Genomic DNA, 144,179 nt, shown 5'->3' with positions numbered 1-144,179 from the left:
CGGTCACACGCCAACAATCTGTTTTGCCTAGTAACATCAAAAAAGGTGTTTGCTTGAGCAGCTCTTCAGTAATACCCGTCATCAATAAATCATGCTGTTTCCTCGGTTATTCTGCTGGAACAGCACGGCGAGGAGATTGCAACACTGCAACACATGTTGAAAAGCAATAAACCATCACTTTAATCCATGTATCTACCGAGGTTATATTCCAGATTTCTTAACATGTCACTGCAATGGTGCGGAACTGCAAATTGCATTCATACTAAATGTAAGTCCAGCATCCAGCAGAAATGTAGGGGAACACTTCCAGTTCCCAAATTGTTGTCTTTTAACTGTGTCTGTCTCAGCAACACACTCGTGTTTGCAAACGCCTTAGCTAACACATTTTTGTTAAGCTAAATATGGCTTTTAACTGCATAAATATTGAAGACATTATCTAAATACAACCCATTCTGCTTTCAGCCATCCACACGAAGATCACAACACTTCCAAATGAGGAAGGAAGGATGACGAGGGTTGTGGCAACACGGCATGACTGTGCCCACTTTGGAGACAGGAAGTGTACCAGTGTTATAGTATACTTGAGATTGGTCCTGGTCTCCAGACCACTTTTTGAAGGTCTCTGTCTCCGACCACATTTTATACCCAGTCTGGTCAAGGTCTCAGACAAAGAGGACTCTGGATTTGATTGTGGGGATATCACTAAATTGCCTCTGCCTTGTCTCATGGTTTACTTATACATACGAATATTTATAAAGTTCATATGACACTAAAAGAGGTGAATGAAGAGGAACGTTCGTTTGTTTTCTCTGGGTGTTTTTATGGTTGATGTGGATCTTTCAGATCAATCTCAGGAGTACCTATGGCTCGCATGTTCCACATCTTATCTTTAAGTGTGGACTCTCACCGGTCTGGCCCTGCTCTTAAATCGGTCTTGCCTTGCCTGCGACTTGGTCTTGACTCTGAAAACTGGTGCATCCCATTCCATACCATTGGCAGAGCTTGTAATGGGTTATCTTTGTTTGAGAGCTTTCTTTGGCGGGACTCGGAGGAAAAAAAAGTCTTATTTACAGCACCACGGACAGCGGCGTGGATTTATCAGCACACAGCACAGTGAAAGCCGCTCCTGAAACACTGGTGGAATCACTAGCATTGTATAGCATGTCTGTGATTTAGCTTTGGAGTCTGCTGGTATTTCAGAGCCATAGTCGGGCCCATAGATTCTAACTTGGACAAACATCAGTCAGATAAAGGATCAATGAGTCATATACTGCCCCTCGCTCTCTGGCTGCTACTAGAGGATGGAGAAGGAGGATGGCAGGTTATTAACAAAGGCCATGCATTTTGGTCATTTTGTTAACAAGGGGGGATTGGCATCCTGACAACATCAGTTTCAATATGAATTCTTCCCCCAACACACATAAATAGAGTCACTCAGTTGCACGGTTACAGTCATTGCAGCTCATTGTGAGATGGCTCCATTTACAACAGCGGTTGTCGGTCGTGAGCCATTGAGGCCGAGGATTTTGCAGATTTTTGACTCCACTCAAACGCTGTAGCAGCTCATTTCCCTATGTAGCTTCACCGCTTTTGTTGAGGTTATACTGATCAGTGGAACCAGCTGCTGTAGTGCTTGGCTGGAATGAAAACCCTCAATGGGACCCATTCGAAATAAGCATTGATGTGCAGTATTCAGGAGGTTGACATCAGGATGCTAAAATGCTTTTGAGTAAAAAGAGAGGGAGCGTTAGTTGGTGTGGAAGACGCAACAACAGCAGAGTAATTGCAATCCACTTACCATTCTCCTACCTATGATGGCTCTGGCTAATGTAGTCCCTAAGGAGTGTTGAGCAATTGCAAAACAAATGTCAGCCACCTGTGTTAGTGCCATTCAGTCACATCTGCCTCTACGGGGATGATGGTTTAGTCTGGATGTCAGTGGCTTTGGTTTTTAAAAATTCTACCTGGACAACATGAACAATGATTAACAAATAACATCCACCCTAAAGACACCGATATGCCTACTTGGTTGGAAACGTGTTTCCAAGACAGGACTTTCCTCAGGAGGTCTCGGTTCAAACGTAAACCTGTGTTGTACAGTTCAGTTAATTCACCCACACACACAATAATATTGTTTTGCTCCTTTTTGCCCTCTGCGCCCGGGTGGTTGCGTATTCATCACAGCGTGCAGCGAGTTTGTAGAAAAAATGATGAGTTTCCGATCCCAGTGGTGCTGTTGTCGTGTTGTGTCTGAAGTCTGAAAGGGCTTAAAGGGTTAAGGTGCGAACCAACAACCATAAGTACAACATCTATGTTATTCTCCCTCATCTCATTTCCTGTCATCTTTCTACTTTTAACAATAAAGGCATCAAAAAAGACCAAAAAAGACTTAGACAGAAGTTTGTTCGAAAAAAAAGGGAGGAAATGGAAATCAATTATTCAAAATGAAGTTCTCAGCTCTACATAAATATCTTAGAAGTGATGAGACAGGCACCTTGTTAGGGAAACAGAGGAAATTACTCTTTTTTTCTGCAGGTATCAGCTGAATGAGGAGTCAAATCAAGTTACAAACTGTTACATCACAAAGAAAAGTTAAGCAGGACAACATTATTCGCCTGTGCCTTTCAAAACTGTTTCATCATTGTTACAAAATGTGAATGATTTGACAACAATATGGTTAAGGTTTGGTTAGGTTGAGACACAAAAAACGACTTGGTTTGTTTGAAGGAGACATCATGGGTTGGGTTGAAATGATGAAATGACGAAGGTTAGGGGGGCCTTTGTCGTCACAATTATAACCAACTGAATACCCCTCTGCTCATACCCTCCCTTTGCAAGACGGCGGTAACACAAGCGATTGAGTGCCAAACCGTGGTATCGTCGCAGTATCTTTCAGGACCTTCACTCCTGCAGGCAAATAGACCCTTTCACAGCCAGGCATCATCAAAAACATGCGAGCGCAACGGACCTGGCGCTTTGCCCTAGCCAATTACAGATGAGTCTGTATTTAATATGATACAAGAACAACTAAATGTTCTGTTCGTGTTTTACACATCTGCCTTCACTACGAGCAACGATGGATGCATTTGGCAGCGAGTCACCAGGTAATGCGGTCAATCATTAAAACCGGAACGTCGTCTCCGTCTATGGCTGCAAGCTATTAAACGTGTTGCCTACCGCTGGATGGACAAACATACCTGTGCTTGTAGCGCCCATTCAATAAAGTCAATCCTCTGAGTCTTATGCCATGGTATTTGACGTTCTGTACAAGACAGCAAAAAACGTGGTTGGATCGTTCTAGTGATTTCATTGCTTGTCATTTCTCGCTGGCGTAACGTTAAACTTGAGGTTTCTCCACCAAATATGAGTGTATCGCTACAAGCACTAAATATTGGACCACATGTTAATGTATTCTACCCACTCACTAAGAGCATACTGATCTGGAAAGTCAATTTGTTTTGGTTGCATTAAGCGATCTTTGCTGGTTAATTACTTTGCATAGCTTGACAAGCTATTGCACTCCGCCGTACTTCCCTTGCGAAACTGCGTATGCACACTTACGTCATCATTGCTTTCAGACTGTAAACGGGTCCATGAGATTGACTTTAGCTGTTTCCAGCCCCAGCTTCGTCATGTTTTATTGTAATGTGTTAAGAAAACCTTCTGTCAAGAAGTGTCTTGCCATAACGGCTGTTAAGGTTATCAGGTATAGTCCACAGGGCCACTTGTTTTTTTGCATTTATCTGTACTAACTGGGAATTAAGCGATCAACCAGCCACATCGTCCTCGGTGCAAAGCTGTCAGGATGTTAAAAGGGTCGTGCAGACTCAAAATGCAAATGCATGCTAATACATTGCAGCAACTTCTTGAGGCTGCTCTGACTGGGTTATCCGCACAGGTCATACTCGGCTAATGGACTGCTCCTGAACTCCTTGAGGTTGTTTCGGAGCTGTCGCTGGAAGGTTTAAGAGACCCGGGACTGCTTGTATATCAGCTTCCATTGACATGGACTTCAAAATGAGTATGATTCTAGTAGAAAAGCCCACTACCTAAAAATATGCCCATCACAATAACATCATCTGCCACTACAACACACACACACACACTGACACATGCTGAGGACAAGCTCTGCACCTCTCCGGCTGCATGTTGTGCACAAACAAGTCATGTCAGTTTTCCGGTCACAGGCTTTCTCCATTGCCAAACATGGAATTGAATGGATGGATTGAATGGATAGTGATCCATAAATATTTAATTGGCCCTTCATCCCTGCCCCCCTGAGAGGAGACTCCAAACCCTCAATGTCTGACTAACAAGACTCAGGGAAGAGGAGGAGTAAGTTCAGTACAGAGAAAGAGATGGCAGGAATGAACATTTGATTTTTGTGTGCGTAAGACACCACCAAAAAAGTGTGTGTTCTTCCGAATGGCTGGATTCATCACGGCACAGCATGACAGTGATGTTCCATTGACATTTGCGGCGGGAAGGAAGAGAGAGAGAGACAGAGAGAGAGAGAGAGAGAGAGAGAGAGAGACAGAGAGAGTGAGAGACAGAGAGAGTGAGAGACAGAGAGAGAGAGTGAGAGTGACGTAAGGAAGGCTGAAGGGGTACAGAGAGGAAGGGGAAGAGGGAGAGATGCTAAAGAGTGACACAAGTAGAACAATGCAATGCCATCTACTTTAAAAGCACATGAATAGGCCTAAATGATGGAAGGGCAGGGGGGGAGGCGTGATGCTAAGCGTAATGGATGGATGGATGAGAAAGGTGACAGAAGAGACTGGAAGAGGGAGACGGATGAGGAGGAAGATTGGATTGGATCTTTATTTGCAGCTCATTTTGTTTGTGATATTATTTGGACACAATTCTCCGGCCTATAGAGAAGAAAAAAAAAGAGAGCAAGAAATGATAGTATAGTTGAAAGTGATTTGACAGAGATCTGTCCCAGACCTGATCACCAGTGGTACAGTGGTAGCCCTTAAACGTGTGCAGCCTCTCCACCACGGTTTGGTTGCAGCTCCCCAGCAGTTGTGAATGAGATTGTGAATTGAGCTGCTTTCAAACGCAGTATAGGTGACCACAGAAACGGCAGGAGGAGACTTCATGGAGGTTTAACGGGCTGATACCGGCTGTGTACCGCTGCGGTGCCTCAACTCGGATGACATTAGAGCTGTGATTAGATTACATGGCTATTACATTACATTACAGTCATTTAGCAGACGCTTTTATCCAAAGCGACTTACAATAAGTGTATTCAACATAGGTGTTCAAGTGAACTACTAGTCACCAGAAGTCATAAGTCTATCTTCTTTCCCAAACAAGCAGCTAAGAGCTTAACCCAGAGCCAAAGTACAGTGCATGTTTCCCTCATTTATAATATTAATAACGATAAACTTTATTTATATCGCGCTTTTCTTAGCAATGTTACAAAGTGCAGATTCAATTATAATAAGGCTAAAGGACAGAGGAAGTAAAGACAAAAATGGATTGAATCAGATGAATAGGAATGAAAACAGTATGAATGAACAGATATCTCAAACATTTCCAAAAGCTCTCACAAATAGAACAGTTTAAAGACGAGATGTAAAAGCAGCTACATACTCTGTGGTTCCATAGTGTGGAGGCCCTAATAGCAAAATCATCCTTTGTCACAAACTGTGACCTGGGAGTAACAGTCAGTGGATCTTTGAGGCCTTAAAAGAAAGATAAACAATTTTAAAACCAATATGAATACTGATCGGGAGGCAGTGTAGGGAGTCAAACGACTTTTAGTGGGTCAATAATTGATAGAAATGACCTATTTTTATGAATTATGTTGAGCTTGAAGAAAGACAAGTTTCATCAAATGTTACACCTATATTCCGAGCAGCCTGCACAGCATTATTTGCCAGACTGCCGATATTAGCACCAAGTGAGCTTATATAACTTGTCAGATTGAACAGAATAATTTAACATAACAGACTTTTTGAGGACATCTGGGATTTTATATTTGAGAGGCAAGTTTTGAGATGTGCTAGGCTACTAGGATCCATCCGAGGACTTTAACAGCGTATATAGAGCTTATATAAAAATGTTGTAGGCATTAAAATGGTAAAGGATATTATGATTTTGGAGAACCTAGCCAAGAGTTAGCATGTATATAGAAAATAGAAGGGGGCCAAAAACTGAGCTTGAGGGACACCACAACTCAACTGAGCCGTTGATGAAGTATAGTTACCCGAACAGAGAGAACAAGCTGAAGGCCGAGCCCTTGATGCCTACCCAAGACTCCATGCAAAGTAAAACAGGATACCATCACCACATGTGTCGGCACTTACAGTTTACATCCATGTCATCAATTTATCCTTTTAGATGTTGGTGTGAAATTGGAGTTTTAGGAATGCCCAAAAACGAGCTTTGTGAGGTCACAGTGATCTTTGACCTCCTCGGTCTAATCAATTCATCCTTGAGTCCACACCAAGTGTGGATTCATACTTTATTTCAGATTTAATTGGGGAAAAATATAATTTATTCTGTGTCACTTTTGGGTCTTTACAAGTCTTAAAGTCTACAAGTTTTTTTAAATAAAATATGTGGTCGTTTATAGTTCGGAATGTTAAAATGATGGTTTAATAGTCAAAGGATCTTTGAGCTCACGAGTGATCTGAACTCAAACACTGGTCTTCCAAAGTTATTAAACTATGACCAAGATATTTACAGCTTTGTTAAGATTAACGCTGGACCCCCTCTGTGAAAATACGGAAGGTTCAATAATGAACTGGATAAAGTGAGGTCATTCCTACAGTCATCCAATACACCATTTGATCTCATAGAGAAACATAAAACGATCACAACCTCTTTACAGCGAAATACGTGCTGGTGACACATAATGCGTGAATTACAAGTGAATGTTAGGCACCCAAACTACTGGGTATGTATTTTTCTTTGGAAAGACCATCTATTTATTTCCCTAGTCTTCAGTCTTTATGCAAAGCAAGGTTAGCTCCATACTTAAAGTAATGCACACAAGTGGCATCTTCTCATTTATTTTTCGTAAAATGTTATTTCTTTATTTCACAAATGGGTTGAACTACTTACTTATGATGGCAAGTACTTAGTCATGAAAAGATGGTGGTCATGGTTAAAATAAAACCAGTCTAAACTGTGAAAAAGCACACAGCAGATTTTGATGTCAAAGCCAGACACTTTGCATGGTAAGATGTAAATTTCAAGCATTTGAACTAACGACTAATGATTTTAATGGTGAGGATGATCCTAGATTTACAGTTTCAAGAAAAAGCCACGGTTTGGTAGGAAATAAGTTTAAGCAGGGGTGTTAAGAATTGAAAATGTATGGAGGGGAAAAAAAACAGCTAAGGAATAAAGGATGAATTGGGGATTTATGGAGAGAGAAAAAGGGATAAGGAATGAAGGATAGAGGGAATAATAGCTCAACTAGGAAGGCAGGAGTGAAATAAAGCCACGAGGGAGAGGAATAGTGGGGAGGGGAGGGGAGAGAGAGAAGGAAACCTAGTAAGACAGAGATAAACTGTGTTCTGACCTCAAGCAACAGCATCACTGAGCTGCTGTCTGTCTGATTAGGGCTGCTGCACACTGACTGTGGCACCAAGGACGCCACAGTGATAGGCAGGACTTAAAGGAGTATTAATTAATCTATGACCTTTATTGACCTCTATCGGTCTATGGTAAGAATTGCCACAACGTTAATGGAAAAATCTGTTCCAGTGTCTGCCACCCCACCGCTCTCCTCCACCCCTCCTGTCCACTAAAAGTATCAAATGAATGCAGCTGAGTTGAGTGTCGACATATCCAGCTACAGAATGGCTCCAGAGGACAAAAATGGGAGCCAGTGCAGGCCTGTATACGGCTGTCAGTTCTGCAGTTTATTGCATTGTAAATGGGGATTATTAAACGGAGTTGGGAGAAGCTCAGGGGAGCTTTGTGCCAGTGTCAGTACCCAGAATTGGACCGGTGTACATAAAAATCTCTTTATATTATATATTATAGGTGGTTGGTTGGTTAGTATATCTTTGATGGATTACTCAAAAGGTTTACGGGGTACAGGCCCAGGGGTCCCTGGACCAGAGTCTCTGAAGGAATTGTTAACATCTCCTGTTGGAAAGTTGATTCATCGTCCACACAATGTTACTTAAAATAGATGAAAAATGACCACAGAAAGACACAAAATGACTTCAAAGAAATGCAAATTGACCCCAAAGAAATGCAAAAGGACTGAGACGAGACACAAAATGACAACAAAGACACCATTTTGTCATTTTGTCAGTGGCTCTAGGCTATTTGTAGTTTCAAGTATTATTTCACAGAGTTGCAAAACGACTACAAATGAACACAAGACTACTGACTACTTTTTTTTTAAACGTCCACAAAGATGCAGTCAATGACTACCATGATAATTGACCACAAAGAGACAAAATGACTTAAAAGAGATGCAAAATAACCACAAAGAGACACAAAACTACTGCAAATATACACAAAAGACCATAAGGAGACACAAAAGGACTCCAAAGACATTTTGTCAATTTGTCACCGGCTATACAATATTGTTGGTTCCAAATATTATTTCATAGAGATGCAAAATGATTATAAAAAAACTACAGCAAATATACACAAAATTATCTCAAAGCATATATACAAAGAAAAGACACAAAATGACTACAGAGACACGCAACTCATTTTTTCAATGACGATAACATTCTAATATTAAGTTGTATTTCTATCTCTTATAAATAAGTTCTTAATCATTTACTAACACTTTATAAATTATGTTATAAATCAGTGTTACCGCTGTTTTTTGGCATTAATGTATGACATCGTATAAACAATGTAAATATTATTAATGTAGCTTATTATCGTGAAGAACCAGTGCTTCAAAGTTGAATCTTAACACACTTTTAATCATTTTACAAATGTGCCACCATCTAAGATTGATGATGTGTCAAAGTTTTCAAAAACGTCCGAAACAAAGTTATCCTTGTTGAAAGCTTTTCCCAGACCATGATTAAAGTGAATGCCGCCTCCACGGTGACTTGCCTCCTTGGTCTCTGTTGTGAATTCACGGTGAGAGCTGGAATATGAAGTGCCAGAGCTGCAGGGAGAAGAAAACGATAAATAAGAGATATGTACCGACGGTAGAGATAGATGGAGGGAAGAGAGTGGAAGGCATGCGAATGGGAGAATTAGTCTGAAATGTAAGTAAGCAAGTGCTTTTGACGGATCATTGTAGTCTCAATATCTTCATCGGAGACACTCATACCATCTCGTCCTACTGCTTTCTCCTCATGTCAGCTCCTTTTCTTCAATGTGTCTTAATTCCCAGACAGACTGTATGACAGCCTCTTCCTCTCACATCGGATAGAATCAACAGAGACACAACGGATCTACAACGTATTCCAAACGTCTGTTTGAAAACGACAAGCCCGAAAAAACTCGTGCCATTCTGTTATGTTGCCTTTTGCATTTGTTGAGCTATATGAAGCTCTAGCGTGAGATCAGTCAGGAAGACTATACTCTTTATGATTAGGCTTGTAGTTTATTTCTCATACATCTGCCAATCACTCCTCACGCATGCTCACTCAATATTTCCACTCAATACCTCCCCATCTCCGCCCAGTCTTTGCAGATTCATCACCTTCATCAACTCATCATTCTATCAGCCTCATCATCATCCACCACCACCAGTGTCTGGACTCCAAGGGGGGATTTATCTTGTTGCTGCTCAGGGCAGACGCCCCTGGATTACAAATCTCCCTGTAGAGTCCAAGCACCAAAGACTCTGTCAAGACTTTATCATCACATATCATCTGTTAATGATAAACAATGATCTGAACTGTATTTTTTCACTCATGCAGCCGCTCTAACTTCAATAAATTCTTCTTCTTCTTGCTCTCTAACAGTGAGTCTTCACTCACTAGATGTTCACGCTTGAATGTGAATCTTAATGCTACAGCAGTGTTATTCAGATAAGGGAGGAGCAGTCATTAAGAAACATGCTAACGCCAGTTAGTCCCATTCCAGCTAGCTTTCTTACTAACCTTCTGTAACCAAGCTCGGTAGCTCGTTCGCTAATCTCTATGGAAAAGATATCTGCATATGAATGCAGAATCTGTAGGCAAGATTCTGGTATCGGAAGCTTTCTGATTTCCGTTTGCAATTTCGGAACCCATCGGCTAATGTTTGATGATGCTTTTGAAATTAGCTTGTTAAACTGGCTATTTGTGAAACAATCCAGTCGTACAATTTGTCCTTCAACTCCAACTCCATTGTCACGTCTCAAGTTGAGGAAGCCTAGGCCCAGATATCCATATTCTGCTGACCTTTACCCCAGAGGCTAAATTGTCATATTGATAGCTGATGGGTTTCTATATTGCTTGATTGCGTACTGGAAAATATGTGTATTTGTATATATTGACTTGCAATTCATAAGTATCTGCAAAAGAATTCCTCTGTTGTGGAACAGATTGAAGTCCAGCAGAGCAAGTCAATATAATTTGTTTAAAAAGACTGGTGCAACACAACTACTGCTCAGCACTGTCGAGAGGGTTTGCAATTGGTCAGCGGCACAAATCACACCACAGTTAAACTTTATGTCTGATGTTGACAGATCTGCTGATGGTCACGATTCCATTTACGACGTTACTAGGAGGCTGTAGCGGGCTCAGTCTTAAAGCTGCAGTGAAGATCCTGGTGTCATATGAAACTAGAGGACAGAATGAATCCATCTTGTCGGGAAGTGTGCTAAATAACATTACAAAGTTAGCCTAAATTTTGGCGAGGGAAAACTGGCATGCCCATTTTCAGAGGGGTCCCTGGAACTCTCACCTCAGAATCTGAATGACAGTGGGTTCTATAGGTATCCACCACTCTCCCCCTTTGCAAACATGCCCACCTTGCATGCAGTATAACTGTTAATTTTCCCTGTGCTAAAAATGGTGTATTTGAATATTTCTAAACCTTAGAATTGCATACATTGGGTATGATTGGAGAGCTGAGACGCGTGTGGATCCAATGAGTCCAGTTGTATTATTGCGTGATGATGTTGGTCCCCATAACAGCCATTTCACACAATAATACAATTTTTTCAAACTTTGCATCGCTGTTAAAAAATGACCTTGTTGTGACCGTTAGGATAAACGCAGCCTCATGAATCTTTACAACCACGAACTAGAGACCTGATGCATTGAGTGGATGCATGGCTTTTTGGAGGTATATTGACAATAAGGTGGATACAAAGATAGACCCATGTGTCAATTTCCATTCAGACCGGCTATGTTTTGAATACACAATTATAATTTGAATCTCTTATTCATGCATGCATGTGACTTACGGCTACTTCTGTACTGGCTGCCTTAATCAAGAAGCTGAGTAACATCAATACCCTTAATCTGTGTCTGCCTTTGTGGCAGCGCTCTTTTTATTGATTTGCACTTATCATTAAGCTGACAGATTGTATATGTGGCCTGAAAGACAAATGTTGACATGCACGACATGGATGCAAGTTACTTTATTGACGTTGGCACATGTTTGGACGTTGGATATTATATTATTTGCATATCATGGAGAATAAAAAGTACTTTTACTCTACATCTTTTGTACATGTGTGTGGCTTTCGTGTGAGAACAGTGATTAGCTATTTATTTTTGAAAAGTCATTTGATGACTTGGGAGTGAGAACGCGTTGAACATGCAGCGCTTTTATTCGGAGCAAGAATAAAACTCTGCACTAACCTCAGGGAATATGTCGTAAACACATTGATTTATTGGTAAAACAAAAAAAAGACAGGGCTGTCTCCAAAATACCTTATAGCAATTTCCCTGCTCATGGCAAGCAAAGAGCTCCACATCTGTGAGCTGTGATCAAATGGAAAATAACATAATTTGTACAAAGAACCAGTTTTTTCACAGTGCAGTTGTGTGTGTGCACAAGGACGATGGCAGTGAGAAGCAGCAGCCCGAAGGCCACCTGCTCGAAGAAATACTCTTCTCACGAGTCGTGAGTTGTGAAACTGAGGAGGGAAAAGCAGAAAGTAACGGTTTGGGCCACTCTTGCGTAAATGATTGGTCACCAACAACACCCGCACTACCTTTCGTCATTAGCTGTCTAAACTCATGAGTTCCATAGACGTGTTGGTAGGCAGTAATGGGCCCACAGGTTGTGCAAGATAACAAGTGGATGCACAGCTAACAGGTCAGCCAACACTTTATTTTATTGGACGTGACAAGGAAAGAGAGAGAAACAACAACCAAATGAGGGGGAAAAAAAGGTAGAAATACCGATAAGCTGAAGTAATTTCAGTAACAAATTGAGATTCAACATTTAGATTTTCTTATTGTACTGTGGGGAAGTAAACCACCAAGGGGGCACCTGTGGGACCAAGGACAAAGAGGCGTTGGGGTAAAACCAAGATGATTCAGGCCAAGGTTTTTACATTACATTACAGTCATTTAGCACAGTGGTCCCCAATCCCTGGGGCCGTGGGTCATTTGGTACCGGGCCACACAGAAAGAATAAATAACTTTTTATCATTTGATTAATTATTAGAGTCAGAAATATATTTTATTTTTAAAAATAACCGGATTCTCTCCCAACTACATGCGCCTGTCCCTCTTGACACATGTCAAGACGCTTGTCACGTGATACGTTACCACACAAATTAAGCCCACAAGCTAACATAGCATGCTTGAGAAAAAAACAAATGTCTTTGGAGAGCTTCTTTGTAATGGGGAAAAGGCCTACTGAGGAGACAGAAGAAGAGCCTTCAACTTCAAAGAAAAAGAAAGCTTCATTCAACAGACAGTATCAGGAGTCCAACTTAAAATACGGGTTTATCCCGACAGGTAATTCTCACGCACCAAGCCCGCTCTGCGTAATATGTGGCAACAGGCTAGCAAATGAGGCAATGAAGCCTTCAAAACTGCTTCGGCACGTGGAGACCAAGCACCCTGCATTAAAAGACAAGCCTTTGGAGTTTTTGGAAAAACAAAAATGTGAACACAAAAGACAGAAGCAATTACTGAGGGCCACCACATCAACAAGTGCGAGTGCACTGAGAGCATTATACTTAGTGGCTAACCGTATTGCTAAGGCTAAGAAACCAATAATATTTGGTGAAGAATTGATCCTGCCCGCCGCTATGGACATTTACCGTGAACTCCTAGGAGAGGATGCAATTAAAAAGATAGCGCAGGTGCCTCTTTCGGCTAGCACCGTCACTAGGCATAGTGAGGAAATAGCAGAGGACATTGAGAAACAATTGTTGGAGAGGATTGAGAAGTCACCGTGGTACGCAATCCAGGTTGACGAGTCTACCGATATTGAAAACAAGGCAATACTACTTGTTTATGTGCGATATCTTTATCAGGAGGATGCGCATGAGGAAATGTTATGTGCACTATTGTTGCCAACCAACACCACAGCCGCAGAACTATTCAAGTCTCTGAATGATGACATATCAGGAACACTGAATTGGTCCTTTTGTGTCGACGTATGCACGGACGGAGCTGCTGCCGTGACTGGACGGCTTTCTGGTTTAACTGCTCGGATTAAGGAGGTTGCACCTGAATGTGAGTCTATGCACTGTGTCATTCACAGGGAAATGCTGGCTAGCCGAAAAATGTCACCTGAACTGAACAGCGTATTGAATGATGTGGTTAAGCACAAACGCCTTCTCTTATACACAGAAATAAAATGGCCATCCAGAGGGAGATTATGGGGTCAGATCAGTCTCAATAATTGCAAATGCACACAGATAGACTCACAAATGCAAACAGAAAGATTCACAAATGCGCACAGAACAATTCACAAATATATTCGATTTACAAATGCACACAGAAGGATTTACAAATATATTCGATTTACAAATGCACGCAGAACAATTCACAAATACATTCCAATGCACAAATAAATAAATTACGATTTATATAAATGTAAAAAAAAAAATCACAAATATATTTCTGCATTTGTATGTATTTGTGTGTGGATTTGTATGTATTTGTGTGTGGATTTGTATGTATTTATTTGTGGATCGCACTGCATTCATTTGCAAATCGCTTCACATTCATGTACGGATTTTTGAGACTGTTCTGCCGTCGCTGGATTCACAAATGCGTTTTTTTCAACATAGACCTGTCTGTAGCCAATCAGATGTCAGCCTCATTTTCAACCAATCACATGAGCGCAGCTTCATACATATTCATACATATTGTAGCCGTCTGTGTTCACCCAGAGCTCTACGATACCTCATATCAGTAGAGACCGGACCAAACTATGTGTATAAATGTTATTTCGGAGTTCCTTTTTGTTGGTTTATTGCCGTTAAATCACAGCCTGTGCATTTGCAATTATTGAGACTGATCTGACCCCATAGGAGATCGCTGGCCAGCAATTTTGGGGTTAAGCGTCTTGCTCAAGGACACATCGACGTGCGACTAGCAGAGCCGGAGCCGTGGATCGAACCAGGGCCGACCGATTGAAGGACGGCCCTGCTATCCACTTAGCCACAGTCGCCCGTTTTAATTATGTATCCACTTAAAAATCATTCTCTTTTGTTTTTATCCATTTGATATCGTTTCATTTTATTTTGTTTTGAGTTGTTTTTCCCTTTTTCTTTCTTTTTCATCCTCGATTTCATTTACTTTCTCCGCTGCTTTAGGCCGCCCCCAGACCTGTAGGAGTTTGCCAACCCGTTGCAGGTCAGAATCCCTTTAAGGACATCTTAGCGGCTATCAGGCCCTTCCTCACCGTGCCGTCCCACATCCCAAAATTTTCTATCATACTTATCACCTGTCAAAAACTTCTGCTAATGGGAAAACCGAAAAGAGCGAGTCGATTTCACTCAACGGTTCTTATATCTTTTGAAAAAATCCAAAGAAAGTTCAGCAACGTGTGTACATTTTTTCTCGTTACATGCATACAGCCTTTTCAAAATAAACTACCGTCTTCACAAGAAACTACTAAGTTAGGGTTCAGGCAACAAAACTACTTGGTCAGGTTTTGGAAAAGATCGTGAAATACTAGGTTTATCTTGATTTTTAAATTAACTACGGGAGTGGCTGAAAGACTCGAATTTATTCGACGCGTTTAACCCCCTCCCGTCCTTGGTCTTCTGCGGTCTTTATACTTCCTGGTCCATGAATAGGTGTATTACATATGACTTGGGTTCTTTAGCGCTGTCCTTCACTAGCGGGAGTAGAGACAGCAGCATTCAGCATGATATCCCATCGTATTCTAATATTAAGTCCCACGCTGCACCGCACCGTTTTGTTCTGTTGACAAGATGGACTCAAGTGCCTCTTGAAGATTACTGCAAAGCCATGCTGTTTCAAATTTCATTGCCATGTGCTCTGAGATTATAAACAAAGCTGTGGTGCTCTTTGCAGTCCACCGTGGAGTAGCAGCAACAGTTGGCTTGGCGCCAGCATATGAATATATTAATGACGATGATGCATGGAGCGCTTGTAACTCAGCTTCTTTTTTCTCATTTTCCCACTTGAATGGAAAGTTTACACAGCCTTCAATGTGCTGAGTAAGTTCTGTAATCCTCAGACTCATTATGAACCAATTTAACATTTTGAAGGGTAGGGGTGAAAAAAAGAAAAATCAATTGGCAAAACAGGAGATTAGTTTCCAGCCACTAAAACAGCGTACTTTTTTTTGGGGGGGGGGGGGTACATGGCACCATCTGAAAAGCAGCATTACCAAAAACAAAATGCACGCTTCCTGCTCGGATAAGTGAGCGAGTGGCTGATTACGTGACCTGTCACCGAGTTAAGTCCAAGAAATCCCGCTGCTCAGAGTGACACGTCGTTCAGCTCAGTAAATTAAATCCGGCATTTTTCTGCCAGCCAGGCAACAGCTTGGCCTTTTTCTCCATGGGATTTGCATGGAGAGTGTAGTATATCACAGCGGGGGAACCCGAAGGCAGCACGTACACTTCATCGACGGACAAGCCACTCACGAGGATGCGCACCGCACATGCACACAATACACACACGGCCCTGTCAGTAATATTTCTCCTTGCTCTAGAAAGCAGCTCTGCATGGCCTGGGTATGCTATTACCTTAGCAACAAGCTGCCTTATATCCAAGCTGTGTGTGTTGATGGGTGTGTGAGAGCCATTGACGGCATTATGTTTCCCCTGCTGCAGCAAATCCCAACTTGTGGGTTTTTTATGTTTGTTTTAATGTGTGCTTTCGCCAATACACCGCTGTGTGAGCATAAACCCGTATTAGGGTTCTTTGCAGCAGCACCCCTGGACTCCACTGCGACTTTAGTTTAATATTCACACGGCACATATTGGATTACGTTTACACAGGCCTGTTACCGGACAAGCAGCTCAATAGCCCCGCTGCTCGGGGCTTACTGTAATTGTTGCAGTTATGGTTAATTAGCTCACAAACACTGAGGATTCAATCTCGAATCAATATGAGGAGAGAGGAAGAAGAAAAAGCGTGCACAGCCTGCTGACCCACAGGTGCCTTAGAAATAAAAAAAAAGGAAGCACTTAAGAAAGCTGATATGAAAACTGCTATAGGTAGCATTTTAGCATCAATACTTCAACACCGCAATGACTTTAAGACTGGTATAAATAGCATAATTACTGTAACAAGCATGAGAAGACTGGCAGCCTCTGTAGTCTCAGTGAGTTTGACATTGTTTGCCAATGAAACAACTTTGGCAACGTATGATGCAGGGAAAAAAACGAATGTGATTTCTTCTTCCAGCTCAAAATGGAGTTAAAGCTTTTAGAGATTCTGGCAGCAGCCACAGATGATTTGACTGATGACAGAAGTAGCACTCCCAAAATGTGTATCCTATTTAAGCAAAACATGCTAGGCACGGGGGGGCAGACAGGAAACAAGGTGTGCAGAGGATGCTCTCTGAATCTTAATGAGCGCTAACAGTAACAGGGATCCAGGGTAGCAATTTTCTCGCCTGTGGTATATAATTTTTCTTGACTGTAATTCTAGGTGTCATTTTAAACTGCGAACACAAAGGCTGTCAAGTATCGAAATGAAACGCTGTATTTCAGCCTGCCCTCACTGCCTACATCCACCCAAATCAACCTGTGCTCGAGTAACTCCCATCAGTTATCTCACTAAAACGAAAATCCTTGTAAATAACCCTACCCTCCAAAAATTCGGCGACCAACACGTTCTCACTCCCAATAGTCAAATACCAACGCTTGGTCCGCGGCCATAAGCTTCGAACTATGGTGCCCTAGGTACCCCTCTAGCATCAGTTTTTTTTATGCGTGAGGGTCAGTTTCCTGTATTCAAAGTGCCTTTTCAAAGTACACTTCCGTCTTTACGGGAAGTTAAGTTCAGGGGAAAAAAACACTTTACGGTTAAGGGTAAAGAACATGATTGACTAACTTGACTGACTAACGACTCACGTGACCAGCGACTCACGTTTACATTTAGTTTTGCATGTAGGGCTCTCCTGGACGGAAATTCTGTGTTTATTTGACCCAGCCGCCTACCTTCCCGTTCGCCCTATGTGGAATAGTTTGCCCTTTGTACCAGTTCAGTTGCTCTGAGTGTCTAATAATGACGTGTGTTGGTTTAGACGCTGAGGAGCACAGACCAACTGTGACCAAAAAAAACCTAAGTATTTAGACTTTATCTGCCCATGAAAAAAAGGAAATAGATTCCAAAAGTCAGTAGGATCCATATTCTGGAGACCATGAATGTCCATTTAAAATTGAATAACTATCCATACTGGTCTGGACCAAAGTGTGGGACCTGCAGAGAATAAAGTCGCTCAAATATAAATGCAAAGCACCCCCCCCCCCCCCCCCCCCCTCCCCCTCAGGTTATCACTGAAGCTCAGCCGTGTTGAGAGCCATGTGGAGGCAATCCTTCAATCACAGATGTGCTCTGAACTAGGAATCCAGTAGCTTTAATGGTACCGTGTGGCAATATTATTGTTATTTTTCACCCGTACTTAAAGAAGCATTATGGAGCAAAATGGGTCCCTGTTTTGTTGCATGAGGAAGTGCAAGATGAGATACACGTTCCGGCCATTTGTTTAAGTCAGCTTTGCAGATGTTTCTGAAGGAAGGAAATTTATTCCACACTTATATTAAACCTTAAGGATTCAAACAATGAGTTTAGTTAAGAAACACTGAATGTAAACAGAAAGTTTGTTCACAAGAAAATTCCACAACGCACCTTTAAGCTCCTCATAGAGTTCCTCACACACAGTACATGTGAAATAAGGCCTGAAAATAGTTTTTGTATTTGTTATAAAATACAATTTGATAACTCAGCAATACTCAATCACTATTTATGAAGTACTTGTTTACCATAAATCCTTTAATGGGAACTCATTTCAGCTCTAGCTTTTTGCTGAACGGGTTTTAACTTCTTATTTGTGTCATTCTTCTCATCATTACAGCCATCATTTGAAAAACAAAAAAAAACAAAAAAACAATCAAACTATTGTGCAATTTTTAAATTATGTTATCAATCTGAGAAAATAGAGAGACTGGGCTGAAATAAACCACCTTGTACCCTGCCGTTTTGCACAGGGAACAGTATTTCTAAATTGCTCTCTGAGATGGGATAGCTTCGCAGCGGTCTCTACAGGAAAGCACAATACATTGTGTAAATATACTATATACAAGGATTGCTGACATGTCCGATTGAAAATCCATGGGAGTCATTCCCTTTGAAGCAGCAACGGACTACATAATGGAAAATGAAGCTGCATCTCCTGAGCGTAGCTCCGTTGCTAGGTTATCCCTATATATCACTTGCGAGGTGTCTCACTAAGCTCTGCCCCTCCCTCTCATTCTTGTATGTACTCTCGCCTCACGCTATCGTCCCTTGCCTTTATCCATTCCCTAACCCATCTTCCTCACATCCACGTTATGTGTTTCCTAATAAGTCGACTGACCTATTCCCCTACCATCACCCTATCTTTCCCTTCCCATAGCCATTCCTTCTGTCTCCCGCCATTTGCCCTGTTATTTATTTATTTTTTATCTCACCCCCTAATCCTTTTTTTTATTCCCTCTATCTGTTGCAAGCAGAGAAACATAATTGCAGTGTGGGAATGGAGGTTCCTGTTCTTTGATTTCCCCCCAGGCTGAAAAGGTGTAGATATATGTGCCAGAACGTTAACAGTTTTTTTTGTTTGTGGTTCAACAGAAAAGAGAATTATGAACAGCAAAGGCACATTTTCAGAGCAGGAGGATGGATTCCGCTAAGATGCAGCGCTGTCGTGGTCAGTGAAATATACTGCAGTTACTGCAGAAATTAAGCAGTAAAACAATAGCTGATTAGCTTTCCTAAAACCAAGCACTCCAGCCTCTGAAAATGAATGCTATACACTGTATGCTGCAACGGCAGTGCATGTACAAGCTGCGGCTGGTAACTCCCATCAATTTTACTTAATTTTTGTCTTTATTTTTAGTTTTTTTTCATATTAATCCCTATTAGCATATGACAGAATAAATTCATCAACATCTTGAAAGGAAGCGTGGGGTCTGAATAAAGTGCAAGGGACTTTGAGATGATCACCGCCCACAACGCGACCAACCAGCCAGACCTGCCGGAACAAACGATACCAAACTGCCCCAGGGAAGAGAGCCCAGATGGAAGCTAACTAAGCTAACCAAGCTAGAACCTAAGGATACTCCACTACCCAACATGCTCCTGGCTGTCTGATGCCCAGTAGCAGAAAAATAAGAGCAGGAGGTCGACAGTTAAGTCCACATTCTCACAGAGAACTGACTCCATCTTTCATCCCGGATCAAGCTGCACTTGACGGGCGGACAGCAGGACAGAGCGCAGGAGTCCGGTGGGACGAGAGGAGGAGGACTCTGTGTTCATGATGCTTGGTGCTCAAACAGTTATGGACAATGTTTCCTCATGTTGAATTTTTAATGGGAAGATGTCGGCCATATTATCTGACCAGAGAAATATTATAGAAAAACATTAATGCTGCGCTGAAAAATCTAAAGAGCCTGGTACGGGGTTGTTGGAGCTGACTTCTTCTGTTATTCCAAAAAACAAATGGCTCAAACTAAAATAGAAATGATTAAGGACTGTAGCAATATTCTGAATGACAGCATTTTCATAAAAAGGCATGACACAGTTTCTGACATACCAGTATGGATGAACGCGCATGGATGGCCAGGATTTGGCTTAACTTTAATCTACAGTGCAGATACACAGACTCACAATAATTTCAACGTATGCCGAACAATAAAGAGCATAGTTGTGTAAATATAATAAAAAATAATATATATTTTGTCATCTGTACACTTCCAAATGTTGGGAGAATTATCAGCAGGGTGAATGCAATGAAGGACAATTGTACTTTATATTCACCAAACACACCGTTGAAGCGAGCAGTACAACATGCATGCAGCGTTGAAAAAAGTTGTATATTGCGAGGGCGTATGTACCTCTCCAAAGTTTGTAATGTAACAGCAAACACAGTCCAATTTCCCATAGAGCAGCTCTCACCAGCTCTCAGGCCGAAGAGCCACCTGAGTATCATACATGAAATGAAGAATTATCCTTTATGAGCTACTCCAGTGTGAGCTGAACCATTTGGATCTAAAATGCCGGGCTTTCCTCTCAGATAGCTCACCCTTCTGCAATGCATCAAATGCAGTGATTTATGATTCCATTACTTTATACTTAAAAAAATGGTGGAAAGACCTCTCAGGTTATTATAGCTCAAGACGGCTTGAGTTGGCTTGATGGAAGAAACCAGATATATGTACTGATACTACTTGACCTTTTCTGAACGAAAGGTTGTGCTATCTTTTCTGCATAGCTACTTCATGAGCCATCATCTCCCTTGGCACTCAGGGTACAGATACAATGGTAGCACACCAATTATTCTGTCTAAAACACAGAAGGCCAACCTTTACTTGCCAAGCTGAGCTTTGCAAAGGACTGCTACAAGTATTATTTCTGACACGCTGATTTACCTTGTAAGGCCACACAACCTCCTCTGCTCTAGTTTCCAAAGAAACCTGTATTCATCAGTGCCCATTCTCCTCTCCAATCTTTTCTTAAACATGTACAGTAGTCGCGGTAGAAACAAGGCTGCTAAATCTCCTTTTAGGGGTGAAGCATGTGGTTTTTTAAGGGAGAATAATTCCATCGCCATCATTGTTGAGCTGCCACAGCCACAGTTTGTTTTTCAGGAAATAGTTTGAATCATATTTGATCATTGGTTGATCAACACTACCACAACTCTAGCATAATAGGATTCAGATATAGTGCTTATTCAAATCTAACCATAGTCGTGACTAGAATGTCTTCATCCCATGAGCATTCTAACAGCTGATAATGCAAATTAAGGGCAGCCTTCACCGCTAGGCGTGCGTTAAACGTAAATGACCTGTTTATGATCAGGTTTTTGGAGTATGCAGTTTTATGTGTGTTTGATCATGTAATTACCATATTTATGCCATTATCAGAAACCCAGATAAGGTACAATTTAAAAAAAAAGATAAACAGCATTCTTAAAAAATAATGTACTTGCTGTTCTTGACACACAACACATTCTGAATCCTCAATCCATTTTGTCACAACAACTAATATTGCTAATCGATAATGAAGTGCTAGTTCATGTTTTACAGCAGAGAATGTTAAACGCCAATGCTGTTCTTAAACAGACGCTCATGAATCCGTTTTCATCAAAAATCAAAAATTCCAATATTGAAATCCATGAACAAAATTTAGAAAATAATTTAAAATATGAATTAGCTGGAATTGGTACAAAATCCTACAAAAAGTAAAGGCCCCAAGCAACTAAAAAATGCACAGTATAAACAAAGAAAAATTCCCTCAAAACACAACTCCCAATTACCAAAACATGTAACAAAAGCCAATATCAGAAAAAAAGAGATAAAAAAAAAAAAAATCCAAAATTACACAAAGCTTGCCTCAAAATAAGAACTGTATATTCATCCCACTCAGAAGCCATCATTACTATAATAACAGTACTGTAGGAGCAACAGAATTCAGACGACTGCTGCTGATAGCACCCAAGAAATGTGACACAGTACACCTTTAATCAAAACAACCTAACTCCGGTTTAAATGATAGTCCCTGGACAACAGAAACATGAAATTAGATCAAAATGGAGACATCTGTTTTCATATTTAACTGTGTAGAGCTTCTTTTTTTATTTGCCATTGGAGGCCATAGTACTGAATATATCGAGACATGTGGTCTAATGGAGTGCATATGATATGGCCATGGCAATATGCTATGACTCATGAATGTACAATTTCTTGAAAGCCCTTGCCACAGTCCAAAGCATTGTACCTTTTATGGACAATTTTCTATACACGGGCTGAAAAATGTCAGCTGTCATTTACAGTGACAGAGGCGGCCTATTCACCCCTCCAATGAATTCACTAAACTCCAAGGAAATGTTACACTATAGCATTTTTGTTTTTGTACAAAAACCTGCTATCTGGCTGCACAATATGTCACATTTCACCGACAGAGTGATGGAAAGATGGCATTATCGGACAGGTTTAAAAAAATAAAAACTCATGTGAAAAGGTAGAGCACAATGAGCACAACAGCACATTGGATCCACTCGACAGTATGAGCTTGTGACTGTGAGTCATTCACACATGTACTGTATGTACTCCAGCATTAGCTCAGTCTCCAGGCAGTATCAATGTACATCTATTAGACCTCAACATCTCTGTGATTTGTCTCAGCACGGAATAATTCCCACTCCATGATTGCTAACGTATTTTCCTAACACTGTTGGTGGTAATGTGTAAGGAGTGTTTTCCCATAATAACTGTTTCAGCAAATTGTTATTTCATTAAGCATAATCCAAAGAGAATTCCATCGAATAATTTAAACTTGAATAATAAATAGAAAAGTATCCTTTTGTGAAGGTAATCTACGCTACTTTAGTCGAGACTTTAACATCTCAACAACTCCTAGATGGTTTGCCTTGAATTTAGATTCAGACATTCGTGGTCCCCTTAGGATTAGGGTTGGGTACCGAAACCCGGTGCCAATATGGAACCGGTACTTATACGACCGATACCTACCGGACCGAAACGCAACGCAGATTTCGGTGCTTCTTTTCGGTGCCTGAGCCGATTGAAATACTTTTTTTTAACACTACTCTGATGCAGCAGGTAACGATAGCTACCGTTTGTTTAGCTACAGCAGCTAGCTAGCCATCAACCTTTTAACAGAGAAAATGCCGAAAGGTAAACGGTCAAAAGTGTGGCTGTTTTTATTTTGAAAGTTCATTGCTCACTGGCAGCGGTGGAGGAATGGAGACTACTGGACATCGCTGCGGTAAAGTTAGCAGACACTCAGGTCTCCGTGGTCAACTCAGCAGACACTTAGATGTTAGTGACCTATACGCTGAAATTCACGGTAAACGCATTCAAACGGCACAGATCGGGAGCAAGCGAAGGACTTTGAAAGTTAGCGGAAAGATTTAACGTGAGACAACATCCGGTTTCTTCAGAGGAACATCCGATTTTCAGAATAAGATGCCAACAAAGTATGAATTAAATTCACATTAAGTATAAAACATGCTACCTGCATCTCGTGAGTTAAAGGGAAAATACACCTACATTGTGCGTAAGTGTGTCTTTATTCTTTGATCGCTGGGTAACCATCATCACCTCTGAGTTACAGCATTATATTGATGAACAGTAGAGCTGCATTCACATGCTCTGTCATGAAGACGACACACATTTAGATGAAACGTGCTGAAACATTGTATTCCTGTTGCACAGCAGTGGAACGTTTCACATGAAGTCACACACTGAGCACAGATAGTGAAGAGATATAACTGCTACTGTGTAAAGGGAATACTGCTGTTAAAAAGAACCTGATTTGTTTAAAGTGTTTGCAAACCAAATGTTATTGCACTTTTGTTCATATAGCAGTACTTTTAAAATAAAAGTGCACAATACACTACCTTTGAATTAATTATTGAACTTTGCCATAACAATGAGATTAATCGCAAAAATTCCATGCGATTAAAAATTGTAATCGTTGCCCAGCACTAATATGTATAGTATACTTTAAACAGTTAAATATATTGTTAAATTTGAAGAAAAAAAATTTGACTTGGCAATAAAAAAAGTATCGGTTCAGGCACCGTTTAGGCACCGGTATCGTTTTAAAAGTATCGTTTTAGCACCGGTATCGGAAAAAACCCAAACGATACCCATCCCTACTTAGGATGCATCCTGCTGACCAACCTGACTATTCCTCCAGCTCCTCTGGTCAACATTTTATTTGGTCCAATTCTTTAGTTTATGAGCAAATTTTGATGGATATGAGTTAAACAAAGATGAACATCAGCATGTTAGCATAGACACTGTGAACATGTGGGTTTTAAACGCTACATTCATGGAAACATCATTTGTTGTTGCATGTGGTGGTGAACTGAACTTTTAGATTTGTATAAAATATTAACCTTTAAGTCAAGAAAAGGGGATCATGCAACACTTACAGCTATTCATTTATGCAATTACTTCTCCATGTCCTATGTGGATGTTGGTAAATGCACTTGTATTCATCTTACACAGGTTGACTCGAAGACGAGCAGAGCCATTGATCACTTATTGATTCCTTTGTTAAAACATCTCATGTTCTGCTGATAAGGCCAATGCTGCAGCAAAGCAATTTCCAGCACCCGCTGTATATTAGAACCCACACACTCAATATTAGAACCCCGTTGTGAGAGGGAACGTTGATAGTGGATACTGTTAAACCCCAGATTGCTTTATGTTCAATTATGGTTTTGTTTATTCTTTGCTCACATTATGTTTTAATTAATTGTGTGTGTGTATATATATATATATATATATATATATATACACACATCATGAACACATGGTAACTACTGTACTATTATTTTAACAAGATGCAGAGAACTACTGGGTGATACATTAATTCAACTTAAATATTTATAAATAGAACTCAGCACATTATCCAGACAGCGTCATGCTTAATCAATCTATATAGGCCTACTTAATGCTTTTGTTTGTAATGCATCACAGCCAAAAACTTTGAGATACAAACTTAGATTGTGAAAAAACAAAACCGTAACCAGTGAATTTGCTGGAACTGATAAATGCAACTGTTCCTCACAGTTAATGAATGAAGATTCATTTTTTTAAATGATTTCCAGCCCTACCTCTACTGACGCAAGACAACAAGTGCACCATTTCTTATTAGCGTAGGTTCAACTTTATATTCTAAAACAAATATTCCGAGAGGCAATTCGCTTGGCAGCGCAGTTAACGAAGCATTTCATCCTTTGCGGTTGCTTGGAGAATCTTTCTCTACTTTTCTGTTTGTCTTATTTTAGCAGGTCGAGCGGACACAAAAGCAGCACAATCCTTTTGTGACTTTGCCACAGTGAGGTCAAATTGTAGAGGTAAATGCACCCTCTTCTTTTTCATTTTGTGCACAACAGGAGAAGTGAACACTGTAAATCGTTTTCATAAAAAACATAACTTTCATTGTGGTTCATATTATTAGGACAAGAAACAACCTTGACTTACACAGCAAGTTTCCATCGTGCCTGTTCCTCAAGTCACAGGAACACATTTTTGCAAGATGCAATTACATATATAGTGCTAATAATAATGATTATTTTTTTTAAAGGTTTTCAGGTGAGGTATATGTGTTAATTAAGGAGTTTGACATTCCCTGAAACTAAACTTCACATACAGTCATAATGTATTTTTTAGTTTAACTTAGTTAAATTGCTAAATAAAAGGACAAAATGACGTACCGCTTAAGGTGGATCTTTAGAGGAACTACCCACTCAAGTTCACAACCGGGTAATGCTACGAAATTCTGTGCTTCTGTTTTTATTTAACAGAAATAATGAGCCTAGAGGAGGAAGGGAGGAACTGCACTCTGAGGCAATATGATGCTGTTACGAAAATATTTAGGGAGAAAATACAGAAAGGTGGGGACTGAAACTTCCAAATTCAGTATGTTGAATCAGATGAGGTAGAGCGATTGAGAGGAAAAGATTGCTGTAGTGAAAACAGTCTACATATAGCACAGAGAGAGTGCGCTTGACACCTTCTCTAGGATGCAGTGGTGTTTATTAATGCAAAATAGGATTAATATGCAATATTAATATATGTAAATCTGCTCTTCAGGGCAAATACAGAGAAAGAAGTATATATATTTAGGAATGAATAGAAATAGATAATGTCAATGTATTCACTTCGGTTATAGGGAAAACAACAACAACAACTGGGCATTATGGAGCTCCGTTGGGGAGACACTCAGATTGGTGACGCATCACTAAACGCCAGCAGCTTTCTGCCTTTTCCCTCATTAAATCCGAACTGCGGAGTCATGTTATGTCAAATCCAGCCGTCCAAACGCCCACTCACAAGACTCACAAATGCACGCAGACAATCACAGCAGCGCACACAGGAAAATCTCGCACGCACGTACTCAGACCACCCGTGGGCGGTCAGTTAGCATGTTTGGTTGTGTGCTCACAATGGCTGAAGACTGGCCTGGCCTGAAGTAAGACGTTGCTGTGTGTTTGCGTGTGTCTCTCTGTTGCAAACGAGAGTACTGTTTATGTTAATTCACCATATATGTAAGTTGAAACAAACATCATGAACTCAAAGTATCCGTCCATAGTTTGTCTGCGCTTCCATAGCGGTCTAAAGACGAGACTGCTGAGGGCTGCTGGTGGTCCCAGGGGTGAAAACACTTTGCAGCGTGTTGTTGAATGCGCCCGCCGAACAAAGAAAAAGAAAACCTTGGTTTTTTTCTCACTGTAACGACATTTACTGCTGCATAGTATTTACTGAAGCTCGTACTGCACACTACCTGCCCAGCACCAAACAGCAGACATAGTTAGCACGCCTCCTCTGTAGACACCGTGTCATTATTCACCACATTATTATACAATTATTCAGTCTTTAAAGGGCCAGTGTGTAGCTTTTAGGATAAATCTTTTTTTCATATATATGTATATGTGTGTGTGTATGAGGGAGAGTATGTTTTCATTGCATCAGAAATGTTTTTGGCCCAGTGGGAGTGTTTTTGTGTCCATATTGTGCGTTCATCAGAAGGCGCTGTCTGAGCGTTCCGCTGGGATGAAAGACTTCCTCGACTGTTTGCTTTGTTGGCCTTAAAAACACACACGAGCACATGCAAATACAGCATTGCATCAAGTTCTGACTCCTCTGCTTGTATCGTTCTCTTAGCTTTGCCTACTTCATTAATATCCTGACATGCTTTTTGTTCTCCCATCAAATTCTGTGCAGTGTTAAATTAAATGTGTAAGGATGCATGGGGAAATACCATCTTATTGCCATCTTTTTTATTTTGACTATAGAGTATTTTGTTGGTCGTCACATAGTTTGATTTAAACTCTTCAGAGGATGCTAAAATTGTGTTTGTCAGGCGAAATATTCCCTCCAGCCTGTCATCTTTCTTCTTTCCATTAGTTGTTCAAAGTATGAGGGTTTTACCTTTGTTTTGTAACTTGAGAAATACAGTATGTCTTGACTTTCCATCGACTGTTCCGAGAGTTAAGGTTAACTGCTCTCATTGTGCTGTTGAATGCCTCTGTGCGACGGATGAGCATAAAAGCCATTTGTTATTGATCCGTTCTTTGATAGCGTGTGTGCATGAGAGAGAAAATAAAAACGTCTTTATTTCCTTTATCTCTATTTTCCTCCATGACGACCTTACTCATTTAATTTCACTGAAGTATTTCAATGAACTGCTTGATACATTGGCTTTATTACAAAAGCACTTGATTTATTTTTAAGTCTGTTGCTGGATCATAACCCTGAAGGTGCTAAATGTTTAATTTAGTGCATATCTATGAATGAGGGATTGCCTCCACACGGCTCTCAATATGACGACACAGCTAACAGCGCTAACCGTGCAAACAATGGTAACAGTGCTTTAAAACCAAAAATGTATATAACTCAGAATGAGTTTTATCTGTGGTTTCGAATATAAGTCACTTAAACTCAGTCACTATTATTAGTTGTGTAAAACAGTTTAAGCCAAATCAAAGACCAAGCACCAGTTCAGCATCAAATAAAGCCAATATATCCCGTTTACTCTGGAAGAGCAACTGAAGAGGGATCCCTTTTCCAGGATGGACAGGACCTGCAAGTGATGTCTATATTGTAAAATCACAATATAGACAATCCACACAACAAAATGATACATAGAATGTGAAGATGTGTGAACATTTTTGGGTCCGGGAGGATGTCAAGCAGCTCCCAGGTTCCGCCAAACTGCTAGAGCCTGAGCCACATGACCTGATCTCCACTGTTGAACTTTGGAAAGAGGCTACACAAACATACAGGCAAAACTGAAGCACATCGTTCATGCAGATGGGAGAAAAAGATAAAGAAGAAGAGAGGCTGAGTCTCCTGGGGGACGGAGATCCAGATCCAACATGAGGAATGAGACACCGATAGGAGGAGAGACAGAGATCCCAGAAGGCTGAGTTAAAACTTTTTTCACTCTTCTCGCAGTTGGCGGGGTTGCGAATGATGATGTTGCGCGACTTGGGTGACGGTACGCGGAGCCGTGTACCTCCAAGCTTTTGTAACAACGACTCCTAGACTTACACTATACTTTGACACAGACCGAAGCGCCAGCCGCATAATGAATGTGAGGGTGGTAAAATGTGAAGGGAATCATACAATTGATGCTTTATCTGATTGAATTATGATTTTTTTTTTTTCTGTGCTTTCATTGAAAAACAGCGGAGCGTACTCCCGACCATTCTTGTACAGGTGGATGATCAGGTCTGATTATTATGATCGTCACAACGACTTAAACATGATTCCCGTACAACAGGTTTCATGACTGGCAGCAGTGGGTCGTAGTTCTGGAGCTGAGCATGACCTCTGACCCCACTATGGAGGAGGAAAAGAGAACAGAAATAGACAACGGGAGAGACGAGAAACTTTCCATGCTTTCGATGATCAGACGAGTTAAAGTTTTCGTGGGTTGAGTCTGTGACACCGGGTCGCTGTCCATGGCAGTGTTTCCGTTATTCTTTGTCTCCACTCGTCTTTGCTGCTGCTCCGTCTGTCTGCGGAGTCAGGGTATGAGAAAAGGGGATTGGAGGGAAGTTTGTTGTTGTGTGCTGTTTTTTGTCTGGCAAAGGTACTTTGACTGAGCGTTCATGCCAGTATTCAGCATAGCACTGCTACCGCAAGATATGCAGTCGGAAATAGATAGGTGGGGAGATAAAGAGCGACAGACGGCCGGCAACACAGGAACTAACTGCATGGAAGCAAAAAAAGGACTCTGTGTATAATGCCAGTACCCTGCACAATCCTCTTTAATCTCCAGAAACGTTTCAGAAAGGGAGAAAAACGATCATTGTCTCTCACTGACAGCTACGCAAAGGTGGTATTTTACAAACCATTAACACAGGAATGGCTCGGATTATTTTCTATACATGTGAGGGGCAACATTCCCTTTCATTTTCAATCCAAAGGAAATCAAAACTGATGCTTCCAGACACGATGGATAAAGTACTGTAGCAGTGTGTGCTGGTGTATTGGAACTGTATTTCTGCGATGTTGTTTTATTTCTTGATGTTTCCACGGGGGTTGAGGTAAACAGAGGTACAGGGTAGTAGTGATTGATGGAGGGGATTTGAGGTAGATGGAGTATTTTGGTTGTTGCGTTCTGACTTAAAGGGTCGCTGTATACTCTTATAAAGGAAATGGCTATATTAAAATGTAGCAATAAGCCACAAGAGGTCAGAACAATTGGGTATACTGCATATAGCTGGCAATGTTTTATTAAATAAAAACACAGCAAAAAATGACAGTGGAGCAAGAGAAAAGTGAGCATAATAGGCTATAAAAAACCATGGTGGAAGTACCTAAACCTTGAATTATTTCTAATGGACATCAGGGGGGGACTCTGGTTGTAAAAAGAAGTCAGATTGTATAGATGTCCATGAGAAAATGACTCTACATCTCGCTTGATTTATTACCTCAAGTAACCATTGTATGTTTATGGTCTAAATCACTAGTTTCAATCCTTCTTCAGTACAGAGTGATAAATTCAGTGAATTATGGTCCCATTTAGAGTAAAATAGACCATCAAGCAGGGTATGCTGTAGGGCGGGGCTATCTTGTGATTGACAGATCACTACCACGGTGTTGTCTGGTCTTGGCTTTTTTCCTCTTAGAACTGCAAGACTTTTAGAGTGTGTGTGTGTGTGTGTGTGTTTTAACCATTTTGGTTGGCTAAAAATGTGTTATTAAGCGATTGATTGTAGTTACATCAAATCTTTTGTGTCACTTCTGGTTGAAAAAAACCAAGATGCAAACGGGCCAAAAACCAAGACTGCGATGACCAAAATGCGTATCTTGAGGTTTCAAAAGCGTACACGTCAGGGACAGCGTGTTAATATACGTTTGTTACATGCATAGTGTCTTACTACCTAGTCACCGATAACTCCCTTGACTAGCTAGTGGCCAGTGTTTCTTGTGACTAATGATACTAAAGCTACTGACGTGACAAAATATGTTAGCGTTTAATTTTAGATTGACATGAGACACAGCGGTCTCCTGGGTTTAAGTCCTGTGTTTGTTTGACCCATCTAACACCCTTCCCACTTTCCCTCTGCCCAGTACCTCTGTGTGTTGGTATCAGAAGCAGAGGGGCCTTGGTCGAGCCTCGGTATTTGAAGAGTTTGAAGTGAAAACATGATGGGCTGATTAAAGATAAATCCCAGTAGGCTCTTTGTCTTTCTTTTGCCGGCACCTTTTGTGTTTTTTTTCCTGTGCTTTCATTGAAAAACAGGGGAGCGTACTTCTGACCATTCGTGTGCAGGTGGATGATCAGGTCTGGAAACGGCGAACAGACCACGTAGTCTGTTTAACGGTGCCAGTTTTGTTTTGTTTTTCCAGCTCTTAAATGTCTCTCTCATTAATTTCATAGTGTCTCCTTCCTTTTCTAACCTCCTCCTCTATCCTTTCCATCTCTTTCCACCACTCATCCTTGCTTTGTCCTCCCAACCAATCAAAGTTAACGACATAATCTGACATTTTGAAACAACTTGTTTGGCACAGTAATACTATTGTAATGCATTCACAGCTTTGTGTTTGTAGAGTATTTTTACAACAGTTTCAAAAGAAGCTCAGCCAATCACAATTAAGGACCTGAGCAATCCGTCTTGTAACTGACAATTTAATGAGGACACTGTCTCCTTGAGGGTGACACAGCTGGTAAAAGGTGGCTTGCCTCCATGATAAATATTTGTATTTTTTATTTGTTAAAAAATGTACCTGAAGCTGTTGGAGACAAGGTCATTGTGTTCAAAATACACTTATTTCTCAGCCTAAATCAAGTTTCAAGGCCACTCACAGTGAGTCTTTCAACCCCATGAAATAACACACCATAAATTTGCTCTATGCCTAACTGAAATGTTAGTGTCATATCTATTCTGGGAAAGTCACTCCTACATTGGGTGTGATAAATTAACTAAAATGCACCATATAACCATCAGTAGTCACTGCTCCAACCCAGGGGTTACTGGGTAATGAAGTCCCTCAAACGTTTAAGTGCAAGTTTATTTATTGTTCCGAGTATAAAAGAAGAAGATTAATAAACCCAATACATACACGGCCCTACGCTTCAAATTATGACACTCGAGGTAAACCTTATTAAAATAAACTTCCAACGTATGTTTACGCAGACTGTAAAGGCCCACTGCGGGCTACATGTTTGACTCAGTCCGCAGAGCCCTGAAGCCCCGCCCCCGCACAGAGTTCCGTTGCTTGTTTATTCAAAGTATATCAATAGTAATAATGTCGCATGTTCAAATTTCACTAAATGTGACACTGCGCATCCTTGGGTCCCCATTAACACATCCACCAAGCGTGAAGTAGTTTGGAAGAACGATTCTCGAGATATGTGAAGGACACACACACACACATACACACATGCAGACAGCTTTTATAGGCTGATTTAAATCATGTCTTGTGTCATATCAAGTCATCGCTGATATGATGAATTACTTTTGAAATGACTTTTAAATGAATCCCTGATCTTAAATCAGTCTACATTCTTATTACGTGACTGCTGTTAAATGCAGTAAGTGTCGGAATTTACTGTGTCAACTGAAGATGTTAATAATGAAGATGATAATAGAGGATGAATGAATGGAATTAGAAATGATATAACTCTGAAGCCTAAACAACTGAAATATCGATATATAATTTTAAATTGGTAGGTATTAGATTAAGAGTCCAGTTTTGATTCATGCTCCAGTTATTTCAATATTTCAAAAGATATTAGTATCATGAGACCAATAACAATGAAAAAACTAATTTTGTATCTCAGACAAATCAGTTCAAGTTCAAAATATATAAAAAAAATCAGAAAACTGTATCTCTTTTTTTGCAGCTGCTGCATTTTACCTTTTCAATTTAAATGAAACACATGTAAGGCAGAGTGCAATAGCTGCGTGTCTTACATACGTTTTGTGAGAACACCATCAGCCCAAATAGATATACATTTATAAAAGACATTAGAACATGACCTATCCACTTCACAATTTGCAGGTCACTTCTAAATCTTTTAACCCTCTTTTTCTCAATCTCTCTGCGTGACCAAAATCTACGGATTATTGCAGTTCAACCAGCCACAGCACGGACTAAATCTCCGTTTCATGCTGTATTTCAAATGTTTCTTCTTTGTTTGGTTCGGAACCACCTGATGGGAGAGGGCAGAAGACAGAGAGCTGGGGGCTGTGAGGGGTTTTGCACCGAATGTGTTGGAATCCAGTCCCATTGCATCAATTGTTATCAGTGAACAATACTGATTGGATGGTATAAATCTCTTCTCCTGCCTTCAGGCAATTTTTTCCTGTTCTACATGCTCAAACTGGCCTGACTGCCACGTTGTAAAATCAAGGTTGTTCCTCACAGTTGGAAAACAATCATTGTTTACGCATTACATTACATTTTAATTAGGTTTCTGACCCCCAGCAAGTTTAGCATGTAAATGAAATGTTCAGTTAATAAAGAATTGGCGAGTCAAGACACCTTACTAATCAGAAAAAAAAGTCGAGGGGCACGTTCACAAAAGGGCTGGCGGCTTATGGGGCCGCTAAACCTGCGCACATGAGAGAAAAAGACTCAAAGCACCTGCAGAGGATGAAACGCTCCTCCTACTTTGCTGCGTCTAGGTGCTTCTGTGCTATTTACAAGTACTCAAATAAGGTCAAATGCAGATGTTTGCGCAAAATTGACACCTTTCTATGCAAATAAGCCTGATTGCATAAACAGTCAAATTCACAAAGATTGGCACTTATAGCCACACTCAGTTACACTGAAATGATCTTATCTTATCGGCTGGAACTAAAGCTCATTTATAAGGGGTGTCTGCTCAAACTCATTTATTTTGGGATATAAAAGAATATATGAAGAAAGCGTCCTTACATGTCATTTTTGAAAGTGCGGTGGGATCGCTGCAGGTATTTCATAAACTAAAAGAATAAAAGTCTTAACCCAAGCGAATGTAATATATTGATAGAATATTTTCCCCATTAACAATATATAATTTCACCCACTGTGCTCTAAAGTGCAAAGGCATAAATCAAAGGGGGAGGAGTTTAATGAGCCCTAGGTGAGTCCCACCTAAGTCCGATTCTATGTGGCCCAAGCTTGGCCTGAAACGACTTGGCTCAGGCTGACTCACCCCTCACAACCAACACAATTACCTTGAGTGTGTTTATATTTTGCCACATAGATAACTACAATCAGAAGCCAAAAAGGGCAATTTGCACTCAGCTGTAAAACTCAATGGCCACATTTTTTTTTTTCTTGTAATATCATTAGAGCAATTTCTTTTGTGAATCGAACCTTGAAGCGGGGCAGATAGTGGTTGCACATGAATGCGCAATTCGTGGTGCTGACGGAATTGCAGCTCGTGCAGCATACAATTTAAAGGTTTACCAAATATGGCACGAGAGAAAAGGTCATGGGATCAATCAAAGACATTAGGATACACCCTCTGGGGATCAAGAATGTGTCAACCTTATTTCATGGCAACCTATCAATAAACAGTTGTTGAGACATTTCAATCTGGAGCAAACCAACTTGTGGAAAACACAAGTACAATTATTATTGTCCTCACAAATCTCTCAATTTGTCTTTGCTCCACAGCATGTGTTTTTGCTGTTTCCAGTGTTATCCAGCACATTGTCAGGTTAACCTTCAGCTGTTAACAATAGGAGCTCAGAAAGGTGAAGACACGCTGGCAAAATGAAAAAAAGATATTCATTGCTCAAAGAGATGCATTCGTCATCTTACAATGCATTGTTTGCCTGGAGTCTCACCTCACCACAATATAATTACGTTTCTTTCCCACTTAAGCCGCATGCGGTTCTGATAAGAATAAACCACTATTGTGTGGAATATTGGGTTTTTTTCATGCGTATGTGCAGCAGCGGCATCAAAACATGTTTATCAAATGAAATGTTCCATTCTTTAACACTATATAAAAACAATGGTGGGGGGGGGGGAAACGTGACTTCATTGTTAATACAAAAAAACATTCTAATACCTCTGCACCACAAAAAGCTTCTATTTGATATGTCAAAACTCAAAGGCTGCAAGTAATTTCAATAAGTGTAATGCAGAATAAAACACCAGTTTCCATATGACGAATATCTTAATGTTTAGAGGGTAAATGCTTCCTATTATCAGCATTGAACACATGACATGTTGCTCAGATTAACAGAAATGTCATGAATTGGTAATAAGTTTCCATTTAGGTGACTCCTTTCCCCCACACTCCTGTAATGCTCTATAACAGTGGTCGCCAAACTACGGCCCACGGGCCGGATGCGGCCCGCCTCCACATTTGGTCCGGCCCCCTGAACAATAACAGAGACGCATTATGATTTTTTTTCAGTCTGCACAATTAATCGAATTTTAATCGCGATCACGATTTTGGCTGCCACGATTAAATGAACATGATCGTCTGCGATATTAACGTTTAAAATACGTGCTCTGCTACATATCAAATCAAACGCTTCCTGAATCAGCCAACCACCAGGGGGCGAACGAGATGAGAGCTGTCATGCGCGCACCCTGTAGAAGTAGAAGAGTAGAAGAAGTAGAGAGACGGGAGCTTGAAGGACGAGTACTTGTGCTTAATTTATTTACACGCTGGCATGTCATGTCTGTCACTACATGGTCGCGAGTTTTCAATTCCCCTGCTCTCTGTATCGCGCACGGCGGTGTTCCGCCCCGATCCGCGCGCACGATGCAACAGTCGCTCACCTGCGAGTAGCACGCACGTAGCCCCCCCCCCCCCCCATAATCGGGCCCTAGGTCAAACGATATGTTCAGTGATGTGGCCCTCACAGGAAAAAGTTTGGGGACCCCTGCTCTATAACATGAATTCTAGTGCTCCGATATCATATCTGGTTGCCATGGCATCGGGCCTCTCTATCATTGACAGCGACCTTACACCACTTTGGATCGTTATTACTCATTTTCAAAGACGACCTGCTCCACGCTGGCACACTTACACAAGCGTAGAGGTTTTGAGGAAGTGCTTGCCTCAATTCTAAACCCAGATACACCCTTATTTGTAGAGAGGACCACCTATGAATATCTGCTGGCGGGTGTTAAATAAGTCAAAGCTGGATGCAGAATGTAATTTGGCCCTGGGTCAATAGATGGGTTATGTTTTATACAAAGGCCCCTATTTTACTTTGGAGTGATATCAGGGACAAATCCAGGCTTGGAGCATTTTTAATTATGTGCATATCATCCACTATCTCATTATCCTGGAGGATACAGAATCTTTTATTCTTCTTTTTTATCTCCACATCACAGATTAGACTCTCCAACCACAAACTGTGGAAAAGCATTTTCACTTTCGCAAAAAGTGAAGCGGATGGCCCAGAAATGAATGGAACCCATTTTCAAGACAATCTTCCACTTCACTTTCCAGCAATCTTAGCTACCCTACAGACCTGCCGAAGCTATCTTCATCATTGAGGATGAAGTGCGTTTGGCAGGAACGTGTCAGAAAAGCTGCGGGGCTCGATGCACTCTTAACTGAAAGCCTCAAAAACTGCAAAAATCTCTTCTCCGCTTTATTTCTGTCACCATTATTCCCGACCTGTGGAGGGGTGTCGGGTTAGCGGTTTGTGCCACAGGCCTGCAGTCACTGAGGCCAGTGGCTCAAAATGAATAAAATCAGTATTTGCGCATTTGGGACTGACCCCAGAAGATACAAATTATGGACTTTGACTTTGTAGGCCTATGTTTCACCTGAAGTAACAACCAGAACATTCGACACGCTTTGTCCTGGAACATTGGTAAGCTAATTCTTGCCTACCTTTATCTAATAACTCTTAACATGAAGCCACAAAATGTATTCAACAAGACATGTCAGTTTATTTTCAGTTCATATCGGTTCTTTTAGTTACTTATAAATCTCTGTGATATGTATTAAACCTGGTTTTCCTTTTGTCTAATAGTCTATTATGGGTTTTACACGTGTGTCTAGCTACGTTAGCAGGATTAATGCATTTACACGCATATTTCCTCAGACATGACAAAACCATTTCAGGAGAGATTGTACAACTGAACCCAAATCCCATAGTGACTACAATGGCTGACATCTTGGCAGTTTCACAGTAATCTGGAAATAAACGTTTAGCGCTACAACGGGCGATACGTGAATGATGTGGTTCCCCTGCTTCTGTGTTTTCCTTGATAAGCCCCGTCACCGTGTGTTACATCTGCCGGTTGATGGCCGTCAGTATTGTGCCAACACGCGGGTGTTAGCGACAATACAAAGCCAATATTTCTGGTCATGATGTTCCGTCGGCCGGGTGAATTATAGTCAATTGGTTGCATAATCAACCCACACATTCATCATCGATGCCGTTCCCCATGGCAACCCTGCTAAATAAATTAGTCCCTCACTCGTTTTCTGCCTCCCTCGGATTCCTGCGTCGCCCCTTTAATTCTCTCCGACGCTCGATCCGTCCATTTTCTCTGTCGCTGCTGGTTCCTTGCCCTTGTCTCTGTCCGTCCCCTCTGTCATTTTCACTTGTTCCCGCTCCTCTATTTTCTACCTCTCCCTTTGTCCTTTCTTGTCCATTTTCTGTTAGCTCCCCCGCTGTCTGCCTCTGGGTGTCCTGTGTCTTCCCCTATCTGTTTATCTATCTGTCTAGACATCCTCCCACCTCTGTCTGTCTCACTCTCTCTCATTTACTTTCACCCTCTTTGGCTCTACTTTGTCACTTTTTCTCCGTCCTTTCTCTCTCCAGTCTCCAGGCAGCAGAGTAGACGGACTGGGAACTGGAAGCGGTGTCTCGTGGAGACATATTGACCCAACTGATGCTCTGAAGACATGAATTCAGGCTGCAATGAGCATATATTAATAAATGATATGATCTGTAAATGGTCTGTTTTTTACATAAAGGGTTTCTGTGCATTCATTATTGTCTTTGTTTGGCACCTTTTAAACTGGCCTTATGCATGGTATCCTTTTTTTCGTCACAAACTCAGCTTTAAATCTGACTGATCATTTTGTTGATTTAACAAAGTACAAAGCATGATCCAAAAATATGAGTTAAATAAAGTTACGTTACTATAAATGATAAATATAACCTTTGAATCTTTGAAGTGTTTTAGAAGCTTAAACCAACGTGGGACGCAGGATGTGAAGCCGACATCCGCCCTGCTAATTCTGTGCGTTACATGAACGTAACACTCCAACTGTTTCCTCCAAAATGTAAAAGGCAAAAACCTTTTTGTAGCATTTAAACGTCATTTGTAGGAGACGTCTGTTTCCATTTTTCTTTCTTTCTTTCTTTTCTTTCATGAGTGAAGTTACGTTGACGCAGACGGAGTCCACCGATGTGTGTGTGACGAGTGAGTCATCGTAGGTCAGCCAGCTGTCGTCCTGGTGCACATCTGGATTCACGCCGTCACAGATGTAGTGTCCTATAAAGGATAACATTTGATTATGTCTCAAGAAAACAAACTTTACACAACAATGTCTTTCAAAAGCGATTGAAGAACTTAGCACTATGAGAGACACATGCTCATTTTAGTAAAACATATATAGCAGATGTAACAAAACACTCCAAGCTGCTCAGTTACGTTAAGGAGAGTCACCGTAAATAGTGCTAAACAGTTGTGTATGTATAATGTGTCTGAGAATGGTGCAATGATACAGTTCTCAGACTTCCACGTGTGATTTTCTAACCGCTTTTCTAACAAATGACAGTCCTGCGTCTGGCTCACAGCCTGCGGCTTGTCCTCTTTCTCCTCCACTTTCTTCTCCATTTTCTCCTCTGCTTTCTTCTCTGCTTTCTTGTCCACGATCTTCTCTTCTTTCTTCTCCACTTTTTTCTCCACTTTCTTTTCCAGATCCTTCACTTCTTTTTCTTCTTTTTTGTCCTCTTTGAAGTCGTACACCTCATCAACCCAATCTGGAAGGTACAGGGTCTCTGTGTCGTTGTCAGAAGTGCAACACAGAGGGAGAAACAGACGGCCATTATTCTTCTCAGCCTCATCGTCTGGAGACGGAGCGACTCGACAGTTTCTCTGTGAGGGAACACAAACATTACAGTGACTCACTGGTTTTTATTTTAACGCAGACGGGTGAAAGTGTTGTGTAACTTACTCTGAAGCACTTTAAGACTCCAGCCACTCTTCTTCTTCTCTGCATTTCCAGCTGTTGTTGTGGCTGGATCATGAGAGGAGGCGAATTTGCTGATACACACAAACACAGCTGATTATTCTACAGTTAAGTGAAGAGGGTCACTCTCTAGTCTTCAGTCAAACACGACACGACAAGCCTGTCTCGTCCACAATCACGTCCCCATACAACCAAGCTACATTCTCAGTTACGTCTGGAGGGAAACGCTTTTCTCTTTGATTACATTCTCAGTTTTAAACATGTGGTTAACTTTGACTTTGACACACTGACACAAACAGCGGTCTCCTGAGTGAAAGTCCTGCGTCTGTTTACACCGACTTTCACGGACTATGATTAGAAATATATTTATGATATGCCAAAAGAAAAAGAAAAAGCAATACAAAATAGGATTCCTCGAAATGTAAATAACAATGCAGGTTTTTGTATGGGAACATCATTTTTAGGAGACCCACACATTGAGGCGACTAATGCGGACACTGTAGGCCCTGATGGTAGGAGGAGGAGGGGCTCCCCTAAATCCCTACATCAACAAGGTTGTCTGTAGGGATTCATTACTCTCTGTAGTGAATACAGCATGTTGGTGAGCAGTGTGCTGCTGAAACTGTTAAACAACTAATTGATTAGTCAACCAACAAAAAAATAAATAACTGTCATCAATTTCAGTAACCGACTAACACTAACTGATAATGTATGTTTAAATATGCAAATGAGACATCTTAGAATATGTGCTAATCTACATACATTTCCAGAACAGGAATATGAATATTGGATGAAGCCAGGTTCATAATTCTTGTTTCATTTTGTTGACAGATTAGAGTCAAAAGTTTTTTCAGAGTGAATTTTAGATATCTCTTTGTATCACTCCAGAAATCAGAAAATACTGTCAACAGACATAATAAAAAAGCACTTTTTGAATAATAAAATGGTCTATAAATCTGACTAGGAATGGTGTGAGAATAAACCTCAGTAAAACCTTCAGAATATAGATATGGAGGAAACTGGAAGGTTTGGTGTATGTAAGTGCTACTGAGGTGGGGATTTCAGCCTCAGTCTGACAAAAAACTCATTTTCAGAAAACACCCTTTAGAGATATATATTGTAAAATGCTATACACTTTACATTTTATTCAAGGTGAATATGATTAAAACAAACATTAACTAATAGATATAACCATGACACTGTCCCAGTTGATAATTTAAATTGAGATTAAGTTCTAATGTTTTGCTCCTTCCTGTCCTAGGTGTTAATCATGTGAACCAAATATGTGAAACAGCTTCCAGTAAGCCTTAGTCCGGTATAATACCACTACAAATGACACAACATTATACAGCTGTCTCTATTTGTCTAGTTATGCAGTTTACTGTCCTCATGGGGAACTTTTTGGTCTGCTCCATCCTCCACGACTGGTTCAGTCCATTCTTTCTGCTGTGGATGAAGAGAAATAAACACATTTGATTGCAACTGTCAGAAAGTAGAATGTGCCTTCATAGCTGAAATAAACTGACTTCAGAGATGAGTATCTACAAACCTCTTGTTGAGGAAAGTCAAAAGAATACTACTATTTCTGATGTATTCATTTATATTAACAGTGTAGAACTGCAAAACAAACCTTTTGTCGACACCAAGGTTGATCAAACATCGTTGCAGATAAACCTTTAGCAAAGTTTTTTACAGTGTGTCTGACTGTTAAACTACTGGGAATGAGTGTGAGGCTGTGTCAGTCAGAATATGACAGTTCAATGAACATATCGTGGAATTTCTTAGAAATATTTTCCAAGCTATCCTCTAGTTCTTTTTTGTTTGTTTTTTAATAAAAAATTAAATATTGGCCAGAATAGTTTGGCCACACCAAATGTGGATTGTGGCTGAAAATAAAAGCCAAAAAATCCATCATTACTCCCTGTTTGAGTATCCTTTGTTAAAAACTAAAGTGACCAGCTGTTTTTAGGAAATTAGGGAGCTTTTTTTTTTTTTCAAGGTCAAATTTCTTCAGTATAAGAACAAAAGAGCTTATAGCTGAGATACACAGATAAGGCAGCTAAAATAAATAGATGACTAGTCGGAGATTCTGGAGAAAGATTGTTGATGTTTTAACTCAACACCCAAACAAATGCCACCCTCTTTTTCTTTATACATCCATGGTCTTTTCCCTGTCCAGGCTGCAACAGTGATGTTTGGCCACTTTAGTTTTTTCTCAGTTTACAGAGCCGGGGTTCTGGTGCGCGCACACAGAACGGCTAGAGCACTATGATGAGATATATGGCAAAACCTGAGAGAGAACCTGTATTGGATAAAATCACAGATTCGACCTTTAAATGATGAAGAATATACATGTATCTTTTCGTAAAAGGCTCTGTAATTTCCCAAAACAGCTGGTCACTGTAATGTTAAGAGCTTGTTACTGAAACAGTAGTGCATTTATTGTGGACTATCTTATGCGGTGGATTAATCCACCGTGGTAAATATATGATCTGTTTTTTGTTGTTGAGTATCAAATACTGACGTCCTGCAGGTTGAATGGTTGCTCTAAAACGTTTGTATCTTGCTACGTCATGGCGGAGAGGAGCTGTAGTCAGCTGAGCACTCGAAAACACGTCACAGCTTCAGTGCAAAATAAAAAGAAGCAACAAATAAATCCATAGAAATGTCTGAAAACCTTTCCCGCAGCATAATCCACTTCATACCAAGTATACAACCTCCACTAAACTCAAAGTGACAAGTGCATCCTGACAGGCAGTCACATCCATGTATAACATTCATTGGATATAACAAGGTTAAGAAGCAGGTCGAAATTGTTTACCTTGCTGCAGCCATATTTTGTTGACCATTTTCATGGCGGACATTTTAGCTGTGTCTGAATTCACTCCCTATTTAAGACACTTATTTTTAGCAGCTTAAGAGCCAGATATTTCTCTCAGGAGCAATAACAACAAAAATAAACAAGTAGTACTTATTTGAAGTGTAGCACTGTGTATACAATTCAACTATAACCCTACTGACTGAACTGGAATTATCTCCTCAAGCTTCAAGCTTTGTTGCTCACTTCGTGAACTATTGAGCTCTGAAGACACTGTGCTTCAATCCGATGCCCATTCTCTGTTTTCCCTGTCTTCAGAACAATATGTCCCAGATTAAATTCCTCTCCTTTGGGAAGTTGCCATATTAGATGCACTTTATAGCCTCAGTGAGAAGTAGGCAAAAAAGAGCCCTTTTGGCCGCTAATCTTGCCCAGCACGCCTCGTTGAAGCTGCAAGGCATTTCTCTGGTGGCTGCCTTATTTGTTTCATCATCAATACCCTCTTTGGAAGGATTTGCTCGGTTTGGCTTGACTGCAGGAAAGAACAGGGGTAGAAAGATGGCAGAGAAAGAGGAGGAGAGGGACGGTCAAGCTTTAGAAGACAGAGAGAAAGAGGAATAGCTGATGGGGGGGGGGGGAATATGTGTGCGGTCTTTTTTGAACAACTTTAGCTGCATTGAAAAGATGACAGGGAAGAGATAAAGAAAATAGTTTATTATGGGATTAGTGACAGAGTAAGGGAGGAAAAACAGAAGAGAGGAGAGATGAGAAGGGGAAGAGGAGAGCAGACTGGCCAGGCCTTCATAGAAAACAGAGGATATGTTGGCAACAGGCAAGACAGGGATAACAAGTCAGAACAAGAAAGACAGTTATCTACGAAAAAAAGATATTTAATCATTTATTTAACGCCTCCCTATTAAAATAATGTGTTTCTCACATTTTCCACTTTTTAAACCGATCTTAGCAAGAAGCCTGCTGTATCTCCTCGAACAAACACATTTTAAAGTCTTTACTTTATATGGAACATCCATTAGTGTCACGAGAGCAGCTGTAATGTTCTTCCTCGTCATCCTTGTCAGAATTTACGGACAAAGAGCAACAAAGATGGATACTCAAATGTTTTCAGAGCTTTCTCCACAGTCTTCATTCAATGAATGGAGTGTCATCGTGTGACTTAAGGGTAACTTGTTGGTCATGTCACAATAAGGAGTCATATATGGGGGAGAGATAAGGAATGTTTTCAAGTTTTACTGGCTGTGAATGGCCTCCTTGATCCTTGGGACCATATCATGTTTCAAGGTTCAAGGGTCATTTATCGTCATTCTGCAACACAGGGTTGCACACAGAATGCAGTATTAGCTTAGTCTATGCTACATGCTACACAAGGAAAAAACATGACACAACAAAAACAGTGGCCCATTCCTGTAGTGTTTTTTTTTTTTAATTTGCATCAGGAGCAGCAGCAACAGAAACATTTATAAATTATATCATCTTTAGTATTAAATATTTGGAATCTTGGAAACATCAACTTTGACTATGTTTTTTGCACAAAGCACCATTGATTTGAATACAGAGTCCGTCTCCTCTTGTCCCACAGAGTACTGCTCTGTACATACAAATAAATGTATCCAATCAAATGTGATTTGGAATAACTCGCTAACCCCTATAAACCTTTACTTGACCATTAGCTTGAGAGTCCTAGCTAGCAGAAAATCTTTGGGAATCTTTTGTGTGTTCAACTCTTGTGACATTTTTGTGATGTGCAAATTTCAGCCATTGACTTCTATCAATATTCACGATAGGTGATTATTCTGACCATTGGCCAAAAGCCCATTTATCCGACAGCCAGTTATCCCAAAAAACAAACCATTGTTCCCAAAGCTGAATGCTCCAGAGGTGGGATGGGAAACAGAAGCACATGGCTGATTATTTTATTTTTTTTAACTAGCGAGGCATGACCTCCCCCCCCCCCACACACCCACACACACACACTTTGCAACTTCTAACCATTGGTTGGATTGGTTAAGTTTAAGCATGAGAAGGGAGATTAGTTCGGTGGTCTAACAACCACAGGCAGATCAGGGTGGGTCATTCCTTTTGCCATGATAGGAAAATAAATATTGCGACTGTGAAGATCTGATGACTCAGCCTCCCCAAGACTACTGTGACTAACAAGTGGAAGGTTTCTGGGTGGTTACTGATTGCGGTTTTAATCACCAGCGTCATAATAAAAAAAATAATAAAAAAACTAGCCTTGCCGGGCCAGTAGACTAGATTATAGGTTGATTTTAGTACTGCTAGAATCAACCTCAAATACTTTAGTGAGAGATTGTTTGGGATTTGTTCTGGTGCAGTAAAATCTTGGTAAATAATACATCCATGCATGGACTTGCTTTGACAAGAATACGTTTGAGTCGATACTACTCTTAGAGAGCATCACAACTTTCCTCCCGAGGAGATTTAAGACTCACAAAAGCTGTCATATCAATGTCAAAATGCTGCAACATATCTGCGGCAACACAACCATATACCTAATAAAGCTGTTACACCCACGGTGGTTAGGAGGTAGGGATATTTACAACGAGGAGAGAAGTGTCTGCCTTTTTGCTTCTCGAGCAGCACTAAAAATATGGACAGGTCTTAGAAGAAGCACATGAGAGGAGAAAGAGAAGAAATGATGAGAGAGGAAGTGACAGAAAGAGGGGGGGGCAGGGAGTCACCATTCTCCCTAATGGAGCAAGCTTCTGCAATGCTTTTCCCCCTGATTAAACTAATGACCAATTTGAAGCAGTTTAAGGGCTACTTCGGAGGCTCTCCGTCTCTCTCTCTCTCTCTTCTTCTTTTCTCCTCCATCTCCTCCATCTTGCTCTCCCTTATCACCCCCCCTTTCTTATAATACTCTTCTTTCTGTCATCTGCTCCATTCCTCCTCTGTCGCTCTGTCGAGAGTTACGTCTACCTCTGTGTCTGTGTGTGTCCTCCAGCAGCAACATGCACATTCGTCTATAATAAATACACAAAGTCCATGGAGAATATGGAGCATAGAGAAGAGTGTGGAGAGAGAGAAAAGACCACAGAAAAGATCTTGTGCACAGAAGCGTACTCAGCAGGGCACAAATTGGAGTTTACTAGAGCAAATATTTCAAAGAGGCAGAGCTTGTCCGGATGCGTAAACGATCTAGTTGATTGAGCTTGACCTCAAGGGTCGGAACTATAGTTCTTTGAATGTCCAATTAGGCAGCAAGCAATCAAGTTAAAATTAAACAGTCTTTGATGGAAATATATGTAAAAAAAAATATATATATATATATATATATATATATATATATATATATATATATATATATATTGTCTGAAGCTAACTAAACTGGAAACACAATTTAGCAGCAGCAGGTAGAATATATTTACCTCAACTGCAAAAAGAACCAGGGCTTTATTTGAAACATATATTACAATAGAATAGAATATTAGAGACAGCTTCAGGGTTAAGCCATGAACTAGAATATCCACGGTTCAAGTCTGGTTGGACACCTTTTTTGCATCTTTATTCCTGTTATTTCTCTTCTGTCACTTAAAAAATGCCCAAATATTCGAGCATATTCATATTTTCCTCTGTTTTTATATATGTTCATATTAAAATGCAGACCTCTACCTGTTTTCCGATCAAGACCATTCCATTCCATCAGGACAACAACAATAACATCAAATACACCACTATGCAGCCCTCACTTTCATTTTTCACAGAGATCCTGTTCTCATTCACAAGTTCATACACCGACCCCAGTTGTTCATACTTTGCTATTTTCTGTTACATGTTAAAAGTGCAGTGTCCAGGATTTGGCGGCATCTTGCTGTGAGGTTGCATATTGCAACCAACTGAAACTTCTCCCGTGTACGACAGAACGACACAACTGGAATTAGGAAAATCAGGTAAAGTGATAATAATTCAAAAAAGTAATTCAAAATAGCCCAGTTGCATGTTCAGAGGCATTACTTGATTCAGTGCATCCTCCTCACGCCCATAAATATAGAAAAAAAATGTAATATACAATTTATCCAGTATTTAAATATATAGAACATAGAGAACATTCATAAAAGTGAATCGTAACATGTTGGTCGCACAGAGAGGTGGATGCTTCAGATAAAAAATGAAGTGATAACAGTCATGATGAGGGTACGTATCAGTCTGTTTTCTTATATGGATGAAAGGAAAAAAATATATGTGAAACTGCTGTGTTACTAACACCTGAATGCATGTTTGAAGTTTGCCATGTTGCTTCACCTGCCTAGATTACATCATAATGACTGGCGACTGAATATTACCCATTGAAACAAAAACACACATGTATGAATTAAGTATATTCTTTATATATTAATGTGAGAAACAATCTGTTTCATTGGATACGTCTGAGAAAGGCAGGTGAAGTAATGATACTTTCTGCCTTTACCAACAGTGGATGTACATTGTCCAAATATAAATGACTTACAAGGTTTTTTTCCATTGTAGAACCATCTGCTGCACTGGCTACACCAACTCATCTGAAGGGTTCACAAGTGGATGGTAAATGCATCGAACATTTAAACACATCTGTGATATTCACTGTGGTCATATCCGTTATAAACCATTGATTATGTTTTGTGATCCTTCTCTCCTTGCAGCCGCTGCTCTGACTGTAAAGAGACCTGAGCCGGTTCCCCAGGAGCTCATGTGTCTGCTGCCATCAACAGAGGAGACTGTCACAGTTCCTGGTGTGTATTATTTGACCTGTATTTGTATCTTAAAAATATCTATGTGTAGTGTCCATCAAAACTATTAATTCATTAAAGTCAGGTTCATTGTTGTAAATGAGGTACTGGTGCACTGTATTCGGACAAAAAGGAGGCAGCACTCCAGTGTCCAGCTTGCTGAGTTTCACAGACTATAGTGTAGATGTCATGTTACATTCTTGCTTCATCTTACTGTCAATAAGTTTAATATTCTCTATAGTGTCAGAGGCACCCCTGATTTCTATCTGCAGAGCTGTCAACTGCAGAGAGCGATCTAAGTTAGTATTAGAATGTTTTCTCATTTGGTTGCGTTTATGTCTAAAAGATCAAATCAAGTCTCAATTCTGCCATTGAACCACCAATGCTGATGTAACACCAACTCCAGAAGGCAAAATCGGCATGGCTGCATGTGGTCCGTGTGAAGTTGATTTCATTCATCTTTCCATTCCATGTGTAAAAAACAAGGATTCCAATTGGGCATGAAAGATGAATGAAATCAACTTCACACGGACCACATGCAGCCATGCCGATTTTGCCTTCTGGAGTTGGTGTTACATCAGCATTGGGTTTTACTGTGTTTACCATACATGTAAGTGTTCTACAGGATTCCTTTACACTGTGATGCAAGGGTGTGCCAGCAAAAAAGATTTGATGTTAGTCCTGTTTCTTTGTCCAGTGTCTTCCCTATGCTCCCATTTGCCCGATTGGAATCCTTGTTTTTTACACATGGAAAGATGAATGAAATCAACGTCACACGGACCACATGCAGCCATTCCGATTTTGCCTTCTGGGGTTGGTGTTACATCAGCATTGGTGGTTCAATAGCAGAATTCTCGCCTGCCATGCGGGAGATCCGGGTCCGATTCCCGGCCAATGCAGCTAGGTTTTACTGTGGTTACCATACATATAAAGTGTTCTACAGGATTCCTTTACACTGTGATGCAATGGTGTGCCAGCAAAAAAGATTTGAGGTTAGTGCTGTTTCTTTGTCCAGTGTCTTTCCTATGCTCCCATCTGCCCGATTGGAATCCTTGTTTTTTACACATGGAAAGATGAATGAAATCAACGTCACACGGACCACATGCAGCCATTCCGATTTTGCCTTCTGGGTTTGGTGTTACATCAGCATTGGTGGTTCAATGGCAGAATTCTCGCCTGCCACGCGGGAGATCAGGGTCCGATTCCCGGCCAATGCAGCTGGGTTTTACTGTGGTTACCATACATGTAAGTGTTCGATAGTAGTCAGCTGGGCTTTACTGTGGTTACCATACATGTAAGTGTTCTACAGGATTCCTTTACACTGTGATGCAAGGGTGTGCCAGCAAAAAAGATTTGATGTTAGTCCTGTTTCTTTGTCCAGTGTCTTTCCTATGCTCCCATTTGCCCGATTGGAATCCTTGTTTTTTACACATGGAAAGATGAATGAAATCAACGTCACACGGACCACATGCATCCATTCCGATTTTGCCTTCTGGAGTTGGTGTTACATCAGCATTGGGTTTTACTGTGGTTACCATACATGTAAGTGTTCTACAGGATTCCTTTACACTGGGATGCAAGGGTGTGCCAGCAAAAAAGATTTGAGGTTAGTGCTGTTTCTTTGTCCAGTGTCTTTCCTATGCTCCCATCTGCCCGATTGGAATCCTTGTTTTTTACACATGGAAAGATGAATGAAAGCAACATCACACGGACCACATGCAGCCATTCCGATTTTGACTTCTGGGGTTGGTGTTACATCAGCATTGGTGGTTCAATGGCAGAATTCTCGCCTGCCATGCGGGAGATCCGGGTCCGATTCCCGGCCAATGCAGCTGGGTATTACTGTGGTTACCATACATGTAAGTGTTCTATAGTAGTCAGCTGGGCTTTACTGTGGTTACCATACATGTAAGTGTTCTATAGGAGTCACCTGGGTTTTACTGTGGTTACCATACATGTAAGTCTTCTACAGGATTCCTTTACACTGTGATGCAAGGGTTTGCCAGCAAAAAAGATTTGACGTTAGTGCTGGTTCTTTGTCCAGTGTCTTTCCTATGCTCCCATCTGCCCAATTGGAATCCTTGTTTTTTACACATAGAATGGAAAGATGAATGAAATCAACTTCACACGGACCACATGCACCCATGCCGATTTTGCCTTCTGGAGTTGGTGTTACATCAGTATTGGGTTTTACTGTGGTTACCATACATGTAAGTGTTCTACAGGATTCCTTTACACTGGGATGCAAGGGTGTGCCAGCAAAAAAGCTAAAGATTTGAGGTTAGTGCTGTTTCTTTGTCCAGTGTCTTTCCTATGCTCCCATTTGCCAGATTGGAATCCTTGTTTTTTACACATGGAAAGATGAATGAAATCAACGTCACACGGAACACATGCAGCCATTCCGATTTTACCTTCTAGGGTTGGTGTTACATCAGCATTGGTGGTTCAATGGCAGAATTCTCGCCTGCCACGCCGGAGATCCGGGTCCGATTCCCGGCCAATGCAGCTGGGTATTACTGTGGTTACCATACATGTAAGTGTTCTAAAGTAGTCAGCTGGGTTTTACTGTGGTTACTATACATGTAAGTGTTCTATAGGAGTCAGCTGGGTTTTACTGCGGTTACCATACATGTAAGTGTTCTACAGGATTCCTTTACACTGTGATGCAAGGGTTTGCCAGCAAAAAAGATTTGACGTTAGTGCTGGTTCTTTGTCCAGTGTCTTTCCTATGCTCCCATCTGCCCAATTGGAATCCTTGTTTTTTACACATAGAATGGAAAGATGAATGAAATCAACTTCACACGGACCACATGCACCCATGCCGATTTTGCCTTCTGGGCTTGGTGTTACATCAGCATTGGTGGTTCAATGGCAGAATTCTAGCCTGCCACGCGGGAGATCGGGGTCCGATTCCCAGCCAATGCAGCTAGGTTTTACTGTGGTTACCATACATATAAAGTGTTCTACAGGATTCCTTTACACTGTGATGCAAGTGTGTGCCAGCAAAAAAGATTTGAGGTTAGTGCTGTTTCTTTGTCCAGTGTCTTTCCTATGCTCCCATCTGCCCGATTGGAATCCTTGTTTTTTACACATGGAAAGATGAATGAAATCAACATCACACGGACCACATGCAGCCATTCCGATTTTGCCTTCTGGGGTTGGTGTTACATCAGCATTGGTGGTTCAATGGCAGAATTCTCGCCTGCCATGCGGGAGATCCGGGTCCGATTCCCGGCCAATGCAGCTGGGTATTACTGTGGTTACCATACATGTAAGTGTTCTATAGTAGTCAGCTGGGCTTTACTGTGGTTACCATACATGTAAGTGTTCTATAGGAGTCAGCTGGGTTTTACTGTGGTTACCATACATGTAAGTGTTCTACAGGATTCCTTTACACTGTGATGCAAGGGTTTGCCAGCAAAAAAGATTTGACGTTAGTGCTGGTTCTTTGTCCAGTGTCTTTCCTATGCTCCCATCTGCCCAATTGGAATCCTTGTTTTTTACACATAGAATGGAAAGATTTATGAAATCAACTTCACACGGACCACATGCACCCATGCCGATTTTGCCTTCTGGGTTTGGTGTTACATCAGCATTGGTGGTTCAATGGCAGAATTCTCGCCTGCCACGCGGGAGATCAGGGTCCGATTCCCGGCCAATGCAGCTGGGTTTTACTGTGGTTACCATACATGTAAGTGTTCGATAGTAGTCAGCTGGGCTTTACTGTGGTTACCATACATGTAAGTGTTCTACAGGATTCCTTTACACTGTGATGCAAGGGTGTGCCAGCAAAAAAGATTTGATGTTAGTCCTGTTTCTTTGTCCAGTGTCTTTCCTATGCTCCCATTTGCCCGATTGGAATCCTTGTTTTTTACACATGGAAAGATGAATGAAATCAACGTCACACGGACCACATGCATCCATTCCGATTTTGCCTTCTGGAGTTGGTGTTACATCAGCATTGGGTTTTACTGTGGTTACCATACATGTAAGTGTTCTACAGGATTCCTTTACACTGGGATGCAAGGGTGTGCCAGCAAAAAAGATTTGAGGTTCGTGCTGTTTCTTTGTCCAGTGTCTTTCCTATGCTCCCATCTGCCCGATTGGAATCCTTGTTTTTTACACATGGAAAGATGAATGAAAGCAACATCACACGGACCACATGCAGCCATTCCGATTTTGACTTCTGGGGTTGGTGTTACATCAGCATTGGTGGTTCAATGGCAGAATTCTCGCCTGCCATGCGGGAGATCCGGGTCCGATTCCCGGCCAATGCAGCTGGGTATTACTGTGGTTACCATACATGTAAGTGTTCTATAGTAGTCAGCTGGGCTTTACTGTGGTTACCATACATGTAAGTGTTCTATAGGAGTCACCTGGGTTTTACTGTGGTTACCATACATGTAAGTCTTCTACAGGATTCCTTTACACTGTGATGCAAGGGTTTGCCAGCAAAAAAGATTTGACGTTAGTGCTGGTTCTTTGTCCAGTGTCTTTCCTATGCTCCCATCTGCCCAATTGGAATCCTTGTTTTTTACACATAGAATGGAAAGATGAATGAAATCAACTTCACACGGACCACATGCACCCATGCCGATTTTGCCTTCTGGAGTTGGTGTTACATCAGCATTGGGTTTTACTGTGGATACCATACATGTAAGTGTTCTACAGGATTCCTTTACACTGGGATGCAAGGGTGTGCCAGCAAAAAAGCTAAAGATTTGAGGTTAGTGCTGTTTCTTTGTCCAGTGTCTTTCCTATGCCCCCATTTGCCAGATTGGAATCCTTGTTTTTTACACATGGAAAGATGAATGAAATCAACGTCACACGGACCACATGCAGCCATTCCGATTTTACCTTCTAGGGTTGGTGTTACATCAGCATTGGTGGTTCAATGGCAGAATTCTCGCCTGCCACGCCGGAGATCCGGGTCCGATTCCCGGCCAATGCAGCTGGGTATTACTGTGGTTACCATACATGTAAGTGTTCTAAAGTAGTCAGCTGGGTATTACTGTGGTTACCATACATGTAAGTGTTCTATAGGAGTCAGCTGGGTTTTACTGTGGTTACCATACATGTAAGTGTTCTACAGGATTCCTTTACACTGTGATGCAAGGGTTTGCCAGCAAAAAAGATTTGACGTTAGTGCTGGTTCTTTGTCCAGTGTCTTTCCTATGCTCCCATCTGCCCAATTGGAATCCTTGTTTTTTACACATAGAATGGAAAGATGAATGAAATCAACTTCACACGGACCACATGCACCCATGCCGATTTTGCCTTCTGGAGTTGGTGTTACATCAGTATTGGGTTTTACTGTGGTTACCATACATGTAAGTGTTCTACAGGATTCCTTTACACTGGGATGCAAGGGTGTGCCAGCAAAAAAGCTAAAGATTTGAGGTTAGTGCTGTTTCTTTGTCCAGTGTCTTTCCTATGCTCCCATTTGCCCGATTGGAATCCTTGTTTTTTACACATGGAAAGATGAATGAAATCAACATCACACGGACCACATGCAGCCATTCCGATTTTGCCTTCTGGGGTTGGTGTTACATCAGCATTGGTGGTTCAATGGCAGAATTCTCGCCTGCCATGCGGGAGATCCGGGTCCGATTCCCGGCCAATGCAGCTGGGTATTACTGTGGTTACCATACATGTACGTGTTCTATAGTAGTCAGCTGGGCTTTACTGTGGTTACCATACATGTAAGTGTTCTATAGGAGTCAGCTGGGTTTTACTGTGGTTACCATACATGTAAGTGTTCTACAGGATTCCTTTACACTGTGATGCAAGGGTTTGCCAGCAAAAAAGATTTGACGTTAGTGCTGGTTCTTTGTCCAGTGTCTTTCCTATGCTCCCATCTGCCCAATTGGAATCCTTGTTTTTTACACATAGAATGGAAAGATGAATGAAATCAATTCCACATGCACCCATGCCGATTTTGCCTTCTGGAGTTGGTGTTACATCAGCATTGGGTTTTACTGTGGTTACCATACATGTAAGTGTTCTACAGGATTCCTTTACACTGGGATGCAAGGGTGTGCCAGCAAAAAAGCTAAACATTTGAGGTTAGTGCTGTTTCTTTGTCCAGTGTCTTTCCTATGCTCCCATTTGCCAGATTGGAATCCTTGTTTTTTACACATGGAAAGATGAATGAAATCAACGTCACACGGACCACATGCATCCATTCCGATTTTGCCTTCTGGAGTTGGTGTTACATCAGCATTGGGTTTTACTGTGGTTACCATACATGTAAGTGTTCTACAGGATTCCTTTACACTGGGATGCAAGGGTGTGCCAGCAAAAAAGATTTGAGGTTAGTGCTGTTTCTTTGTCCAGTGTCTTTCCTATGCTCCCATCTGCCCGATTGGAATCCTTGTTTTTTACACATGGAAAGATGAATGAAAGCAACATCACACGGACCACATGCAGCCATTCCGATTTTGACTTCTGGGGTTGGTGTTACATCAGCATTGGTGGTTCAATGGCAGAATTCTCGCCTGCCATGCGGGAGATCCGGGTCCGATTCCCGGCCAATGCAGCTGGGTATTACTGTGGTTACCATACATGTAAGTGTTCTATAGTAGTCAGCTGGGCTTTACTGTGGTTACCATACATGTAAGTGTTCTATAGGAGTCACCTGGGTTTTACTGTGGTTACCATACATGTAAGTCTTCTACAGGATTCCTTTACACTGTGATGCAAGGGTTTGCCAGCAAAAAAGATTTGACGTTAGTGCTGGTTCTTTGTCCAGTGTCTTTCCTATGCTCCCATCTGCCCAATTGGAATCCTTGTTTTTTACACATAGAATGGAAAGATGAATGAAATCAACTTCACACGGACCACATGCACCCATGCCGATTTTGCCTTCTGGAGTTGGTGTTACATCAGCATTGGGTTTTACTGTGGTTACCATACATGTAAGTGTTCTACAGGATTCCTTTACACTGGGATGCAAGGGTGTGCCAGCAAAAAAGCTAAAGATTTGAGGTTAGTGCTGTTTCTTTGTCCAGTGTCTTTCCTATGCCCCCATTTGCCAGATTGGAATCCTTGTTTTTTACACATGGAAAGATGAATGAAATCAACGTCACACGGACCACATGCAGCCATTCCGATTTTACCTTCTAGGGTTGGTGTTACATCAGCATTGGTGGTTCAATGGCAGAATTCTCGCCTGCCACGCCGGAGATCCGGGTCCGATTCCCGGCCAATGCAGCTGGGTATTACTGTGGTTACCATACATGTAAGTGTTCTATAGTAGTCAGCTGGGCTTTACTGTGGTTACCATACATGTAAGTGTTCTATAGGAGTCAGCTGGGTTTTACTGTGGTTACCATACATGTAAGTGTTCTACAGGATTCCTTTACACTGTGATGCAAGGGTTTGCCAGCAAAAAAGATTTGACGTTAGTGCTGGTTCTTTGTCCAGTGTCTTTCCTATGCTCCCATCTGCCCAATTGGAATCCTTGTTTTTTACACATAGAATGGAAAGATGAATGAAATCAATTCCACATGCACCCATGCCGATTTTGCCTTCTGGAGTTGGTGTTACATCAGCATTGGGTTTTACTGTGGTTACCATACATGTAAGTGTTCTACAGGATTCCTTTACACTGGGATGCAAGGGTGTGCCAGCAAAAAAGCTAAAGATTTGAGGTTAGTGCTGTTTCTTTGTCCAGTGTCTTTCCTATGCTCCCATTTGCCAGATTGGAATCCTTGTTTTTTACACATGGAAAGATGAATGAAATCAACGTCACACGGACCACATGCAGCCATTCCGATTTTACCTTCTAGGGTTGGTGTTACATCAGCATTGGTGGTTCAATGGCAGAATTCTCGCCTGCCATGCGGGAGATCCGGGTCCGATTCCCGGCCAATGCAGCTGGGTATTACTGTGGTTACCATACATGTAAGTGTTCTATAGTAGTCAGCTGGGCTTTACTGTGGTTACCATACATGTAAGTGTTCTATAGGAGTCAGCTGGGTTTTACTGTGGTTACCATACATGTAAGTGTTCTACAGGATTCCTTTACACTGTGATGCAAGGGTTTGCCAGCAAAAAAGATTTGACGTTAGTGCTGGTTCTTTGTCCAGTGTCTTTCCTATGCTCCCATCTGCCCAATTGGAATCCTTGTTTTTTACACATAGAATGGAAAGATGAATGAAATCAATTCCACATGCACCCATGCCGATTTTGCCTTCTGGAGTTGGTGTTACATCAGCATTGGGTTTTACTGTGGTTACCATACATGTAAGTGTTCTACAGGATTCCTTTACACTGGGATGCAAGGGTGTGCCAGCAAAAAAGCTAAAGATTTGAGGTTAGTGCTGTTTCTTTGTCCAGTGTCTTTCCTATGCTCCCATTTGCCAGATTGGAATCCTTGTTTTTTACACATGGAAAGATGAATGAAATCAACGTCACACGGACCACATGCAGCCATTCCGATTTTACCTTCTAGGGTTGGTGTTACATCAGCATTGGTGGTTCAATGGCAGAATTCTCGCCTGCCACGCGGAGGGAAGCCGTGTATAGTTGGCATACGCTGACAGCCAATGAAATTGCAGCATGTTCAAATGCCGTCCAGGGCAAGCCATATAGTTGGCATTCGCTGACAGCCAATGAAATTGCAGCATGTTCAAAGTCCAAAATCCATTTTCACAGCGCTGGTTTCAGCTCCTGGACGCAGGCTCGAGTCTCAGTTGGGTCTAAGCCACACATCAATGATAAAGAGCTATTTATTTTTAACTTTGCTGTTTACTGATTATCACTAGATTGTATTGGCAGATAGATTATCAAGTACTTGACTTATTTATGTCTATTAACCCATTATATTGCAGTTTTCCTAATTATGAACATTTAAATTGCAATAACTTAATTACTTCAATTAAATATGTATTTGCTGTTCGCTGATTCACTTATTAATGAGACATGTAGACATTAGTGAACAAAAAATAATTTATTAAACACAACAGGGACAGTAAATGTTGAACACAGAGCCCATAGTGCAAATACACAACACAAATGTGTAGAACAAATACAAAAATGAATCCACCTCTCACCTAGTCAGACAAGAATAAACAGAGCAAATCAGTACGATTTTGGGTGCGTCCTGATTAATACTAACATTGATCTCTCTGTGCAGGTGACAGTTGACCGGGCTCTGCAGACGTCTCAGGAGAAATCAGGGGTCCTCTGACACCACAGAGAATATTAAACATGTTGTTATTATTATTGACAGTAACATGAAGCAAGAATGTAACATGACATCTACACTGTAGTCCGTGAAACTCAGCAAGCTGGACACTGGAGTGCCGCCTACTTTTTGTCTGAATACAGTGCAGCAGTAACTTTAAAGAATTAACAACAGTTTTTATGGGACACTACATTTAGGATATTTTAAGATGCAAATAATACACACCAGGAACTGCGACAGTCGCCTCTGTTGATGGACGAGCCGCTCCTTCTGGCAGCAGACACATGAGCTCCTGGGGAACAGGCTCAGGTCTCTCTACAGAGCAGCGGCTGCAAGGAGAGAAGGATCACAAAACACAATCAATGGTTTATAATGTTATGAGCACAGTGAATATGACAGATATGTTTAAATGTTGGATGCATTTACCATCTACTTGTGAACCCTTCAGATGAGTTGGTGCAGCAGATGGTTCTACAACGGAAAAAACCTTGTAAGTCATTTATATGTTGACAATATAGAAACACTATGTTAGTATTGTTACTTCACCTTTCTCAGCCTTATCCAATGAAACAGACTGTTTCTCACATTAATATATAAAGATTATACTTCATTCATACATGTGTTTGTGTTTCAATGGTTAATATTCAGTCGCCAGTCATTGTGATGTAACCTAGTAGGCAGGTGAAGCAACATGGCACACTTCATACACATGCATTCAGTAGTTAGTAACACAGCAGCCTCATACATACATGTTGTTTCTTTTTATCCATATAAGAAAACTAAGAGTGATACGTACCCTCATCATGACTGGTATCAGTTCATAGTCACTAGGACAACAAGCAGAACACCAAAACATGAGACAGAACGCTTCAAGTCTTCATGTGGGAGAAGAAGTCATGGTCCCACGGCAGAATGTTTTTGGTTAAAAACCTCTTTTTGTTCCTGAAGCCTGCTGTTGTCTGGCTGTTGATGATGATGATGATGCAGAAACAGCTGTTAATCACAAACAAAAAACACATCATATATACTGAATAGAATACACGGTTAATAGCAAACTGGCTGAACTGTAACGGTCTTTAAATCTTCAGGTGGTAGAAACAAGGAAATAAAAGACAGCAAACGTTTCCTCACAGATCTGCACATGTTGCTTTGAAGGAGAGATCCTCAGCATCCTTCTCTTCATCTTCATCTCCATCCATCACTGAGATGCAAACAGACAAGAATCAGAATATCATTAGATGAATATCTTCTTGTATAATGTAATGAACAACATTATTTTAACAGTGATGGAGAAAGTCTACACATCTTGTACTTCACGAAATAAATATGTATGAATACCACCACATGGTGTAAATATTCGAAGTAAAAGTCCTGCATTCAAATCTTACTAACTCAATGTCTGACTGAAGTAAAAGTACAAAAAATAAACTTTAAGGAGCAAAAATAAAAAGTACTCATGATGCAGAATATTATAAATGATATTATTATAATTATTGAGGTATTAATGTGTTCATCACTTTAAAGACTGTATATACTGCTGGTAGTTTAATCTGTAATAACACATAATTTATTAGTTGAGTATATCTTTAATCTGCTAAGTAACTAGTAACTAATGCTGTCAAACACACGGAGCATTTAAAGTACATAACTATGAACTACATGAATTAATAACGATACGTGACGTGATACAACGGAGACGTGCGTGTTTATTTAACGTTAACGTGATTCACATGAAGCACCGGGTCCGGTCATAGCTTGTTGTTCTTTCGTTACGTGTCCGTAAAGTAACGTCCAGAGTATATCTGACGTTAACCGGCCGCAAGTCCGCCTCGATATTCACTGACGTACAGTAGTAAACGCTAACTTACTTCATTTGAATGCACGTTCGTGTTAACGTGATACTTTTGGTCACAAAAACGCATCAAAGTTGGACGTTAACGGCTCCAGATTACGTTACGTTAGCGTGTAAATTAAGGAACTCATACAGAAGTCCGACTTCGACACAATAACACAAAATGTACTTTATCTTTATAGCTTTCAAGTGAATATCAGACAGCCCAGACTAATTATCATGACATTTTAATTCATTGTTATTCATTTTAATGACTTACCGTTTAACGTAGTCACAGCGAAGAGCTCCAGAAAATGCGGGCTGTCGATGCTTTTTCCAGGCTGCGACTGACTGACAAACACCGGAGAAAGTCTGTCACTCTCAAAACGGCACCACAGCGCTGCTGGTGGCCAAAAATATATTACTTCCGTAGCAGTTTAGTGCTACCATTGAAAATGAATGGGAAACGGTTTAGGGATTTTTAGCTAAAGAATCCCCGGGTGCCGCGCCGGGGGAAGCCGTGTATAGTTGGCATACGCTGACAGCCAATGAAATTGCAGCATGTTCAAATGCCGTCCAGGGCAAGCCATATAGTTGGCATTCGCTGACAGCCAATGAAATTGCAGCATGTTCAAAGTCCAAAATCCATTTTCACAGCGCTGGTTTCAGCTCCTGGACGCAGGCTCGAGTCTCAGTTGGGTCTAAGCCACACATCAATGATAAAGAGCTATTTATTTTTAACTTTGCTGTTTACTGATTATCACTAGATTGTATTGGCAGATAGATTATCAAGTACTTGACTTATTTATGTCTATTAACCCATTATATTGCAGTTTTCCTAATTATGAACATTTAAATTGCAATAACTTAATTACTTCAATTAAATATGTATTTGCTGTTCGCTGATTCACTTATTAATGAGACATGTAGACATTAGTGAACAAAAAATAATTTATTAAACACAACAGGGACAGTAAATGTTGAACACAGAGCCCATAGTGCAAATACACAACACAAATGTGTAGAACAAATACAAAAATGAATCCACCTCTCACCTAGTCAGACAAGAATAAACAGAGCAAATCAGTACGATTTTGGGTGCGTCCTGATTAATACTAACATTGATCTCTCTGTGCAGGTGACAGTTGACCGGGCTCTGCAGACGTCTCAGGAGAAATCAGGGGTCCTCTGACACCACAGAGAATATTAAACATGTTGTTATTATTATTGACAGTAACATGAAGCAAGAATGTAACATGACATCTACACTGTAGTCCGTGAAACTCAGCAAGCTGGACACTGGAGTGCCGCCTACTTTTTGTCTGAATACAGTGCAGCAGTAACTTTAAAGAATTAACAACAGTTTTTATGGGACACTACATTTAGGATATTTTAAGATGCAAATAATACACACCAGGAACTGCGACAGTCGCCTCTGTTGATGGACGAGCCGCTCCTTCTGGCAGCAGACACATGAGCTCCTGGGGAACAGGCTCAGGTCTCTCTACAGAGCAGCGGCTGCAAGGAGAGAAGGATCACAAAACACAATCAATGGTTTATAATGTTATGAGCACAGTGAATATGACAGATATGTTTAAATGTTGGATGCATTTACCATCTACTTGTGAACCCTTCAGATGAGTTGGTGCAGCAGATGGTTCTACAACGGAAAAAACCTTGTAAGTCATTTATATGTTGACAATATAGAAACACTATGTTAGTATTGTTACTTCACCTTTCTCAGCCTTATCCAATGAAACAGACTGTTTCTCACATTAATATATAAAGATTATACTTCATTCATACATGTGTTTGTGTTTCAATGGTTAATATTCAGTCGCCAGTCATTGTGATGTAACCTAGTAGGCAGGTGAAGCAACATGGCACACTTCATACACATGCATTCAGTAGTTAGTAACACAGCAGCCTCATACATACATGTTGTTTCTTTTTATCCATATAAGAAAACTAAGAGTGATACGTACCCTCATCATGACTGGTATCAGTTCATAGTCACTAGGACAACAAGCAGAACACCAAAACATGAGACAGAACGCTTCAAGTCTTCATGTGGGAGAAGAAGTCATGGTCCCACGGCAGAATGTTTTTGGTTAAAAACCTCTTTTTGTTCCTGAAGCCTGCTGTTGTCTGGCTGTTGATGATGATGATGATGCAGAAACAGCTGTTAATCACAAACAAAAAACACATCATATATACTGAATAGAATACACGGTTAATAGCAAACTGGCTGAACTGTAACGGTCTTTAAATCTTCAGGTGGTAGAAACAAGGAAATAAAAGACAGCAAACGTTTCCTCACAGATCTGCACATGTTGCTTTGAAGGAGAGATCCTCAGCATCCTTCTCTTCATCTTCATCTCCATCCATCACTGAGATGCAAACAGACAAGAATCAGAATATCATTAGATGAATATCTTCTTGTATAATGTAATGAACAACATTATTTTAACAGTGATGGAGAAAGTCTACACATCTTGTACTTCACGAAATAAATATGTATGAATACCACCACATGGTGTAAATATTCGAAGTAAAAGTCCTGCATTCAAATCTTACTAACTCAATGTCTGACTGAAGTAAAAGTACAAAAAATAAACTTTAAGGAGCAAAAATAAAAAGTACTCATGATGCAGAATATTATAAATGATATTATTATAATTATTGAGGTATTAATGTGTTCATCACTTTAAAGACTGTATATACTGCTGGTAGTTTAATCTGTAATAACACATAATTTATTAGTTGAGTATATCTTTAATCTGCTAAGTAACTAGTAACTAATGCTGTCAAACACACGGAGCATTTAAAGTACATAACTATGAACTACATGAATTAATAACGATACGTGACGTGATACAACGGAGACGTGCGTGTTTATTTAACGTTAACGTGATTCACATGAAGCACCGGGTCCGGTCATAGCTTGTTGTTCTTTCGTTACGTGTCCGTAAAGTAACGTCCAGAGTATATCTGACGTTAACCGGCCGCAAGTCCGCCTCGATATTCACTGACGTACAGTAGTAAACGCTAACTTACTTCATTTGAATGCACGTTCGTGTTAACGTGATACTTTTGGTCACAAAAACGCATCAAAGTTGGACGTTAACGGCTCCAGATTACGTTACGTTAGCGTGTAAATTAAGGAACTCATACAGAAGTCCGACTTCGACACAATAACACAAAATGTACTTTATCTTTATAGCTTTCAAGTGAATATCAGACAGCCCAGACTAATTATCATGACATTTTAATTCATTGTTATTCATTTTAATGACTTACCGTTTAACGTAGTCACAGCGAAGAGCTCCAGAAAATGCGGGCTGTCGATGCTTTTTCCAGGCTGCGACTGACTGACAAACACCGGAGAAAGTCTGTCACTCTCAAAACGGCACCACAGCGCTGCTGGTGGCCAAAAATATATTACTTCCGTAGCAGTTTAGTGCTACCATTGAAAATGAATGGGAAACGGTTTAGGGATTTTTAGCTAAAGAATCCCCGGGTGCCGCGCCGGAGATCCGGGTCCGATTCCCGGCCAATGCAGCTGGGTATTACTGTGGTTACCATACATGTAAGTGTTCTAAAGTAGTCAGCTGGGTTTTACTGTGGTTACTATACATGTAAGTGTTCTATAGGAGTCAGCTGGGTTTTACTGCGGTTACCATACATGTAAGTGTTCTACAGGATTCCTTTACACTGTGATGCAAGGGTTTGCCAGCAAAAAAGATTTGACGTTAGTGCTGGTTCTTTGTCCAGTGTCTTTCCTATGCTCCCATCTGCCCAATTGGAATCCTTGTTTTTTACACATAGAATGGAAAGATGAATGAAATCAACTTCACACGGACCACATGCACCCATGCCGATTTTGCCTTCTGGGCTTGGTGTTACATCAGCATTGGTGGTTCAATGGCAGAATTCTAGTGATGCAAGGGTTTGCCAGCAAAAAAGATTTGAGGCTAGTGCTGTTTCTTTGTCCAGTGTCTTTCCTATGCTCCCATCTGCCCGATTGGAATCCTTGTTTTTTACACATAGAATGGAAAGATGAATGAAATCAACTTCACACGGACCACATGCAGCCATGCCGATTTTGCCTTCTGGAGTTGGTGTTACATCAGCATTGGGTTTTACTGTGGTTACCATACATGTAAGTGTTCTACAGGATTTCTTTACACTGTGATGCAAGTGTGTGCCAGCAAAAAAGATTTGAGGTTAGTGCTTTTTCTTTGTCCAGTGTCTTTCCTATGCTCCCATCTGCCCGATTGGAATCCTTGTTGTTTACACATGGAAAGATGGTCCAGGCCAATGCAGCTGGGTATTACTGTGGTTACCATACATGTAAGTGTTCTATAGTAGTCAGCTGGGCTTTACTGTGGTTACCATACATGTAAGTGTTCTATAGGAGTCAGCTGGGTTTTACTGTGGTTACCATACATGTAAGTGTTCTACAGGATTCCTTTACACTGTGATGCAAGGGTTTGCCAGCAAAAAAGAGTTGACGTTAGTGCGGGTTCTTTGTCCAGTGTCTTTCCTATGCTCCCATCTGCCCAATTGGAATCCTTGTTTTTTACACATAGAATGGAAAGATGAATGAAATCAACTTCACACGGACCACATGCACCCATGCCGATTTTGCCTTCTGGAGTTGGTGTTACATCAGCATTGGGTTTTACTGTGGTTACCATACATGTAAGTGTTCTACAGGATTCCTTTACACTGGGATGCAAGGGTGTGCCAGCAAAAAAGCTAAAGATTTGAGGTTAGTGCTGTTTCTTTGTCCAGCCATTCCGATTTTGCCTTCTGGGGTTGGTGTTACATCAGCATTGGTGGTTCAATGGCAGAATTCTCGCCTGCCATGCGGGAGATCCGGGTCCGATTCCCGGCCAATGCAGCTGGGTATTACTGTGGTTACCATACATGTAAGTGTTCTATAGTAGTCAGCTGGGCTTTACTGTGGTTACCATACATGTAAGTGTTCTATAGGAGTCAGCTGGGTTTTACTGTGGTTACCATACATGTAAGTGTTCTACAGGATTCCTTTACACTGTGATGCAAGGGTTTGCCAGCAAAAAAGATTTGACGTTAGTGCTGGTTCTTTGTCCAGTGTCTTTCCTATGCTCCCATCTGCCCAATTGGAATCCTTGTTTTTTACACATAGAATGGAAAGATGAATGAAATCAACTTCACACGGACCACATGCACCCATGCCGATTTTGCCTTCTAGAGTTGGTGTTACATCAGCATTGGGTTTTACTGTGGTTACCATACATGTAAGTGTTCTACAGGATTCCTTTACACTGGGATGCAAGGGTGTGCCAGCAAAAAAGCTAAAGATTTGAGGTTAGTGCTGTTTCTTTGTCCAGTGTCTTTCCTATGCTCCCATCTGCCCGATTGGAATCCTTGTTTTTTACACATGGAAAGATGAATGAAATCAACATCACACGGACCACATGCAGCCATTCCGATTTTGCCTTCTGGGGTTGGTGTTACATCAGCATTGGTGGTTCAATGGCAGAATTCTCGCCTGCCACGCGGGAGATCCGGGTCCGATTCCCGGCCAATGCAGCTAGGTTTTACTGTGGTTACCATACATATAAAGTGTTCTACAGGATTCCTTTACACTGTGATGCAAGGGTGTGCCAGCAAAAAAGATTTGAGGTTAGTGCTGTTTCTTTGTCCAGTGTCTTTCCTATGCTCCCATCTGCCCGATTGGAATCCTTGTTTTTTACACATGGAAAGATGAATGAAATCAACATCACACGGACCACATGCAGCCATTCCGATTTTGCCTTCTGGGGTTGGTGTTACATCAGCATTGGTGGTTCAATGGCAGAATTCTCGCCTGCCATGCGGGAGATCCGGGTCCGATTCCCGGCCAATGCAGCTGGGTATTACTGTGGTTACCATACATGTAAGTGTTCTATAGTTGTCAGCTGGGCTTTACTGTGGTTACCATACATGTAAGTGTTCTATAGGAGTCAGCTGGGTTTTACTGTGGTTACCATACATGTAAGTGTTCTACAGGATTCCTTTACACTGTGATGCAAGGGTTTGCCAGCAAAAAAGATTTGACGTTAGTGCTGGTTCTTTGTCCAGTGTCTTTCCTATGCTCCCATCTGCCCGATTGGAATCCTTGTTTTTTACACATAGAATGGAAAGATGAATGAAATCAACTTCACACGGACCACATGCACCCATGCCGATTTTGCCTTCTGGAGTTGGTGTTACATCAGCATTGGGTTTTACTGTGGTTACCATACATGTAAGTGTTCTACAGGATTCCTTTACACTGGGATGCAAGGGTGTGCCAGCAAAAAAGCTAAAGATTTGAGGTTAGTGCTGTTTCTTTGTCCAGTGTCTTTCCTATGCTCCCATCTGCCCGATTGGAATCCTTGTTTTTTACACATGGAAAGATGAATGAAATCAACATCACACGGACCACATGCAGCCGTTCCGATTTTGCCTTCTGGGGTTGGTGTTACATCAGCATTGGTGGTTCAATGGCAGAATTCTCGCCTGCCACGCGGGAGATCCGGGTCCGATTCCCGGCCAATGCAGCTAGGTTTTACTGTGGTTACCATACATATAAAGTGTTCTACAGGATTCCTTTACACTGTGATGCAAGGGTGTGCCAGCAAAAAAGATTTGAGGTTAGTGCTGTTTCTTTGTCCAGTGTCTTTCCTATGCTCCCATCTGCCCGATTGGAATCCTTGTTTTTTACACATGGAAAGATGAATGAAATCAACATCACACGGACCACATGCAGCCATTTCGATTTTGCCTTCTGGAGTTGGTGTTACATCAGCATTGGGTTTTACTGTGGTTACCATACATGTAAGTGTTCTACAGGATTCCTTTACACTGTGATGCAAGGGTGTGCCAGCAAAAAAGCTAAAGATTTGAGGTTAGTGCTGTTTCTTTGTCCAGTGTCTTTCCTATGCTCCCATCTGCCCGATTGGAATCCTTGTTTTTTACACATAGAATGGAAAGATGAATGAAATCAACTTCACACGGACCACATGCAGCCATGCCGATTTTGCCTTCTGGAGTTGGTGTTACATCAGCATTGGGTTTTACTGTGGTTACCATACATGTAAGTGTTCTACAGGATTTCTTTACACTGTGATGCAAGTGTGTGCCAGCAAAAAAGATTTGAGGTTAGTGCTTTTTCTTTGTCCAGTGTCTTTCCTATGCTCCCATCTGCCCGATTGGAATCCTTGTTTTTTACACATGGAAAGATGAATGAAATCAACATCACACGGACCACATGCAGCCATTCTGATTTTGCCTTCTGGGGTTGGTGTTACATCAGCATTGGTGGTTCAATGGCAGAATTCTCGCCTGCCATGCGGGAGATCCGGGTCTGATTCCAGGCCAATGCAGCTGGGTATTACTGTGGTTACCATACATGTAAGTGTTCTATAGTAGTCAGCTGGGCTTTACTGTGGTTACCATACATGTAAGTGTTCTATAGGAGTCAGCTGGGTTTTACTGTGGTTACCATACATGTAAGTGTTCTACAGGATTCCTTTACACTGTGATGCAAGGGTTTGCCAGCAAAAAAGATTTGACGTTAGTGCTGGTTCTTTGTCCAGTGTCTTTCCTATGCTCCCATCTGCCCGATTGGAATCCTTGTTTTTTACACATGGAAAGATGAATGAAATCAACATCACACGGACCACATGCAGCCATTCCGATTTTGCCTTCTGGGGTTGGTGTTACATCAGCATTGGTGGTTCAATGGCAGAATTCTCGCCTGCCATGCGGGAGATCCGGGTCCGATTCCCGGCCAATGCAGCTGGGTATTACTGTGGTTACCATACATGTAAGTGTTCTATAGTAGTCAGCTGGGCTTTACTGTGGTTACCATACATGTAAGTGTTCTATAGGAGTCAGCTGGGTTTTACTGTGGTTACCATACATGTAAGTGTTCTACAGGATTCCTTTACACTGTGATGCAAGGGTTTGCCAGCAAAAAAGATTTGACGTTAGTGCTGGTTCTTTGTCCAGTGTCTTTCCTATGCTCCCATCTGCCCAATTGGAATCCTTGTTTTTTACACATAGAATGGAAAGATGAATGAAATCAACTTCACACGGACCACATGCACCCATGCCGATTTTGCCTTCTGGAGTTGGTGTTACATCAGCATTGGGTTTTACTGTGGTTACCATACATGTAAGTGTTCTACAGGATTCCTTTACACTGGGATGCAAGGGTGTGCCAGCAAAAAAGCTAAAGATTTGAGGTTAGTGCTGTTTCTTTGTCCAGTGTCTTTCCTATGCTCCCATCTGCCCGATTGGAATCCTTGTTTTTTACACATGGAAAGATGAATGAAATCAACATCACACGGACCACATGCACCCATTCCGATTTTGCCTTCTGGGGTTGGTGTTACATCAGCATTGGTGGTTCAATGGCAGAATTCTCGCCTGCCACGCGGGAGATCCGGGTCCGATTCCCGGCCAATGCAGCTAGGTTTTACTGTGGTTACCATACATATAAAGTGTTCTACAGGATTCCTTTACACTGTGATGCAAGGGTGTGCCAGCAAAAAAGATTTGAGGTTAGTGCTGTTTCTTTGTCCAGTGTCTTTCCTATGCTCCCATCTGCCCGATTGGAATCCTTGTTTTTTACACATGGAAAGATGAATGAAATCAACTTCACACGGACCACATGCACCCATGCCGATTTTGCCTTCTGGAGTTGGTGTTACATCAGCATTGGGTTTTACTGTGGTTACCATACATGTAAGTGTTCTACAGGATTCCTTTACACTGGGATGCAAGGGTGTGCCAGCAAAAAAGCTAAAGATTTGAGGTTAGTGCTGTTTCTTTGTCCAGTGTCTTTCCTATGCTCCCATTTGCCCGATTGGAATCCTTGTTTTTTACACATGGAAAGATGAATGAAATCAACATCACACGGACCACATGCAGCCATTCCGATTTTGCCTTCTGGGGTTGGTGTTACATCAGCATTGGTGGTTCAATGGCAGAATTCTCGCCTGCCACGCGGGAGATCCGGGTCCGATTCCCGGCCAATGCAGCTAGGTTTTACTGTGGTTACCATACATATAAAGTGTTCTACAGGATTCCTTTACTCTGTGATGCAAGGGTGTGCCAGCAAAAAAGATTTGAGGTTAGTGCTGTTTCTTTGTCCAGTGTCTTTCCTATGCTCCCATCTGCCCGATTGGAATCCTTGTTTTTTACACATGGAAAGATGAATGAAATCAACATCACACGGACCACATGCAGCCATTCCGATTTTGCCTTCTGGGGTTGGTGTTACATCAGCATTGGTGGTTCAATGGCAGAATTCTCGCCTGCCATGCGGGAGATCCGGGTCCGATTCCCGGCCAATGCAGCTGGGTATTACTGTGGTTACCATACATGTACGTGTTCTATAGTAGTCAGCTGGGCTTTACTGTGGTTACCATACATGTAAGTGTTCTATAGGAGTCAGCTGGGTTTTACTGTGGTTACCATACATGTAAGTGTTCTACAGGATTCCTTTACACTGTGATGCAAGGGTTTGCCAGCAAAAAAGATTTGACGTTCGTGCTGGTTCTTTGTCCAGTGTCTTTCCTATGCTCCCATCTGCCCAATTGGAATCCTTGTTTTTTACACATAGAATGGAAAGATGAATGAAATCAACTTCACACGGACCACATGCACCCATGCCGATTTTGCCTTCTGGAGTTGGTGTTACATCAGCATTGGGTTTTACTGTGGTTACCATACATGTAAGTGTTCTAGAGGATTCCTTTACACTGGGATGCAAGGGTGTGCCAGCAAAAAAGCTAAAGATTTGAGGTTAGTGCTGTTTCTTTGTCCAGTGTCTTTCCTATGCTCCCATCTGCCCGATTGGAATCCTTGTTTTTTACACATGGAAAGATGAATGAAATCAACATCACACGGACCACATGCAGCCATTCCGATTTTGCCTTCTGGGGTTGGTGTTACATCAGCATTGGTGGTTCAATGGCAGAATTCTCGCCTGCCACGCGGGAGATCCGGGTCCGATTCCCGGCCAATGCAGCTAGGTTTTACTGTGGTTACCATACATATAAAGTGTTCTACAGGATTCCTTTACACTGTGATGCAAGGGTGTGCCAGCAAAAAAGATTTGAGGTTAGTGCTGTTTCTTTGTCCAGTGTCTTTCCTATGCTCCCATCTGCCCGATTGGAATCCTTGTTTTTTACACATGGAAAGATGAATGAAATCAACTTCACACGGACCACATGCACCCATGCCGATTTTGCCTTCTGGAGTTGGTGTTACATCAGCATTGGGTTTTACTGTGGTTACCATACATGTAAGTGTTCTACAGGATTCCTTTACACTGGGATGCAAGGGTGTGCCAGCAAAAAAGCTAAAGATTTGAGGTTAGTGCTGTTTCTTTGTCCAGTGTCTTTCCTATGCTCCCATTTGCCCGATTGGAATCCTTGTTTTTTACACATGGAAAGATGAATGAAATCAACATCACACGGACCACATGCAGCCATTCCGATTTTGCCTTCTGGGGTTGGTGTTACATCAGCATTGGTGGTTCAATGGCAGAATTCTCGCCTGCCACGCGGGAGATCCGGGTCCGATTCCCGGCCAATGCAGCTAGGTTTTACTGTGGTTACCATACATATAAAGTGTTCTACAGGATTCCTTTACTCTGTGATGCAAGGGTGTGCCAGCAAAAAAGATTTGAGGTTAGTGCTGTTTCTTTGTCCAGTGTCTTTCCTATGCTCCCATTTGCCAGATTGGAATCCTTGTTTTTTACACATGGAAAGATGAATGAAATCAACGTCACACGGACCACATGCAGCCATTCCGATTTTACCTTCTAGGGTTGGTGTTACATCAGCATTGGTGGTTCAATGGCAGAATTCTCGCCTGCCACGCCGGAGATCCGGGTCCGATTCCCGGCCAATGCAGCTGTGTATTACTGTGGTTACCATACATGTAAGTGTTCTAAAGTAGTCAGCTGGGTTTTACTGTGGTTACTATACATGTAAGTGTTCTATAGGAGTCAGCTGGGTTTTACTGCGGTTACCATACATGTAAGTGTTCTACAGGATTCCTTTACACTGTGATGCAAGGGTTTGCCAGCAAAAAAGATTTGACGTTAGTGCTGGTTCTTTGTCCAGTGTCTTTCCTATGCTCCCATCTGCCCAATTGGAATCCTTGTTTTTTACACATAGAATGGAAAGATGAATGAAATCAACTTCACACGGACCACATGCACCCATGCCGATTTTGCCTTCTGGGCTTGGTGTTACATCAGCATTGGTGGTTCAATGGCAGAATTCTAGTGATGCAAGGGTTTGCCAGCAAAAAAGATTTGAGGCTAGTGCTGTTTCTTTGTCCAGTGTCTTTCCTATGCTCCCATCTGCCTGATTGGAATCCTTGTTTTTTACACATGGAATGGAAAGATGAATGAAATCAACTTCACACGGACCACATGCACCCATGCCGATTTTGCCTTCTGGAGTTGGTGTTACATCAGCATTGGGTTTTACTGTGGTTACCATACATGTAAGTGTTCTACAGGATTCCTTTACACTGGGATGCAAGGGTGTGCCAGCAAAAAAGCTAAAGATTTGAGGTTAGTGCTGTTTCTTTGTCCAGTGTCTTTCCTATGCTCCCATTTGCCCGATTGGAATCCTTGTTTTTTACACATGGAAAGATGAATGAAATCAACATCACACGGACCACATGCAGCCATTCCGATTTTGCCTTCTGGGGTTGGTGTTACATCAGCATTGGTGGTTCAATGGCAGAATTCTCGCCTGCCATGCGGGAGATCCGGGTCCGATTCCCGGCCAATGCAGCAGGGCTTTACTGTGGTTACCATACATGTAAGTGTTCTATAGGAGTCAGCTGGGTTTTACTGTGGTTACCATACATGTAAGTGTTCTACAGGATTCCTTTACACTGTGATGCAAGGGTTTGCCAGCAAAAAAGATTTGACGTTAGTGCTGGTTCTTTGTCCAGTGTCTTTCCTATGCTCCCATCTGCCCAATTGGAATCCTTGTTTTTTACACATAGAATGGAAAGATGAATGAAATCAACTTCACACGGACCACATGCACCCATGCCGATTTTGCCTTCTGGAGTTGGTGTTACATCAGCATTGGGTTTTACTGTGGTTACCATACATGTAAGTGTTCTACAGGATTCCTTTACACTGGGATGCAAGGGTGTGCCAGCAAAAAAGCTAAAGATTTGAGGTTAGTGCTGTTTCTTTGTCCAGTGTCTTTCCTATGCTCCCATCTGCCCGATTGGAATCCTTGTTTTTTACACATGGAAAGATGAATGAAATCAACATCACACGGACCACATGCAGCCGTTCCGATTTTGCCTTCTGGGGTTGGTGTTACATCAGCATTGGTGGTTCAATGGCAGAATACTCGCCTGCCACGCGGGAGATCCGGGTCCGATTCCCGGCCAATGCAGCTAGGTTTTACTGTGGTTACCATACATATAAAGTGTTCTACAGGATTCCTTTACACTGTGATGCAAGGGTGTGCCAGCAAAAAAGATTTGAGGTTAGTGCTGTTTCTTTGTCCAGTGTCTTTCCTATGCTCCCATCTGCCCGATTGGAATCCTTGTTTTTTACACATGGAAAGATGAATGAAATCAACATCACACGGACCACATGCAGCCATTCCGATTTTGCCTTCTGGGGTTGGTGTTACATCAGCATTGGTGGTTCAATGGCAGAATTCTCGCCTGCCACGCGGGAGATCCGGGTCCGATTCCCGGCCAATGCAGCTAGGTTTTACTGTGGTTACCATACATATAAAGTGTTCTACAGGATTCCTTTACACTGTGATGCAAGGGTGTGCCAGCAAAAAAGATTTGAGGTTAGTGCTGTTTCTTTGTCCAGTGTCTTTCCTATGCTCCCATCTGCCCGATTGGAATCCTTGTTTTTTACACATGGAAAGATGAATGAAATCAACATCACACGGACCACATGCAGCCATTCCGATTTTGCCTTCTGGGGTTGGTGTTACATCAGCATTGGTGGTTCAATGGCAGAATTCTCGCCTGCCATGCGGGAGATCGGGGTCCGATTCCCGGCCAATGCAGCTGGGTATTACTGTGGTTACCATACATGTAAGTGTTCTATAGTAGTCAGCTGGGCTTTACTGTGGTTACCATACATGTAAGTGTTCTATAGGAGTCAGCTGGGTTTTACTGTGGTTACCATACATGTAAGTGTTCTACAGGATTCCTTTACACTGTGATGCAAGGGTTTGCCAGCAAAAAAGATTTGACGTTAGTGCTGGTTCTTTGTCCAGTGTCTTTCCTATGCTCCCATCTGCCCAATTGGAATCCTTGTTTTTTACACATAGAATGGAAAGATGAATGAAATCAACTTCACACGGACCACATGCACCCATGCCGATTTTGCCTTCTGGAGTTGGTGTTACATCAGCATTGGGTTTTACTGTGGTTACCATACATGTAAGTGTTCTACAGGATTCCTTTACACTGGGATGCAAGGGTGTGCCAGCAAAAAAGCTAAAGATTTGAGGTTAGTGCTGTTTCTTTGTCCAGTGTCTTTCCTATGCTCCCATCTGCCCGATTGGAATCCTTGTTTTTTACACATGGAAAGATGAATGAAATCAACATCACACGGACCACATGCAGCCATTCCGATTTTGCCTTCTGGGGTTGGTGTTACATCAGCATTGGTGGTTCAATGGCAGAATTCTCGCCTGCCATGCGGGAGATCCGGGTCCGATTCCCGGCCAATGCAGCTGGGTATTACTGTGGTTACCATACATGTAAGTGTTCTATAGGAGTCAGCTGGGTTTTTCTGTGGTTACCATACATGTAAGTGTTCTACAGGATTCCTTTACACTGTGATGCAAGGGTGTGCCAGCAAAAAAGATTTGAGGTTAGTGCTGGTTCTTTGTCCAGTGTCTTTCCTATGCTCCCATCTGCCCGATTGGAATCCTTGTTTTTTACACATGGAAAGATGAATGAAATCAACATCACACGGACCACATGCAGCCATTCCGATTTTGCCTTCTGGGGTTGGTGTTACATCAGCATTGGTGGTTCAATGGCAGAATTCTCGCCTGCCACGCGGGAGATCCGGGTCCGATTCCCGGCCAATGCAGCTAGGTTTTACTGTGGTTACCATACATATAAAGTGTTCTACAGGACTCCTTTACACTGTGATGCAAGGGTGTGCCAGCAAAAAAGATTTGAGGTTAGTGCTGTTTCTTTGTCCAGTGTCTTTCCTATGCTCCCATCTGCCCGATTGGAATCCTTGTTTTTTACACATGGAAAGATGAATGAAATCAACATCACACGGACCACATGCAGCCATTCCGATTTTGCCTTCTGGGGTTGGTGTTACATCAGCATTGGTGGTTCAATGGCAGAATTCTCGCCTGCCATGCGGGAGATCCGGGTCCGATTCCCGGCCAATGCAGCTGGGTATTACTGTGGTTACCATACATGTAAGTGTTCTATAGTAGTCAGCTGGGCTTTACTGTGGTTACCATACATGTAAGTGTTCTATAGGAGTCAGCTGGGTTTTACTGTGGTTACCATACATGTAAGTGTTCTACAGGATTCCTTTACACTGTGATGCAAGGGTTTGCCAGCAAAAAAGATTTGACGTTAGTGCTGGTTCTTTGTCCAGTGTCTTTCCTATGCTCCCATCTGCCCAATTGGAATCCTTGTTTTTTACACATGGAAAGATGAATGAAATCAACATCACACGGACCACATGCAGCCATTCCGATTTTGCCTTCTGGGGTTGGTGTTACATCAGCATTGGTGGTTCAATGGCAGAATTCTCGCCTGCCATGCGGGAGATCCGGTTCCGATTCCCGGCCAATGCAGCTGGGTATTACTGTGGTTACCATACATGTAAGTGTTCTATAGTAGTCAGCTGGGCTTTACTGTGGTTACCATACATGTAAGTGTTCTATAGGAGTCAGCTGGGTTTTACTGTGGTTACCATACATGTAAGTGTTCTACAGGATTCCTTTACACTGTGATGCAAGGGTTTGCCAGCAAAAAAGATTTGACGTTAGTGCTGGTTCTTTGTCCAGTGTCTTTCCTATGCTCCCATCTGCCCAATTGGAATCCTTGTTTTTTACACATAGAATGGAAAGATGAATGAAATCAACTTCACACGGACCACATGCACCCATGCCGATTTTGCCTTCTGGAGTTGGTGTTACATCAGCATTGGGTTTTACTGTGGTTACCATACATGTAAGTGTTCTACAGGATTCCTTTACACTGGGATGCAAGGGTGTGCCAGCAAAAAAGCTAAAGATTTGAGGTTAGTGCTGTTTCTTTGTCCAGTGTCTTTCCTATGCTCCCATCTGCCCGATTGGAATCCTTGTTTTTTACACATGGAAAGATGAATGAAATCAACATCACACGGACCACATGCAGCCGTTCCGATTTTGCCTTCTGGGGTTGGTGTTACATCAGCATAGGTGGTTCAATGGCAGAATTCTCGCCTGCCACGCGGGAGATCCGGGTCCGATTCCCGGCCAATGCAGCTAGGTTTTACTGTGGTTACCATACATATAAAGTGTTCTACAGGATTCCTTTACACTGTGATGCAAGGGTGTGCCAGCAAAAAAGATTTGAGGTTAGTGCTGTTTCTTTGTCCAGTGTCTTTCCTATGCTCCCATCTGCCCGATTGGAATCCTTGTTTTTTACACATGGAAAGATGAATGAAATCAACATCACACGGACCACATGCAGCCATTCCGATTTTGCCTTCTAGGGTTGGTGTTACATCAGCATTGGTGGTTCAATGGCAGAATTCTCGCCTGCCATGCGGGAGATCGGGGTCCGATTCCCGGCCAATGCAGCTGGGTATTACTGTGGTTACCATACATGTAAGTGTTCTATAGTAGTCAGCTGGGCTTTACTGTGGTTACCATACATGTAAGTGTTCTATAGGAGTCAGCTGGGTTTTACTCTGGTTACCATACATGTAAGTGTTCTACAGGATTCCTTTACACTGTGATGCAAGGGTTTGCCAGCAAAAAAGATTTGACGTTAGTGCTGGTTCTTTGTCCAGTGTCTTTCCTATGCTCCCATCTGCCCAATTGGAATCCTTGTTTTTTACACATAGAATGGAAAGATGAATGAAATCAACTTCACACGGACCACATGCACCCATGCCGATTTTGCCTTCTGGAGTTGGTGTTACATCAGCATTGGGTTTTACTGTGGTTACCATACATGTAAGTGTTCTACAGGATTCCTTTACACTGGGATGCAAGGGTGTGCCAGCAAAAAAGCTAAAGATTTGAGGTTAGTGCTGTTTCTTTGTCCAGTGTCTTTCCTATGCTCCCATCTGCCCGATTGGAATCCTTGTTTTTTACACATGGAAAGATGAATGAAATCAACATCACACGGACCACATGCAGCCATTCCGATTTTGCCTTCTGGGGTTGGTGTTACATCAGCATTGGTGGTTCAATGGCAGAATTCTCGCCTGCCACGCGGGAGATCCGGGTCCGATTCCCGGCCAATACAGCTAGGTTTTACTGTGGTTACCATACATGTAAGTGTTCTATAGTAGTCAGCTGGGCTTTACTGTGGTTACCATACATGTAAGTGTTCTATAGGAGTCAGCTGGGTTTTACTGTGGTTACCATACATGTAAGTGTTCTACAGGATTCCTTTACACTGTGATGCAAGGGTTTGCCAGCAAAAAAGATTTGACGTTAGTGCTGGTTCTTTGTCCAGTGTCTTTCCTATGCTCCCATCTGCCCAATTGGAATCCTTGTTTTTTACACATAGAATGGAAAGATGAATGAAATCAACTTCACACGGACCACATGCACCCATGCCGATTTTGCCTTCTGGAGTTGGTGTTACATCAGCATTGGGTTTTACTGTGGTTACCATACATGTAAGTGTTCTACAGGATTCCTTTACACTGGGATGCAAGGGTGTGCCAGCAAAAAAGCTAAAGATTTGAGGTTAGTGCTGTTTCTTTGTCCAGTGTCTTTCCTATGCTCCCATCTGCCCGATTGGAATCCTTGTTTTTTACACATGGAAAGATGAATGAAATCAACATCACACGGACCACATGCAGCCATTCCGATTTTGCCTTCTGGGGTTGGTGTTACATCAGCATTGGTGGTTCAATGGCAGAATTCTCGCCTGCCATGCGGGAGATCCGGGTCCGATTCCCGGCCAATGCAGCTGGGTATTACTGTGGTTACCATACATGTAAGTGTTCTATAGTTGTCAGCTGGGCTTTACTGTGGTTACCATACATGTAAGTGTTCTATAGGAGTCAGCTGGGTTTTACTGTGGTTACCATACATGTAAGTGTTCTACAGGATTCCTTTACACTGTGATGCAAGGGTTTGCCAGCAAAAAAGATTTGACGTTAGTGCTGGTTCTTTGTCCAGTGTCTTTCCTATGCTCCCATCTGCCCAATTGGAATCCTTGTTTCTTACACATAGAATGGAAAGATGAATGAAATCAACTTCACACGGACCACATGCACCCATGCCGATTTTGCCTTCTGGAGTTGGTGTTACATCAGCATTGGGTTTTACTGTGGTTACCATACATGTAAGTGTTCTACAGGATTCCTTTACACTGGGATGCAAGGGTGTGCCAGCAAAAAAGCTAAAGATTTGAGGTTAGTGCTGTTTCTTTGTCCAGTGTCTTTCCTATGCTCCCATCTGCCCGATTGGAATCCTTGTTTTTTACACATGGAAAGATGAATGAAATCAACATCACACGGACCACATGCAGCCATTCCGATTTTGCCTTCTGGGGTTGGTGTTACATCAGCATTGGTGGTTCAATGGCAGAATTCTCGCCTGCCACGCGGCGGGAAGCCGTGTATAGTTGGCATACGCTGACAGCCAATGAAATTGCAGCATGTTCAAATGCCGTCCAGGGCAAGCCATATAGTTGGCATTCGCTGACAGCCAATGAAATTGCATCATGTTCAAAGTCCAAAATCCATTTTCACAGCGCTGGTTTCAGCTCCTGGACGCAGGCTCGAGTCTCAGTTGGGTCTAAGCCACACTTCAATGATAAAGAGCTATTTATAAATCAAGAAATGTTTATCCAACTTTGTTGTTTACTGATTATCACTAGATTGTATTGGCAGATAGATTATCAAGTACTTGACTTATTTATGTCTATTAACCCATTATATTGCAGTTTTCCTAATTATGAACATTTAAATTGCAATAACTTAATTACTTCAATTAAATATGTATTTGCTGTTCGCTGATTCACTTATTAATGAGACATGTAGACATTAGTGAACAAAAAATAATTTATTAAACACAACAGGGACAGTAAATGTTGAACACAGAGCCCATAGTGCAAATACACAACACAAATATGTAGAACAAATACAAAAATGAATCCACCTCTCACCTAGTCAGACAAGAATAAACAGAGCAAATCAGTACGATTTTGGGTGCGTCCTGATTTAATCTTTTTGACATGAAAAACATTCTAATACTAACATTGATCTCTCTGTGCAGGTGACAGTTGACCGGGCTCTGCAGACGTCTCAGGAGAAATCAGGGGTCCTCTGACACCACAGAGAATATTAAACATGTTGTTATTATTATTGACAGTAACATGAAGCAAGAATGTAACATGACATCTACACTGTAGTCCGTGAAACTCAGCAAGCTGGACACTGGAGTGCCGCCTACTTTTTGTCTGAATACAGTGCAGCAGTAACTTTAAAGAATTAACAACAGTTTTGATGGGACACTACATTTAGGATATTTTAAGATGCAAATAATACACACCAGGAACTGCGACAGTCGCCTCTGTTGATGGACGAGCCGCTCCTTCTGGCAGCAGACACATGAGCTCCTGGGGAACAGGCTCAGGTCTCTCTACAGAGCAGCGGCTGCAAGGAGAGAAGGATCACAAAACACAATCAATGGTTTATAATGTTATGAGCACAGTGAATATGACAGATATGTTTAAATGTTGGATGCATTTACCATCTACTTGTGAACCCTTCAGATGAGTTGGTGCAGCAGATGGTTCTACAACGGAAAAAACCTTGTAAGTCATTTATATGTTGACAATATAGAAACACTATGTTAGTATTGTTACTTCACCTTTCTCAGCCTTATCCAATGAAACAGACTGTTTCTCACATTAATATATAAAGATTATACTTCATTCATACGTGTTTGTGTTTCAATGGTTAATATTCAGTCGCCAGTCATTGTGATGTAACCTAGTAGGCAGGTGAAGCAACACGGCACACTTCATACACATGCATTCAGTAGTTAGTAACACAGCAGCCTCATACATACATGTTGTTTCTTTTTATCCATATAAGAAAACTAAGAGTGATACGTACCCTCATCATGACTGGTATCAGTTCATAGTCACTAGGACAACAAGCAGAACACCAAAACATGAGACAGAACGCTTCAAGTCTTCATGTGGGAGAAGAAGTCATGGTCCCACGGCAGAATGTTTTTGGTTAAAAACCTCTTTTTGTTCCTGAAGCCTGCTGTTGTCTGGCTGTTGATGATGATGATGCAGAAACAGCTGTTAACCACAAACAAAAAACACATCATATATACTGAATAGAATACACGGTTAATAGCAAACCGGCTGAACTGTAACGGTCTTTAAATCTTCAGGTGGTAGAAACAAGGAAATAAAAGACAGCAAACGTTTCCTCACAGATCTGCACATGTTGCTTTGAAGGAGAGATCCTCAGCATCCTTCTCTTCATCTTCATCTCCATCCATCACTGAGATGCAAACAGAAAAGAATCAGAATATCATTAGATGAATATCTTCTTGTATAATGTAATGAACAACATTATTTTAACAGTGATGGAGAAAGTCTACACATCTTGTACTTCACGAAAAAAATATGTATGAATACCACCACATGGTGTAAATATTCGAAGTAAAAGTCCTGCATTCAAATCTTACTAACTCAATGTCTGACTGAAGTAAAAGTACAAAAAATAAACTTTAAGGAGCAAAAATAAAAAGTAGTCATGATGCAGAATATTATAAATGATATTATTATAATTATTGAGGTATTAATGTGTTCATCACTTTAAAGACTGTATATACTGCTGGTAGTTTAATCTGTAATAACACATAATTTATTAGTTGAGTATATCTTTAATCTGCTAAGTAACTAGTAACTAATGCTGTCAAACACACGTGGAGCATTTAAAGTACATAACTATGAACTACATGAATTAATAACGATACGTGACGTGATACAACGGAGACGTGCGTGTTTATTTAACGTTAACGTGATTCACATGAAGCACCGGGTCCGGTCATAGCTTGTTGTTCTTTCGTTACGTGTCCGTAAAGTAACGTCCAGAGTATATCTGACGTTAACCGGCCGCAAGTCCGCCTCGATATTCACTGACGTACAGTAGTAAATGCTAACTTACTTCATTTGAATGCACGTTCGTGTTAACTTGATACTTTTGGTCACAAAAACGCATCAAAGTTGGACGTGAACGGCTCCAGATTACGTTACGTTAGCGTGTAAATTAAGGAACTCATACAGAAGTCCGACTTCGACACAATAACACAAAATGTACTTTATCTTTATAGCTTTCAAGTGAATATCAGACAGCCCAGACTAATTATCATGACATTTTAATTCATTGTTATTCATTTTAATGACTTACCGTTTAACGTAGTCACAGCGAAGAGCTCCAGAAAATGCGGGCTGTCGATGCTTTTTCCAGGCTGCGACTGACTGACAAACACCGGAGAAAGTCTGTCACTCTCAAAACGGCACCACAGCGCCGCTGGTGGCCAAAAATATATTACTTCCGTAGCAGTTTAGTGCTACCATTGAAAATGAATGGGAAACGGTTTAGGGATTTTTAGCTAAAGAATCCCCGGGTGCCGCGCGGGGGGAAGCCGTGTATAGTTGGCATACGCTGACAGCCAATGAAATTGCAGCATGTTCAAATGCCGTCCAGGGCAAGCCATATAGTTGGCATTCGCTGACAGCCAATGAAATTGCATCATGTTCAAAGTCCAAAATCCATTTTCACAGCGCTGGTTTCAGCTCCTGGACGCAGGCTCGAGTCTCAGTTGGGTCTAAGCCACACATCAATGATAAAGAGCTATTTATAAATCAAGAAATGTTTATCCAACTTTGTTGTTTACTGATTATCACTAGATTGTATTGGCAGATAGATTATCAAGTACTTGACTTATTTATGTCTATTAACCCATTATATTGCAGTTTTCCTAATTATGAACATTTAAATTGCAATAACTTAATTACTTCAATTAAATATGTATTTGCTGTTCGCTGATTCACTTATTAATGAGACATGTAGACATTAGTGAACAAAAAATAATTTATTAAACACAACAGGGACAGTAAATGTTGAACACAGAGCCCATAGTGCAAATACACAACACAAATATGTAGAACAAATACAAAAATGAATCCACCTCTCACCTAGTCAGACAAGAATAAACAGAGCAAATCAGTACGATTTTGGGTGCGTCCTGATTTAATCTTTTTGACATGAAAAACATTCTAATACTAACATTGATCTCTCTGTGCAGGTGACAGTTGACCGGGCTCTGCAGACGTCTCAGGAGAAATCAGGGGTCCTCTGACACCACAGAGAATATTAAACATGTTGTTATTATTATTGACAGTAACATGAAGCAAGAATGTAACATGACATCTACACTGTAGTCCGTGAAACTCAGCAAGCTGGACACTGGAGTGCCGCCTACTTTTTGTCTGAATACAGTGCAGCAGTAACTTTAAAGAATTAACAACAGTTTTGATGGGACACTACATTTAGGATATTTTAAGATGCAAATAATACACACCAGGAACTGCGACAGTCGCCTCTGTTGATGGACGAGCCGCTCCTTCTGGCAGCAGACACATGAGCTCCTGGGGAACAGGCTCAGGTCTCTCTACAGAGCAGCGGCTGCAAGGAGAGAAGGATCACAAAACACAATCAATGGTTTATAATGTTATGAGCACAGTGAATATGACAGATATGTTTAAATGTTGGATGCATTTACCATCTACTTGTGAACCCTTCAGATGAGTTGGTGCAGCAGATGGTTCTACAACGGAAAAAACCTTGTAAGTCATTTATATGTTGACAATATAGAAACACTATGTTAGTATTGTTACTTCACCTTTCTCAGCCTTATCCAATGAAACAGACTGTTTCTCACATTAATATATAAAGATTATACTTCATTCATACGTGTTTGTGTTTCAATGGTTAATATTCAGTCGCCAGTCATTGTGATGTAACCTAGTAGGCAGGTGAAGCAACACGGCACACTTCATACACATGCATTCAGTAGTTAGTAACACAGCAGCCTCATACATACATGTTGTTTCTTTTTATCCATATAAGAAAACTAAGAGTGATACGTACCCTCATCATGACTGGTATCAGTTCATAGTCACTAGGACAACAAGCAGAACACCAAAACATGAGACAGAACGCTTCAAGTCTTCATGTGGGAGAAGAAGTCATGGTCCCACGGCAGAATGTTTTTGGTTAAAAACCTCTTTTTGTTCCTGAAGCCTGCTGTTGTCTGGCTGTTGATGATGATGATGATGCAGAAACAGCTGTTAACCACAAACAAAAAACACATCATATATACTGAATAGAATACACGGTTAATAGCAAACCGGCTGAACTGTAACGGTCTTTAAATCTTCAGGTGGTAGAAACAAGGAAATAAAAGACAGCAAACGTTTCCTCACAGATCTGCACATGTTGCTTTGAAGGAGAGATCCTCAGCATCCTTCTCTTCATCTTCATCTCCATCCATCACTGAGATGCAAACAGAAAAGAATCAGAATATCATTAGATGAATATCTTCTTGTATAATGTAATGAACAACATTATTTTAACAGTGATGGAGAAAGTCTACACATCTTGTACTTCACGAAAAAAATATGTATGAATACCACCACATGGTGTAAATATTCGAAGTAAAAGTCCTGCATTCAAATCTTACTAACTCAATGTCTGACTGAAGTAAAAGTACAAAAAATAAACTTTAAGGAGCAAAAATAAAAAGTAGTCATGATGCAGAATATTATAAATGATATTATTATAATTATTGAGGTATTAATGTGTTCATCACTTTAAAGACTGTATATACTGCTGGTAGTTTAATCTGTAATAACACATAATTTATTAGTTGAGTATATCTTTAATCTGCTAAGTAACTAGTAACTAATGCTGTCAAACACACGTGGAGCATTTAAAGTACATAACTATGAACTACATGAATTAATAACGATACGTGACGTGATACAACGGAGACGTGCGTGTTTATTTAACGTTAACGTGATTCACATGAAGCACCGGGTCCGGTCATAGCTTGTTGTTCTTTCGTTACGTGTCCGTAAAGTAACGTCCAGAGTATATCTGACGTTAACCGGCCGCAAGTCCGCCTCGATATTCACTGACGTACAGTAGTAAATGCTAACTTACTTCATTTGAATGCACGTTCGTGTTAACTTGATACTTTTGGTCACAAAAACGCATCAAAGTTGGACGTGAACGGCTCCAGATTACGTTACGTTAGCGTGTAAATTAAGGAACTCATACAGAAGTCCGACTTCGACACAATAACACAAAATGTACTTTATCTTTATAGCTTTCAAGTGAATATCAGACAGCCCAGACTAATTATCATGACATTTTAATTCATTTTTATTCATTTTAATGACTTACCGTTTAACGTAGTCACAGCGAAGAGCTCCAGAAAATGCGGGCTGTCGATGCTTTTTCCAGGCTGCGACTGACTGACAAACACCGGAGAAAGTCTGTCACTCTCAAAACGGCACCACAGCGCCGCTGGTGGCCAAAAATATATTACTTCCGTAGCAGTTTAGTGCTACCATTGAAAATGAATGGGAAACGGTTTAGGGATTTTTAGCTAAAGAATCCCCGGGTGCCGCGCGGGAGATCCGGGTCCGATTCCCGGCCAATGCAGCTAGGTTTTACTGTGGTTACCATACATATAAAGTGTTCTACAGGATTCCTTTACACTGTGATGCAAGGGTGTGCCAGCAAAAAAGATTTGAGGTTAGTGCTGTTTCTTTGTCCAGTGTCTTTCCTATGCTCCCATCTGCCCGATTGGAATCCTTGTTTTTTACACATGGAAAGATGAATGAAATCAACTTCACACGGACCACATGCACCCATGCCGATTTTGCCTTCTGGAGTTGGTGTTACATCAGCATTGGGTTTTACTGTGGTTACCATACATGTAAGTGTTCTACAGGATTCCTTTACACTGGGATGCAAGGGTGTGCCAGCAAAAAAGCTAAAGATTTGAGGTTAGTGCTGTTTCTTTGTCCAGTGTCTTTCCTATGCTCCCATTTGCCCGATTGGAATCCTTGTTTTTTACACATGGAAAGATGAATGAAATCAACATCACACGGACCACATGCAGCCATTCCGATTTTGCCTTCTGGGGTTGGTGTTACATCAGCATTGGTGGTTCAATGGCAGAATTCTCGCCTGCCACGCGGGAGATCCGGGTCCGATTCCCGGCCAATGCAGCTAGGTTTTACTGTGGTTACCATACATATAAAGTGTTCTACAGGATTCCTTTACTCTGTGATGCAAGGGTGTGCCAGCAAAAAAGATTTGAGGTTAGTGCTGTTTCTTTGTCCAGTGTCTTTCCTATGCTCCCATCTGCCCGATTGGAATCCTTGTTTTTTACACATGGAAAGATGAATGAAATCAACATCACACGGACCACATGCAGCCATTCCGATTTTGCCTTCTGGGGTTGGTGTTACATCAGCATTGGTGGTTCAATGGCAGAATTCTCGCCTGCCATGCGGGAGATCCGGGTCCGATTCCCGGCCAATGCAGCTGGGTATTACTGTGGTTACCATACATGTACGTGTTCTATAGTAGTCAGCTGGGCTTTACTGTGGTTACCATACATGTAAGTGTTCTATAGGAGTCAGCTGGGTTTTACTGTGGTTACCATACATGTAAGTGTTCTACAGGATTCCTTTACACTGTGATGCAAGGGTTTGCCAGCAAAAAAGATTTGACGTTAGTGCTGGTTCTTTGTCCAGTGTCTTTCCTATGCTCCCATCTGCCCAATTGGAATCCTTGTTTTTTACACATAGAATGGAAAGATGAATGAAATCAACTTCACACGGACCACATGCACCCATGCCGATTTTGCCTTCTGGAGTTGGTGTTACATCAGCATTGGGTTTTACTGTGGTTACCATACATGTAAGTGTTCTAGAGGATTCCTTTACACTGGGATGCAAGGGTGTGCCAGCAAAAAAGCTAAAGATTTGAGGTTAGTGCTGTTTCTTTGTCCAGTGTCTTTCCTATGCTCCCATCTGCCCGATTGGAATCCTTGTTTTTTACACATGGAAAGATGAATGAAATCAACATCACACGGACCACATGCAGCCATTCCGATTTTGCCTTCTGGGGTTGGTGTTACATCAGCATTGGTGGTTCAATGGCAGAATTCTCGCCTGCCACGCGGGGGCAAGCCGTGTATAGTTGGCATACGCTGACAGCCAATGAAATTGCAGCATGTTCAAATGCCGTCCAGGGCAAGCCATATAGTTGGCATTCACTAACAGCCAATGAAACTGCATCATGTTCAAAGTCCAAAATCCATTTTCACAGCGCTGGTTTCAGCTCCTGGACGCAGGCTCGAGTCTCAGTTGGGTCTGAACACATCAATGATAAAGAGCTATTTATAAATCAAGAAATGTTTATCCTACTTTGCTGTTTACCGATTATCACTAGATTAGCAGATAGATTATCAAGTACTTGATTTATTTATGGCTATTAACCCATTATATTGCAGTTTTCCTAATTATGAACATTTAAATTGCAATAACTTAATTACTTCAATTAAATATTTATTTGCTGTTCACTATAATGATTCACTTATTAATGAGACATGTAGACATTAGTGAACAAAAAATAATTTATTAAACACAACAGGGACAGTAAATGTTGAACACAGAGCCCAAATATGTAGAACAAATACGTAGAAATATATACAAATGTACGTAGAACAAATACAAAAATGAATCCAAAAAAATAATCCAAAAAAATAATCTAATTATTAAAATGAGCAAAGATATACAGTATATACATGCCAAACACTCCCCTTTTCTCTTATTTTCTCTTTTCAATCTCCCATCTCTTTTTTTCTGTCTCATAAAAAGGAGACCCCTGGAACTCATTCCAGGTCATCTCCTTCTCCATGCCCTGGTCCTTGTAAAGGGAAAAGACCTTACTAGGGCAGTAAATGTACTTCCCTGTTTGTCCTGGGAACCCCGTGTGAATGTGAGGACTGTTTAGGCCCTGTTTCAGCTCCATTTTGCAGAAACCGCACTTGCGACCTGAGGGCTGGGATTCAGCCCTCTTCCTCTTCGGCTGTCCTCTCTCCTCCACCCTTTTTTTTGTGGCAGCCAGTTCTAGCTGAAAGAATTTTGTCTCTGCAAAGTCCACAAAGGGCATTCTTGGGTCTGTCAGACCTTCTCCACCATAAGCTTTATAAACTTTAGTGGAGCAGTAAAAGTATCTGACAGGGCCCTGCTGGTAGAAGAAGTGGATTGAGGAACCATCGTTCTCGTACCTTGACTTTGGCTGGCCACAAGAAAGACAACTTTTTGTCTGGGCCTTCTTTTCCTTTGGTTGTTGTTGTTGTTGTTGTTGTTGTTGTTGTTGCTTCTCCATGATGTTTTGCACTATCTTCTCAATGGAGGATTGTGTCAGGGTGTGAACAGGTGGAGGTGGATTAATGACAGCAACGGGCATGGTCACAACTGGCACACTGGTGGTCTCACTGCCCTCTGTCAGAGAGTGCCAGAGTTCCTGCCTCTCTTGCAGTTTCTCTGGACTGATGTTTAAAGATGAGCTAGTGTTTAACAATTTGCTCAGGTGTTTTACATACAGTGTGATGTGCCGTTTTGTTGTAGGGTGGAGCATGCTGTTGGGGTCTTTACAGGAGTTGTGAACAAGAGTAGCATAGTCCTGGTCCACAAGCTTCAGCATGTCCTTCTGCCCACGGCGTTTATTCAGCAGGTTGTCAATGACTGCCTTCATGGGGGCCGGCCATCGGTTGTGGTCCAGCACAAAAACTCTCCCTCCTGTCTTCACAGGTCCAGTGCGGGCGCCAGTTGGTGAGGACAGCAGGGGCAGAGACGGCCGATGTGTGGTTTCTATAAAAACAAAAGACGGAGTACAATAAGACATTCTGACCTACAGAATGGAAAAGCCCTAATTCATACACTTGTATTGGTGAAAACACTTTCCACTTTTAGATAAATGGTTGACTGGTATGTTTATGTACAGTATTTATTCAATAACACATTAAATATTGGCAGATCTTGTAAAAAAGGAAAAGTGAATCATCCATTACGCTTGTCATAAAAATTAAATATGAATAAAATCTAGTTACTACCAACTCAAGTGTGGTGCACTACTTTGTCTGTGTGTTAGATGTTTACCTGTTGTAGCGGGATTCACTTCTGGTTTGACAGCAGAATCAGCAGCAGGGCATGGAGGAAACTGAAGCATCTTGGGCGGTGCTATTGAGGAAGAGCGAGGAAGCGCAGACTGGGCAGCGGGCGGGACGCCTTGAGGAGGTGGATTCAGGGCCTGGGCGGAGTCCATCTTGCTCCTGTGCTTGTCCCAGTCTAGAACAACTGGGCGGCAACCAGGCTCAACATATTCCAGGCCAAACTTCTCTCCAGTGTCTCTACTAGTGAGATGAAATGCTGGATATTTGACCTGCCCCAAGACCCGTTCAGAGACCGCGTTGAGCTGTGCAATCAAAGCCGGATCGAAGACAGCTGGGAGGGGAACACCTGGCTGCTTCAAGTCCACCAGGCGCTGGTAGTTCCACCGTGCCACCCCAGTCATCCCCTGAGCCTGAAACAGCTCTGTGGAAACCCGTGTTCCTGTGACCCACTGAGCCTGGTGGAAGTGATAGCCCTCCTGCTGGGATGTGCCTCTGATCGGGATCCAAACAGGAACTTTGGCCCCTTCACCCTGCACATGGTTCAGCTGCAGTGTTCCTCCATGTCTGTACAAAGTCCCACCTTCCACCACAGGATCACTCAGGCAACTCCGCAGCATGTGCACCCGCTGAATCCGCCATTCCTTCAGCATTGACGGCTTGAAGAGAGGAGTGCCATTTGGATCCCCCGCGAGGTGAAACTGCTGAAAGACTCCCTCGACCCTCTTGGTGAGCTCCTCAGGCTGTGGAATCCTGGTCCTGCAGTGCTCGCGAATGTGGGTCTTGGTTGGGTTGGCAGGCTGGATTCCACAGAAGGCATAGGCGTCTTTAAGCCTCTGCAGGTCTTCCTGATCCACCACAGAAAAAGCTGCAGACAGGAACTGAGCAAAAGAGCTGTACAGAGCATGATGCTCTGACACACACTCACGGAGGAACCGCCTCATGCAGTGGAATAAGTCCAGCTTGATGGTGATGTTTGCACTGAAGTGGGATCTTGATGCACAGGTGTTTAGCAGGTTACCAGAAGTGGCCCCGGCAACAATGGCATCAGTTGTCCTCCAAGAATCCCAGCTCAGATGCTCTCCTGCAAACGATTCAGCCACCTTAAATGCTGCACAGCAATCCCTGAAAGAACAAATATAGACAAAGTATAGCCATGAATGTTAAAGCAGTCATATCAGCCACCATGTGTCGTCCATATGGTCATCACAATACAATGAATGCAACGGGATTTTGTAAAAAGTACTGGTTATAATTTACCTGTCTACCCACTGGTATTGTGCCTTCTCTATGCCTGCAGTGCTGTAGCGCTGTGCTAGTCCCTCGTACATGGGCTTCAGGGACTTCTCCGTCTCCGACTGCACCATCACCCATGAAAGGATCATCCAGTTCTCATTCATGACCGCGTACGAGGACATGGTGCCGGATGAAAAGGTGACCTTCCTCGCAACTTTGCGTGTGTGGTCTGAGCGGAGAGCCTGTCCAAAGGTACCCTGCAGGAGTTTTTTGATTGCACTCTCCTGGTGTTGGTACTCGTGCAGCAGGCAGTCAGTCAGGTAGTGAGCAGACACAGAGATCCCGTTCCAGCCAACTGGATCACCGTACTCTCCGAAGGGAGCTGGCTTGGTCTCCTGTCTGATGAACTGAGTGATTGTTCTTTGCTCGTACTTTCCTGCCTCAGCATCCATGATGTTTTGGCAGCTGAGGAGGTAGGCCAGGTGAGCACGTTCAAATTTCAGTTGCATCATCTCCATTATTTGCTTTGCCATGTCGGTGGGTGAGTTGCCTGTCCGTCTGAGCTCGTCCATGACTGATTTACATATGGCCTTTTTGTAGGTCAGTACTGCTGGCAACAGGTTTGTGAACCTCTTTGGAAGTTTGTCCAGCCACACTGGGTTGTCAGCATACCACCTCTTCCTGCACACTTTGCAGCACAGCCTGGATGACAACAGGTAGTACTGTCCAGTGACACCGACAATCACACGAGGTCTCCCAACACCTGCAGAGACAACTTGAGGCCGGGCACAACCTTCAATGCACGGCAGAGTGTAATTGTTCCTCAGTCTAGCCATTAGGTTATCATTCTCTGGCTTCCATATGAAGAAGGGATGGAGTTGAAAGTACTTTGGGGAAGGAAGATCAGATATGCTGTCTATTAATTCTGGCTGGGGGGGTAGACGCCACAATGACACCATCTTCATAAGGTTGCGCACAGGAATGGAGCCTGGCCAGAGACCCAAGGATTCCAGCTCTGTCTTCATCCAGATCCTCTGCTGCTGAGAACAGGTCCACTGGCTGACTTCCTGGTCGTAGCCAGGGAGCTGTGGAGGAGGACGGGTGGGGACAGCTAACGGTCGGGGTAACGGCTCACCTAGTCAGACAAGAATAAACAGAGCAAATCAGTACGATTTTGGGTGCGTCCTGATTTAATCTTTTTGACATGAAAAACATTCTAATACTAACTTTGATCTCTCTGTGCAGGTGAAAGTTGACCGGGCTCTGCAGACGTCTCAGGAGAAATCAGGGGGTCCTCTGACACTACAGAGAATATTAAACATGTTATTATTATTATTGACAGTAACATGAAGCAAGAATGTAACATGACATCTACACTGTAGTCCGTGAAACTCAGCAAGCTGGACACTGGAGTGCCGCCTACTTTTTGTCTGAATACAGTGCAGCAGTAACTTTAAAGAATTAACAACAGTTTTGATGGACACTACATATAGGATACTCTTCAGATGCAAATACAGGTCAAATAATACACACCAGGAACTGCGACAGTCGCCTCTGTTGACGGACGAGCCGCTCCTTCTGGCAGCAGACACATGAGCTCCTGGGGAACCGGCACAGGTCTCTTTACAGTCAGAGCAGCGGCTGCAAGGAGAGAAGGATCACAAAACAATCAATGGTTTATAACGTTATGAGCACAGTGAATATGACAGATATGTTTAAATGTTGTATGCATTTACCATCTACTTGTGAACCCTTCAGATGAGTTGGTGCAGCAGATGGTACTACAATGGAAAAAACCTTGTAAGTCATTTATATTTTGACAATATACAAACACCATGTTAGTATTGTTACTTCACCTTTCTCAGCCTTATCCAATGAAACAGACTGTTTCTCACATTAATATATAAAGAATATACTTCATTCATACACGTGCGTTTGTGTTTCAATGGTTAATATTCAGTCGCCAGTCATTGTGATGTAACCTAGGCAGGTGAAGCAACATGGCACACTTCAAACACATGCATTCAGGTGTTAGTAACACAGCAGCTTCACATGCATATACATATTTTTTCTTTTTATCCATATAAGAAAAGAAAGAGTGATACGTACCCTCATGACTGGTATCAATTCATAGTCACTAGGACAACAAGTAGAACAACACAAACAGGACCAGAACATGGTCAACATGAGAACGCTTCAAGTCATGCTTCATGTGGGATAAGAATTCATGGTCCCAGGGCTGTCGGTTGACGGCAGAACGTTTTTGGTGAAAAACCTCTTTTTGTTCTTGAAGCCTGCTGTTGTCTGGCTGTTGATGATGATGATGACGATGATGATGCAGAAACAGCTGTTAAACACAAACAAAAAATATATCATATATACTGAATAGAATACATCTTCAGGTGACAGAAGCAAAGAAATAAAAGACAGCAAATGTCTACTCACAGCTCTGCACATGTTGCTTTGAAGGAGAGATATTCAGCATCCCTCTCTCCAGCTCTTCATCTTCATCCATCACTGTGATGCAAACAGACGAGAATTAGAACGTCATTAAAATAATTTCTTGGGCTGGTATGACTTAAATCACTGGAATGATGGTGTGTGTGACAGTGTGTACATCTCTCTAAAACAAACAGGGAACCAGACCCACCCATGGCTTCAGCAGGAGCATGTGAGTGTTGTGTCATCACAGAGGAGCCAGAGGGTGGATGCAGCTTCTTCTGGAGGTACACCTGGAGTTTCTGCATCTTGGTCCCTGAAGCACAGCTTTTCTTCAGTATAAAAGATGCATAGCCATCACCCCTGCTGTGCCAAATCTCTCGCCAGGTGTTGTTGGCACGAGAGCCAAAACCAACCAGCTGATCATCCTCTGATGCTGCTGCTGCTGACACAACTGGCTTTTGTAACTCATAGCTGAGAAGAGACTGGATTTCTTGAAAGCTGAGGGAATAGCTGAGAAATGACAGCAGGCTGTCCTTGCTGTGCCCCACTGCCATGAATACTCCTGCAGCCTCCTCCTTTTGCTGGTTCTTGATGAGGTAGATGGTGTACCCAATGTCATTCTCCAGGAGCCAGCGGAAGGACTTCCCCTTGTACTTCCCAAACTGCAGGATGTAGTCTCCCGTCACCTCAGTTTTATCTGAAGCATCCCCTCCTCTCTGGCGGACCACAGTCAGAGCATTCTGTCTGACCAGCTCCTCCTTCACAGGTGCAGACTTGTCCTGTAGAGACGGGTTGTCTTTGAGGACTTTGGCTGCATCAGTCGGATCCTGACGGAGAAATCCCAGTGGTCCCTTACGGAACGTAACCGCCATTCTCCCAGGGAAAAAAAACTGTTTGTGCATTTTACCTGTAATGACAATGAGTAAAATATATGAATAAGTCTATTACTACGTTATGGACAACCATTGTTTTCATAACAGATGTTTAGGAGGTTAGTATATCAGCCTAACATCTGATGTTGTTGATCATGTGTGGACCCTCAGTGCCTGTCTTTCTGTCAACTTGACATGAACAATGAGTGTGTTGAGTCAGCGATTTACACTTCAATGGCAGACCCCCCTCTGTGGGTGAAACCCTTTGAACGACTCATGGAAAAGAACTTGAGAGGTAAAGGAAGCTCAGCCTAGTGGGGAGTCCCACCTTCATTTACGACCCCCCCAGCCATGTGACTCAAGTAACAATGAAGTGTGAAGTGTCTTATCAAGAAACGCCCGGAACCCAATTCACCTTTTCACCCTCCCAAATAGACATGCACTAGAGTATGATTATACTATGTAATAACATAAACATTATCATATTCTGGTGTTCTCTGATTTTAACAGTGATGGAGAAAGTATACAGGCCTTGCACTTCAGTAAAAAAATATGAATACCACCACATTGTGTAAATACTCTTTAAGTAAAAGTCCTGCATTCAAATCTTACTAACTCAAAGTCTGACTGAAGTAAAAGTACACAAAATGAACTTCAAGGAGCAAAAATGAAAGTACTCATAATGCAGAATATTATACATGATATTATTATAATTATTGAGGCATTAATGTGTTCATCACTTTAAAGACTTTATATACTGCTGGTAGTTTAATCTGTAATAACACATCTTTTATTAGTTGAGTATATTTAGTCTGATATCTTTAATCTGCTAAGTAACTAGTAACTAATGCTGTCAAACACACGTGGAGCAGTTAAAGTACATAACTATGAACTACATGAATTAATAACGATACGTGACGTGATACAACGGAGACGTGCGTGTTTATTTAACGTTAACGTGATTCACATGAAGCACCGGGTCCGGTCATAGCTTGTTGTTCTTTCGTTGCGTATAGTATAGTAGTATATCTGACGTTAACTGGCCGCTGGTCAGCCTCTATATTCACTGACGTACAGTAGTAAACGCTAACTCACTTCATTTGAATGCACGTTCGTGTTAACTTGATACTTTGGGTCACAAAAACGCATCAAAGTCGGAAATGAATTAACCGGTATAAACTGTTAACGGCTCCAGATTACGTTACATTAGCGTGTAAATTAACGAACTCATACAGAAGTCCAACTTCGACCCAATAACACAAAATATACTTTATCTTTATAGCTTTCAAGTGAATGGCAGACAGCCCAGACTAATTATCATGACATTTTAATTCATTGTTATTAATTTTAATGACTTACCGTTTAACGTAGTCACAGCGAAGAGCTCCAGAAAATGCGGGCTGTCGATGCTTTTTCCAGGCTGCGACTGACTGACAAACACCGGAGAAAGTCTGTCACTCTCAAAACGGCACCACAGCGCTGCTGGTGGCCAAAAATATATTACTTCCGTAGCAGTTTAGTGCTACCATTGAAAATGAATGGGAAACGGTTTAGGGATTTTTAGCTAAAGAATCCCCGGGTGCCGCGCGGGAGATCCGGGTCCGATTCCCGGCCAATGCAGCTAGGTTTTACTGTGGTTACCATACATATAAAGTGTTCTACAGGATTCCTTTACACTGTGATGCAAGGGTGTGCCAGCAAAAAAGATTTGAGGTTAGTGCTGTTTCTTTGTCCAGTGTCTTTCCTATGCTCCCATCTGCCCGATTGGAATCCTTGTTTTTTACACATGGAAAGATGAATGAAATCAACTTCACACGGACCACATGCACCCATGCCGATTTTGCCTTCTGGAGTTGGTGTTACATCAGCATTGGGTTTTACTGTGGTTACCATACATGTAAGTGTTCTACAGGATTCCTTTACACTGGGATGCAAGGGTGTGCCAGCAAAAAAGCTAAAGATTTGAGGTTAGTGCTGTTTCTTTGTCCAGTGTCTTTCCTATGCTCCCATTTGCCCGATTGGAATCCTTGTTTTTTACACATGGAAAGATGAATGAAATCAACATCACACGGACCACATGCAGCCATTCCGATTTTGCCTTCTGGGGTTGGTGTTACATCAGCATTGGTGGTTCAATGGCAGAATTCTCGCCTGCCACGCGGGAGATCCGGGTCCGATTCCCGGCCAATGCAGCTAGGTTTTACTGTGGTTACCATACATATAAAGTGTTCTACAGGATTCCTTTACTCTGTGATGCAAGGGTGTGCCAGCAAAAAAGATTTGAGGTTAGTGCTGTTTCTTTGTCCAGTGTCTTTCCTATGCTCCCATCTGCCCGATTGGAATCCTTGTTTTTTACACATGGAAAGATGAATGAAATCAACATCACACGGACCACATGCAGCCATTCCGATTTTGCCTTCTGGGGTTGGTGTTACATCAGCATTGGTGGTTCAATGGCAGAATTCTCGCCTGCCATGCGGGAGATCCGGGTCCGATTCCCGGCCAATGCAGCTGGGTATTACTGTGGTTACCATACATGTAAGTGTTCTATAGTAGTCAGCTGGGCTTTACTGTGGTTACCATACATGTAAGTGTTCTATAGGAGTCAGCTGGGTTTTACTGTGGTTACCATACATGTAAGTGTTCTACAGGATTCCTTTACACTGTGATGCAAGGGTTTGCCAGCAAAAAAGATTTGACGTTAGTGCTGGTTCTTTGTCCAGTGTCTTTCCTATGCTCCCATCTGCCCAATTGGAATCCTTGTTTTTTACACATAGAATGGAAAGATGAATGAAATCAACTTCACACGGACCACATGCACCCATGCCGATTTTGCCTTCTGGAGTTGGTGTTACATCAGCATTGGGTTTTACTGTGGTTACCATACATGTAAGTGTTCTACAGGATTCCTTTACACTGGGATGCAAGGGTGTGCCAGCAAAAAAGCTAAAGATTTGAGGTTAGTGCTGTTTCTTTGTCCAGTGTCTTTCCTATGCTCCCATCTGCCCGATTGGAATCCTTGTTTTTTACACATGGAAAGATGAATGAAATCAACATCACACGGACCACATGCAGCCATTCCGATTTTGCCTTCTGGGGTTGGTGTTACATCAGCATTGGTGGTTCAATGGCAGAATTCTCGCCTGCCACGCGGGAGATCCGGGTCCGATTCCCGGCCAATGCAGCTAGGTTTTACTGTGGTTACCATACATATAAAGTGTTCTACAGGATTCCTTTACACTGTGATGCAAGGGTGTGCCAGCAAAAAAGATTTGAGGTTAGTGCTGTTTCTTTGTCCAGTGTCTTTCCTATGCTCCCATCTGCCCGATTGGAATCCTTGTTTTTTACACATGGAAAGATGAATGAAATCAACATCACACGGACCACATGCAGCCATTCCGATTTTGCCTTCTGGGGTTGGTGTTACATCAGCATTGGTGGTTCAATGGCAGAATTCTCGCCTGCCATGCGGGAGATCCGGGTCCGATTCCCGGCCAATGCAGCTGGGTATTACTGTGGTTACCATACATGTAAGTGTTCTATAGTTGTCAGCTGGGCTTTACTGTGGTTACCATACATGTAAGTGTTCTATAGGAGTCAGCTGGGTTTTACTGTGGTTACCATACATGTAAGTGTTCTACAGGATTCCTTTACACTGTGATGCAAGGGTTTGCCAGCAAAAAAGATTTGACGTTAGTGCTGGTTCTTTGTCCAGTGTCTTTCCTATGCTCCCATCTGCCCAATTGGAATCCTTGTTTTTTACACATAGAATGGAAAGATGAATGAAATCAACTTCACACGGACCACATGCACCCATGCCGATTTTGCCTTCTGGAGTTGGTGTTACATCAGCATTGGGTTTTACTGTGGTTACCATACATGTAAGTGTTCTACAGGATTCCTTTACACTGGGATGCAAGGGTGTGCCAGCAAAAAAGCTAAAGATTTGAGGTTAGTGCTGTTTCTTTGTCCAGTGTCTTTCCTATGCTCCCATCTGCCCGATTGGAATCCTTGTTTTTTACACATGGAAAGATGAATGAAATCAACATCACACGGACCACATGCAGCCGTTCCGATTTTGCCTTCTGGGGTTGGTGTTACATCAGCATTGGTGGTTCAATGGCAGAATTCTCGCCTGCCACGCGGAGGGAAGCCGTGTATAGTTGGCATACGCTGACAGCCAATGAAATTGCAGCATGTTCAAATGCCGTCCAGGGCAAGCCATATAGTTGGCATTCGCTGACAGCCAATGAAATTGCATCATGTTCAAAGTCCAAAATCCATTTTCACAGCGCTGGTTTCAGCTCCTGGACGCAGGCTCGAGTCTCAGTTGGGTCTAAGCCACACATCAATGATAAAGAGCTATTTATAAATCAAGAAATGTTTATCCAACTTTGTTGTTTACTGATTATCACTAGATTGTATTGGCAGATAGATTATCAAGTACTTGACTTATTTATGTCTATTAACCCATTATATTGCAGTTTTCCTAATTATGAACATTTAAATTGCAATAACTTAATTACTTCAATTAAATATGTATTTGCTGTTCGCTGATTCACTTATTAATGAGACATGTAGACATTAGTGAACAAAAAATAATTTATTAAACACAACAGGGACAGTAAATGTTGAACACAGAGCCCATAGTGCAAATACACAACACAAATATGTAGAACAAATACAAAAATGAATCCACCTCTCACCTAGTCAGACAAGAATAAACAGAGCAAATCAGTACGATTTTGGGTGCGTCCTGATTTAATCTTTTTGACATGAAAAACATTCTAATACTAACATTGATCTCTCTGTGCAGGTGACAGTTGACCGGGCTCTGCAGACGTCTCAGGAGAAATCAGGGGTCCTCTGACACCACAGAGAATATTAAACATGTTGTTATTATTATTGACAGTAACATGAAGCAAGAATGTAACATGACATCTACACTGTAGTCCGTGAAACTCAGCAAGCTGGACACTGGAGTGCCGCCTACTTTTTGTCTGAATACAGTGCAGCAGTAACTTTAAAGAATTAACAACAGTTTTGATGGGACACTACATTTAGGATATTTTAAGATGCAAATAATACACACCAGGAACTGCGACAGTCGCCTCTGTTGATGGACGAGCCGCTCCTTCTGGCAGCAGACACATGAGCTCCTGGGGAACAGGCTCAGGTCTCTCTACAGAGCAGCGGCTGCAAGGAGAGAAGGATCACAAAACACAATCAATGGTTTATAATGTTATGAGCACAGTGAATATGACAGATATGTTTAAATGTTGGATGCATTTACCATCTACTTGTGAACCCTTCAGATGAGTTGGTGCAGCAGATGGTTCTACAACGGAAAAAACCTTGTAAGTCATTTATATGTTGACAATATAGAAACACTATGTTAGTATTGTTACTTCACCTTTCTCAGCCTTATCCAATGAAACAGACTGTTTCTCACATTAATATATAAAGATTATACTTCATTCATACGTGTTTGTGTTTCAATGGTTAATATTCAGTCGCCAGTCATTGTGATGTAACCTAGTAGGCAGGTGAAGCAACACGGCACACTTCATACACATGCATTCAGTAGTTAGTAACACAGCAGCCTCATACATACATGTTGTTTCTTTTTATCCATATAAGAAAACTAAGAGTGATACGTACCCTCATCATGACTGGTATCAGTTCATAGTCACTAGGACAACAAGCAGAACACCAAAACATGAGACAGAACGCTTCAAGTCTTCATGTGGGAGAAGAAGTCATGGTCCCACGGCAGAATGTTTTTGGTTAAAAACCTCTTTTTGTTCCTGAAGCCTGCTGTTGTCTGGCTGTTGATGATGATGATGATGCAGAAACAGCTGTTAACCACAAACAAAAAACACATCATATATACTGAATAGAATACACGGTTAATAGCAAACCGGCTGAACTGTAACGGTCTTTAAATCTTCAGGTGGTAGAAACAAGGAAATAAAAGACAGCAAACGTTTCCTCACAGATCTGCACATGTTGCTTTGAAGGAGAGATCCTCAGCATCCTTCTCTTCATCTTCATCTCCATCCATCACTGAGATGCAAACAGAAAAGAATCAGAATATCATTAGATGAATATCTTCTTGTATAATGTAATGAACAACATTATTTTAACAGTGATGGAGAAAGTCTACACATCTTGTACTTCACGAAAAAAATATGTATGAATACCACCACATGGTGTAAATATTCGAAGTAAAAGTCCTGCATTCAAATCTTACTAACTCAATGTCTGACTGAAGTAAAAGTACAAAAAATAAACTTTAAGGAGCAAAAATAAAAAGTAGTCATGATGCAGAATATTATAAATGATATTATTATAATTATTGAGGTATTAATGTGTTCATCACTTTAAAGACTGTATATACTGCTGGTAGTTTAATCTGTAATAACACATAATTTATTAGTTGAGTATATCTTTAATCTGCTAAGTAACTAGTAACTAATGCTGTCAAACACACGTGGAGCATTTAAAGTACATAACTATGAACTACATGAATTAATAACGATACGTGACGTGATACAACGGAGACGTGCGTGTTTATTTAACGTTAACGTGATTCACATGAAGCACCGGGTCCGGTCATAGCTTGTTGTTCTTTCGTTACGTGTCCGTAAAGTAACGTCCAGAGTATATCTGACGTTAACCGGCCGCAAGTCCGCCTCGATATTCACTGACGTACAGTAGTAAATGCTAACTTACTTCATTTGAATGCACGTTCGTGTTAACTTGATACTTTTGGTCACAAAAACGCATCAAAGTTGGACGTGAACGGCTCCAGATTACGTTACGTTAGCGTGTAAATTAAGGAACTCATACAGAAGTCCGACTTCGACACAATAACACAAAATGTACTTTATCTTTATAGCTTTCAAGTGAATATCAGACAGCCCAGACTAATTATCATGACATTTTAATTCATTGTTATTCATTTTAATGACTTACCGTTTAACGTAGTCACAGCGAAGAGCTCCAGAAAATGCGGGCTGTCGATGCTTTTTCCAGGCTGCGACTGACTGACAAACACCGGAGAAAGTCTGTCACTCTCAAAACGGCACCACAGCGCTGCTGGTGGCCAAAAATATATTACTTCCGTAGCAGTTTAGTGCTACCATTGAAAATGAATGGGAAACGGTTTAGGGATTTTTAGCTAAAGAATCCCCGGGTGCCGCGCGGGAGATCCGGGTCCGATTCCCGGCCAATGCAGCTAGGTTTTACTGTGGTTACCATACATATAAAGTGTTCTACAGGATTCCTTTACACTGTGATGCAAGGGTGTGCCAGCAAAAAAGATTTGAGGTTAGTGCTGTTTCTTTGTCCAGTGTCTTTCCTATGCTCCCATCTGCCCGATTGGAATCCTTGTTTTTTACACATGGAAAGATGAATGAAATCAACATCACACGGACCACATGCAGCCATTTCGATTTTGCCTTCTGGAGTTGGTGTTACATCAGCATTGGGTTTTACTGTGGTTACCATACATGTAAGTGTTCTACAGGATTCCTTTACACTGTGATGCAAGGGTGTGCCAGCAAAAAAGCTAAAGATTTGAGGTTAGTGCTGTTTCTTTGTCCAGTGTCTTTCCTATGCTCCCATCTGCCCGATTGGAATCCTTGTTTTTTACACATAGAATGGAAAGATGAATGAAATCAACTTCACACGGACCACATGCAGCCATGCCGATTTTGCCTTCTGGAGTTGGTGTTACATCAGCATTGGGTTTTACTGTGGTTACCATACATGTAAGTGTTCTACAGGATTTCTTTACACTGTGATGCAAGTGTGTGCCAGCAAAAAAGATTTGAGGTTAGTGCTTTTTCTTTGTCCAGTGTCTTTCCTATGCTCCCATCTGCCCGATTGGAATCCTTGTTTTTTACACATGGAAAGATGAATGAAATCAACATCACACGGACCACATGCAGCCATTCTGATTTTGCCTTCTGGGGTTGGTGTTACATCAGCATTGGTGGTTCAATGGCAGAATTCTCGCCTGCCATGCGGGAGATCCGGGTCCGATTCCAGGCCAATGCAGCTGGGTATTACTGTGGTTACCATACATGTAAGTGTTCTATAGTAGTCAGCTGGGCTTTACTGTGGTTACCATACATGTAAGTGTTCTATAGGAGTCAGCTGGGTTTTACTGTGGTTACCATACATGTAAGTGTTCTACAGGATTCCTTTACACTGTGATGCAAGGGTTTGCCAGCAAAAAAGATTTGACGTTAGTGCTGGTTCTTTGTCCAGTGTCTTTCCTATGCTCCCATCTGCCCGATTGGAATCCTTGTTTTTTACACATGGAAAGATGAATGAAATCAACATCACACGGACCACATGCAGCCATTCCGATTTTGCCTTCTGGGGTTGGTGTTACATCAGCATTGGTGGTTCAATGGCAGAATTCTCGCCTGCCATGCGGGAGATCCGGGTCCGATTCCCGGCCAATGCAGCTGGGTATTACTGTGGTTACCATACATGTAAGTGTTCTATAGTAGTCAGCTGGGCTTTACTGTGGTTACCATACATGTAAGTGTTCTATAGGAGTCAGCTGGGTTTTACTGTGGTTACCATACATGTAAGTGTTCTACAGGATTCCTTTACACTGTGATGCAAGGGTTTGCCAGCAAAAAAGATTTGACGTTTGTGCTGGTTCTTTGTCCAGTGTCTTTCCTATGCTCCCATCTGCCCAATTGGAATCCTTGTTTTTTACACATAGAATGGAAAGATGAATGAAATCAACTTCACACGGACCACATGCACCCATGCCGATTTTGCCTTCTGGAGTTGGTGTTACATCAGCATTGGGTTTTACTGTGGTTACCATACATGTAAGTGTTCTACAGGATTCCTTTACACTGGGATGCAAGGGTGTGCCAGCAAAAAAGCTAAAGATTTGAGGTTAGTGCTGTTTCTTTGTCCAGTGTCTTTCCTATGCTCCCATCTGCCCGATTGGAATCCTTGTTTTTTACACATGGAAAGATGAATGAAATCAACATCACACGGACCACATGCAGCCATTCCGATTTTGCCTTCTGGGGTTGGTGTTACATCAGCATTGGTGGTTCAATGGCAGAATTCTCGCCTGCCACGCGGGAGATCCGGGTCCGATTCCCGGCCAATGCAGCTAGGTTTTACTGTGGTTACCATACATATAAAGTGTTCTACAGGATTCCTTTACACTGTGATGCAAGGGTGTGCCAGCAAAAAAGATTTGAGGTTAGTGCTGTTTCTTTGTCCAGTGTCTTTCCTATGCTCCCATCTGCCCGATTGGAATCCTTGTTTTTTACACATGGAAAGATGAATGAAATCAACTTCACACGGACCACATGCACCCATGCCGATTTTGCCTTCTGGAGTTGGTGTTACATCAGCATTGGGTTTTACTGTGGTTACCATACATGTAAGTGTTCTACAGGATTCCTTTACACTGGGATGCAAGGGTGTGCCAGCAAAAAAGCTAAAGATTTGAGGTTAGTGCTGTTTCTTTGTCCAGTGTCTTTCCTATGCTCCCATTTGCCCGATTGGAATCCTTGTTTTTTACACATGGAAAGATGAATGAAATCAACATCACACGGACCACATGCAGCCATTCCGATTTTGCCTTCTGGGGTTGGTGTTACATCAGCATTGGTGGTTCAATGGCAGAATTCTCGCCTGCCACGCGGGAGATCCGGGTCCGATTCCCGGCCAATGCAGCTAGGTTTTACTGTGGTTACCATACATATAAAGTGTTCTACAGGATTCCTTTACTCTGTGATGCAAGGGTGTGCCAGCAAAAAAGATTTGAGGTTAGTGCTGTTTCTTTGTCCAGTGTCTTTCCTATGCTCCCATCTGCCCGATTGGAATCCTTGTTTTTTACACATGGAAAGATGAATGAAATCAACATCACACGGACCACATGCAGCCATTCCGATTTTGCCTTCTGGGGTTGGTGTTACATCAGCATTGGTGGTTCAATGGCAGAATTCTCGCCTGCCATGCGGGAGATCCGGGTCCGATTCCCGGCCAATGCAGCTGGGTATTACTGTGGTTACCATACATGTACGTGTTCTATAGTAGTCAGCTGGGCTTTACTGTGGTTGCCATACATGTAAGTGTTCTATAGGAGTCAGCTGGGTTTTACTGTGGTTACCATACATGTAAGTGTTCTACAGGATTCCTTTACACTGTGATGCAAGGGTTTGCCAGCAAAAAAGATTTGACGTTAGTGCTGGTTCTTTGTCCAGTGTCTTTCCTATGCTCCCATCTGCCCAATTGGAATCCTTGTTTTTTACACATAGAATGGAAAGATGAATGAAATCAACTTCACACGGACCACATGCACCCATGCCGATTTTGCCTTCTGGAGTTGGTGTTACATCAGCATTGGGTTTTACTGTGGTTACCATACATGTAAGTGTTCTAGAGGATTCCTTTACACTGGGATGCAAGGGTGTGCCAGCAAAAAAGCTAAAGATTTGAGGTTAGTGCTGTTTCTTTGTCCAGTGTCTTTCCTATGCTCCCATCTGCCCGATTGGAATCCTTGTTTTTTACACATGGAAAGATGAATGAAATCAACATCACACGGACCACATGCAGCCATTCCGATTTTGCCTTCTGGGGCTGGTGTTACATCAGCATTGGTGGTTCAATGGCAGAATTCTCGCCTGCCACGCGGGAGATCCGGGTCCGATTCCCAGCCAATGCAGCTAGGTTTTACTGTGGTTACCATACATATAAAGTGTTCTACAGGATTCCTTTACACTGTGATGCAAGGGTGTGCCAGCAAAAAAGATTTGAGGTTAGTGCTGTTTCTTTGTCCAGTGTCTTTCCTATGCTCCCATCTGCCCGATTGGAATCCTTGTTTTTTACACATGGAAAGATGAATGAAATCAACATCACACGGACCACATGCAGCCATTTCGATTTTGCCTTCTGGAGTTGGTGTTACATCAGCATTGGGTTTTACTGTGGTTACCATACATGTAAGTGTTCTACAGGATTCCTTTACACTGTGATGCAAGGGTGTGCCAGCAAAAAAGCTAAAGATTTGAGGTTAGTGCTGTTTCTTTGTCCAGTGTCTTTCCTATGCTCCCATCTGCCCGATTGGAATCCTTGTTTTTTACACATAGAATGGAAAGATGAATGAAATCAACTTCACACGGACCACATGCAGCCATGCCGATTTTGCCTTCTGGAGTTGGTGTTACATCAGCATTGGGTTTTACTGTGGTTACCATACATGTAAGTGTTCTACAGGATTTCTTTACACTGTGATGCAAGTGTGTGCCAGCAAAAAAGATTTGAGGTTAGTGCTTTTTCTTTGTCCAGTGTCTTTCCTATGCTCCCATCTGCCCGATTGGAATCCTTGTTTTTTACACATGGAAAGATGAATGAAATCAACATCACACGGACCACATGCAGCCATTCTGATTTTGCCTTCTGGGGTTGGTGTTACATCAGCATTGGTGGTTCAATGGCAGAATTCTCGCCTGCCATGCGGGAGATCCGGGTCCGATTCCAGGCCAATGCAGCTGGGTATTACTGTGGTTACCATACATGTAAGTGTTCTATAGTAGTCAGCTGGGCTTTACTGTGGTTACCATACATGTAAGTGTTCTATAGGAGTCAGCTGGGTTTTACTGTGGTTACCATACATGTAAGTGTTCTACAGGATTCCTTTACACTGTGATGCAAGGGTTTGCCAGCAAAAAAGATTTGACGTTAGTGCTGGTTCTTTGTCCAGTGTCTTTCCTATGCTCCCATCTGCCCGATTGGAATCCTTGTTTTTTACACATGGAAAGATGAATGAAATCAACATCACACGGACCACATGCAGCCATTCCGATTTTGCCTTCTGGGGTTGGTGTTACATCAGCATTGGTGGTTCAATGGCAGAATTCTCGCCTGCCATGCGGGAGATCCGGGTCCGATTCCCGGCCAATGCAGCTGGGTATTACTGTGGTTACCATACATGTAAGTGTTCTATAGTAGTCAGCTGGGCTTTACTGTGGTTACCATACATGTAAGTGTTCTATAGGAGTCAGCTGGGTTTTACTGTGGTTACCATACATGTAAGTGTTCTACAGGATTCCTTTACACTGTGATGCAAGGGTTTGCCAGCAAAAAAGATTTGACGTTTGTGCTGGTTCTTTGTCCAGTGTCTTTCCTATGCTCCCATCTGCCCAATTGGAATCCTTGTTTTTTACACATAGAATGGAAAGATGAATGAAATCAACTTCACACGGACCACATGCACCCATGCCGATTTTGCCTTCTGGAGTTGGTGTTACATCAGCATTGGGTTTTACTGTGGTTACCATACATGTAAGTGTTCTACAGGATTCCTTTACACTGGGATGCAAGGGTGTGCCAGCAAAAAAGCTAAAGATTTGAGGTTAGTGCTGTTTCTTTGTCCAGTGTCTTTCCTATGCTCCCATCTGCCCGATTGGAATCCTTGTTTTTTACACATGGAAAGATGAATGAAATCAACATCACACGGACCACATGCAGCCATTCCGATTTTGCCTTCTGGGGTTGGTGTTACATCAGCATTGGTGGTTCAATGGCAGAATTCTCGCCTGCCACGCGGGAGATCCGGGTCCGATTCCCGGCCAATGCAGCTAGGTTTTACTGTGGTTACCATACATATAAAGTGTTCTACAGGATTCCTTTACACTGTGATGCAAGGGTGTGCCAGCAAAAAAGATTTGAGGTTAGTGCTGTTTCTTTGTCCAGTGTCTTTCCTATGCTCCCATCTGCCCGATTGGAATCCTTGTTTTTTACACATGGAAAGATGAATGAAATCAACTTCACACGGACCACATGCACCCATGCCGATTTTGCCTTCTGGAGTTGGTGTTACATCAGCATTGGGTTTTACTGTGGTTACCATACATGTAAGTGTTCTACAGGATTCCTTTACACTGGGATGCAAGGGTGTGCCAGCAAAAAAGCTAAAGATTTGAGGTTAGTGCTGTTTCTTTGTCCAGTGTCTTTCCTATGCTCCCATTTGCCCGATTGGAATCCTTGTTTTTTACACATGGAAAGATGAATGAAATCAACATCACACGGACCACATGCAGCCATTCCGATTTTGCCTTCTGGGGTTGGTGTTACATCAGCATTGGTGGTTCAATGGCAGAATTCTCGCCTGCCACGCGGGAGATCCGGGTCCGATTCCCGGCCAATGCAGCTAGGTTTTACTGTGGTTACCATACATATAAAGTGTTCTACAGGATTCCTTTACTCTGTGATGCAAGGGTGTGCCAGCAAAAAAGATTTGAGGTTAGTGCTGTTTCTTTGTCCAGTGTCTTTCCTATGCTCCCATCTGCCCGATTGGAATCCTTGTTTTTTACACATGGAAAGATGAATGAAATCAACATCACACGGACCACATGCAGCCATTCCGATTTTGCCTTCTGGGGTTGGTGTTACATCAGCATTGGTGGTTCAATGGCAGAATTCTCGCCTGCCATGCGGGAGATCCGGGTCCGATTCCCGGCCAATGCAGCTGGGTATTACTGTGGTTACCATACATGTACGTGTTCTATAGTAGTCAGCTGGGCTTTACTGTGGTTACCATACATGTAAGTGTTCTATAGGAGTCAGCTGGGTTTTACTGTGGTTACCGTACATGTAAGTGTTCTACAGGATTCCTTTACACTGTGATGCAAGGGTTTGCCAGCAAAAAAGATTTGACGTTAGTGCTGGTTCTTTGTCCAGTGTCTTTCCTATGCTCCCATCTGCCCAATTGGAATCCTTGTTTTTTACACATAGAATGGAAAGATGAATGAAATCAACTTCACACGGACCACATGCACCCATGCCGATTTTGCCTTCTGGAGTTGGTGTTACATCAGCATTGGGTTTTACTGTGGTTACCATACATGTAAGTGTTCTAGAGGATTCCTTTACACTGGGATGCAAGGGTGTGCCAGCAAAAAAGCTAAAGATTTGAGGTTAGTGCTGTTTCTTTGTCCAGTGTCTTTCCTATGCTCCCATCTGCCCGATTGGAATCCTTGTTTTTTACACATGGAAAGATGAATGAAATCAACATCACACGGACCACATGCAGCCATTCCGATTTTGCCTTCTGGGGTTGGTGTTACATCAGCATTGGGTTTTACTGTGGTTACCATACATGTAAGTGTTCTACAGGATTCCTTTACACTGTGATGCAAGGGTGTGCCAGCAAAAAAGATTTGAGGTTAGTGCTGTTTCTTTGTCCAGTGTCTTTCCTATGCTCCCATCTGCCCGATTGGAATCCTTGTTTTTTACACATGGAAAGATGAATGAAATCAACATCACACGGACCACATGCAGCCATTCCGATTTTGCCTTCTGGGGTTGGTGTTACATCAGCATTGGTGGTTCAATGGCAGAATTCTCGCCTGCCACGCGGGAGATCCGGGTCCGATTCCCGGCCAATGCAGCTAGGTTTTACTGTGGTTACCATACATATAAAGTGTTCTACAGGATTCCTTTACACTGTGATGCAAGGGTGTGCCAGCAAAAAAGATTTGAGGTTAGTGCTGTTTCTTTGTCCAGTGTCTTTCCTATGCTCCCATCTGCCCGATTGGAATCCTTGTTTTTTACACATGGAAAGATGAATGAAATCAACTTCACACGGACCACATGCACCCATGCCGATTTTGCCTTCTGGAGTTGGTGTTACATCAGCATTGGGTTTTACTGTGGTTACCATACATGTAAGTGTTCTACAGGATTCCTTTACACTGGGATGCAAGGGTGTGCCAGCAAAAAAGCTAAAGATTTGAGGTTAGTGCTGTTTCTTTGTCCAGTGTCTTTCCTATGCTCCCATTTGCCCGATTGGAATCCTTGTTTTTTACACATGGAAAGATGAATGAAATCAACATCACACGGACCACATGCAGCCATTCCGATTTTGCCTTCTGGGGTTGGTGTTACATCAGCATTGGTGGTTCAATGGCAGAATTCTCGCCTGCCACGCGGGAGATCCGGGTCCGATTCCCGGCCAATGCAGCTAGGTTTTACTGTGGTTACCATACATATAAAGTGTTCTACAGGATTCCTTTACTCTGTGATGCAAGGGTGTGCCAGCAAAAAAGATTTGAGGTTAGTGCTGTTTCTTTGTCCAGTGTCTTTCCTATGCTCCCATCTGCCCGATTGGAATCCTTGTTTTTTACACATGGAAAGATGAATGAAATCAACATCACACGGACCACATGCAGCCATTCCGATTTTGCCTTCTGGGGTTGGTGTTACATCAGCATTGGTGGTTCAATGGCAGAATTCTCGCCTGCCATGCGGGAGATCCGGGTCCGATTCCCGGCCAATGCAGCTGGGTATTACTGTGGTTACCATACATGTAAGTGTTCTATAGTAGTCAGCTGGGCTTTACTGTGGTTACCATACATGTAAGTGTTCTATAGGAGTCAGCTGGGTTTTACTGTGGTTACCATACATGTAAGTGTTCTACAGGATTCCTTTACACTGTGATGCAAGGGTTTGCCAGCAAAAAAGATTTGACGTTAGTGCTGGTTCTTTGTCCAGTGTCTTTCCTATGCTCCCATCTGCCCAATTGGAATCCTTGTTTTTTACACATAGAATGGAAAGATGAATGAAATCAACTTCACACGGACCACATGCACCCATGCCGATTTTGCCTTCTGGAGTTGGTGTTACATCAGCATTGGGTTTTACTGTGGTTACCATACATGTAAGTGTTCTACAGGATTCCTTTACACTGGGATGCAAGGGTGTGCCAGCAAAAAAGCTAAAGATTTGAGGTTAGTGCTGTTTCTTTGTCCAGTGTCTTTCCTATGCTCCCATCTGCCCGATTGGAATCCTTGTTTTTTACACATGGAAAGATGAATGAAATCAACATCACACGGACCACATGCAGCCATTCCGATTTTGCCTTCTGGGGTTGGTGTTACATCAGCATTGGTGGTTCAATGGCAGAATTCTCGCCTGCCACGCGGGAGATCCGGGTCCGATTCCCGGCCAATGCAGCTAGGTTTTACTGTGGTTACCATACATGTAAGTGTTCTACAGGATTCCTTTACACTGGGATGCAAGGGTGTGCCAGCAAAAAAGCTAAAGATTTGAGGTTAGTGCTGTTTCTTTGTCCAGTGTCTTTCCTATGCTCCCATCTGCCCGATTGGAATCCTTGTTTTTTACACATGGAAAGATGAATGAAATCAACATCACACGGACCACATGCAGCCATTCCGATTTTGCCTTCTGGGGTTGGTGTTACATCAGCATTGGTGGTTCAATGGCAGAATTCTCGCCTGCCATGCGGGAGATCCGGGTCCGATTCCCGGCCAATGCAGCTGGGTATTACTGTGGTTACCATACATGTAAGTGTTCTATAGTTGTCAGCTGGGCTTTACTGTGGTTACCATACATGTAAGTGTTCTATAGGAGTCAGCTGGGTTTTACTGTGGTTACCATACATGTAAGTGTTCTACAGGATTCCTTTACACTGTGATGCAAGGGTTTGCCAGCAAAAAAGATTTGACGTTAGTGCTGGTTCTTTGTCCAGTGTCTTTCCTATGCTCCCATCTGCCCAATTGGAATCCTTGTTTTTTACACATAGAATGGAAAAATGAATGAAATCAACTTCACACGGACCACATGCACCCATGCCGATTTTGCCTTCTGGAGTTGGTGTTACATCAGCATTGGGTTTTACTGTGGTTACCATACATGTAAGTGTTCTACAGGATTCCTTTACACTGGGATGCAAGGGTGTGACAGCAAAAAAGCTAAAGATTTGAGGTTAGTGCTGTTTCTTTGTCCAGTGTCTTTCCTATGCTCCCATCTGCCCGATTGGAATCCTTGTTTTTTACACATGGAAAGATGAATGAAATCAACATCACACGGACCACATGCAGCCGTTCCGATTTTGCCTTCTGGGGTTGGTGTTACATCAGCATTGGTGGTTCAATGGCAGAATTCTCGCCTGCCACGCGGGAGATCCGGGTCCGATTCCCGGCCAATGCAGCTAGGTTTTACTGTGGTTACCATACATATAAAGTGTTCTACAGGATTCCTTTACACTGTGATGCAAGGGTGTGCCAGCAAAAAAGATTTGAGGTTAGTGCTGTTTCTTTGTCCAGTGTCTTTCCTATGCTCCCATCTGCCCGATTGGAATCCTTGTTTTTTACACATGGAAAGATGAATGAAATCAACATCACACGGACCACATGCAGCCATTTCGATTTTGCCTTCTGGGGTTGGTGTTACATCAGCATTGGTGGTTCAATGGCAGAATTCTCGCCTGCCATGCGGGAGATCCGGGTCCGATTCCCGGCCAATGCAGCTGGGTATTACTGTGGTTACCATACATGTACGTGTTCTATAGTAGTCAGCTGGGCTTTACTGTGGTTACCATACATGTAAGTGTTCTATAGGAGTCAGCTGGGTTTTACTGTGGTTACCATACATGTAAGTGTTCTACAGGATTCCTTTACACTGTGATGCAAGGGTTTGCCAGCAAAAAAGATTTGACGTTAGTGCTGGTTCTTTGTCCAGTGTCTTTCCTATGCTCCCATCTGCCCAATTGGAATCCTTGTTTTTTACACATAGAATGGAAAGATGAATGAAATCAACTTCACACGGACCACATGCACCCATGCCGATTTTGCCTTCTGGAGTTGGTGTTACATCAGCATTGGGTTTTACTGTGGTTACCATACATGTAAGTGTTCTAGAGGATTCCTTTACACTGGGATGCAAGGGTGTGCCAGCAAAAAAGCTAAAGATTTGAGGTTAGTGCTGTTTCTTTGTCCAGTGTCTTTCCTATACTCCCATCTGCCCGATTGGAATCCTTGTTTTTTACACATGGAAAGATGAATGAAATCAACATCACACGGACCACATGCAGCCATTCCGATTTTGCCTTCTGGGGTTGGTGTTACATCAGCATTGGTGGTTCAATGGCAGAATTCTCGCCTGCCACGCGGGATATCCGGGTCCGATTCCCGGCCAATGCAGCTAGGTTTTACTGTGGTTACCATACATATAAAGTGTTCTACAGGATTCCTTTACACTGTGATGCAAGGGTGTGCCAGCAAAAAAGATTTGAGGTTAGTGCTGTTTCTTTGTCCAGTGTCTTTCCTATGCTCCCATCTGCCCGATTGGAATCCTTGTTTTTTACACATGGAAAGATGAATGAAATCAACTTCACACGGACCACATGCACCCATGCCGATTTTGCCTTCTGGAGTTGGTGTTACATCAGCATTGGGTTTTACTGTGGTTACCATACATGTAAGTGTTCTACAGGATTCCTTTACACTGGGATGCAAGGGTGTGCCAGCAAAAAAGCTAAAGATTTGAGGTTAGTGCTGTTTCTTTGTCCAGTGTCTTTCCTATGCTCCCATTTGCCCGATTGGAATCCTTGTTTTTTACACATGGAAAGATGAATGAAATCAACATCACACGGACCACATGCAGCCATTCCGATTTTGCCTTCTGGGGTTGGTGTTACATCAGCATTGGTGGTTCAATGGCAGAATTCTCGCCTGCCACGCGGGAGATCCGGGTCCGATTCCCGGCCAATGCAGCTAGGTTTTACTGTGGTTACCATACATATAAAGTGTTCTACAGGATTCCTTTACTCTGTGATGCAAGGGTGTGCCAGCAAAAAAGATTTGAGGTTAGTGCTGTTTCTTTGTCCAGTGTCTTTCCTATGCTCCCATCTGCCCGATTGGAATCCTTGTTTTTTACACATGGAAAGATGAATGAAATCAACATCACACGGACCACATGCAGCCATTCCGATTTTGCCTTCTGGGGTTGGTGTTACATCAGCATTGGTGGTTCAATGGCAGAATTCTCGCCTGCCATGCGGGAGATCCGGGTCCGATTCCCGGCCAATGCAGCTGGGTATTACTGTGGTTACCATACATGTAAGTGTTCTATAGTTGTCAGCTGGGCTTTACTGTGGTTACCATACATGTAAGTGTTCTATAGGAGTCAGCTGGGTTTTACTGTGGTTACCGTACATGTAAGTGTTCTACAGGATTCCTTTACACTGTGATGCAAGGGTTTGCCAGCAAAAAAGATTTGACGTTAGTGCTGGTTCTTTGTCCAGTGTCTTTCCTATGCTCCCATCTGCCCAATTGGAATCCTTGTTTTTTACACATAGAATGGAAAGATGAATGAAATCAACTTCACACGGACCACATGCACCCATGCCGATTTTGCCTTCTGGAGTTGGTGTTACATCAGCATTGGGTTTTACTGTGGTTACCATACATGTAAGTGTTCTACAGGATTCCTTTACACTGGGATGCAAGGGTGTGCCAGCAAAAAAGCTAAAGATTTGAGGTTAGTGCTGTTTCTTTGTCCAGTGTCTTTCCTATGCTCCCATCTGCCCGATTGGAATCCTTGTTTTTTACACATGGAAAGATGAATGAAATCAACATCACACGGACCACATGCAGCCGTTCCGATTTTGCCTTCTGGGGTTGGTGTTACATCAGCATTGGTGGTTCAATGGCAGAATTCTCGCCTGCCACGCGGGAGATCCGGGTCCGATTCCCGGCCAATGCAGCTAGGTTTTACTGTGGTTACCATACATATAAAGTGTTCTACAGGATTCCTTTACACTGTGATGCAAGGGTTTGCCAGCAAAAAAGATTTGAGGTTAGTGCTGTTTCTTTGTCCAGTGTCTTTCCTATGCTCCCATCTGCCCGATTGGAATCCTTGTTTTTTACACATGGAAAGATGAATGAAATCAACATCACATGGACCACATGCAGCCATTTCGATTTTGCCTTCTGGGGTTGGTGTTACATCAGCATTGGTGGTTCAATGGCAGAATTCTCGCCTGCCATGCGGGAGATCAGGGTCCGATTCCCGGCCAATGCAGCTGGGTATTACTGTGGTTACCATACATGTAAGTGTTCTATAGTAGTCAGCTGGGCTTTACTGTGGTTACCATACATGTAAGTGTTCTATAGGAGTCAGCTGGGTTTTACTGTGGTTACCATACATGTAAGTGTTCTACAGGATTCCTTTACACTGTGATGCAAGGGTTTGCCAGCAAAAAAGATTTGACGTTAGTGCTGGTTCTTTGTCCAGTGTCTTTCCTATGCTCCCATCTGCCCAATTGGAATCCTTGTTTTTTACACATAGAATGGAAAGATGAATGAAATCAACTTCACACGGACCACATGCACCCATGCCGATTTTGCCTTCTGGAGTTGGTGTTACATCAGCATTGGGTTTTACTGTGGTTACCATACATGTAAGTGTTCTACAGGATTCCTTTACACTGTGATGCAAGTGTGTGCCAGCAAAAAAGATTTGAGGTTAGTGCTGTTTCTTTGTCCAGTGTCTTTCCTATGCTCCCATCTGCCCGATTGGAATCCTTGTTTTTTACACATGGAAAGATGAATGAAATCAACATCACACGGACCACATGCAGCCATTCCGATTTTGCCTTCTGGGGTTGGTGTTACATCAGCATTGGTGGTTCAATGGCAGAATTCTCGCCTGCCATGCGGGAGATCCGGGTCCGATTCCCGGCCAATGCAGCTGGGTATTACTGTGGTTACCATACATGTAAGTGTTCTATAGTTGTCAGCTGGGCTTTACTGTGGTTACCATACATGTAAGTGTTCTATAGGAGTCAGCTGGGTTTTACTGTGGTTACCGTACATGTAAGTGTTCTACAGGATTCCTTTACACTGTGATGCAAGGGTTTGCCAGCAAAAAAGATTTGAAGTTAGTGCTGGTTCTTTGTCCAGTGTCTTTCCTATGCTCCCATCTGCCCAATTGGAATCCTTGTTTTTTACACATAGAATGGAAAGATGAATGAAATCAACTTCACACGGACCACATGCACCCATGCCGATTTTGCCTTCTGGAGTTGGTGTTACATCAGCATTGGGTTTTACTGTGGTTACCATACATGTAAGTGTTCTACAGGATTCCTTTACACTGGGATGCAAGGGTGTGCCAGCAAAAAAGCTAAAGATTTGAGGTTAGTGCTGTTTCTTTGTCCAGTGTCTTTCCTATGCTCCCATCTGCCCGATTGGAATCCTTGTTTTTTACACATGGAAAGATGAATGAAATCAACATCACACGGACCACATGCAGCCGTTCCGATTTTGCCTTCTGGGGTTGGTGTTACATCAGCATTGGTGGTTCAATGGCAGAATTCTCGCCTGCCACGCGGGAGATCCGGGTCCGATTCCCGGCCAATGCAGCTAGGTTTTACTGTGGTTACCATACATATAAAGTGTTCTACAGGATTCCTTTACACTGTGATGCAAGGGTTTGCCAGCAAAAAAGATTTGAGGTTAGTGCTGTTTCTTTGTCCAGTGTCTTTCCTATGCTCCCATCTGCCCGATTGGAATCCTTGTTTTTTACACATGGAAAGATGAATGAAATCAACATCACACATTTCGATTTTGCCTTCTGGGGTTGGTGTTACATCAGCATTGGTGGTTCAATGGCAGAATTCTCGCCTGCCATGCGGGAGATCCGGGTCCGATTCCCGGCCAATGCAGCTGGGTATTACTGTGGTTACCATACATGTAAGTGTTCTATAGTAGTCAGCTGGGCTTTACTGTGGTTACCATACATGTAAGTGTTCTATAGGAGTCAGCTGGGTTTTACTGTGGTTACCATACATGTAAGTGTTCTACAGGATTCCTTTACACTGTGATGCAAGGGTTTGCCAGCAAAAAAGATTTGACGTTAGTGCTGGTTCTTTGTCCAGTGTCTTTCCTATGCTCCCATCTGCCCAATTGGAATCCTTGTTTTTTACACATAGAATGGAAAGATGAATGAAATCAACTTCACACGGACCACATGCACCCATGCCGATTTTGCCTTCTGGAGTTGGTGTTACATCAGCATTGGGTTTTACTGTGGTTACCATACATGTAAGTGTTCTACAGGATTCCTTTACACTGGGATGCAAGGGTGTGCCAGCAAAAAAGCTAAAGATTTGAGGTTAGTGCTGTTTCTTTGTCCAGTGTCTTTCCTATGCTCCCATCTGCCCGATTGGAATCCTTGTTTTTTACACATGGAAAGATGAATGAAATCAACATCACACGGACCACATGCAGCCATTCCGATTTTGCCTTCTGGGGTTGGTGTTACATCAGCATTGGTGGTTCAATGGCAGAATTCTCGCCTGCCACGCGGGATATCCGGGTCCGATTCCCGGCCAATGCAGCTAGGTTTTACTGTGGTTACCATACATATAAAGTGTTCTACAGGATTCCTTTACACTGTGATGCAAGGGTGTGCCAGCAAAAAAAGATTTGAGGTTAGTGCTGTTTCTTTGTCCAGTGTCTTTCCTATGCTCCCATCTGCCCGATTGGAATCCTTGTTTTTTACACATGGAAAGATGAATGAAATCAACATCACACGGACCACATGCAGCCATTCCGATTTTGCCTTCTGGGGTTGGTGTTACATCAGCATTGGTGGTTCAATGGCAGAATTCTCGCCTGCCATGCGGGAGATCCGGGTCCGATTCCCGGCCAATGCAGCTGGGTATTACTGTGGTTACCATACATGTAAGTGTTCTATAGTTGTCAGCTGGGCTTTACTGTGGTTACCATACATGTAAGTGTTCTATAGGAGTCAGCTGGGTTTTACTGTGGTTACCATACATGTAAGTGTTCTACAGGATTCCTTTACACTGTGATGCAAGGGTTTGCCAGCAAAAAAGATTTGACGTTAGTGCTGGTTCTTTGTCCAGTGTCTTTCCTATGCTCCCATCTGCCCAATTGGAATCCTTGTTTTTTACACATAGAATGGAAAAATGAATGAAATCAACTTCACACGGACCACATGCACCCATGCCGATTTTGCCTTCTGGAGTTGGTGTTACATCAGCATTGGGTTTTACTGTGGTTACCATACATGTAAGTGTTCTACAGGATTCCTTTACACTGGGATGCAAGGGTGTGACAGCAAAAAAGCTAAAGATTTGAGGTTAGTGCTGTTTCTTTGTCCAGTGTCTTTCCTATGCTCCCATCTGCCTGATTGGAATCCTTGTTTTTTACACATGGAAAGATGAATGAAATCAACATCACACGGACCACATGCAGCCGTTCCGATTTTGCCTTCTGGGGTTGGTGTTACATCAGCATTGGTGGTTCAATGGCAGAATTCTCGCCTGCCACGCGGGAGATCCGGGTCCGATTCCCGGCCAATGCAGCTAGGTTTTACTGTGGTTACCATACATATAAAGTGTTCTACAGGATTCCTTTACACTGTGATGCAAGGGTGTGCCAGCAAAAAAGATTTGAGGTTAGTGCTGTTTCTTTGTCCAGTGTCTTTCCTATGCTCCCATCTGCCCGATTGGAATCCTTGTTTTTTACACATGGAAAGATGAATGAAATCAACATCACACGGACCACATGCAGCCATTTCGATTTTGCCTTCTGGAGTTGGTGTTACATCAGCATTGGGTTTTACTGTGGTTACCATACATGTAAGTGTTCTACAGGATTCCTTTACACTGTGATGCAAGGGTGTGCCAGCAAAAAAGCTAAAGATTTGAGGTTAGTGCTGTTTCTTTGTCCAGTGTCTTTCCTATGCTCCCATCTGCCCGATTGGAATCCTTGTTTTTTACACATAGAATGGAAAGATGAATGAAATCAACTTCACACGGACCACATGCAGCCATGCCGATTTTGCCTTCTGGAGTTGGTGTTACATCAGCATTGGGTTTTACTGTGGTTACCATACATGTAAGTGTTCTACAGGATTTCTTTACACTGGGATGCAAGGGTGTGCCAGCAAAAAAGCTAAAGATTTGAGGTTAGTGCTGTTTCTTTGTCCAGTGTCTTTCCTATGCTCCCATCTGCCCGATTGGAATCCTTGTTTTTTACACATGGAAAGATGAATGAAATCAACATCACACGGACCACATGCAGCCGTTCCGATTTTGCCTTCTGGGGTTGGTGTTACATCAGCATTGGTGGTTCAATGGCAGAATTCTCGCCTGCCACGCGGGAGATCCGGGTCCGATTCCCGGCCAATGCAGCTAGGTTTTACTGTGGTTACCATACATATAAAGTGTTCTACAGGATTCCTTTACACTGTGATGCAAGGGTGTGCCAGCAAAAAAGATTTGAGGTTAGTGCTGTTTCTTTGTCCAGTGTCTTTCCTATGCTCCCATCTGCCCGATTGGAATCCTTGTTTTTTACACATGGAAAGATGAATGAAATCAACTTCACACGGACCACATGCACCCATGCCGATTTTGCCTTCTGGAGTTGGTGTTACATCAGCATTGGGTTTTACTGTGGTTACCATACATGTAAGTGTTCTACAGGATTCCTTTACACTGGGATGCAAGGGTGTGCCAGCAAAAAAGCTAAAGATTTGAGGTTAGTGCTGTTTCTTTGTCCAGTGTCTTTCCTATGCTCCCATTTGCCCGATTGGAATCCTTGTTTTTTACACATGGAAAGATGAATGAAATCAACTTCACACGGACCACATGCACCCATGCCGATTTTGCCTTCTGGAGTTGGTGTTACATCAGCATTGGGTTTTACTGTGGTTACCATACATGTAAGTGTTCTACAGGATTCCTTTACACTGGGATGCAAGGGTGTGCCAGCAAAAAAGCTAAAGATTTGAGGTTAGTGCTGTTTCTTTGTCCAGTGTCTTTCCTATGCTCCCATCTGCCCGATTGGAATCCTTGTTTTTTACACATGGAAAGATGAATGAAATCAACATCACACGGACCACATGCAGCCGTTCCGATTTTGCCTTCTGGGGTTGGTGTTACATCAGCATTGGTGGTTCAATGGCAGAATTCTCGCCTGCCACGCGGGAGATCCGGGTCCGATTCCCGGCCAATGCAGCTAGGTTTTACTGTGGTTACCATACATATAAAGTGTTCTACAGGATTCCTTTACACTGTGATGCAAGGGTGTGCCAGCAAAAAAGATTTGAGGTTACTGCTGTTTCTTTGTCCAGTGTCTTTCCTATGCTCCCATCTGCCCGATTGGAATCCTTGTTTTTTACACATGGAAAGATGAATGAAATCAACATCACACGGACCACATGCAGCCATTTCGATTTTGCCTTCTGGGGTTGGTGTTACATCAGCATTGGTGGTTCAATGGCAGAATTCTCGCCTGCCATGCGGGAGATCCGGGTCCGATTCCCGGCCAATGCAGCTGGGTATTACTGTGGTTACCATACATGTAAGTGTTCTATAGTTGTCAGCTGGGCTTTACTGTGGTTACCATACATGTAAGTGTTCTATAGGAGTCAGCTGGGTTTTACTGTGGTTACCATACATGTAAGTGTTCTACAGGATTCCTTTACACTGTGATGCAAGGGTTTGCCAGCAAAAAAGATTTGACGTTAGTGCTGGTTCTTTGTCCAGTGTCTTTCCTATGCTCCCATCTGCCCAATTGGAATCCTTGTTTTTTACACATAGAATGGAAAGATGAATGAAATCAACTTCACACGGACCACATGCACCCATGCCGATTTTGCCTTCTGGAGTTGGTGTTACATCAGCATTGGGTTTTACTGTGGTTACCATACATGTAAGTGTTCTACAGGATTCCTTTACACTGGGATGCAAGGGTGTGCCAGCAAAAAAGCTAAAGATTTGAGGTTAGTGCTGTTTCTTTGTCCAGTGTCTTTCCTATGCTCCCATCTGCCCGATTGGAATCCTTGTTTTTTACACATAGAATGGAAAGATGAATGAAATCAACTTCACACGGACCACATGCAGCCATGCCGATTTTGCCTTCTGGAGTTGGTGTTACATCAGCATTGGGTTTTACTGTGGTTACCATACATGTAAGTGTTCTACAGGATTCCTTTACACTGTGATGCAAGTGTGTGCCAGCAAAAAAGATTTGAGGTTAGTGCTGTTTCTTTGTCCAGTGTCTTTCCTATGCTCCCATCTGCCCGATTGGAATCCTTGTTTTTTACACATGGAAAGATGAATGAAATCAACATCACACGGACCACATGCAGCCATTTCGATTTTGCCTTCTGGGGTTGGTGTTACATCAGCATTGGTGGTTCAATGGCAGAATTCTCGCCTGCCATGCGGGAGATCCGGGTCCGATTCCCGGCCAATGCAGCTGGGTATTACTGTGGTTACCATACATGTAAGTGTTCTATAGTTGTCAGCTGGGCTTTACTGTGGTTACCATACATGTAAGTGTTCTATAGGAGTCAGCTGGGTTTTACTGTGGTTACCATACATGTAAGTGTTCTACAGGATTCCTTTACACTGTGATGCAAGGGTTTGCCAGCAAAAAAGATTTGACGTTAGTGCTGGTTCTTTGTCCAGTGTCTTTCCTATGCTCCCATCTGCCCAATTGGAATCCTTGTTTTTTACACATAGAATGGAAAGATGAATGAAATCAACTTCACACGGACCACATGCACCCATGCCGATTTTGCCTTCTGGAGTTGGTGTTACATCAGCATTGGGTTTTACTGTGGTTACCATACATGTAAGTGTTCTACAGGATTCCTTTACACTGGGATGCAAGGGTGTGCCAGCAAAAAAGCTAAAGATTTGAGGTTAGTGCTGTTTCTTTGTCCAGTGTCTTTCCTATGCTCCCATTTGCCCGATTGGAATCCTTGTTTTTTACACATGGAAAGATGAATGAAATCAACGTCACACGGACCACATGCAGCCATTCCGATTTTACCTTCTAGGGTTGGTGTTACATCAGCATTGGTGGTTCAATGGCAGAATTCTCGCCTGCCACGCCGGAGATCCGGGTCCGATTCCTGGCCAATGCAGCTGGGTATTACTGAGGTTACCATACATGTAAGTGTTCTAAAGTAGTCAGCTGGGTTTTACTGTGGTTACTATACATGTAAGTGTTCTATAGGAGTCAGCTGGGTTTTACTGTGGTTACCATACATGTAAGTGTTCTACAGGATTCCTTTACACTGTGATGCAAGGGTTTGCCAGCAAAAAAGATTTGACGTTAGTGCTGGTTCTTTGTCCAGTGTCTTTCCTATGCTCCCATCTGCCCAATTGGAATCCTTGTTTTTTACACATAGAATGGAAAGATGAATGAAATCAACTTCACACGGACCACATGCACCCATGCCGATTTTGCCTTCTGGAGTTGGTGTTACATCAGTATTGGGTTTTACTGTGGTTACCATACATGTAAGTGTTCTACAGGATTCCTTTACACTGGGATGCAAGGGTGTGCCAGCAAAAAAGCTAAAGATTTGAGGTTAGTGCTGTTTCTTTGTCTAGTGTCTTTCCTATGCTCCCATTTGCCCGATTGGAATCCTTGTTTTTTACACATGGAAAGATGAATGAAATCAACATCACACGGACCACATGCAGCCATTCCGATTTTGCCTTCTGGGGTTGGTGTTACATCAGCATTGGTGGTTCAATGGCAGAATTCTCGCCTGCCATGCGGGGGGAAGCCGTGTATAGTTGGCATATGCTGACAGCCAATGAAATTGCAGCATGTTCAAATGCCGTCCAGGGCAAGCCATATAGTTGGCATTCACTGACAGCCAATGAAACTGCATCATGTTCAAAGTCCAAAATCCATTTTCACAGCGCTGGTTTCAGCTCCTGGACGCAGGCTCGAGTCTCAGTTGGGGCTAAGCCACACATCAATGATAAAGAGCTATTTATAAATCAAGAAATGTTTATCCAACTTTGCTGTTTACTGATTATCACTAGATTAGCAGATAGATTATCATGTACTTGATTTATTTATGGCTATTAACCCATTATATTGCAGTTTTCCTAATTATGAACATTTAAATTGCAATAACTTAATTACTTCAATTAAATATTTATTTGCTGTTCACTATAATGATTCACTTATTAATGAGACATGTAGACATTAGTGAACAAAAAATAATTTATTAACACAACAGGGACAGTAAATGTTGAACACAGAGCCCAAATATGTAGAACAAATACGTAGAAATATGTACAAATGTACGTAGAACAAATACAAAAATGAATCCAGTAAAAAATAATCTAATTATTAAAATGAGCAAAGATATACAGTAAATACATGCCAAACACTCCCCTTTTCTCTTATTTTGTCTTTTCAACCTCCCATCTCTTTTTTTCTGTCTCATAAAAAGGAGACCCCTGGAACTCATTCCAGGTCATCTCCTTCTTCATGCCCTGGTCCTTGTAAAGGGAAAAGACCTTACCAGGGCAGTAAATGTACTTCCCTGTTTGTCCTGGGAACCCCGTGTGAATGTGAGGACTGTTTGGGCCCTGTTTCAGCTCCATTTTACAGAAACCGCACTTGCGACCTGTGGGCTGGGATTCAGCCCTCTTCCTCTTCGGCTGTCCTCTCTCCTCCACCCTTTTTTTTGTGGCAGCCAGTTCTAGCTGAAAGAATTTTGTCTCTGCAAAGTCCACAAAGGGCATTCTTGGGTCTGTCAGACCTTCTCCACCATAAGCTTTATAAACTTTAGTGGAGCAGTAGAAGTATCTGACAGGGCCCTGCTGGTAGAAGAAGTGGATTGAAGAACCATCGTTCTCGTACCTTGACTTTGGCTGGCCACAAGAAAGACAACTTTTTGTCTGGGCCTTCTTTTCCTTTGACTGTTGTTGTTGTTGTTGTTGCTTCTCCATGATGTTTTGTACTATCTTCTCAATGGAGGCTTGTGTCAGGGTGTTAACAGGTGGAGGTGGGTTAATGACAGCAACGGGCATGGTCACAACTGGCACACTGGTGGTCTCACTGCCCTCTGTCAGAGAGTGCCAGAGTTCCTGCCTCTCTTGCAGTTTCTCTGGACTGATGTTCAAAGATGAGCTAGTGTTTAACAATTTGCTCAGGTGCTTTACATACAGTGAGATGTGCAGTTTTGTTGTAGGGTGGAGCATGCTGTTGGGGTCTTTACAGGACTTGTGAACAAGAGTAGCATAGTCCTGGTCCACAAGCTTCAGCATGTCCTGCCCACGGCGTTTATTCAGCAGGTTGTCAATGACTGCCTTCATGGGGGCCGGCCATCGCTTGTGGTCCAGCACAAAAACTCTCCCTCCTGTCTTCACAGGTCCAGTGCGGGCGCCAGTTGGTGAGGACAGCAGGGGCAGAGACGGCCGATGTGTGGTTTCTATAAAAACAAAAGACAGAGTACAATAAGACATTCTGACCTACAGAATGGAAAAGCCCTAATTCATACACTTGTATTGGTGAAAACACTTTCCACTTTTAGATAAATGGTTGACTGGTATGTTTATGTACAGTATTTATTCAATAACACATTAAATAATGTCAGATCTTGTAAAAAAGGAAAAGTGAATCATCCATTACGCTTGTCATAAAAATTAAATATGAATAAAATCTAGTTACTACCAACTCAAGTGTGATGCACTACTTTGTCTGTGTGTTAGATGTTTACCTGTTGTAGCGGGATTCACTTCTGGTTTGACAGCAGAATCAGCAGCAGGGCATGGAGGAAACTGAAGCATCTTGGGCGGTGCTATTGAGGAAGAGCGAGGAAGCGCAGACTGGGCAGCGGGCGGGACGCCTTGAGGAGGTGGATTCAGGGCCTGGGCGGAGTCCATCTTGCTCCTGTGCTTGTCCCAGTCTAGAACAACTGGGCGGCAACCAGGCTCAACATATTCCAGGCCAAACTTCTCTCCAGTGTCTCTACTAGTGAGATGAAATGCTGGATATTTGACCTGCCCCAAGACCCGTTCAGAGACCGCGTTGAGCTGTGCAATCAAAGCCGGATTGAAGACAGCTGGGAGGGGAACACCTGGCTGCTTCAAGTCCACCAGGCGCTGGTAGTTCCACCGTGCCACCCCAGTCATCCCCTGAGCCTGAAACAGCTCTGTGGAAACACGTGTTCCTGTGACCCACTGAGCCTGGTGGAAGTGATAGCCCTCCTGCTGGGATGTGCCTCTGATGGGGATCCAAACAGGAACTTTGGCCCCTTCACCCTGCACATGGTTCAGCTGCAGTGTTCCTCCATGTCTGTACAAAGTCCCACCTTCCACCACAGGATCACTCAGGCAACTCCACAGCATGTGCACCCGCTGAATCCGCCATTCCTTCAGCATTGACGGCTTGAAGAGAGGAGTGTCATTTGGATCCCCCGCGAGGTGAAACTGCTGAAAGACTCCCTCGACCCTCTTGGTGAGCTCCTCAGGCTGTGGAATCCTGGTCCTGCAGTGCTCGCGAATGTGGGTCTTGGTTGGGTTGGCAGGCTGGATTCCACAGAAGGCATATGCGTCTTTAAGCCTCTGCAGGTCTTCCTGATCCACCACAGAAAAAGCTGCAGACAGGAACTGAGCAAAAGAGCTGTACAGGGCATGATGCTCTGACACACACTCACGGAGGAACCGCCTCATGCAGTGGAATAAGTCCAGCTTGAAGTTGATGTTTGCACTGAAGTGGGATCTTGATGCACAGGTGTTTAGCAGGTTACCAGAAGTGGCCCCGGCAACAATGGCATCAGTTGTCCTCCAAGAATCCCAGCTCAGATGCTCTCCTGCAAACGATTCAGCCACCTTAAATGCTGCACAGCAATCCCTGAAAGAACAAATATAGACAAAGTATAGCCATGAATGTTAAAGCAGTCATATCAGCCACCATGTGTAGTCCATATGGTCATCACAATACAATGAATGCAACGGGATTTTGTAAAAAGTACTGGTTATAATTTACCTGTCTACCCACTGGTATTGTGCCTTCTCTATGCCTGCAGTGCTGTAGCGCTGTGCTAGTCCCTCGTATATGGGCTTCAGGGACTTCTCCGTCTCCGACTGCACCATCACCCATGAAAGGATCATCCAGTTGTCATTCATGACCGCGTACGAGGACATGGTGCCGGATGAAAAGGTGACCTTCCTCGCAACTTTGCGTGTGTGGTCTGAGCGGAGAGCCTGTCCAAAGGTACCCTGCAGGAGTTTTTTGATTGCACTCTCCTGGTGTTGGTACTCGTGCAGCAGGCAGTCAGTCAGGTAGTGAGCAGACACAGAGATCCCGTTCCAGCCAACTGGATCACCGTACTCTCCAAAGGGAGCTGGCTTGGTCTCCTGTCTGATGAACTGAGTGATTGTTCTTTGGTCGTACTTTCCTGCCTCAGCATCCATGATGTTTTGGCAGCTGAGGAGGTAGGCCAGGTGAGCACGTTCAAATTTCAGTTGCATCATCTCCATTATCTGCTTTGCCATGTCGGTGGGTGAGTTGCCTGTCCGTCTGAGCTCGTCCATGACCGATTTACATATGGCCTCCTTGTAGGTCAGTACTGCTGGCAACAGGTTTGTGAACCTCTTTGGAAGTTTGTCCAGCCACACTGGGTTGTCAGCGTACCACCTCTTCCTGCACACTTTGCAGCACAGCCTGGATGACAACAGGTAGTACTGTCCAGTGACACCGACAATCACACGAGGTCTCCCAACACCTGCAGAGACAACTTGAGGCCGGGCACAACCTTCAATGCACGGCAGAGTGTAATTGTTCCTCAGTCTAGCCATTAGGTTATCATTCTCTGGCTTCCATATGAAGAAGGGATGGAGTTGAAAGTACTTTGGGGAAGGAAGATCAGATATGCTGTCTATTAATTCTGGCTGGGGAGGTAGACGCCACAATGACACCATCTTCATAAGGTTGCGCACAGGAATGGAGCCTGGCCAGAGACCCAAGGATTCCAGCTCTGTCTTCATCCAGATCCTCTGCTGCTGAGAACAGGTCCACTGGCTGACTTCCTGGTCGTAGCCAGGGAGCTGTGGAGGAGGACGGGTGGGGACAGCTAACGGTCGGGATAATGGCTCACCTAGTCAGACAAGAATAAACAGAGCAAATCAGTACAATTTTGGGTGCGTCCTGATTTAATCTTTTTGACATGAAAAACATTCTAATACTAACTTTGATCTCTCTGTGCAGGTGACAGTTGACCGGGCTCTGCAGACGTCTCAGGAGAAATCATGGGGTCCTCTGACACTACAGAGAATATTAAACATGTTATTATTATTGACAGTAACATGAAGCAAGAATGTAACATGACAGCTACACTGTAGTCTGTGAAACTCAGCAAGCTGGACACTGGAGTGCCGCCTACTTTTTGTCTGAATACAGTGCAGCAGTAACTTTAAAGAATTAACAACAGTTTTGATGGACACTACATATAGGATACTCTTCAGATGCAAATACAGGTCAAATAATACACACCAGGAACTGCGACAGTCGCCTCTGTTGACGGACGAGCCGCTCCTTCTGGCAGCAGACACATGAGCTCCTGGGGAACAGGCACAGGTCTCTTTACAGTCAGAGCAGCGGCTGCAAGGAGAGAAGGATCACAAAACAATCAATGGTTTAGAACGTTATGAGCACAGTGAATATGACAGATATGTTTAAATGTTGGATGCATTTACCATCTACTTGTGAACCCTTCAGATGAGTTGGTGCAGCAGATGGTACTACAATGGAAAAAACCTTGTAAGTCATTTATATTTTGACAATATACAAACACTATGTTAGTATTGTTACTTCACCTTTCTCAGACTTATCCAATGAAACAGACTGTTTCTCACATTAATATATAAAGAATATACTTCATTCATACACGTGTGTTTGTGTTTCAATGGTTAATATTCAGTCGCCAGTCATTGTGATGTAACCTAGGCAGGTGAAGCAACATGGCACACTTCAAACACATGCATTCAGGTGTTAGTAACACAGCAGCTTCACATGCATATACATATTTTTTCTTTTTATCCATATAAGAAAAGAAAGAGTGATACATACCCTCATGACTGGTATCAATACATAGTCACTAGGACAACAAGTAGAACAACACAAACAGGACCAGAACATGGTCAACATGAGAACGCTTCAAGTCATGCTTCATGTGGGATAAGAATTCATGGTCCCAGGGCTGTCGGTTGACGGCAGAACGTTTTTGGTGAAAAACCTCTTTTTGTTCTTGAAGCCTGCTGTTGTCTGGCTGAGAAATGACAGCAGGCTGTCCTTGCTGTGCCCCACTGCCATGAACACTCCTGCAGCCTCCTCCTTTTGCTGGTTCTTGATGAGGTAGATGGTGTACCCAATGTCATTCTCCAGGAGCCAGCGGAAGGACTTCCCCTTGTATTCCCAAACTGCAGGATGTAGTCTCCCGTCACCTCAGTTTTATCTGAAGCATCCCCTCCTCTCTGGCGGACCACAGTCAGAGCATTCTGTCTGACCAGCTCCTCCTTCACAGGTGCAGACATGTCCTGTAGAGACGGGTTGTCTTTGAGGACTTTGGCTGCATCAGTCGGATCCTGACGGAGAAATCCCAGTGGTCCCTTACGGAACGGAACCGCCATTCTCCCAGGGAAAAAAAACTGTTTGTGCATTTTACCTGTAATGACAATGAGTAAAATATATGAATACGTTTATTACTACGTTATGGACAACCATTGTTTTCATAACAGATGTTTAGGAGGTTAGTATATCAGCCTAACATCTGATGTTGTTGATCATGTGTGGACCCTCAGTGCCTGTCTTTCTGTCAACTTGACATGAACTCTGTGTGTGTTGAGTCAGCGATTTACACTTCAATGGCAGACCCCCCTCTGTGGGTGAAACCCTTTGAACGACTCATGGAAAAGAACTTGAGAGGTGAAGGAAGCTCAGCCTAGTGGGGAGTCCCACCTTCATTTACGACCCCCCCAGCCATGTGACTCAAGTAACAATGAAGTGTGAAGTGTCTTATCAAGAAACGCCCGGAACCCAATTCACCTTTTCACCCTCCCAAATAGACATGCACTAGAGTATGATTATACTATGTAATAACATAAACATGATCATATTCTGGTGTTCTCTGATTTTAACAGTGATGGAGAAAGTATACAGGCCTTGCACTTCAGTAAAGAAATATGAATACCACCACATTGTGTAAATACTCTTTAAGTAAAAGTCCTGCATTCAAATCTTACTAACTCAAAGTCTGACTGAAGTAAAAGTACACAAAATGAACTTTAAGGAGCAAAAATGAAAGTACTCATAATGCAGAATATTATACATGATATTATTATAATTATTGAGGCATTAATGTGTTCATCACTTTAAAGACTTTATATACTGCTGGTAGTTTAATCTGTAATAACACATCATCTTTTATTAGTTGAGTATATTTAGTCTGATATCTTTAATCTGCTAAGTAACTAGTAACTAATGCTGTCAAACACACGTGGAGCAGTTAAAGTACATAACTATGAACTACATGAATTAATAACGATACGTGACGTGATACAACGGAGACGTGCGTGTTTATTTAACGTTAACGTGATTCACATGAAGCACCGGGTCCGGTCATAGCTTGTTGTTCTTTCGTTGCGTATAGTATAGTAGTATATCTGACGTTAACCGGCCGCTGGTCAGCCTCTATATTCACTGACGTACAGTAGTAAACGCGAACTCACTTCATTTGAATGCACGTTCGTGTTAACTTGATACTTTGGGTCACAAAAACGCATCAAAGTCGGACAAGAATTAACCGGTATAAACCGTTAACGGCTCCAGATTACGTTACATTAGCGTGTAAGTTAACGAACTCAAACAGAAGTCCAACTTCGACACAATAACACAAAATATACTTTATCTTTATAGCTTTCACGTGAATGTCAGACAGCCCAGACTAATTATCATGACATTTTAATTCATTGTTATTCATTTTAATGACTTACCGTTTAACGTAGTCACAGCGAAGAGCTCCAGAAAATGCAGGCTGTCGATGCTTTTTCCAGGCTGCGACTGACTGACAAACACCGGAGAAAGTCTGTCACTCTCAAAACAGCACCACAGCGCTGCTGGTGGCCAAAGATATATTACTTCCGTAGCGGTTTAGGACTACCATTGAAAATGAATGGGAAACGGTTTAGGGATTTTTAGCTAAAGAATCCCCCGGTGCCGCGCCGCGGGAAATCCGGGTCCGATTCCCGGCCTATGCATTTGGGTTTTACTGTGGTTACCATACATGTAAGTGTTCTACAGGATTCCTTTACACTGGGATGTGTTGTGAAAAAACCTCGTAGAGACAACGGAGAAAGTCAATTTGTAGTTTAGTTAATCAAATGCTTTATTTCAAGCTCAAACGGAGTATTATATTCCGGCAGTTATACGTGCACGGACCTAACAACCAACACCCAACATATAGTTGAGATATTCGTAAAAAGGCGCTTGTAACAGAGTGCGCTGACGTATTTAAGGTTCTCCTTAGTGGAGCCTCATAGGTCAAAATCATAGGTGCAGGCGGAGCTGGATTTAGAGCAGCGGCCTGGTTGGAGCACTGAGCATTGTCCCGCCCACACTGGCTCACGTCCATTGATTGTTGTCATCTGTCAGTGTGTGTGCATGTTGTCGAGTGCGTCGATGCAATTTCGGCAAGGGCACTGTTCTGCTGTGATTACTAGACAATGTGTTCCTGTTTCTAGTGTGATATGTGATGGCCTTTGCCCTAATCACACGTTGATCACAAGGGCTGTATGCTGACAGCCAATGTATGTTGATCACAAGGGCTGTATGCTGACAGCAAATGTATGTGTGTGTGTGTGTGTGTGTGTGTGTGTCAGACATTTCCTCCTTTCTGTGCCACTTAATAAGCTATCTTATAAAATTAGAGGCTCGTACTTGCCCTGACGTAATTTCAAACCTTCTACTCAGCGTTTCCCACATTATACAATAAATGCCTGTTTATATGCTTATATACGTGTGTGATTGCGTGCTTGTCTGCATATATTTATTTCCATGACAGATGCAAGGGTGTGCCAGCAAAAAAAGCTAAAGATTTGAGGTTAGTGCTGTTTCCAATTGGGCCGATTGAAAGACACTGGACAAAGAAACAGCACTAACCTCAAATCTTTTTTGCTGGCAAACCCTTGCATCACAGTGTAAAGGAATCCTGTAGAACACTTTATATGTATGGTAACCATAGTAAAACCTAGCTGCATTGGCCGGGAATCGGACCCGGATCTCCCGCGTGGCAGGCGAGAATTCTGCCATTGAACCACCAATGCTGATGTAACACCAACCCCAGAAGGCAAAATCGGAATGGCTGCATGTGGTCCGTGTGATGTTGATTTCATTCATCTTTCCATGTGTAAAAAACAAGGATTCCAATCGGGCAGATGGGAGCATAGGAAAGACACTGGACAAAGAAACAGCACTAACCTCAAATCTTTTTTGCTGGCACACCCTTGCATCACAGTGTAAAGGAATCCTGTAGAACACTTACATGTATGGTAACCACAGTAAAACCCAATGCTGATGTAACACCAACTCCAGATGGCAAAATCGGCATGGCTGCATGTGGTCCGTGTGAAGTTGATTTCATTCATCTTTCCATTCTATGGGTAAAAAACAAGGATTCCAATCGGGCAGATGGGAGCATAGGAAAGACACTGGACAAAGAAACAGCACTAACCTCAAATCTTTAGCTTTTTTGCTGGCACACCCTTGCATCCCAGTGTAAAGGAATCCTGTAGAACACTTACATGTATGGTAACCACAGTAAAACCCAATGCTGATGTAACACCAACTCCAGAAGGCAAAATCGGCATGGGTGCATGTGGTCCGTGTGAAGTTGATTTCATTCATCTTTCCATTCTATGTGTAAAAAACAAGGATTCCAATTGGGCAGATGGGAGCATAGGAAAGACACTGGACAAAGAACCAGCACTAACGTCAAATCTTTTTTGCTGGCAAACCCTTGCATCACAGTGTAAAGGAATCCTGTAGAACACTTACATGTATGGTAACCACAGTAAAATCCAGCTGACTCATATAGAACACTTACATGTATGGTAACCACAGTAAAGCCCAGCTGACTACTATAGAACACTTACATGCATGGTAACCACAGTAATACCCAGCTGCATTGGCCGGGAATCGGACCCGGATCTCCCGCATGGCAGGCGAGAATTCTGCCATTGAACCACCAATGCTGATGTAACACCAACCCCAGAAGGCAAAATCGGAATGGCTGCATGTGGTCCGTGTGACGTTGATTTCATTCATCTTTCCATGTGTAAAAAACAAGGATTCCAATCGGGCAAATGGGAGCATAGGAAAGACACTGGACAAAGAAACAGCACTAACCTCAAATCTTTTTTGCTGGCACACCCTTGCATCACAGTGTAAAGGAATCCTGTAGAACACTTTATATGTATGGTAACCACAGTAAAACCTAGCTGCATTGGCCGGGAATCGGACCCAGATCTCCCGCGTGGCAGGCGAGAATTCTGCCATTGAACCACCAATGCTGATGTAACACCATCCCCAGAAGGCAAAATCGGAATGGCTGCATGTGGTCCGTGTGATGTTGATTTCATTCATCTTTCCATGTGTAAAAAACAAGGATTCCAATCGGGCAGATGGGAGCATAGGAAAGACACTGGACAAAGAAACAGCACTAACCTCAAATCTTTAGCTTTTTTGCTGGCACACCCTTGCATCCCAGTGTAAAGGAATCCTGTAGAACACTTACATGTATGGTAACCACAGTAAAACCCAATGCTGATGTAACACCAACTCCAGAAGGCAAAATCGGCATGGGTGCATGTGGTCCGTGTGAAGTTGATTTCATTCATCTTTCCATTCTATGTGTAAAAAAACAAGGATTCCAATTGGGCAGATGGGAGCATAGGAAAGACACTGGACAAAGAAACAGCACTAACCTCAAATCTTTTTTGCTGGCAAACCCTTGCATCACAGTGTAAAGGAATCCTGTAGAACACTTACATGTATGGTAACCACAGTAAAATCCAGCTGACTCATATAGAACACTTACATGTATGGTAACCACAGTAAAGCCCAGCTGACTACTATAGAACACTTACATGCATGGTAACCACAGTAATACCCAGCTGCATTGGCCGGGAATCGGACCCGGATCTCCCGCATGGCAGGCGAGAATTCTGCCATTGAACCACCAATGCTGATGTAACACCAACCCCAGAAGGCAAAATCGGAATGGCTGCATGTGGTCCGTGTGACGTTGATTTCATTCATCTTTCCATGTGTAAAAAACAAGGATTCCAATCGGGCAAATGGGAGCATAGGAAAGACACTGGACAAAGAAACAGCACTAACCTCAAATCTTTTTTGCTGGCACACCCTTGCATCACAGTGTAAAGGAATCCTGTAGAACACTTTATATGTATGGTAACCACAGTAAAACCTAGCTGCATTGGCCGGGAATCGGACCCAGATCTCCCGCGTGGCAGGCGAGAATTCTGCCATTGAACCACCAATGCTGATGTAACACCAACCCCAGAAGGCAAAATCGGAATGGCTGCATGTGGTCCGTGTGATGTTGATTTCATTCATCTTTCCATGTGTAAAAAACAAGGATTCCAATCGGGCAGATGGGAGCATAGGAAAGACACTGGACAAAGAAACAGCACTAACCTCAAATCTTTAGCTTTTTTGCTGGCACACCCTTGCATCCCAGTGTAAAGGAATCCTGTAGAACACTTACATGTATGGTAACCACAGTAAAACCCAATGCTGATGTAACACCAACTCCAGAAGGCAAAATCGGCATGGGTGCATGTGGTCCGTGTGAAGTTGATTTCATTCATCTTTCCATTCTATGTGTAAAAAACAAGGATTCCAATTGGGCAGATGGGAGCATAGGAAAGACACTGGACAAAGAACCAGCACTAACGTCAAATCTTTTTTGCTGGCAAACCCTTGCATCACAGTGTAAAGGAATCCTGTAGAACACTTACATGTATGGTAACCACAGTAAAACCCAGCTGACTCCTATAGAACACTTACATGTATGGTAACCACAGTAAAGCCCAGCTGACAACTATAGAACACTTACATGTATGGTAACCACAGTAATACCCAGCTGCATTGGCCGGGAATCGAACCCGGATCTTCCCCCCGCATGGCAGGCGAGAATTCTGCCATTGAACCACCAATGCTGATGTAACACCAACCCCAGAAGGCAAAATCGGAATGGCTGCATGTGGTCCGTGTGATGTTGATTTCATTCATCTTTCCATGTGTAAAAAACAAGGATTCCAATCGGGCGGATGGGAGCATAGGAAAGACACTGGACAAAGAAACAGCACTAACCTCAAATCTTTTTTGCTGGCACACCCTTGCATCCCAGTGTAAAGGAATCCTGTAGAACACTTACATGTATGGTAACCACAGTAAAACCCAATGCTGATGTAACACCAACTCCAGAAGGCAAAATCGGCATGGGTGCATGTGGTCCGTGTGAAGTTGATTTCATTCATCTTTCCATTCTATGTGTAAAAAACAAGGATTCCAATTGGGCAGATGGGAGCATAGGAAAGACACTGGACAAAGAACCAGCACTAACGTCAAATCTTTTTTGCTGGCAAACCCTTGCATCACAGTGTAAAGGAATCCTGTAGAACACTTACATGTATGGTAACCACAGTAAAATCCAGCTGACTCATATAGAACACTTACATGTATGGTAACCACAGTAAAGCCCAGCTGACTACTATAGAACACTTACATGCATGGTAACCACAGTAATACCCAGCTGCATTGGCCGGGAATCGGACCCGGATCTCCCGCATGGCAGGCGAGAATTCTGCCATTGAACCACCAATGCTGATGTAACACCAACCCCAGAAGGCAAAATCGGAATGGCTGCATGTGGTCCGTGTGACGTTGATTTCATTCATCTTTCCATGTGTAAAAAACAAGGATTCCAATCGGGCAAATGGGAGCATAGGAAAGACACTGGACAAAGAAACAGCACTAACCTCAAATCTTTTTTGCTGGCACACCCTTGCATCACAGTGTAAAGGAATCCTGTAGAACACTTTATATGTATGGTAACCACAGTAAAACCTAGCTGCATTGGCCGGGAATCGGACCCAGATCTCCCGCGTGGCAGGCGAGAATTCTGCCATTGAACCACCAATGCTGATGTAACACCAACCCCAGAAGGCAAAATCGGAATGGCTGCATGTGGTCCGTGTGATGTTGATTTCATTCATCTTTCCATGTGTAAAAAACAAGGATTCCAATCGGGCAGATGGGAGCATAGGAAAGACACTGGACAAAGAAACAGCACTAACCTCAAATCTTTAGCTTTTTTGCTGGCACACCCTTGCATCCCAGTGTAAAGGAATCCTGTAGAACACGTACATGTATGGTAACCACAGTAAAACCCAATGCTGATGTAACACCAACTCCAGAAGGCAAAATCGGCATGGGTGCATGTGGTCCGTGTGAAGTTGATTTCATTCATCTTTCCATTCTATGTGTAAAAAACAAGGATTCCAATTGGGCAGATGGGAGCATAGGAAAGACACTGGACAAAGAACCAGCACTAACGTCAAATCTTTTTTGCTGGCAAACCCTTGCATCACAGTGTAAAGGAATCCTGTAGAACACTTACATGTATGGTAACCACAGTAAAACCCAGCTGACTCCTATAGAACACTTACATGTATGGTAACCACAGTAAAGCCCAGCTGACAACTATAGAACACTTACATGTATGGTAACCACAGTAATACCCAGCTGCATTGGCCGGGAATCGAACCCGGATCTTCCCCCCGCATGGCAGGCGAGAATTCTGCCATTGAACCACCAATGCTGATGTAACACCAACCCCAGAAGGCAAAATCGGAATGGCTGCATGTGGTCCGTGTGATGTTGATTTCATTCATCTTTCCATGTGTAAAAAACAAGGATTCCAATCGGGCGGATGGGAGCATAGGAAAGACACTGGACAAAGAAACAGCACTAACCTCAAATCTTTTTTGCTGGCACACCCTTGCATCACAGTGTAAAGGAATCCTGTAGAACACTTACATGTATGGTAACCACAGTAAAACCCAATGCTGATGTAACACCAACTCCAGAAGGCAAAATCGGCATGGGTGCATGTGGTCCGTGTGAAGTTGATTTCATTCATCTTTCCATTCTATGTGTAAAAAACAAGGATTCCAATTGGGCAGATGGGAGCATAGGAAAGACACTGGACAAAGAACCAGCACTAACGTCAAATCTTTTTTGCTGGCAAACCCTTGCATCACAGTGTAAAGGAATCCTGTAGAACACTTACATGTATGGTAACCACAGTAAAATCCAGCTGACTCATATAGAACACTTACATGTATGGTAACCACAGTAAAGCCCAGCTGACTACTATAGAACACTTACATGCATGGTAACCACAGTAATACCCAGCTGCATTGGCCGGGAATCGGACCCGGATCTCCCGCATGGCAGGCGAGAATTCTGCCATTGAACCACCAATGCTGATGTAACACCAACCCCAGAAGGCAAAATCGGAATGGCTGCATGTGGTCCGTGTGACGTTGATTTCATTCATCTTTCCATGTGTAAAAAACAAGGATTCCAATCGGGCAAATGGGAGCATAGGAAAGACACTGGACAAAGAAACAGCACTAACCTCAAATCTTTTTTGCTGGCACACCCTTGCATCACAGTGTAAAGGAATCCTGTAGAACACTTTATATGTATGGTAACCACAGTAAAACCTAGCTGCATTGGCCGGGAATCGGACCCAGATCTCCCGCGTGGCAGGCGAGAATTCTGCCATTGAACCACCAATGCTGATGTAACACCAACCCCAGAAGGCAAAATCGGAATGGCTGCATGTGGTCCGTGTGATGTTGATTTCATTCATCTTTCCATGTGTAAAAAACAAGGATTCCAATCGGGCAGATGGGAGCATAGGAAAGACACTGGACAAAGAAACAGCACTAACCTCAAATCTTTAGCTTTTTTGCTGGCACACCCTTGCATCCCAGTGTAAAGGAATCCTGTAGAACACTTACATGTATGGTAACCACAGTAAAACCCAATGCTGATGTAACACCAACTCCAGAAGGCAAAATCGGCATGGGTGCATGTGGTCCGTGTGAAGTTGATTTCATTCATCTTTCCATTCTATGTGTAAAAAACAAGGATTCCAATTGGGCAGATGGGAGCATAGGAAAGACACTGGACAAAGAACCAGCACTAACGTCAAATCTTTTTTGCTGGCAAACCCTTGCATCACAGTGTAAAGGAATCCTGTAGAACACTTACATGTATGGTAACCACAGTAAAACCCAGCTGACTCCTATAGAACACTTACATGTATGGTAACCACAGTAAAGCCCAGCTGACAACTATAGAACACTTACATGTATGGTAACCACAGTAATACCCAGCTGCATTGGCCGGGAATCGAACCCGGATCTTCCCCCCGCATGGCAGGCGAGAATTCTGCCATTGAACCACCAATGCTGATGTAACACCAACCCCAGAAGGCAAAATCGGAATGGCTGCATGTGGTCCGTGTGATGTTGATTTCATTCATCTTTCCATGTGTAAAAAACAAGGATTCCAATCGGGCAGATGGGAGCATAGGAAAGACACTGGACAAAGAAACAGCACTAACCTCAAATCTTTTTTGCTGGCACACCCTTGCATCACAGTGTAAAGGAATCCTGTAGAACACTTTATATGTATGGTAACCACAGTAAAACCTAGCTGCATTGGCCGGGAATCGGACCCGGATCTCCCGCGTGGCAGGCGAGAATTCTGCCATTGAACCACCAATGCTGATGTAACACCAACCCCAGAAGGCAAAATCGGAATGGCTGCATGTGGTCCGTGTGATGTTGATTTCATTCATCTTTCCATGTGTAAAAAACAAGGATTCCAATCGGGCAGATGGGAGCATAGGAAAGACACTGGACAAAGAAACAGCACTAACCTCAAATCTTTTTTGCTGGCACACACTTGCATCACAGTGTAAAGGAATCCTGTAGAACACTTACATGTATGGTAACCACAGTAAAACCCAATGCTGATGTAACACCAACTCCAGAAGGCAAAATCGGCATGGCTGCATGTGGTCCGTGTGAAGTTGATTTCATTCATCTTTCCATTCTATGTGTAAAAAACAAGGATTCCAATTGGGCAGATGGGAGCATAGGAAAGACACTGGACAAAGAAACAGCACTAACCTCAAATCTTTAGCTTTTTTGCTGGCACACCCTTGCATCCCAGTGTAAAGGAATCCTGTAGAACACTTACATGTATGGTAACCACAGTAAAACCCAATGCTGATGTAACACCAACTCCAGAAGGCAAAATCGGCATGGGTGCATGTGGTCCGTGTGAAGTTGATTTCATTCATCTTTCCATTCTATGTGTAAAAAACAAGGATTCCAATTGGGCAGATGGGAGCATAGGAAAGACACTGGACAAAGAACCAGCACTAACGTCAAATCTTTTTTGCTGGCAAACCCTTGCATCACAGTGTAAAGGAATCCTGTAGAACACTTACATGTATGGTAACCACAGTAAAACCCAGCTGACTCCTATAGAACACTTACATGTATGGTAACCACAGTAATACCCAGCTGCATTGGCCGGGAATCGGAACCTGATCTCCCGCATGGCAGGCGAGAATTCTGCCATTGAACCACCAATGCTGATGTAACACCAACCCCAGAAGGCAAAATCGGAATGGCTGCATGTGGTCCGTGTGATGTTGATTTCATTCATCTTTCCATGTGTAAAAAACAAGGATTCCAATCGGGCAGATGGGAGCATAGGAAAGACACTGGACAAAGAACCAGCACTAACCTCAAATCTTTTTTGCTGGCACACCCTTGCATCACAGTGTAAAGGAATCCTGTAGAACACTTACATGTATGGTAACCACAGTAAAACCCAGCTGACTCCTATAGAACACTTACATGTATGGTAACCACAGTAATACCCAGCTGCATTGGCCGGGAATCGGACCCGGATCTCCCCGCGCGGCACCCGGGGATTCTTTAGCTAAAGATCCCTAAACGGTTTCCCATTCATTTTCAATGGTAGTCCTAAACCGCTACGGAAGTAATATATTTATGGCCACCAGCAGCGCTGTGGTGCCATTTTGAGAGTGACAGACTTTCTCCGGTGTTTGTCAGTCAGTCGCAGCCTGGAAAAAGCATCGACAGCCTGCATTTGTAAAGAGACCTGTGCCTGTTCCCCAGGAGCTCATGTGTCTGCTGCCAGAAGGAGCGGCACGTCCATCAACAGAGGCGACTGTCGCAGTTCCTGGTGTGTATTATTTGACCTGTATTTGCATCTTAAAATATCCTATATATAGTGTCCATCAAAACTGTTGTTAATTCTTTAAAGTTACTGCTGCACTGTATTCAGACAAAAAGTAGGCGGCACTCCAGTGTCCAGCTTGCTGAGTTTCACAGACTACAGTGTAGCTGTCATGTTACATTCTTGCTTCATGTTACTGTCAATAATAATAACATGTTTAATATTCTCTGTAGTGTCAGAGGACCCCTGATTTCTCCTGAGACGTCTGCAGAGCCCGGTCAACTGTCACCTGCACAGAGAGATCAAAGTTAGTATTAGAATGTTTTTCATGTCAAAAAGATTAAATCAGGACGCACCCAAAATTGTACTGATTTGCTCTGTTTATTCTTGTCTGACTAGGTGAGCCATTATCCCGACCGTTAGCTGTCCCCACCCGTCCTCCTCCACAGCTCCCTGGCTACGACCAGGAAGTCAGCCAGTGGACCTGTTCTCAGCAGCAGAGGATCTGGATGAAGACAGAGCTGGAATCCTTGGGTCTCTGGCCAGGCTCCATTCCTGTGCTCAACCTTATGAAGATGGTGTCATTGTGGCGTCTACCTCCCCAGCCAGAATTAATAGACAGCATATCTGATCTTCCTTCCCCAAAGTACTTTCAACTCCATCCCTTCTTCATATGGAAGCCAGAGAATGATAACCTAATGGCTAGACTGAGGAACAATTACACTCTGCCGTGCATTGAAGGTTGTGCCCGGCCTCAAGTTGTCTCTGCAGGTGTTGGGAGACCTCGTGTGATTGTCGGTGTCACTGGACAGTACTACCTGTCCAGGCTGTGCTGCAAAGTGTGCAGGAAGAGGTGGTACGCTGACAACCCAGTGTGGCTGGACAAACTTCCAAAGAGGTTCACAAACCTGTTGCCAGCAGTACTGACCTACAAGAAGGCCATATGTAAATCGGTCATGGACGAGCTCAGACGGACAGGCAACTCACCCACCGACATGGCAAAGCAGATAATGGAGATGATGCAACTGCAATTTGAACGTGCTCACCTGGCCTACCTCCTCAGCTGCCAAAACATCATGGATGCTGAGGCAGGAAAGTACGACCAAAGAACAATCACTCAGTTCATCAGACAGGAGACCAAGCCAGTTCCCTTCGGAGAGTACGGTGATCCAGTTGGCTGGAACGGGATCTCTGTGTCTGCTCACTACCTGACTGACTGCCTGCTGCACGAGTACCAACACCAGGAGAGTGCAATCAAAAAACTCCTGCAGGGTACCTTTGGACAGGCTCTCCGCTCAGACCACACACGCAAAGTTGCGAGGAAGGTCACCTTTTCATCCGGCACCATGTCCTCGTACGCGGTCATGAATGACAACTGGATGATCCTTTCATGGGTGATGGTGCAGTCGGAGACGGAGAAGTCCCTGAAGCCCATGTACGAGGGACTAGCACAGCGCTACAGCACTGCAGGCATAGAGAAGGCACAATACCAGTGGGTAGACAGGTAAATTATAACCAGTACTTTTTACAAAATCCCGTTGCATTCATTGTATTGTGATGACCATATGGACTACACATGGTGGCTGATATGACTGCTTTAACATTCATGGCTATACTTTGTCTATATTTGTTCTTTCAGGGATTGCTGTGCAGCATTTAAGGTGGCTGAATCGTTTGCAGGAGAGCATCTGAGCTGGGATTCTTGGAGGACAACTGATGCCATTGTTGCCGGGGCCACTTCTGGTAACCTGCTAAACACCTGTGCATCAAGATCCCACTTCAGTGCAAACATCACCATCAAGCTGGACTTATTCCACTGCATGAGGCGGTTCCTCCGTGAGGGTGTGTCAGAGCATCATGCCCTGTACAGCTCTTTTGCTCAGTTCCTGTCTGCAGCTTTTTCTGTGGTGGATCAGGAAGACCTGCAGAGGCTTAAAGACGCATATGCCTTCTGTGGAATCCAGCCTGCCAACCCAACCAAGACCCACATTCGCGAGCACTGCAGGCAGGACCAGGATTCCACAGCCTGAGGAGCTCACCAAGAGGGTCGAGGGAGTCTTTCAGCAGTTTCACCTCGCGGGGGATCCAAATGGCACTCCTCTCTTCAAGCCGTCAATGCTGAAGGAATGGCGGATTCAGCGGGTGCACATGCTGTGGAGTTGCCTGAGTGATCCTGTGGTGGAAGGTGGGACTTTGTACAGACATGGAGGAACACTGCAGCTGAACCATGTGCAGGGTGAAGGGGCCAAAGTTCCTGTTTGGATCCCCATCAGAGGCACATCCCAGCAGGAGGGCTATCACTTCCACCAGGCTCAGTGGGTCACAGGAACACGTGTTTCCACAGAGCTGTTTCAGGCTCAGGGGATGACTGGGGTGGCACGGTGGAACTACCAGCGCCTGGTGGACTTGAAGCAGCCAGGTGATCCCCTCCCAGCTGTCTTCGATCCGGCTTTGATTGCACAGCTCAACGCGGTCTCTGAACGGGTCTTGGGGCAGGTCAAATATCCAGCATTTCATCTCACTAGTAGAGACACTGGAGAGAAGTTTGGCCTGGAATATGTTGAGCCTGGTTGCCGCCCAGTTGTTCTAGACTGGGACAAGCACAGGAGCAAGATGGACTCCGCCCAGGCCCTGAATCCACCTCCTCAAGGCGTCCCGCCCGCTGCCCAGTCTGCGCTTCCTCGCTCTTCCTCAATAGCACCGCCCAAGATGCTTCAGTTTCCTCCATGCCCTGCTGCTGATTCTGCTGTCAAACCAGAAGTGAATCCCGCTACAACAGGTAAACATCTAACACACAGACAAAGTAGTGCATCACACTTGAGTTGGTAGTAACTAGATTTTATTCATATTTAATTTTTATGACAAGCGTAATGGATGATTCACTTTTCCTTTTTTACAAGATCTGACAATATTTAATGTGTTATTGAATAAATACTGTACATAAACATACCAGTCAACCATTTATCTAAAAGTGGAAAGTGTTTTCACCAATACAAGTGTATGAATTAGGGCTTTTCCATTCTGTAGGTCAGAATGTCTTATTGTACTCTGTCTTTTGTTTTTATAGAAACCACACATCGGCCGTCTCTGCCCCTGCTGTCCTCACCAACTGGCGCCCGCACTGGACCTGTGAAGACAGGAGGGAGAGTTTTTGTGCTGGACCACAAGCGATGGCCGGCCCCCATGAAGGCAGTCATTGACAACCTGCTGAATAAACGCCGTGGGCAGGACATGCTGAAGCTTGTGGACCAGGACTATGCTACTCTTGTTCACAAGTCCTGTAAAGACCCCAACAGCATGCTCCACCCTACAACAAAACTGCACATCTCACTGTATGTAAAGCACCTGAGCAAATTGTTAAACACTAGCTCATCTTTGAACATCAGTCCAGAGAAACTGCAAGAGAGGCAGGAACTCTGGCACTCTCTGACAGAGGGCAGTGAGACCACCAGTGTGCCAGTTGTGACCATGCCCGTTGCTGTCATTAACCCACCTCCACCTGTTAACACCCTGACACAAGCCTCCATTGAGAAGATAGTACAAAACATCATGGAGAAGCAACAACAACAACAACAACAACAGTCAAAGGAAAAGAAGGCCCAGACAAAAAGTTGTCTTTCTTGTGGCCAGCCAAAGTCAAGGTACGAGAACGATGGTTCTTCAATCCACTTCTTCTACCAGCAGGGCCCTGTCAGATACTTCTACTGCTCCACTAAAGTTTATAAAGCTTATGGTGGAGAAGGTCTGACAGACCCAAGAATGCCCTTTGTGGACTTTGCAGAGACAAAATTCTTTCAGCTAGAACTGGCTGCCACAAAAAAAAGGGTGGAGGAGAGAGGACAGCCGAAGAGGAAGAGGGCTGAATCCCAGCCCACAGGTCGCAAGTGCGGTTTCTGTAAAATGGAGCTGAAACAGGGCCCAAACAGTCCTCACATTCACACGGGGTTCCCAGGACAAACAGGGAAGTACATTTACTGCCCTGGTAAGGTCTTTTCCCTTTACAAGGACCAGGGCATGGAGAAGGAGATGACCTGGAATGAGTTCCAGGGGTCTCCTTTTTATGAGACAGAAAAAAAGAGATGGGAGGTTGAAAAGAGAAAATAAGAGAAAAGGGGAGTGTTTGGCATGTATATACTGTATATCTTTGCTCATTTTAATAATTAGATTATTTTTTACTGGATTCATTTTTGTATTTGTTCTACGTACATTTGTACATATTTCTATGTATTTGTTCTACATATTTGGGCTCTGTGTTCAACATTTACTGTCCCTGTTGTGTTTAATAAATTATTTTTTGTTCACTAATGTCTACATGTCTCATTAATAAGTGAATCATTATAGTGAACAGCAAATAAATATTTAATTGAAGTAATTAAGTTATTGCAATTTAAATGTTCATAATTAGGAAAACTGCAATATAATGGGTTAATAGCCATAAATAAATCAAGTACATGATAATCTATCTGCTAATCTAGTGATAATCAGTAAACAGCAAAGTTGGATAAACATTTCCTGATTTATAAATAGCTCTTTATCATTGATGTGTGGCTTAGCCCCAACTGAGACTCGAGCCTGCGTCCAGGAGCTGAAACCAGCGCTGTGAAAATGGATTTTGGACTTTGAACATGCTGCAATTTCATTGGCTGTCAGCATATGCCAACTATACACGGCTTCCCCCCCGCGCGGCACCCGGGGATTCTTTAGCTAAAAATCCCTAAACGGTTTCCCATTCATTTTCAATGGTAGTCCTAAACCGCTACGGAAGTAATATATTTATGGCCACCAGCAGCGCTGTGGTGCCATTTTGAGAGTGACAGACTTTCTCCGGTGTTTGTCAGTCAGTCGCAGCCTGGAAAAAGCATCGACAGCCTGCATTTGTAAAGAGACCTGTGCCTGTTCCCCAGGAGCTCATGTGTCTGCTGCCAGAAGGAGCGGCACGTCCATCAACAGAGGCGACTGTCGCAGTTCCTGGTGTGTATTATTTGACCTGTATTTGCATCTTAAAATATCCTATATGTAGTGTCCATCAAAACTGTTGTTAATTCTTTAAAGTTACTGCTGCACTGTATTCAGACAAAAAGTAGGCGGCACTCCAGTGTCCAGCTTGCTGAGTTTCACAGACTACAGTGTAGCTGTCATGTTACATTCTTGCTTCATGTTACTGTCAATAATAATAACATGTTTAATATTCTCTGTAGTGTCAGAGGACCCCTGATTTCTCCTGAGACGTCTGCAGAGCCCGGTCAACTGTCACCTGCACAGAGAGATCAAAGTTAGTATTAGAATGTTTTTCATGTCAAAAAGATTAAATCAGGACGCACCCAAAATTGTACTGATTTGCTCTGTTTATTCTTGTCTGACTAGGTGAGCCATTACCCCGACCGTTAGCTGTCCCCACCCGTCCTCCTCCACAGCTCCCTGGCTACGACCAGGAAGTCAGCCAGTGGACCTGTTCTCAGCAGCAGAGGATCTGGATGAAGACAGAGCTGGAATCCTTGGGTCTCTGGCCAGGCTCCATTCCTGTGCGCAACCTTATGAAGATGGTGTCATTGTGGCGTCTACCTCCCCAGCCAGAATTAATAGACAGCATATCTGATCTTCCTTCCCCAAAGTACATTCAGCTCCATCCCTTCTTCATATGGAAGCCAGAGAATGATAACCTAATGGCTAGACTGAGGAACAATTACACTCTGCCGTGCATTGAAGGTTGTGCCCGTCCTCAAGTTGCCTCTGCAGGTGTTGGTAGACCTTGTGTGATTGTTGGTGTCACTGGACAGTACTACCTGTTGTCATCCAGGCTGTGCTGCAAAGTGTGCAGGAAGAGGTGGTACGCTGACAACCCAGTGTGGCTGGACAAACTCCCAAAGAGGTTCACAAACCTGTTGCCAGCAGTACTGACCTACAAGAAGGTCATATGTAAATCGGTCATGGACGAGCTCAGACGGACAGGCAACTCACCCACCGACATGACAAAGCAGATAATGGAGATGATGCAACTGAAGTTTGAACGTGCTCACCTGGCCTACCTCCTCAGCTGCCAAAACATCATGGATGCTGAGGCAGGAAAGTACGACCAAAGAACCATCACTCAGTTCATCAGACAGGAGACCAAGCCAGCTCCCTTCGGAGAGTACGGTGATCCAGTTGGCTGGAACGGGATCTCTGTGTCTGCTCACTACCTGACTGACTGCCTGCTGCACGAGTACCAACACCAGAATCGTATGCAAGAGAGCATCTGAACTGGGATTCTTGGAGAATGTTACGTGTTATGTGTTTTCTTCCCTCCTGCCATTCTTTCTTTCTTTCTTTCTTTCTTTCTCTCTCCCACATTTCCGATCAGGTGTCAATCAGTTGATTGGTTCCACCTGTGAGGGCCAGTCATGCTGCTCCCTGGGTTGCACCAATTTCATGCTGGCCAATCAGCATAAAAGAAGGAAGCCTCAGTAGTCTCTCTCTGATATCTTAGATTAATTAATATTATTCAGAAAATATGAGCCCGTTGTTTTGTTTTTCTTTTCTTTTCCTTTTGAATTTGAATTTTTATATTAGTAGCCTATTAGACATCCTGATCCACACTCCATACCAGTTGGTGGCGGTAATGCACCAATTCATTGCTTGCCAACCGCCAATAAACCTCAAACAAGAAGAAGAAGAAGAAGAAGAAGCAGTCTCTCTCTGATTCACACTCCGGAGCAGAAGGTGGTGGTAATGCACCAATAAGATGGATGCCAACTGCTGTAAAACCAGAAGAAGAGGAGGAAGACGTTCAGTCTCTCTTCTGTCTATGGTGGTACTGAGACTATATGTTATGGTTTGTGGTGGGAGGTTGCGGACAGTAGGTGAGTTTGGGGTACCCTTTACATTGGTTCAAACATTGTTTTTTTTTTGTCTAGATCCAGGAAAATCCGTTTTGTTAGTCAGTCCTAGTTTTGTTATATTGATTTCAATTTGTTTGGCACAATCACACATGTTCCATCCTCTCCCAGAGCAGTCAAGACTCGTTTTTGATGGAAAACGTGAGTAAAATAAATGTTTTATATGGTTAATTCCATGTTGGACTACTTGTTTGTTCTTTGGGTTGTTGTGTGTTTAGCCCTACTCATCCCCTTGACAAGTAGAAAAGGGGATGTAACAAGAAATAACCCAAAAATAAAATATTGGAAAAGCTAACGGAGTTAAAGGTCCTTGTAGTTCTTACAAATTCAGCCCAAGCTAAGGTTGAAGTTTCTTTTAACAATGTTCCTTTTGCTGGACAAACTGATGCCATTGTTGCAGATGCCACTTCTGGTAACCTGCTGAACACCTGTGCATCAAGATCTCACTTCAGTGCAAACATTACCATCAAGCTGGACTTGTTCCACTGTATGAGGCAGTTCCTCCGTGAGTGTGTCCAAGCATCATGCCCTGTACAGTTCTTTTGTTCCTGTCTGCAGCCTTTTCTGTGGTGGATCAGGAAGACCTGCAGAGGCTTAACCTGCAGACGTCAACCTAAATTTAACAGACGGTGGCTGGGATTTCCTGCTTTATCCTCCTCACATTTCTTCCTTTTATTGTTGTCATATCACAGCTCTCATTTGTCATTCTTTGATGTCTTTGCACTTTTTTTACTCTCTCTTTCTCCTAGTCTCTCCAATCTTTCCACTTGTCCTTGGCTTCCGCTCTCTCCGCTCTTACCTCACAGCTTTTCATTTAAATTTTTCTTCTCTATCTTTTCCAGTGTAATAATGAGTGAAAGGTGCAGAGGGATTCTCAGGCCTGCCCTCCGTCTCCCCCTCTCTCTCGCTCTCTTCCATTCTCTATCCTCTCTCCTAGTCTCTCTTTCCCCTTCCCTTTGCTCTCATTCATCTCTCTTTGTCTCACTTTCTTTTAAACCAGAGTACGGGGGAGACTAATTATACAGATGGTATTCGGCCAGTTCCCATGGCGACTGCACTGTTGCAACGCAGGGAACGGCAAAATGTCTGACAGTCACTTGCCAAGATGATTACGCACTGTAAATAGTTGAAAGGGAATTGATTTGACCTTTGAATTGAGGGCCAGTATCCTTGGCAGTGCTGACACCTGACCAGTGGGCTCATGGTGATGAGGTGTTCTATTGGTTTCCATTGACATGTTCAGAGTTACGGCTAGTGTTATTTTGTACTTTTATGATTCTACAAACTCTCTGACAATACCTCAAAACAAGACTTGCATCTCTAGAAATTGATCACAAATGTATAGCTACATTTTTAAAAGGCTCAGTAATTTCCTAAAACAGCAGGCCAAACAGGAGGAAAAAGTAAATTTGTTGGAGACTATTTTCAGCTGGGGATTAATACACATTTGGTACACTACAGCACCAGTATGGTGTATGTGGGAAAATAAACTATGCCAGAGATTGTGGTTATGAAGGTAAATGTCACCCAGTTTTTGGACCACAATTGAGCTTTAATGGTCAGGGGAATATTATATCAAGCTTTCGCTTAAAAGACCATTCTTGTTTGGGGTTTTTGCAAGGGATTTAATCACCAGACTTAATAATTACTAAAATATATCTATTTTGCATTAAAGCACATTTCTTTAAAGCTGCGTTTCTGACTTTTCCCCTCCTCTTCTTACAGTTACCTGTATGCTCTGATAAAGGTCTGTTGGACCGAAAGTTCAAATATAGTGTAACACTGCATAGATCTAAGTGTAGTTATTTCTCCTTACAGTTTTGACTTTTTGATACTCCCAGCACCTTCCAGGGTTAGCAAGCTGCTTATTTACAAATCCAGTCAACATATCGATAAGCATCTATTTGTAGTTGTGTTTCAAACGTTTACTCTATCGAGCTCTGTTTTGGTCTCCACCAATTCCTGAGGTAAATATCTGGCTCTTTAGCTGCTAAATGATCCACAATGTGGCTAGTGTTATGTGCAAAAGTTTCTCAAACAAAGGAGAAGAAGACCACAGAGGAGAAGAAGCACCCCCACTTTTTAATTCAAAAGTAGTGTATTGCGCACTTTTATTTTAAAAGTACTGCTATATTAACAAAAGTGCAATAACATTTGGTTTACAAACACTTTAAACAAATAAGGTGCTTCAGCAGTATTCCCATTACATAGTAGCAGTTAAAATACAGTTGTGTGGTATTTGTTATAAATGTACGTTGGTACATAGAAGGTGATAATAAGCTGTACATAAAGGGACTTAGGACCCAGGGGAATGTAGGTGAAGGAAACAGGAAGAGACGGAAGGGACACCACATAAACAGCTGTTCACTGCGGGCTGGTTCTTGTGTTAAAAATGTCCACAATAATAAAAAAAAATGCATTAACGCGCGGTAAAATAGTTGTCGGCGTTAATTAATTAATGCGTTAACGTGACAACGCGTTAACTTGCCCAGCACTAGTTTAAACCAATCAAAATATTAATTAGTGCAGCTTTAAGGCCTGAATACCTAAAATCACTGTTGGGCCAATTGTGTTAGTAAGTGACTACATTTTTTTAGTTGGCTTCCTGTTGCAAACATTTCGCAACACTTCCTTGAGGAGATTACCCACTGAGAGGGATTTTGAAAAAGTGTACTCATGCATCACAAAGCACATCATTTACAACCCTCACAGACTCCCTTGTGAACTTGTTCCTTTTAATTTCCACTTGTTTAGTCATGGGGTTAGGGGAAATGCAGCAAGACAAGAACAGCAGGGAAACACCTTTGTTGTCAAGAGCTACTCTCTCTCGTTGTTAAATGGATTTTGAAAGGGGACGGTTACAGTGGAAAAGCTGGATGTCTTCATTTGTGGAATGTCACCGTGGTTGTAGCTGATATTCATCGACGCAGAGGAACAACGCTTTGTCTGTTCCTTTCAGTCACTGAGAAACAGTGGATTACTAATTTGTCATATTTAAACAGACACACATTTATTTAAAGTTCTCTTTGCAGAAATATAATAATAGGACTAAAAGCCTACAGTCACGCTTGCAGGCCTGAGGTTGCAGTCAGGGGCAGCGGTGCTAAAGCCTTATATGAGCATGAGGACTCTCGATTTCTTCAATTTACATGAGCATTGAGCTGTTTTGCGACAGATTTGATGGAACGTGAACCAATGGACTTCAAACACAACAGCTGAGGCTAATGGAAATGGCAAAGTGAAAATGTTCAACCAAAATACCTTACAAATTGATTTTGACTTGAGAATGGCACCCTATCTTTTTTCAATCCATCCAGTGGACGTTCAGATACCACACTAGATATCAGAAAACTTGTGGTGCTACACCAATGGTCATGGGATCACCAAAGTCATTATTCTCTGTAGACCCTCAATATTTATACTAAGGCTCATAGCGGTCAATCCAATAGTTGTGGAGATATTTCTGTCCAGACCAAATTGGTGGACCAACCGTCTTACATTGTTTGTTTGTTTATTTATTTTGCAGGGACAATGCACATCAATCAACAGTTGAACTGTAAGTGAGCCAGAGTTAGCCAGAGAGGCTCATTTCCATCTGCAGTCCCCGGCCAGATGTTTCAAGGCAGCCTAAAATAACAAAATCTCAAATGGCAACGGAATTAAAATTCATAGACAAACTAACAGCAACATGTAGACAAAACCAATACACAGAAAAAGAAAAGTGTACGACATTAGAGCAGAGCAGACATAACAGGCGGCATCATGCGCCAGGCAGAACAAACCCTCCTACAGTACAAGCACATATACAGTATAACACTGAAGCACATAACATACACATCAAAAAATGGAAAATAGCAACACTGAACAAGACAAATGCACATACAGGCGAAACAAGCAGGCAGGAC

General features: G+C 42.6%; 5 long non-coding RNA genes across 6 annotated transcripts; all 5 read right to left on the bottom strand.

Moving 5' to 3' along the window:
* Positions 1-55,642: 55,642 nt before the first annotated feature.
* Positions 55,643-56,383, bottom strand: LOC306701907. Its single transcript, XR_013767251.1, has 3 exons — positions 56,252-56,383; positions 55,882-55,926; positions 55,643-55,784 (listed from the first exon to the last, which is right to left on the bottom strand). It is a non-coding gene; the product is annotated as an uncharacterized lncRNA (long non-coding RNA).
* A 2,279-nt stretch (positions 56,384-58,662) lies between these two features.
* Positions 58,663-59,403, bottom strand: LOC306701903. Its single transcript, XR_013767249.1, has 3 exons — positions 59,272-59,403; positions 58,902-58,946; positions 58,663-58,804 (listed from the first exon to the last, which is right to left on the bottom strand). It is a non-coding gene; the product is annotated as an uncharacterized lncRNA (long non-coding RNA).
* Positions 59,404-75,618: 16,215 nt separating this feature from the next.
* On the bottom strand, positions 75,619-78,027 carry LOC306702252. 2 transcript variants are annotated; one of them, XR_013767261.1, is made up of 7 exons: positions 77,970-78,027; positions 76,988-77,057; positions 76,790-76,849; positions 76,656-76,686; positions 76,288-76,332; positions 76,087-76,190; positions 75,619-75,860 (listed from the first exon to the last, which is right to left on the bottom strand). It is a non-coding gene; the product is annotated as an uncharacterized lncRNA (long non-coding RNA). The 2 variants fall into 2 exon arrangements; XR_013767260.1 differs by having other exon boundaries at positions 76,656-76,849.
* A 651-nt stretch (positions 78,028-78,678) lies between these two features.
* Positions 78,679-79,847, bottom strand: LOC306702269. The gene is made up of 4 exons (XR_013767262.1): positions 79,716-79,847; positions 79,348-79,392; positions 79,147-79,250; positions 78,679-78,920 (listed from the first exon to the last, which is right to left on the bottom strand). It is a non-coding gene; the product is annotated as an uncharacterized lncRNA (long non-coding RNA).
* A 14,149-nt stretch (positions 79,848-93,996) lies between these two features.
* LOC306702207 lies at positions 93,997-95,165 on the bottom strand. Its single transcript, XR_013767256.1, has 4 exons — positions 95,034-95,165; positions 94,666-94,710; positions 94,465-94,568; positions 93,997-94,238 (listed from the first exon to the last, which is right to left on the bottom strand). It is a non-coding gene; the product is annotated as an uncharacterized lncRNA (long non-coding RNA).
* Positions 95,166-144,179: the final 49,014 nt, after the last annotated feature.

This window comes from Pholis gunnellus (genome assembly GCF_910591455.1).
Source record: "Pholis gunnellus genome assembly, chromosome: 10".
Taxonomy (NCBI): Eukaryota; Metazoa; Chordata; class Actinopteri; order Perciformes; family Pholidae; genus Pholis; species Pholis gunnellus.
This window is presented reverse-complemented; position numbering and strand designations above follow the sequence as displayed.